At 42.0% G+C, this 109,840-nt stretch overlaps 1 protein-coding gene across 1 annotated transcript; it reads left to right on the plus strand.

The window, feature by feature from the left end:
* The first annotated feature begins 54,382 nt into the window (after window positions 1-54,382).
* On the plus strand, window positions 54,383-109,297 carry LOC147897248 (calcium-binding EF hand family protein). The gene is made up of 4 exons (XM_087380486.1): window positions 54,383-54,743; window positions 58,496-58,690; window positions 74,681-74,874; window positions 108,521-109,297. The coding sequence occupies exons 1-4, from the start codon at window positions 54,422-54,424 to the stop codon at window positions 108,827-108,829; spliced, it is 1,020 nt and encodes a 339-aa protein (XP_087236612.1). The 5' UTR covers window positions 54,383-54,421; the 3' UTR covers window positions 108,830-109,297.
* The last annotated feature ends 543 nt before the right edge of the window (window positions 109,298-109,840 follow it).

Genomic DNA, 109,840 nt, shown 5'->3' on the forward strand with positions numbered 1-109,840 from the left:
GGAATCCATTGGAAATGGTATGGAGTAAGACTGTAGGGGGGGGGAGAGAGAGAGAGAGAGAGGGGGGGGGGGGGGGGGGACAGAGAGAAAAGGTGTAGGAAGATGTGAGGAGATAAAGAAGGGGGGAGAGAGAGAGAGAGAGAGAGAGAGAGTCAACCAATTTAAAGTATGCATTCAAGTCCAATGAAGAAGAGAAGCCACATATCAACATATTGTCCAATAGGAAAAATGCACTCCCAAAATTTCTAAAAATGCCTAATTTTTGCTTTGCCCAAATTGCATCGTTGCTAAGGCTACCCAAGGCGATTGGTAATGAAATATATTTTTTCATGCTTGGATTGCGAAGAAGACCACCAACGTAAAACGAAGGAGCGTAAGTCACTTGTTAGCATTTATCAAGTTGATGCCAGATGGAATTACAGAGTATGAGATTGATCTTGTTGTATGTGTAGGTGTGCTGGCAACAGAGGGTCTAGTAGTAGCATCAACTACATGCTCGATCAAGACGTCCACCCCTCAAAGTACCCTAAATGTTCCTATTCAGTTAGTGGAACGAGATGAGTGCATAAGGATCGGACATCTTTGAAGAATCTGAGGATGAAAAGAATACAAACCGCTCTCTTTGAAAGGCATTCCAACAAGCTGTGGCAGCTCAAGCATATGCAGGGGGTGAGTTGATTGTTAGTAGATAGGTTCTCTGTTTCACGAGCACCCTCCCATGTTGCTTTTAACTACATAGCCCTTAAAGTGTTGCACAACAAGGGTGATGAGCTCGTCACTACGATTCCAATTTACATGAAACTACCTATTTTGGAAATGTCAAGCTCGTCCATGAAGAAGCTCTAATATGTGTGCTCTATATGCTAAATAATATGTCCATAGCTATTACGATTTAGATAGAGATTTGAGATAGTGTTGTCACCATGTGTGGCTATATAGTTGTTCCGGTTGGCTTTATTGGGTAAATGGATAGAGCACTATGAATTAGAGACGAGTTGCAGTCGTTTTGAGTGGATGTTTATTCGTTGTTTTGTTTCTGGGTATGGTAGATAGTTGATGATATAGTCATAGCAGTAGTTGTTTACTCTGAGGCTCATCTCACCAAGCTTGACCCTCCTTCTCATCTTCTCCCATTCTTGTTCCATCTCGCCTTGCAATACTCAATTGGTTCACAGCAGTAGTTGTTTACTATGAGTTTCATCTCATCGAGCTCGCCCCTCCTTCTCATCTTCTCTCATTCTTGCTCCATGAGTCCATCTCGCCTTGTAGTACTCAGTTGGTTGTCATGAAACTACTTGCATGAGTGATTGTCTACTCTGGAGACTCTGTTGGATTGAATGAATAGTTGTGTAGCCTCAACGGTGACTCATGTGTCATGGGGATCTTGAAGGAATGCCAATGGAGCCTCCACTCCAAGCCACTCCTTGTGAGAGCAATGCAAGGCACGAGCTGTCTGCATGTGTCACTCAAGCGGCTCCTGGATTGTTGCAACGTGTTTCCATAAGAGAAAGAGGGAGAAGGGACAAGAGAGGGGAGAAGGGAGGGAGAAGGGGAATGGAAGAGGAGAGTGAAGGGGGATGGAGTGGCAAACACAAAGGCACTAGAAGGAAACAAGAGAACACCCAAAGACACTCTTGGAAGAGAAGAGGGAGCTTATATTCCAAACTTGTGCATACAACAATGAAGACCAAAGTCAACCATTTGGCCTTTTATACAAGTCACCTTTTGAAGGGAGGGCCAACCCTTTTCCTTTTTGCACTCTCCCTTTCTTTACAATCATAAGGCTCTTGGGCCCGTAGGGTGCCAAGGCATCTTTACTATCCTTTCCATCTCTCCGCTATTGTTCTACTCTTGTGTGTTGGAAATAGCACTTGTGTTAACCATATAAGAGCGCCAAATAGCGCTTGTGTTAGCCTCGCGCCTCTAAGTCCTAAGCCATTTGAGGCTCAAAACTTGTATACGAGGCTCAAAGGAGTGGCGAGGCTGATCTTGAGCTATTTGTGGCTCAAAGCCTGTGAGGCCTCAAATCGCTTGGGTTATTTGTGGCTCAAACCCTGTGAAGCCTGCACTGTGCTCCTTGCATGGCTACAATCGTTGAAGTAAATCATGAAGCCTAATCACCTCTAATCACTCATTACCCTGCATTCTATGATGATTGTACTCTGTGGATGTTAACATGCCCCCTTCCTACTGCTGAGCCGCCTCGAATCAGCTGCGCTAGAGGAGGGCTGGAGGAGGTGGGTGGAGAGGACTGCATAGTGGTCTAATTGGCAGGGAGTGAGCTGAGTCAGGTACGAGTGAAACTTTCAAAAATGGGTGGTGTGCATGTCCTCGTATGTGCGCATGTGATCTCCATGGAGATTGCGGACTCGTAGGTAGAGGGGGAGGTCTTGAAACTGAGTGGGGCCAATGTCCGGGTTGAAGACAATTTGATTGTTGAGATTGTGGAGCTTGTCGTCAATCGGTTGACTGTGGGCGGGGAGATCATGGAGGAGTAAGAGAATAAGGCAGTTGAAGTGGACCACTGTCGGACGGCGATGGGATCGAGGACGAGCCATAGGTGTCATTGAAGGACTAGAGGCAGAAGCAAAATCCTTCATAAGTCATTTCTTTTGGATAATTGTACAAAATGTTGGGGTCCTTTTGCTGGAGCTCGCATAACTCAAACCAAGTCCATTGATGTTCCATGGGCATGTACAAGGGATGGATGCATCGATCAACATGGGCATTGCAGTAGTAGCACCAAAATTGCTTCTTTTTTAAAAAGGGGATTTGGCAGCGAGGCTGGAGACTCTGGCATCGGCATTGGTGAGCGGAATTGGAGCGTTGGAGGGGAGGTGGTTACCTCCATGCGTGCGCTTCGGATGTGTCCACCGCCAGTCGTTGAAGGACTGAGTGATGAACTTCGTAAGGGGGTGCACCTCCAGGACTTCGTAGAGGTGGAGGCGGGAGCCTTCGAGTTGCTTCTTCTAGTGGTGAATGAGTGCACTGTTCGCTAGTTCCTAGAATGATTGCAGGTCGGGTCTCCACTGTACATCTTCTGGTAGGGAGGAGGGAGGAGCTAAAGGAACCTCATCATCTTCCATTGGCATTGGTTCCTCATTCGCTATCCTTGTGGGCACCGTGTCGGTGAGCATATGTACAAAATGGGCTGACTTGAGAAGCATCTTGAGGACTTCATCCGAGAGGTCAACCAAGGCAGTAAATGAGATGGACAAGGAGGTCCCGTGCTTAGCGGTGCTGGTGTTGGAGGCATTAGAAGAGTATTCGGGAAGATTTGCATGAGGAAGGGGGGGGTGGGATGGGTTGGGTGGCTTGCTGGGTGGGTTGGGGGGGATTATCGGGAGGCGATTGTAGGAGCTCGATAGGTGGGGCAGAATAATTAAATACCATTACGGTTTCCTGACCCTTCTCCTTGGCAATGTCCTTAGGGTATGCTACGTGGATTGTATCAAAATTGCTAACCAAAGACTCAAGGGAGTCCTGGAGAGCTTGTAGCACCCGGTTGTAGAGTATAATTATGCCGAGGGGATGGTAGGCGATGGAGCAGTAAACCACGAGATGCCCTTGCGTTTGTATTGCAGAGGCTCGACCGTAGGTCTGCATCCAATTGATGTCAACTTAAAGACTGTCGAGAGTGCAGATTCACAGGCTGAGTTCCTCGGGCTTGGCTAATTGCATCACTTCATCATCTTGAGGATAATTTGTGGACTCTGTGATGACCCGACACCATGCTTGGAAGTTAAGCGAAATTGGGGTGGGCGGCAATGGTTTAGAGGTCAGAAGGATGAAGGAGAGAGAGACTAGATGGCTGAGGGTCTAGCGAGAAATAAGACATGGTGATAATGGGGCGACAATGATCGGGATTACGGCAGTAGAGGATGGTTTGGAGGGTGTTAGGAGGGAGTGGAGCAGTGAGGTCGAGGTGGAAGATGAGATTCAATGCACGGAGGGCGTCAAAGTGCATTTGGAGGGTTTGGGAAACCATGCATGAGGCGAGTGTGTATGTGGCTAACTACTACTGTGCGGAGACCTCCTAGTACATATGAAATTCTTGCTACTCGCAGTCTTCCATCTAGAAATACTCTGGGTGGTCAAGGGTATGTAGCTGCTCGTTCTGTTCCTACATCATGGACTTAGTTAGTGGCCATTTTTGTGCCAAGAGATCCTGGAGGGTCTAGATCTGGCGGTCATAGCCCTCCTGAGTCCTTGGTTGTTATGCCTCTGCTTACGCTCGTTATTCGTCTATCCGCAGTTCGGAGGTGGGACTCTACCTTGTCAACTTGGTCCTTGTTGACCTGGTCCATGAGTGTTTGGACTAGGGATTCGCTTGCGGGGCGAGCTCATCCTTGAGCTTGGTGATTGAGAGTTCGAGCTCCTCTACCTTATTACGGTACTCCTCTGCTCGATCGAGGGTAGTTTGCCCTGTGGCTTGGGCGGCAACCATTAATGTGTGGCTATCGCACGTGGAGAGCTGTGCCTGGAGTAGCATCAAGGAGAGCTGAGAGGCCTATTCCTACCGTCTCTATAGAATTTTTTATGCCAATTGTGGGAGCTGGGCCATTGCAAATTGTGAGAGATGGGCCATTGCCTCGAATAATTGCTTCTCCATTTGATCGGCACGGGAGAGCTGCTCGATCGTCATGTGGCTGTACCCACGTGGTGCCTGATAATTGGGCACATTGTAGAACTATAGGGCTTTTGTGAGACTTGCCCATGGAGAGGAGGAGGAGCCGGTGAGACGAAGGAGGTCGTCTCCTGTGGGTGGGCCGTGGCTGAGAAGCCGAGACTTGGGGCGCAAAGGGGGTTTCCTGAATAGCTTGAGCACCTAAGTGGAGGCCAATGGTGAAAGTCTTGTCTCTCGGGATATCGTCGACTAGGATGGGCTCCAGTTGTAGACCCTTGCCCTTGGCTTGGGGATCCAAGTGCTTGAGGCAGTATTGTCGACGTAAGAACACTTGCAATTGGCAATCCTCATATTGGGCGAGTAGCTGACTGCGGTTAGATTGAGTGGGGCAGCTAATTGGCGTGGTGCCGTGCTCTATTCGTGCTTGCTTCAGGTCGACCTTTGCCTCCTCTTGACTGTTGGTACTGGTCTCGTGGTGGTTAGCAGGCAGCTAATCCGTTTTATCATGAGCACTCTTATAAAAATCATGCATTTTCTCCTCATGAAAATTACATTCTCTTATGGGCACTCCTATGAAAATCATGTAGTTTGAAATGTTGAAGAAAATTATATTTTGTGTCTTTCTAGAATAGAAGTTCATTTTCATATGCATTGGAATATTGCAATTGCCCTTTTATCGTCATATAACTTATCTCCATCAAACTCCTATAAAAAAGGAACAAATTAGACGCATTTCCTTACGAACATCAAGAGACTCTCATAATTATTTCATAGAGATGAATTCGTATGCAAATACCATCATTTGTGATGCTCAAACTCCCATCACATTACATGGGCTACAAATCTTTTTTAAATTCTTTTTGACTTCCTGGATTGGCACATCAACAATTATGAGATTTTCTATCATTGATAAGGAGACACACCAATACACCATATCAACATCATAGTCTAGCCTTGGGTGCTAGACTCCAACATTATAATGGCATAAAAAGTGTACGTGTCTATGCGCATGTGCATGTGCATGTAATCTTATAGTTTAGGGCTTCTAGGCTAAATGCACGTACTTATAGTTGAGGGTTTTTTGTGTCAACATGGTTGCCACCCAGAATGACAAGATCTATACTAGGGAACAAGATTGTAGGACAAAGAGCAAAAATATGCTATGGGCCAAGATGGGACTCAAATGAGGCACAATTGGTCTTTGAAGTTATGGATAAAGGCTTTGAAGATGCAAGAAATATGAAGGACCCTCCCCTAACAGTGGGTGTAGCAGTGGAGGTTCATGAATTGTGGATTTAGATAGGGAATATGCCAAGAATGCTATCATTATATTTTTCCCAAGTCAAATTCCTATTGCAGTAGATGTGGGGAAATGGTTGACAAGGGATTTAAGGGGATGCTTTTTGCAAAAGTTCCATTATGTAGCTAAGGGTATTTTTTTAAGTTTTTGTGACATATGAGCAAATGCTTTTGGAGCATTCTCCTCTTTGTTATGGGCAATAAATGGTCCATGTTTTGCATTGGTCTCCATTATGAGACTACCCTTTGTTAATTAGGCATCACTATCCAATATGGTTTGAGGTTGTGGATTTCCTCCACCACTGATTGGAAAGAATTTTGCTAAAAATTGCAACATCATTGGGCAAAGTGGTGTATCCACCATGACAAATTGGAAATTCAAATAAATTTTGCATATTGTGATACACAAAGATCCCCAACTTGGAATCTTATTTAGTCTCACTGTGAAAAATGTTGAGATGGGTAGTGGAGCCTTTCTGCAGATGCTTGTTTTGAATGTCAAAAATGCCATAATATCCTCTAGCTTTGCACAAGATGTCCCCAGAAGCAGTGACTACACAAGTGCAAAACAAAGATGTCCTTGGCACTTTTAGGCTTAAAAATAAAATCAATAAGCCAGTTGTTGTAGTCCAAGATAAGGGAAAGGCCAAAGTTACTACTGTTAGTATTGGTAATGATCAAATGCTTGCTGCAGCTCAAGTTAGGGATAAACTTAAAATGAAGGTTGGCAAACCCCCAGGATAATAGTTTCACCCACGAGGCCTCCTCCACCTTGCACATAGACTGAAGCATCATCTAATGGGCATACCCGTGCTAAGAATTCTGGCATGTGTATCACTTGGGCTACAATGATAGTGAGTCATACTCTTCTCTCAAAAGATGAAGTATCCTACTTATTTCCTAGTCCACAATATTTGGCGTCACATAAGATCATGCCTTGGATGCTAAGATGGCCATACAATCTTGATTGCACTTTTTTATGTGACACAGTTTGTGCATATATGTAAATATTTGAATATGCTGGCACAAATAAAGTGTCTGACTTACAATGTATAAAGATTATGTGACCTCTAAAAGTGGAAGATTGTCAAGAGGTTGCAATTTGGTATAGTGCCCTTGCAAGAGCATAATCAACATGTTTTTGCTAGCCCAATGGGGAACTTTTATAGGTTATGACATTTTCTATGCAGGTGACAACTCATTTTCTAAAGTAGTAGTAGTAGTTCTATGCTTATGACATCTGATTTTTAGTGAGACATGTCTTCAATGTTCATCCTACTATGGCCTTCAATACTGACATTTCTTATAAGAGTGAAATGGGAAACCATCAATATGTCATCACCCTAGGACACTTTGCATGCTATACCAGTCTAAACTTACCACCATTTGGGTGGAATATTTTTGCGGTGAGATCGAGGTGGTGTGTGCTTCACACCACCTTGTCAGATGGGCAATCCCATGCACCTATGATTGAGTAAGGATGCAATGAACTCAAAGGAAAAAAGAACTCCAATCACAAGGGAATGGAGAAACATAGTGTAATGAGGTAAAAGACAAAATAATGTCATAGGTAGGGGAATCCAACCAATAGAGCTACTACGGCACTACTTGTAACAACTTGGCACAAGCTCTAAGTCCCCATTTAGAGAAAATGAATAGTAACCTAGATAAAAGTTACAATAAATGTTTCCAATAACTTGTAAAATGGAAAGGAAGGGTGTAAATTGGAAGGAGAGGGAAAGAGAAGAAAGTAAGTGAAAGTGAATAAATATGAGGAAAGGTAAATGAGTGGAAAGAGAGGAGAGGAGAGATTTGAAAGAGGTGATGGACCATTAAGGGTGTTTACACACTTGCCCAACTGTGGGCATGTTGAAGGCTCATGGATGGGCAAGATTGCCCACCTACAGCCCTTGCCCATGGTCCAAATGCATTTATTACATCTTAGGTGCCCAAAGTGTGTAAACACCCTAGGTATGATTGGGGACATGATTGGAAATCCTCATTTAATAAAGTTGGTTCCATACCAACTAAAAGATAAAAGCATTTCATGCCCCTCATATAAGGCCAAAAACTTAACTCCAAACATCATTTCTATTGACTAAACTACACCACTGACCTTTATCAAATGTTAGACAAGAAGGTGCTCAAATACCAACAATGGGGCACAACTTGCTAGAAAAGCTCACATTTTGTACTAGATGGTACTATAAAAAGTGAAGTGACCATCATTATTGTTTGCTTTGAAAACAAGCCTCTTGTCTTTACCGCTTTGATCTTGTTAAATTCGTGAAGTTTGACATGAATTTTGTGAATCTTAAAGTTATCCTATATATTACCTATCTGCTAGGTGCATGAGCTATATAGAATGTTTTGCCATATGGGGTTGCATTGTGAGGCACATATGTGCCTTATTCTCTCATACCTTCATCAAGCTGTACAAAATGAGTTCATCCTTTGAACAGCTTTGTTCTAGTATTATAGATTACATTAGAATACATCTAAGAAGATATCACAAGTGCAGGTCCCTATACAAAGCAAATCTTGCGAGTAAACCTTGAATTTTAATGAGTATGGGCTCAGTGTGTTGAGGGTGTGGGTGGTATGCTTTTGAAGGCCGATGACTAAAGCCACCATTGAGCTTGTGGCTTCCATTTGGTACTCCATCATTTGAGGTGTTTGGATTACAATTCTATCACATGTACCACTCTCTACTTTGCTCATGTAGCAATAGAGATTGGTACATGTGTATAGAGTGCATGTAGGGAGCCCATTTTGTAAAGGGCCAAATCAATTCTTGGCATTCCAATTTCCTAAAGATCTAGCATGTTTTTTCTTCATAGCGAGTTCATTGTTAAATTATTAAAGTTCTGTTATGTTCATGTGTAGACGGCCAAATTACTACTGACTTATCTTCTCTTAATGATGAGCACATGATGCCTATCACTAGTGTATATTACTATGAATATCCTCAACTTTTTTTTTTCCATTATCATATGATAGTACTTTCAGCATTAATTTTGTAATGCAGGTGAAGTAGGATTTGTGGGTGGAGATGTAAGAATACTTAAGAGAGGGTGGACTAGTGATCAAGACTCCAATTTTGTATGTAGCATGAATGACCACTCTACATTTATGGAGTTCAACCATAGTTCAAAAGACACCACATCATGTATGGTTGAAGATACAAGTCTTCAACATTCATAATCTCATACAGTGTTTATCCTACTTTGAGGATTATGGTATCAGTTGCATATGATCAACTAGACTTGTAGACCCAAATAAATTTTAAAAAAGAAAGTAGGCATTGCAATACCCTGAAGCAAAAGTGGAGATTGGAAGGGTACCAACTAGAAGAACCAATGAGAAAGAATCGTTATAGGTTGATGGAGGTGATGGGGAGTTGGCTAGCTTAGGAGGGCAGGCATTGGATGTTGAGGAGCCTGAGGAGATTCCCATTATTATTAGAGTGGATTTTGTTGATGATGACATTCCATCCTTTAAATTGAAGGTATGAATCTTTAACATTCATAATTTCATATGGTGTTCATCCTACTTCAAGGATCATGGTATCAGTTGCATATGATCTCCAAATGGACTTGCAAACTTGGAGAAAGAAAGAAGAAGAAAGCATGCATTGCAAAACCCTGAAGCTCAAGTGGAGATTGGAAGGGTAGTGAGTAGAAGAGTGGAGGAGAAAGAATAATTACAAATTTGTTATATAGCATGGAAAATGTGCTATATAGCATATAATAGCTTAGATAATGTGTTATACACCAAACATTATCTGCTATTATAAATCACAAGTTATTGCCTCACTCTATTTTAGCATAGATAAAATGCTATGTAGTAAAGGTAATGTGCAATATATCATAATTTGTGTTATGTGGCTTGAATTGCCTATATAGCACATTACATATGCTATAAAACACATAATCTATGCCACATAGTACATTATCCTTGTTTTGGCATAATTATATTTTGTATATAGCATAGACTAGAACTAAATAGCATAGATAATGTTCTATACACCAGACATTATATATTGGCTATTACAAGTTTTGTGCTAACTATGCTATGGCATAGATAAAATTCTACGTAGCAAATATAATGTGCTATGTAGCATAATTTGTGCTACATGGTAGATAATTTGTGCTATGTTGAATAGAATATTACCTATGCTATATTACACATATTACCTATGCTATATAACACATAATCTCTACTACATAGCACATTATCCATGTTTTATGACATAGAATAGCAAAGATTAGATATGGAATTTCCTTTCGAATATAGCACAACCAGCCTTAGACTAGCACAAAATAATAGAGATAATGTGTATACACCAAAATTATGTGCTATTAATCAACACATAACTATGCTATATCATAACAAGGTGCGATGTCACAAAGGTAATTTGCTACATTGCATAATTTGTGCTAGATAGCATAGAATTTGTGCTATGTGTTACAATTTACCCTATATAGCAAATTGTATATGAAGCAAGGTGGTGAAATATGAAAATAAATGATAGAAGGATATTTTAAAAAGAAAATAATTATCATGTCACCTTATCCCTCTAGCTACCATGGGGCAAGATAAAAGGTACATTGGCTTATGACACATGGTAGAAGGGACCTAGGTAAATTTTAAAAGAAACAGTCCAAGGTATCCTAACCACACAAAGAGTTAAACTAAACAAAACTTAAACCTAACTACACCCACCTTTAGGTTAGTCAACATAACCAAATTGGTCCACCCTAGTTAGTGTAAGTAGACCCATGAAGCTATGTGCGTTTGGTCAAAAGTCCTAAATCTCTTCACACCATGACCTAAAATTTTGAAGGACTACTCTTTATGCAGAAATTTTACATATCTTAGCCATTTAATCACCAAATTAAACCCTATTAGAACAATATGTCATCCATTTAGACGTTCAAGTTTCTCGGTGTTTTACCAATCCATTAGTTGTCATTTTATTCATCAATTTATTGCTTAATAATCCACTAGTTTCGATCAATATTTTGTACATATCTCATCATCTGAAGTCAAAATTGAGTGTATATTCACCACAAGTTTAGCACATCAAATCCAACTTTTAAAGAGATTTTTTGAAGTTTTGGTCTCATTTTTTTACAAGTTAAAGTCTAAGCACAAGTTTCAAGCAATTGTGACAGTAATTAAGCATCAAAATCATGTCCACATCAAGCATCATTGAATTGGGGCTCTTTGTAAAGCTATATAATAGCAACTATAGTACATGGAAGTATAGAAACAAAACCATACTTTTCTTGGGAATGTATGGAATATGTTAATGGTAGTCTATCTTGTTAGTGAGATGGAATTATCTCTCTTTTTTAAACCGTTCAGTATTTAGTTGAGTGAAATCTAGCATTTTTTATCACATAACTGATGCATCTATGCTTGCTATTTGTATGAGTGTGTGGAATTTTGTGCACCACGTACGCAAAGAGTGTGTGGAAATGTTTACACCACTTATGCAATGACAGTATATGTAGCATGTGTGCAACAACCGTAGGCATGGCTAGATATACGGCTACGATTGTATGAGCATGTGGCATTGTGTGCACCACTTACATGATGATGGTATGTGTGACATGTGTGCACCATCTGTACAATTTTATGCATGTGTGGCATGAGGTGCACCATTTGAAGGTATGTGTCACATGTGTGCACCATCCATCTTTGATTTATCGATTTTGCATTGTTGAAATACTGAAAGGTTGAATAATTGTGGTGATAAATTCCAAGGTTATTTTATGCTTGAAATACTTCATTATTGTTGGTTTTGTGAATTCAAGGGAATAATAATTGATTGGGAGATGGCATTTGGCACGCATGATTTATTGTATTGTGGGCACATAGGTGCAACTCCTAGTATGTTGTGTGGGGTTTAGTTGGGGATGCATAACTAACATGTGTTTTGCCATGCTAGATGGCGATGGAAATAATGACAAGGATTGGAGTTAGTGCGAAGTACCAATTGAGATGTCGCACAACACATGCTATAAAGCCATGGGCCAATGTTGTAAAAATTATGAATATTAAGATGTGGACTATTGATTATGGATGAGGGCATATTAGGCCTTGTGATATTTTGAGCTAGTGAAGATATGTTGAGCAATAACTCCAATTGTGGACAAAAGATGCTTTTGGATATACTATTATTGGCTCTTTGCATTTTGGAATATGAAATTATAAATACTCTAGTTGGGAAGCAAGAGCCACCATCTAGAGGGGGTAGATTGGACCCCATGCAGCGTTGCTCTCCTCTCTTCTTCCTCATTTCCTTTTCCTTTGTTCATGTTTTCTTTGTTCTGTTGATCATGATTTTTGTGGTTTCTAAAATATATAGATATGGTTAGTTGCTATTTTTGTTTCAGTAGTATTACAACATGGTTGTTCTCTATCCTATTTGTGGGAGGAGAGTGACATGGATTTTGCCAATCTGACGAGACAATTGTTCTCAAAATGTTTTTCCCAATCGTTTTGACCACTGGTTAGCTTTTGAATTCATATGCAAAAGTTATCAAAGATGCTTCAAAAATCAACATTGCCTTTGCAATTGACAAAAACAACCCTCATTTTGGCTTATTCAAAGGGTATGCATTGGTTATTCTAAGCGGTTAGATCAAATATCCCTACTTGTGGTAAGAAAGTTATGGTTGCTTCTTTTTACTGCCTATTGTCAACGAATTAGTAGAAGCAGTCTTTGGATAGAAAGATGAAGAGCCACGACCAAGAACAAAAAAAGAATGTCGCTCTCCTAGGTGGAAGACACAAGCTATTTAATTTGGAAGAAATCAATAGAGTAAGTCAAGAATTGAGAGGTGCACCTATGCAAGGACAAATAGATCACTATATGCACGTTATTGCTTCAACAACAATCAGCAATTCCTATTGTCAAACTTAGTAGACACAATCAAGCATACAACTGTGGTGACCATAGGGCAAGTCATCTCTAGATACATCTTCTATCCATCTTCTTTCTCTTTACTTAGCGACTTTTCTTAAGTTGCATATGATGTCATTGTGAGAGAGACTCTACGAGGAATCTCCTTTGAACCATAAAGTTATCAGACCGACGATTAGGTGTTAAGCAAAAGGTAGTTGATTGGGGTTCAACCAAGCAAGAAAAGATTTGGAAGGACACATGAGATATGTAATTTTTTCCCCATATTTTTGTTTTTCTTCCTCTCATGGAAGTACTCATATAGAGTCCAAAAAAAAAAGAACTGCCAGTTAAGGTAATAATTGAATTTTATGAAGAGTGATGGATCATATCACAAAAGGAAGAGTAAAAATTGGTAGCCTGTATAGGATTTAGGATAATCTAGGTGAATTAAGAGTTTTTTATGATTGAATAAGCATGATTATGTGCATTGATAAGGATGCAAACATGTCTATCATGCCATATCCTCATATCTCATTTAAGTAGATCCTAATATGAAAATCCTAACTCAATTGTTTTAGATAACAAAATTATTATTGTGTAATACATATGATATGCTTTGATAAAGCGCGCTATTGAACTAAACTAAATTGGAGAAAATTAAAGAAAAGAAAAAGCATTTGACATTTTTGCTAAGCATTAGGGAAAACATGAATGTGCACTAGCAAGCATTTACACCATGATTTCTTTGTGATATTGCATTTATGGATATTGAAAAAATGATTGGTTATGCTAGAAATGTCTTGTATGCATTTTTCTAGCTGCAAAAGAACATACATGCAAAATCATTACTAGCTACCAAGTTTAGAAGTGTGACTAGACAATGGCATGTATATACTCTTCTGCTAGCCACATAATAGTATGTGCTACTTATTGCTACTCGCATCATAACCTAGAAGAATTCTTAATTATAATTATTTCTTAATATCATATTGGCATGGGATGGTATAGATATTGAAGAATATGACAAATATATTACCTGGACTTGTATCAAAGTAACATGAGAAATGAATGGATGAGGTCTATAATACTCTCTAATTTGTACATGACATGAATAAAAGATATCCCTTATACATTTTGAATTGACAAAATTCATTATCTCTTGGTTAATGAGCTATTCGTAAGAACACAAGCAAACAAGGGTAGAAAGAGAGTTTTATTTTATGAAGGTGACCTAGTTATCTTACGTATTGAGAAGCTTCAACTCAAGAGTGTTGAGAGACATCCTATAGTTAAGCTCAAGAATCACCCTACTACTGGTACTAAGTGGATGCCCAACCCATGCTCGAGCAATATTTTTGCTAGTACCCTGATTTATTGACTACAACTTCAACTCAAGAGTGTTGAGAGACATCCTATAGTTAATCTCAAGAATCACCCTACTAAGGATGCTAAGTGGATGCCCGACCCATGCTCGAGCGATATTTTTCCCAGTACCTGATTTATTGACTACCTACTTGTCATGTAATTGATGGCAATAAGGATTTCAAGCAAGAGGGATGTTACAAAATTGGAACTATCCCATTATGTTAACCGTTTAGTATTTATTTGAGTGAGATCTAGCATTTTTTATCATGCAACTAATGCATGTGTGATCATTGTTCATATGAGTGTGTGGTATTGTTCGCACCACTTATGTGATGATTGTGTGGCATTGTGTGCATCAATTATGCAATGATGCTAGGTGTATCATGTGTCCACAAACGGCTGGATATATGGCTACGACTATATGACCGTGTGGCATTGTGTGCACCACTTACGCAATATTGTTACGTGTGGCATGTGTGCACCATCCGTATGATTTTATGCATGTGTGGCATGAGGTGCACCATCTAATGTCATGTGTCCAATGTGTGCACCATCAATCTTTGATTTTTTGATTTTGCATCACTGAAATATTGAAAGGTTGAATAATTGTGTGGTTGGTTAATTCCAAGTGGTTAATTCCAAGGTTATCTTATGCTTGAAATACTTCATTATATTGGTTTTGGAAATTCATGGGAAGAATAATTGATCATGTGATGCATTTGACGAGCATGATTTGCTATATTTTGGGCACATATGCATCTCCTAGTGGATGTTTTTGTGGAGTTTAGTTAGGGACGCATAACTAACCTATGTTTTGCCATGCTAGATTGTGATGGAACTAATGACAAGGATTGGACGTAGTGCAAACTACCAAATTGAAATAATGAATACCAAGCCATAGGCCATTAATTTTGGATAAGGGCATATTAAGCCTTGTGATATTTTGAGCTAGTGATTTGATTGAACTCAGGATCGCGGCACAGACGAAACTATATACTTTGACTTGGAGAAAGTTCATGTCCCTGCAAATGTAAAGTTCTTTGTCAATCAAGAATTGGGCAGCTTTGTAAGGCCTCCCATTCTTACCAAGCCTTTTTGGGGGATGGGGACTTCTCAATCAAACCTATGGTACACATTTACAATGCCATGGAACATTTTAAATTTTGTCAGTATTTGAGGCATGGAGCACATCAAATTCCTTGGGGAAGGAGATCCGGTCTCCCACGTGGAGAAATTTGAGCAGATATGTGAAGCCCTTGGAGCTCCCAGAGATCTAGAAATGGCTAATGTATTTGGTCTCAGATGGCAACGCAAGCCAATGGTATAGGGCTCTCACCCCGAGAAAAAAAGTCAACTGGGAGACACTGAGAAAAGCCTTCATTGTAGGGTTCACCACTAGTGGACATAAATGGAGCCCGATTAATCAGTTATATAAGGTGAAGTTGAATGACAAGGAATCCTTCTGGGATTACATAGCTAGAATCAAGCACCTCAATTCTCATTGTGCGCACCATATGAGCGGATGAGTGATGAAAGATTATTGACTTGTTTCCTCATCGGATTGGCAGACCCGAAGCTGCATGACCACCTGATGGTTATGAACCCTACCTCCTTTGAACTATGCAGCAAGGTGGTTATCCATATAAGTGATAATATGATGGACAAGGTTATCTCGAACAAAACCTCAACCCCATCAGAAGTATCACCATCAGTCAGGTCTTCTAGTGTGAAGCTGTCCAAGAAGGAGAACAATGAGCCCAAGGGCTTGGATATCAGTGAGCTGGGCTTGAATTTGTTGAATCAGCTAGGCCAATAGTGGAGGTCAGGGACCTCCAAGGAAGCGCCAAGGAACCCCCACTTGTTTCCAAAAAGAGACAATGTGTGGTGCGGGATATGTAATGGCAACCATCCCTGCAATGAGTGTCCTCACCTTAGGGCAAGGCCAGCCCTCTACTACAGACATAGTCATAGATGGGGGAATCATGATACCTCCCAATGCCAATTTTCGAGGGTCCTACCCCAACCTATGTATCAAGCAGGACCCCCACTAGTCCTGATGGCCCTGCCTAATCCTATAAATGTACAAGGTGCCCCTTTGGCTAGTCCAGGGTAGTACAAAGCACAACAGGCTCCCCTACTACCACCCATATTGGGTCCCTAACCTCCCCCACCCTATATAACTCTCATCAATCAAGTTTGCTAAAGGAAGTGTCCAATGATTGGGAGGAGACAGTGGATTCAGATCATGGACACCTCGACTACTACCCTTATGAGGAAGGAAGTGGCACCCTAAGTCACTACCTCCTACAAGAGGATTAGCAAGTCCCAGTGTTCCAAATTGCCCCCTTGACTGCACGGGCAAGAGACATGAACTTTATTGCTTGAAGGTGCCCAAACGATCGTCTTGCCTTTATAACTATCTTGGTTTTTCATGAGCTTAGTGGTGACCCAACACTTGGGGGGATGCTACAATTGGAGGGGTGGATTAAGGCCTGGGAGCCAAGGTAATGAATAGCATCGTGTCCTCCTCCTATGTGGGGTTACCCCTGTCGGTGTCATCCTAGGAGTGATCAAGGGGCCATATTCTGCTTGGATCCCTTTGGGCCGTCGGTTGATGTTGAGATAGCATCGAGGATAGCTTCTTGTACCTGATGTTCACAACATTCTTGAGTGGGCGAAAGTAATGGCAGAGTGATTTGCAATTGTACCTAGCTGCCACCGTGGTTGGTTCTCTGTTCCTTCCGAAGGACAAAGCTTCAAGTCCGCCCTCCCTTAGGACTTTTGTGCCTTGGATCGACGATGGTGCAATAGAGAGAGCAGGACATGGTTCACAAAGCAAAATTACCGCAGTCCTCCCACCATTCATGAGAGAAGTTGTTTTGGCCCTCCAGTCGAGTTGACAGTTCATGGTGTAACACTAGGTCCTTTCCAATATAATCTGTTCGTCAGTTGCTTCTGTAGGGAGAACATAAAAGTGGATTTCTATAGCTTGGGGAACAACCATTGGACTTAAGTTCACAAATCCTAATGTACTCAAGAGTGGACCATTGATATCACGTATTGAAGAGTGACAGTGAGGTTTAAGGGTACTTGTAGCTTCTCCCATACATCGCAAGAGATGAAGTTGTGGCTCTGCTCCCGAATCCATGAGTGCTTGGATGCATAAGCCCGGACCCTACAATTGGATGTTTAACTTGGCTGGTGCTATCATTAGCTCATCAGTTAGTCGTGGGTGTTCAAGCGTTGCCTTAAGCAATGCCATTTGCTTATAATGTATAATTTTGGCGTTACATGCCCTGGCTTTCTCGATGGCCTGGCGTTTCATCCGGGCCAAGCTCTTTTTCTCTATGGATGGCTTGAAGGGTAGGTAGGGTGAGCAGTCCATAATATCTCTTCAATTTGCTCGCGTTAAGGTAGCCTTCCATTTCTCATCTAGGGTGGCTCTCCAGCACGCTCCTTGTGGAGTGATCTCCACCACGTGGTAGGGACCCATGCCTCAGTACTTGATTTTATGTTTTGTATTGCGAACGCTATAGAGGAGTGCAAGGTCGCCCTCTACGAGATCTTTGTTCTTAAGGTTGTAGTTGAACTATTTTTTACATCACGCCTTCTCCACCCTGAGGCAGTAGGCTACATGCAACTTCATCTCATCTAACTTTTCAAGGTCAATCAAGCATTCTGCCAAGGTATTCTTAGTAAGCCTTTCCTTGATTATAAGGCAAAGGCTAGGTACCACATACTCCATTGGCATAACTACCTCCACCCCAAAGGCAAGGCTGAAGGGGGTGCAGCTCATGGCCACTTAGTAGGATTTTTGGTAGGCCCACAAGGCTACAATGAGCTTATGCTCCCAGTCGGTATGATTGGCCTCCACCATGCAAGTTATGACCTTGCAACAAGTTTTATTCGAGCTCTCAACCAAGCCATTCGCCCTGGGATAGTATGGCGTTGATTTCTTATGTATTATCATGAATTCACTGGTTAGGATCGCTATAGTTTCATCGAAGAAATGAGTTCCTCAGGGTCGCTCCAATGGACATCCAAACCACGTGATAACTTGCTCGTATAAGAACTTAGCAGTGGATCTCATAGTGGCTCTCCCTTCTACCCACTTAGTGAAGTAATTAGTGGCCAAGATAATGTATCTAGCCCCTGTTCCTTTGGTTGATGGGCTTATAGTTATGATAAAATCGATGCCCCATTTCTCAAAGGGTTGGTCAGTTAATACTCTAGTTAATGGCATCCTGTCATCCTTATGTGGGATTTGCACACGTTGGCAGGGGTCACACTGCTTGACAAATTTAGCTACGTCTCCAAAGAGAGTCATCCACCACAGCTTGGAGCACCTTACATGCCACAATGTTAGTAGCAAAATGCCCTCCTGCAATTCCAAAGTGGGCTTCTTTGAGCACATCGATGTATTCGTGCTCACACATGCATCTACGCATGATGCCATCCTTGCCCATGCAATATAGTTGGCCTGTAATTAGCTGATATGGTGATGCATCCTTGATAAGTTTGCGGGCTCTATCTTTCTTAAGGGCTTGGTCCAAGGGCAAGCCATTGGCCAGGTAGTGACTGATCTCGGTGACCCATTCAAGGATGATGTCGATGATGAAGAGGGAGGTATCGGGAAGGTCATCTTCAATTCCTGTCAGAGCTTCACCATTTGGGATCCTCGAGAGGTGGTTGGCTAGGACATGTGTCTTCCCTTTATGCACAACAACTGTGAAGTCAAACTCCAAGAGGATTAGCATCCAGCTGGTGATGCATCCCCTCATGCACGGTTTGTTGACCAAGTATAGTAGTGCTTGGTGGTCCACAAAGGAGATGAACTTGTTGGCCAACAAGTAATGCCTAAACTTCTTGACTGCATAGACCATGGCCAAACCCTTCCTCTCTATTGATGTGTAGTTGACCTCAGCCTTATTCAATTGCTGACTCGCAAAGTACACCGGCTAGTCTAGGTTATGCTCCCCTGGTTGGGCTAACACACACCCAATAGCAAAATTGGAGGCATCTATGTGAACATGGAATATGAGATTCCAATCTCTTAATACTGGTGTAGTGGCCAGGGCTATTTTGAGGGTTTCGAAGGATTTATGGCATTCCTCGGTCCACTCAAAGACTACTAACGGTTTGTATAGTGGCCAGGCTATGTTTGCATAAAACAAAATGAAACTTCGATAGTAGGCCGTGTGGTCGGTAAATCGCTGCACTCCCTTGGCATTGCTGGGGGTGGTAATTCCAAGATGAGTTTGATTTTGTTGTGGTCCATGGAGATACCATTCTGGGACACTATGTGATCGAGAATTGCACCATGTTTAACCCAAAATTGGCACTTAAGGGTATTCAGGGATATACGGTACAACTGACACTTTTCTAGGACTAGTCTCAAGTATTTCAAGTGATCATCCCACATTGAGCTCATGTATATGTCATCCAATAAGACTTCCACAAAGTCCCTCAAGTACTCCTTGAAGATTGTGATCATCAACCGTTGGAAGGTGGCAGGCACATTGGTTGGCCCAAATGTCATTACTTTAGCCACATGCACACCCCACTCAATTGCAAAGGCCGTTTTATGTTGATCCTATGGATCAATGGACACTTGGTTGTATCTAGAGAATCCTTCTAGGAAGCTATAGGCTTCCTTTCCAGCAGCTATCATTTCCAATACATGTTTCGTGAATGGCAAGGGGTAGTGGTCGTGCTTGGTGGTGCTGTTAACTTTTTTCAGGTATACCCATACTTGAATCTTTCCATTCTTCTTCAGGACTATCACAGTGGGTGACACCTAGTCAGTATGCTTGATCTCATAGATGAATCCCGCATCTATGAGTTTTTGGATTTCCTCCCTCACTATGAGCGCGTATTTGGGATTCATAGGGTAGGGACACTGATGTACCGGCCTAACATCATCAAGCATGGGTATTGTGTGCTACACAACTTTAGTACCCCTTTCATATCTATGTATTTCTAGGCCATGCAGTCCTTGCATTCTCGTAGGAGAGCTATTAGAGTGCTCTCCTCATTGGGGGAGAAAACATTGGTGATGAATACCAGTTGGGGGTCCTGATCCTCCTAAGCCAGGTTTACCTCCTTGACTGGTGGGGTTGGGGCCGTCATATACATGGGAGCACCCATCTTCCCAAGATCTCTTGGCCTGTTGGTATAAGATCTTGTGATCCTCGATCATGTAGGCCTTGTAGTGGGCTAGTACCTATCATAGATCCTCCTTCTCCCCACCTTCCTCTTCTATTTCTTCATGGGGAGTGGTCCTCTTGGCCTTAGCCAGAGCTTTTGGATAATGGGAACTTTGCACCTGAAGGGGGCCCTTTCATGGCACTTATAGAGCCAACTTGGAAGGTTACTTTGCTTACCCTCGCTCCCCAATCGGAAGAGAACTCATGATGGGTAGTAAAGGCACCAACATATGCTAGCTAGTGGAGGTTTGATTTGACCCTTATTGTCCCCTTGCTCACCTCGCAGGGTTTGAGCATGTTAAACATTTTAAGGGGAACCACTGGGGTCACCCCTTGAGTTTGGGTGTTCTAATTTGGAACCCTATTCTCTCTGGAACATCAATGTTGGCTAGGATGTGCATCCAGTTCTGAGAGAATTTCGGCTTGGGGAGAGGTGCCTACCAAAATTTATTGAACTCTTTTTCATCCTCTTCCCTCTCATAGGGTTGGAATAGCTTCAGAGATGCTGTCCGGATGGTTGTGTCAGATTCCATGATGAAGAGTTGTCCTAATAATGGGTGGGCAGTGTATGACCCTGAACATTTGCAAGAAGGGCCTGCCTAGGATGGCTTCATATCCCAGCTACTGGGTAAAGTCCATGACTACGAACCTGACGGGGTATGTGAAACCGAATACTTTAATGTTAATCCCAATGAGGACTCCCAAAGGTTCTGTAGTTTTGCCATCGGCGGCTAAATTCACCACTAGATGGGTTTGCTTGAGTGCAGGTTTTCCCCACTTAACCTAGCATTCATTGGTATAGACACTCACTCCCACTCCCCCATCCAAGATGGCATCAACCTTTTGGTGCTGGTAGGCCATGGGGATAACCGCTTTAGTGTCATCGCCTTCGAAGTATTGGCCTAACTTATTGATGGGAACCTTGGGTAAGTTATGTCCCTCCTCTGGTGATTGATTGACCTTAGGGCTAGCAGGTCTTGGGGGCAGCAATTGTTTGTTCATCTAGTTGGATAGGTCTCATCAAAGGGTGGGATTCCCTCTTAACAAGGAGGTGATCAGCATTTTTACCTCGGTCTAGAGAAAGGCCACCAACTGACACTATCGCAAGGTTCCTATGAGGTCTCCCTTCCTACTAATAGCAGATCCTTGAAACTGTAAAGGTCTCCTTCTTCCTGTAGGTTTTGCAATACAGGGTCCCCTTGGAACATTCGCTGCATCAAGTCTAGAGCTTCTGACTATCCAAAGTTGGAACAGTCCTCTTCTTCTATCCTTTCTGGCACCTTGAGTGCCTTTGCCCCTCAATGAGTAGTCAGGTGGGCTGGATGGATGGTAGCTGACCCCCCTCTACTTGCCTTGAGTCTATGCTCAAACTTTTCTTGGCAATCTCATACCAAGCTCTGAGCTTCTATTACATATTGTTTTTCTAGTGTTGGTTTTGGATAGGTTCCCTTATATGGAGGTGGCGTTGCGAGGCCTTGGGCTTGCATAGCTTGTTTATATCCGAGTATGGAGGTACACCCGGGTCACCTTGGTTGGAAGCTTGTCCAAAGGCAGAGGAGGTGGTGAGGGTGGCTGTGTCCTCATCGAAACCATATTCAATGAGCACCTGGTTGGCCCCCTCACCTACCCATATGGCCTTCTTGGACGGGGTTTGGGGGGGTTGAGACACCTCGAGGTTTTGCGATAGGGGCTCTTTACCCTTCCTTGCATTGAATAAATGTTCTATTTTGCACCCCGCACACAACTTGTGTAGGGCCTATCGTGGGGTGGAGCACTTGGGGTAAGATCCCTGTAAGGGCAGTCCTTTAAGAAATGTGGCCTTTGGCACTTGAAGCATGACACTAGAGGGTTTGAGGTACCCTTGTAGGGGCACTCACTTGCGCTATGCAGGCCCTGTCAGGGATAACATTGATTGCCATTCTATTATCCTGTAGACTGTTGCCATTCTACTATCTTGTTGGCCGTTGCCATTCTACTATCCCGCCGGCCATTGCCATTCTGCTATCCCACCGGCCGTTGCCATTCTACTATCCTGCCAGCCGTTGCCCTCCAGTCATCCCCACGGTTCATCGCCCTAGTGATCATCTTGCTGATCGTCGCCATCCCAACATGCCGCTAATCGTCACCATCCCAACATCCCGTTGACCATCGCCATTTCCTCTATCCCCACGCCTCGTTGCCTTTGCCATCCCCCCCAACCATAGGGATAGAGAAATCTATAAAAAGGCCCCCTATCCCCTCGGGTCTTCGCCATAGTAGTCATAGTCAGACTTTGTCAAAATTCTGCCAGAAATCTCCCACCCCCTGCCCTCTTCCAAACAGCAATTCAGCACTCAGTTCATGTCCTCAGCCCCCTATCCCACAAGCCACTGGCCCCTCTGAATCACAGAGCATGCCCTCTGCTACAATCTGCATGCCCTCCAGCTTCCTAGCTGAAGATTTGCAAGTGGAGAAAGAAATCTCTACTCAACAGGCTACCCAAGAGGTGCCAATAACAACAGGCATGCCTACCTCAATGATGGCAAGGAAGTGCACCCCGGCCCCCACACAAGGGGAATACGAAATTGTGCGATCAAAAAGGCACTTGCCGCTCGGAGAGGCTTGGCTAAACAACTCGATGCATAAGCCATCCACTCCCACTATGCGTACAAGGGTCATGACTATACCCTTCATTACCACAATGCGACGGTGTATCAAGCACTTAAGGAGCCGGTCGTTCAAGATTTGCTTGCAGTGACAGGTCTAGGAATAATGGTGGTAGACCACCTTCCCTGTCACCTAAATATGAGGCTTCTGGGAGAATTTCTCTAGGCCTATAACTCAAATATGAATGCCTGTATCCTTTGCGATGCGAGGGGCACTCCCCACTTCTACCACCTCAACGTGGATGTGGTGCGAGCTGCCTTCAACCTATCGATCATTAGTGACAAATACTCTATAAAGAAGAAGATGCCTGAGGCCCTCAGTGACATCTACCGGTACGATCGCAAGAAGAGCAATGGGCACATTCATTTCTTAGAAATCATCAAGCTAGCACATGCCCTACAGTGGTTGACCCAAGTCAAGCACACAGATCACCACCAATCGATCGTGCCCAACATCTTGGCAAGACTAGCAGTGCCCCAAGTCACTAACTGGGCAGATTACTTTTGTAATCAGATGCAGGAAAACCTCAAGACACATGGAGAGGTCATCGGCAATCCCATGCTGTACATGCCCATTCTCTATCACATGCTACAGCAACAACCGCCAATCAGCTAATTTTTATGGGGTGCTCATAAGAGGGCCTCCCCGCATGTGCTAGTGGGGCTGAGAGAACCCCACTAGTAACATAGATGAGCATCCCCACATGTGCTAGTGGGGCTGAGAGAACCCCACTAGCAACATAGATGAGCATCCCCACATTCAATGCTCTGCTGAAACATCTTCCTCCCCAACACTGCAATGCTCTCCCAACATCTCAATTTTAGGGCTTGCTAGCCCTGCATTGCGGTGCCGAAAGATTTTAATTGGCCTCTGGACTTTGTTGTGAGTGTGATTGGCTCAACTAGCCTAAAAAATGATTGTCAGGATTCAATAATACTTCTCAGGCCTTAGGGCCTACTTCATGGGAACACGATTGCAAATTGCCAGTCGAGCAACTTCAATGCTAGCCCTTCTGCCTTGGCAGTCACATGGGGAGGCTCTCTAAGGAAGCATAAGGGTAGAGAAGATGAATCAAATGAGTCAATTTAGTCATGGTGTGATATAAAAGGTTCCCATATATCTATTAAAGGTTCCCATATATCTATAAAAGGTTCTCATATAAAAGTTTAATCATGGTGTAACTATATAAGATTCCCATAAATCTATCTCAAGCATAGCTTCGTGGGCTAGCAAGAAAATCGTTGTCAGCACACACTACCAACAAGAAGGTTGATTGCCAGTTCACATGACCATAACCAAAGCCAAGTATATATGCTAGTACTGTAGGCTGCACATTCGCTTCTTGGCACAGTGGGGCAGTGGGAGTCTTCTTTTACATCACACTAGAGATGAAGATCGACTGCTAGTTATCACAGCTATTGGTATTGGCGGCTTAGGATAGATCGACATCAGGTTGTTTTATCCTTATATGCCCTACTGGTAGAGGGACTATTGGTCGTAAGCGTCCTATGCAAAAATCTCTCTAGGTGATTGCTAGGAGGGACCCAATGGATAGTAGGGAGCCTTGAATACACTGAGTGCAGCACAAACCATACATTGTGACACACAGTGTTGCCTTAGTGTTTTGGAAGTGTATTGTGGTGGCTTACAAAAGAACGATTAAAAAAATTAGTGGCTTGAATCCGAATTTGAGAGATGTGAGATCACTTTGAGGTAAAATGCCACCAACTTGCTCTTAGCACTTAGAGGGAGCCTTGCTCTGCTGCGAGCCTACTGAGCAAATGCATATCCAATAGAAGAGATGACTTTTATTAGGTAGCATTCTGCTCATGATCTAACTTTCATTGACTTTCTCCAAAATTACCAATTGTTGTGGCCGTGAGAGGAGTAATACAAATTGGCATTTCTTGTGATAATACAGACGCTGCTAGAGGGATTTTGGCATGTGGTGGGAGGCTTTTTGGTAGTCCCATGCTAGCAGGGCATGTCAAGACAAAATGACCCAGTGTCAATCTATCCTGAGTCAATATTGGCTCCGAGCAAGCTAGTTGACATCCCAAAAAGCCATAATATCAATAGGTAACACGAACTCTATGACCTTACATTTTGTTATAAATAGCATTACCTTTTAATACATCACAAATGACTCTTTGATTTTCAAGGTAGCTCGTACACTAAACCAATCTTGGGATCGAATGTACTACAGTAGACTTTTTCAAGCCTAGAGGGTGATACCCGTATTCAAGTGCAAGTTAATAACTACTCTAAGAATCGGCCATCTCTATCATATTGCAAGGTTGGTGCTTTCTTCTACCTCCCATATGTAAGTGTTGAATGGGCAAGTCACAGTAGAAGATCGGGTGACTAGAAAATGTTATGTGAACATAGTCCATAGCTCCTCAATTATGAGTGGGGTGATACCTTGGATAGCTCTACCCCTACTCAAGTGCAAGATAGTTAACATTTCAGGCCAAGAGGGCGATACCCGTATTCATCATCGGGTTAGCAGCTACTCCCCCACATGAAGAAGTTGCCTGATGATAGATTTAGCGGTTTAGGGTTCGTCCCTAGTGGATGTGATGGGTCCCAATGCTACGGAAGCTCTTTTCTAGCATCGGGAACACCAAAAAGCATGTCTATAAAGATATCATTATAATTAAGCTGCATGTGTGCATAAGCATGTGTGTGGTGTGGTGTTTAGAGCATACAAGGTATACAAGCAGGTCGTGGGTTCAATCCCCAATGTTCATAGACTTTTGCACTTTTGTTCACTCTGCTTTTCTAATGACTAGAGGGGTGGGTGCATGCCTCTTCAATGCTTAGGATAGGACAAACACAATACCCCTAGATTTATCCCCAAGCAGTGAAGTTCACCAAGATTGGCGCTCTCAACCAGCTTTGTAATATGGGCACTTTAGAAGAACTCTCATAACGACTAGCATAGATCTTTGTATACAAAAGTAGAAATGATGGCTACATAAAGAATATGCATCACTCAAAATTTTTAGGTGTTTTACAATATTTACATATGTCTTTTATGGTAGTCCTTCCATACATGGAACTCTATTTTCATGGATTGGCTCTTATAAACACTATAGCTTTAGATTTTTGGTGATAATGGCGTATCATAATGTGTGTGATTGAAAGAATGACTAGAATGCAAGGAAATCGGGTTCATAATACCTTCATTATATAAAATAAAGCTAGAAACATACAACTACTCTCCTAGAATGACACAATTCTCGACTTATAAAAGCATTTGTGGATCCCACTCTGAATGTTGACTCCATCACGGTCTATAGTATGTAAGATTGGCAGGTAGTTTTCTTTATTAACCTCTAGTCATTGATTGGTTGAAGATACCTTGCAAAGATGTGGTATAAGAGTTCTATCGACCCCTTACTTGGGGTAATTTGTGAAATTATGTTACAGAAAGGAGTGAAGAAGCTTTCATCATACAGATGGAGCATTTGGATACCTATAAATCAAGTGTTGGGGTGCCACATGATGCATCGCCATCCAAAGTTCATAAAATTTATTGCTATAATTGCAATAGGAAACACTCACGGAACCTGCAAATCCTTGAAAAACACAGCAACACTCTTTGAAAATATGCACAAACTCTCAAAACTCACAAACGGAAGAGACTGAACAAGCGTGCTGGGTACAATCTCCCCCCATAGGTGTGGTGCTCTCCTTCCACCTCCTATGTATTTATGTATATTCCCCAAAAAGCTTCTGAGCAAAAATCATACAAAAGCCTTTGTGCTTTCCTCCATACACCCTTTTACAAAAAGCCCATCCACCTTCTAGAATAGGTGGCCCTTTCTAAAAATAAAGCTTTTTCTAACTTTAGTTTATACACTTAGCCAAGCTACTAATATTCCAAAATTCAATTATGTACATAAGCTTTTGTAATATCAAAAATTAGGCATAAGCCTTATTCATCCCCGCATCACTGGAGCTGCGCCTATGTGCCCAAAATATGGCGGATCATGCTTGCCAGATGCCATCACCTAATCAATTACTCTTCCCCTGGATTCACACGATCAATAGTAATGAAATATTTCAAGCATAAGATAACCTTGGAATTAATCACCATAATCAATCAACCTTTCAGTATTATAGCAATGCGAAATCAATATATCACAGATGAATGGTGCACACATGTGACACATACCATCTCATGGTGCACCTGATGCTACACATTAATAAAATTGTGCCGATGGTGCACACATGCTACACATACCATCATTGCATAAGTGGTGCACACAATGCTATACACTCATACAAAGCCCATAGTCGTATATCCAGCCATGTAGGAGCACACATGCATTACTACAGAACAGTGAGCACACATGTATCAGTTGCATGACAAAAATGCTGGATCTCACTAAACTAAATACTGAAGGATTAAATTATTGGGATAATTCCAATTCTCATAACATCCCTCTTGCTTGAAATCACAATTGGCCTCAATTGCACGACAAAAAGTTAGTCAATAAATCAGGGTACTGGCAAAAATATCGCTCGGGCATCCACTTAGCATCCTCAATGGAAAGTGCTTAGTGTTACTGTAGGCAAATTGTAATATGTGTATAAATTTGTCCCATTTGCCTGGCTGACCCGACATGTAGGCACGTAACATGTCACAAATAGTATTTTGTGTGACCTCGGTTTGGCCATTAGACTCGGGATGAAAAGCAGTGGAAAAATCTAACTTCATACCAAGATTCTCAAAGAGTGCGGTCCAGCGGTCCAGAAGTTACTACAAAATTTACTATCTCGATCTGACACGATTACTTTTGGAAGGCCATGGTGTATAAAGATGTGCTTGATGAACAAATGAGTAGCCTAAATTGCGGTCAAGGTCTTCTTACAAGGAATAAAGTAAGCCTGCTTGCTAAATCTATCAATGATAGTCCAAATCATATCAAAACCTGAGCTAGTCATAGGAAATCTAGTAATAAAGTCCATAGAAATCTGCTCCCATGGGCCATCAGGAATTGGTAAAGGCATAAGTATACCTTGATATTTACCCTTGTAGCTCTTGACTTTTTGACAAATAAGACATTGTGCAACAAAAGTTGCAACATCAACTTTAAGCTTAGGCCGGAAAAAAACTTGAATTACAGTCTGATACGTAGTAGCGATACCTCTATGTCCCATGTAAGGTGGTTGATGTACCTCTTCTAGTACCAAGCGTCAAAATGGTGCAGTGACACACAAGCACTTTTCATAGAATAGATAGTCATTATGAATGGAATACAAGGCCATAGTGGTGCTATTAGCTTGTTTAATCTTATGCCAAATTTTCAAAAAGTCTCCATCAGTAGGATAGTCCACCTTCATAGGCTCGAAAGGGTCTCCCTCGATGACTGAGATATTATTTATGCTAGGTCAATGGCTCAGTGCATCGGCAACTACATTGTCTTTGCCTAGTTAATATTGGATCATCAGTTCAAAGCTGTCAATAAAGGACCCCATTCAATGTGCCGATCTAAGATCACTGGCTGAGTAAGGAGATGTCTAAGACTCTGGTGATCAGTCTTAATGAGTAACTTGGAACCCATAAGATAGTGTTTCCAGAGTTTAGAGGCATGCACCACAGCAGCTAGCTCTTTATCATACGTGGAATAGTTTAGCTCTACTAGTTTTAATTTACGTGACTCGAATGCAATTGGATGGTTATCTTGCATGAGCACAGCCCCAAAACCCTATCCACTAGCATCAGTAACCATGACAAAGAAGGGTCTCGTAAAGTTTGAGATGGTCAAAACTGGTCTGTGTGTCATTGCACCCTTAAGTCATTGAAAAGCTAAAGTGTGTTGCTCACCCCAAGAGAAAGGATGAGCCTTACACAACAGTTTGGTCAATGGATGTGCCTTGTGTGCAAAATTTCTAACAAATCTACGATAGAAACTACACAGACCTAGAGAGGCAGAGGCAGAGGCAAAGGTAGATCATTCCAAAAAAGTGGTCATCATTAATAGAATCATCAACAAAGTTAGAATTAGCATCAACATCATCCTCGGCAACATCACATCAGCAAAGAGAAAATCATTTAAATCGAGGAAGATTCCAAGGATGAGGGAATGCATCCACCAACATGTCAAACATTTAGTGCAACTACTGTCACAAGTTTGGACACTATGAAAGAGATTGCCACAAGAAGCAGTACGACCAAGGTGGTAAATTCAGTAGTAATTGAGGGCATTTTTGTGACAGAGGAAATCATCGTGGTGGACATTCTAGTCACATTCATTTTGTAAATGAACATGGGAATATGTTTCTTGCAAATGAGGAAATGCAACAAACTGATACAGTGTACCCAAACACTTATTACAATCCCAAAGAGGATTTGAGCTATCAAGTTGACCAAGCATAATAGGATCCTTGGTATATCGATAGTGGTGCATCATCTCACATGACAAATCATTAGGAATGGTTCGTAGAAATGAAGCCATTAGAAGGTCAAAAGAATGTCTTCTACACAATAGATAATACACCGAATCCAGTTCAAGGGGTAGGTGTTATCCCTATGAACAATCTCACTGGTATGAAAGGATTGGTGAAAGATGTGCTCTATGTTCTAAAGCTCAGCAAGAACCTCTTATTAGTAGGTCAAATGACGAAACACAACTACAAAGTCATCTTTGATGGAGATGAATGCACGATCAGAGACAAATCCAAAAGATGTTAGCTAGTAGCAAAAGGTGTTAAGGAAGGATGCTTGTACAGGATGCTAGCTACAGTACCAGAAAGCATGCCATGTTAGCTCAAACGTAACAGATGCCACTATTTGCAAAATGGCATAAGAGATATGGTCATGTCAATTTCAAGTACTTGTTAGATCTCAGGAATCAGAATATGGCAATTGGGATTCCTAAGCTACAGTTTCTTGGAAAAGTTTGCGAAGCGTGTTGCTTCGGCAAACAAAAGCAAACCAACTTTAGCAAAAGTACCTCTCGAGCACGAGGTATTCTTGATTTGATACATACAGATGTATGGGGTTATGCCCAGACCCGCAGCATCAATGGTTCACTTTACTACTTGACTTTCATCGACGACTACAACAGATATTGTTGGATCTAGTTTTTGAAAGAGAAATCTGAAATGTTTTCCAGATTTCAAGAATTCAAAGCCATGGTAGAAAACTAAACAGGCAGAAAGATCAAAGTCATGAGATCAGATAGAGGAGGTGAATACATGTCTTCAACATTCATGAACTTTTGCAGAAATCACGGTATTCGAAGACAATTCACTTGTGCAAATACTCCTCAGCAAAATGCAAGAGCTGAAAGGAAGAATGGTACTTTAGCAGCAGACAGTGCTAGAGCAATGCTTAGTGAAAAGCATCTTCTGAATTAGTATTGGGTAGAAGCAATAGCTGCTACAAACTACTTACTTAATCGGCTTCCTACCAAACTGATACAAGGTATGACTCCTTACGAAGCATTCACTAGATGGCAATTTCGCATATTTGGTTGCATAGCATATGCCCACATACATGGTATGCAGGGAGACTCCCGTGCAGCCTCAGCTAGGAGGGCTTCTTTCTTCAAGGAATGGAGAGACATCATGGTTGGCTATAGTAAAGAAAGCAAAGCATACAAGTTGTATGATCCCATCAACCACAAGGTCATTATCTCCAGAGATGTAATCTTTGATGAGGAATTAGAATGGAAAAACTCAAATACACAGAAGATGGAAGCATCGACTTCACAGTCATCTACAGAACAGGTTGATGAAGAAGAGCAAAAATTTCTAGCAACACCCCAAGCAGAGCCACAGCAGCTTAGACGGTCTACTAGGGAAAGCAGACCACTAGTTAGATTGACATATGCTCAGAAAGGCAAAGCAATTCACGTGGAAACCACCAACTATGCTCTTATAACTACCATCACAGCTACAGAAGAGCCAGTGTACTTCGAAGATGCAATAGACAAGCCAGAATGGTAAACCACTGTATAAGAATAATACTTGGGAATTATGCGACTTTCCACCAGGAAAGAAGGCCATAGCAAACAAATGGGTATACACAGTTTAAGTACAATCCAAATGGAAGTATTCGAAGATACAAGGCCAGACTAGTTGCAAAAGGATTTGCACAGCAATATGGTAAGACTATGATGAGACTTATGCTGCAGTAGCAAAGATGGATTCCATATGGTTCTTGATATCACTAGCGACACTCAATAGATGGAATGTGTACCAGCTCGATGTCAAGTATGCATTTCTCAATGGTTACCTAGACGAGGAAGTCTATATGCAACAACCAGTAGGTTATGTTAAACCAGGAAAAGAGAATAAGGTCTGCCATTTCAAGAAAAGTCTCTATGGTTTAAAGCAAGCACCCAAAAGTTGGTATAGCAGAATCGACAAGTATTTTGTTGATCTGGGATACTTGAAATCCAATGCAGATCATACTCTCTACTACAAAGTTCAAGGGGAAGACATTACTATTACACTTTTGTACATTGATGATTTGATTGTGACAGGAAGTAAGGATAGCTTCATCAGAAAACTAAAACAAGACTTATCTGCAGTTTGACATGAAAGATCTTGGATTATGCACTATTGTCTTGGAATTGAGTTCTGGAGAGATTCATATAGCACATTCATGAGTCAGCTCAAGTATGTTCGCAGTCTCCTGAAGAAGTTTCATATGGCAGATTGCAAGATTGCAACCACTCCCATGGAATAGAGTTTGAAACTTACTAAAGATTTAGAAAAGCCTACAATCAATGACAAGTACTACAAGTAGCTCATTGGATCTCTTATATATCTGACTATCACTTGGCCAGATATTTGTTATGGAGTAAGCTCACTAGCATAGTTTATGGCAAATCCAAAATAGTCACACTGGAATGCAGCCAAAAGAGTCTTGAGATACATCAGAGTTACAAGATAGTATGGATTAGAATACAAAGGAAGTCATTCACGGTTGCATGGATACTGTGACAGTGACTATGTCGAAGATCATGAGACTAAGAGATCGACACAAAGATATGCATTTTTCATTGGTCAAGGTGCTATATCATGGTTGTCAAACAAACAGCCAATTGTTTCTTTGTCTTCGACTAAAGCATAATATAGGGCACTCACTATAGGTGCATGTGAGGCTACATGGCTCAGAAGACTATTATTACAAACAGATTACTTTGATGAGTCAAAGCCAACAACAATATACTGTGATAATCAATTGGCTCAAGCATTGGCCAAGAATCCAATATATCACTCCAAGACAAAGCACATTGATGTCAGAGAGCACTTCATCAGAGAAAGAGTGTTACTTGGTGACATCACACTGCAGCATTGTGATAGCAAACAGAATGTTGTAGACATCTTTACCAAACCACTTGGTAAAGAGCTTTTCGAGAAACACCGACTAGCTTTTGGTTTGACACAGAGGAAGGACATTCCCATTAAAGGGGTGTGATGGAATGTAATGTTCAGTCCTTCTTAGGAAGGTGTTGAGAGTTCATGCTCAACATCATGTGATCATGTGTGCATAGCACCATCATTATGTGATCATATGTGCATAGCACTAACCCAATAGGGTGCTATAAAGGAAAGGGTTAGATGCCCTAACCCTAACCCTAAATGGGTTTGTATATATTCTATTTTTTCAACTAAATCTAGTGTACAGTTAGTCATTTGTGGTGTGCTCTCTAGCTATGCCCTCTCTCCTCATCTCCACTCTTCTCCTCTCCCCTCTTCATATTTTGTCAGACCAAATAGGTATTGACTCTCCTTGAAAAGGAGCTAATCCAAGTGCACCTTATAGTATGGCTGCCTTGTTGCGACTTCACTCCAATCACTAGCCCTGCCTTCGACAACCCCCTCCCTGTGGTTAAGGTAGCGACTTTGGGCATGTCTAGCTCTCATAATGTGATGCGTGGTACAGAAAGTGTCAATTCAACGAGTTCCATAGGCAATCTATAAAGATTCTATTTCCCACTGATGTGACAAGAGTGCCATGCTAGTCACCAAGGATGTTAATGTGCTTCCGTGAAGTAGGAGTGTGTCTTTCCCTTTGGATACCAAGTCGACAATGATGATTGTGACTAACCCAGTGTTTTGCAACACATTGGAATGCCCCTCCTTACGATCCTTTACTTCTACAGCATCTAAAATTCCTCTAACAATATGATATCTGACACCACATAAGTCCTTACCCTCACGCCTCTCATAAGGACCATGGAATGTACCCCTAACCACAACTCATCCACTAATTTTTCAACATTAGCCAGTTTGGACCATGATAGGAAATTATATATTTTGTCAGAGATAAACCCTCGCAGATTGCTACAGGTAGGTAGATCGATTACCTATCCTCGTGGATCTAACATCAATCCTCTCATATCAAGCAATTGGTGGGCTTGGGATATACTTCCTTAGGCTCTTGAAAAAGACATCATATGGACTGGATTTAGAGGATGAGTCATCTTGAAATTTTGGATTTATATCTCTCTTTGAAAACTCAGTTGCGGCATATCACATCTCAATCGATTGATGTAATTTCTCTATAGCATGTAGACCCCCACAACAATGATACTACTTTGAGGCAAAACCTTTCTCTGCATCTTGTACAAGCCATCCTTTAATAGGTACTATGTAGGGATCATCGATGCACAACAGAGTCAATGATGGAATGCAAAGGGGAAAGGGGAGGATTCAAAACTAAGGTAAATAGAAGTCTACATAGATGATAAGGAGTCACTTCCAAGGAAAGGGATTTATAGTCCCCTTTATTGGATCTGATAGATCAATTATACCAAAGAAAACTGTATAGCGCAATACCTAATTTTCCTTATTATCTATCAATATCATCTTTATCTCCCTCAATCTTAGTATAGGGAGTTTTGATGATAAGAATTTGATTTCAAGTCTAGGGTATTTCCTTGTTATCATTGCAAAATTTCCCATTTGACGATAAGGAGTTGCTTCCAAGGAAAAATGAAAAATTATGAAAGTTCTTTAATTCATATAATGACTAGCTTGACTCATCTACAATAGCTTAGAAACCTGCTCTGCTCGGTCTCAATGTTGTAGAATGTCATTAATTTCAATAAATGGAATTTCAAATAAAAACACCGTGTGGCTTGGTTACAAGACAATAAATGTGAAATATAGATGGCAAATCTCGAATTTAAAACATGCACACACATACACACAGATGCATAGATGCACATGCACACACGCGTGCACACACACACATGCACACGCACATGTGCACACACAAAAACACACGCATGCACGTGCACTCACAGAGAGAGAGAGAGAGAGAGAGAGAGAGAGAGAGAGAGAGAGAGAGAGAGAGAGAGAGAGAGAGAGAGGTTTGTTATGGCTGAGGGCAAGGGTTGAAATTCTACTCATTTAGTGTCATGTTTACAGTTAGCACTATTGGTAAGGCTTGTATGCTGATCTATTATGCCAACAACATAACAAAAGAACTTTTATAAACACAACAAACTAATCTCTAAATGTAAGCGACATTCTTTAACAAGAAATATGTTTTATGAATAAATGTACTTCAAAATGATTCATCCGATAACAATGTAAGAATTTGTGAGGATACAATATGTACATAAGCTTCCCAGGGGAAAAACCTTTGACCCCATACAATCCTCTATCCCAAAAAGGACATAGAGGTGCTATGTGGTCTACTAATCCTAGCAACTCCCTGGGGAAGCACACCCAAAAATCCTAGGTGTGTTTGTCCCCCAAAAAGTAGGACATAGATATGGACAGATAAACAAAGGAACATATCCAAATATGAGATCCACCCATAAAGGGGCAAAAAAATGAACCATCCTAATAAAAAGCCTATCCTATTTACCGTAGTCCAATGTGTGCATTGGTAACATGTGTACTATGGAGTCTCAGTAATCCATATCATAACTAAATAAGGCAAAAAAATCAATTTAAGAATTACAATTGTTAAACCAAAAGACTTTTGCAACTCATTAATTAGAATACTTATACACAAGAGCATGGATAAGATGTCTTTGAGTCAACTCTAGGACACAGCGGGATGGAAGGGGAGGAGCTAGATGATATGCAGGTAGTCTAGATTTCTAAGAGAGTGATGTAGAGGCCACCCACAACATGGAGAGCGACCAGATCACCCTCTATTAAGGTCAGACCTATTACAACTTTCCTCAGAGGAGACTGCTCGAGATGAGGGGTCACTTTGAACACAACTCAATGAATTCAGAGACCGAGGAGACATTGTCCCCCTCACCACCACAGCATGAGACTGCCTAACAGACGTAAATCCGAGACATTTTTGCCACTCATAGGCATGCCATGACGATGCCGAGTTTTGGATTCTGAGTTTCAGCTCCAATCTCAGCCTACCTCAGATAGCAATCAACATTCTTCTTCTTCTAATAAACAATTCATAGCTAACAAATATGATCTCTCGAGTATAGACAATCTATCAAATGCTACCAACCTTTGTCCATGCTATCAAAGAATGTGATTTAATTGCATCAGAGTCTTATTTCTTGCCACACTATGCATCGATCAATTAAATTCCCCAAGCTTGATTCCAATGCATGGAAGTAATCATCTCAAAGATTGGAGGAGAATCTTTTTCACAAAAGGGAAAAAGACATTAGCTAATTAAAAGCCAAAATGGTGATAAACAGGTGTCACAATTATACATTATTCTGATAAAACATAGCCTCTTGCATGCAGAAAATCATTCATCATCACTTTCCAACAAACCCTTGGCTATGCATGCTACCTTGAAAGTAGGACAAACTTGCCCATCAAAAGTGCATATGTCATTAAAAAACTTGCATCCCTTGCAAATGTTGAGCAATGTATGCATGAAGTACAACTCTCCAACAGATGGATAAATATTATACATTCGGCCGATGCTATTGCCCGGCTTTCTTCTAGTCCACTTTTTATTGCTTTTGTTCCAAACTAACTCGCCTAGAAAGTCACCATATAATAAATTATTTGAGTCATTTTATAATTAATTATAAGTGAACCATTCTATGAGAGTAGTCTTTTTGTTCTAGTCCCTATCCATTACATTTTGCAAATCATCATCATCTCAAAATATGATGTTATTCATCATTGACAAATGAACCTGCAACCTTTGAACATCCGATTTTCATCATGCATAGAATACTCATAAATTTGCCAGCACGCTTCTGATGGTCACACATACCATGCATCTAAGTAGTTGCTAATCTCATCGATGCCACTATCATCTGGGTTGTGCATTTGTCCTTGTCCTTCTACATGATTTATCTACATCCTAATGGTTGCTTGTTCACATGATCCTTGTATATGTATTTATACGAATACTTGACTGTAGTAATTGTTGAGCAAATTTTAACATTAACATTTGCCTTGTACTTCATGGAGAGAAAAGGATTAAATTGCACAATTCAACGATTATCTACTGTAACCCCTTTCACTTGAATATTTCTACCATCATTCCAATGCTTGTAAACAAGATAACCATCATTGCCCACCATAGTTGATTGAGAGAATGCACATGGGTAATGGCGACTGCATTTGTCATCAAACATGCAAGTAGTAGAGACATTGAGTGTACCACAAGGTCCATGAACATTACACTATCCACCAATCTAATGTAGTTTAGGAAAAAGTGTGTTATCTGGTAGCTCTATGCATACCGATCAATCATAGTGACCAATATCCACAAATTTGAAGGAACCTTCCAAAATTACCAATATATGTTAGTACGGCAAGTCTCTCTTTTGAAATTCAATCAAACATACTTATCCAACTACTTTTCCAAACAATCATCCTTCATTATTGATTGTATCATATCCTTGTGCTTTTGATAAAAGACACGAGTTACCAAATCTGGTGGCTGATCTTGTGTAGTTTAACTTGGCAATATAATCCTTTTGATATTTTAGATTGCAAGTAAATGTAATTAATAAATCAAGTTTACCCTTTTTTCATTGCATCTTGGTATAACTAACACATATATCATGACCTTCTTATAAAAGAGGATTGAAACACAACTCTATGGCTAGCATTGCCCATTAGATTATGTGCCCCATCAGCTGCATTAATCATATCCATCAGTCCTTGGTAGCACCTAAAGAAGCTTGATTATTATGTATCTAGACCAACCTAGACTATTCCATACTACTGTACGTATCAACAATGTATTGTTGTAGCAATCTTCCCCCATGCAGAAGACACGAATTTGTATTAGGCTCACCTACCAACAATATGCATAGTAATCTCTTTGGATGAATGATTTTAGGGACCAATTAGGCCTCTCCATGTGGCTAAACACCTGTACATTTTTGGATGGCGATGGGTAGGCAAGCTAGTAGTGTGTAAATGGCCTGATGCTGCAAAAGATAAATTGTGGAGAGATTGTTGTGGTTCTTTCCAAAGACTTGACATAAATGAATGGAAAAAGTAGGGTAACAATGGTTACCATAGTGTTGAATAACTTTGCTAAGAAAAAATCACTCTTTCCTTTTACAACACCATATAAGGGCTCCCTTGTTGTAGGGTTAGCCAAATATTGACTCCAGCACCTAAGTAGACCATCAATTTATACAACAAAAAAAGACCCCAAAGAGAGTATGTACATATAACATTCTTAGCATATAAAGTCCAAGAGCCAAGCTGAGCATTAAATACATTGATCTTGAGTAAAACTATGTCGACAATACCATAAATGGGCGACGAATGCCTACTTAGGAGAAAAACATAAAGAAAACGTGCCAAGAGGGTTATGTTGGCCACATAACTCACTAAATGCAATGGGACCTTGTATGGGAATCATCATACTTATAAAAGGACACAAGTTGTTCAGCTAACATCATCGTTATCCTCATGAACAAAAGCAAAAGGGGTCCATAATGAAAGATCCATAATGGAGGAACATAAGAATCTCAATTCATGTACCCCTCATTCTAGGCCATATGACATCTTCCAACAGTGTACACATACCATGGGATGAAACGATAGGTAACACTCTTGTAGATGCAAAGTATTTTGAGTTGTTGGATGACATTTTTCATGATTCTTTTGTGACAAGATGTTCAACAATTTCTTAAGTCATAGTAACATGGATCTATCAAGCCCACTGCCTTAGTAAGTGCATCAACCATCCTTATCAATGTTCTCATAATTATATAGAGAGAATATGCCAGAAAAATCATAACTCAATCCAAGTCATCTATAGGAAAGTCATCCCCTTGGGCCATGCTCAAATGTGATGGATGTGAAGTGACATGATACAGTAATGCACCGATGAAACTTATGAATATGAAAGGAGAAGTAGTCCTTTTGAAAGAAATACTGTCATGAGAAGTCTTTAGAAGGGATCAATTAGTATATAACAAAGACTATCATGATGAGAAGTCCATCAAAATGCAATCCTCAGAGTTGTCAATGCCACTTCTTCAATCTAAAAGACCCTGCCAAAGCTTTTACATTGCATATCTAATGGAGAAATGCACTAGCTCATCTGGGACCATCACAACAAGCTAAAATCTAGAGCGTTTCATCCATGCTATAGAAGCCAGGCTTCATTGCTAGTGCACATTTGTTGTCCATGTCACTCAATCTAGATTAGCAATAATCAAAATTTGGCATTTTCTATTCTAAAGAAAATTGAGAGTCTAGAGGGGAAAGTAAGCAAAGGAGATTTTGAAGATTCCCAAAAATATGAGGGCATTCTAAGTAAACAAAGGAGATTAAATATGAATTTCATATCATATATTAAAAACAAAGGAATTTCCTTTGAATTACCTACTCCAAGAGATAAATTCAAAGGAAAGTCCTTTGAATGACCACTTTAAGCATTGACCCTTAGGCAATGGCTAATCCTATGGAGGGTCTTAAGTTGGAATCTGAGCATCTTGAGGTGGAGGATCTTATGGAGGGTCTCGCGGTGGAAGCTGAGCATCCTATGGAGGAACCTAAGGTGAAAGATTATCCTATGGAGGAACCTAAGGTGAAAGATTATCCTCTAAAGTAAGTGGACCATTGGGATGGCCCTCATTTTCCAGTACTTGTACATTTCAGGCCACAACCTTCACATAGTCAAATAGCTCCTCCACCATGGCCTCTTCCTTTGTCTTTCAGCTTTCTACCTCCATAATCTTCACTTTGGGTGCAAAATAAGCATATTGGAGAAGCTCCATAATTATCCTAGCTCTAAAATTACAGACATAGTCTACATCATAACTATCCTCCTTCAATTGTATAAACACTAATCGAAACTTAGTTTCTTATTGTTATATATTGATTTTCAATACCTGAATCATACAAATGGAAAACTAACGGTACTTACAACTTTTGGTGGAACCTAGTTGAAAAAACTCTCTAGAATGTACTTTGCATTGATGAAAACCCTCCAGTTGCAAGAATGTATATCTTCCTGCTATCCTGTCTAACACCATGTAGAGCAGACCTTTAGCTTAAAGCTCTTTGGGTGAAGTTCAAAAATAATGTTCATAAGACAAAGAGAATTTCAATTCTTACCTCCAAGCGGCCGGGTTAAAGTGCATCTAACAAATTGACACTGGGGGGCAATAATCTAATACATCAAGTAGTCTTTTTGGAACACTCCAATTGAGATAATTCTTGTAAAGTAGATAGGTGGGGGAAATTCCCTACTAAATTTCAGAAGCAAAAAGTACTTCTTGTAGGCAATTGAGATCGCATACAAGTTAATTTCCTTATAAGTCCCTTCCATGGGGAGTTGAAACAAAAGCACTATTTTTATGATTGATCTAGTGCTACCAAACTCCAACGTTTATTGCAATAGGAGACGCATACATAGATTAGATTTCATAGGTTAAATAGAACCTTGAAGCTTCTATGTAGCATAAATATTTAATCACTTATTCTAAGTGGTAGGGGAGGATCATCATGTCAATCACAATACTTGGACCATTTTGCAATTTGCTCAGATGTTTCGCTTGGATTTGTAGGATCCACAATATGTATAGTTTGTTGAATAGATTATGTAATTTTAGCTTGAACATGCTGCAACATCATTGAATTGGTTAAGAATGATATAAAAAAGATTTGGCTAGTTTAAGTGCTCCAAAACAAATAAAAATTACCAAAGAACTACCAGGATGTTTGTAGTTTTCAATTCTCCATTTCTATACCTTAGTGCTTTTATACAATCCTTTGTAAGCTCAAACTCTTTGATTGAATTTACATCATAAACATTAATCAAAATCTTTGGCCCTACGGTCATTAGACTCTTCAAAATCTTCACCTTTAGGGCTATAGCTTCATTGTTGAGGGTAGAGAAGGTAGCATGCCTCTATTCCATTACCAATTCTTCAAAAGGTTCCCTTACTCTAGTGTCTCTATTGTGTGTCACTTCTTGTAGAGGAGGTAGCATGCCTCTATTCCATTACCAATTCTTCAAAATGTTCCCTTACTCTAGTGTCTCTATTGTCTGTCACTTCTTGTACTTTGACATCATCAATTGTCGGCTTTCTCATAGGTGGAATAAGCAAAATATCCCTCATCTTTGGATTTGAGCAATTTGTAGCTTTAAAGAGCTTGTCATAGGTGTACCTCACTCTTTTGAGGGTATCCATGTCCTTGACCATGACTGTGATCCTATGGATATGGGCAACAATAGGCATCGTGTCTTGAAAGAAATCTATAAAAAAATCCTATGTAATCTCGTCAAGTGTCCAAATAGTTATTCTCAGCCACCTTAAAATGAGGCTTTGGCTATCACAAAGTTCCTTGACAAACCTCTAGAAGGGTGCCTTAGGAATGAAAAATCCCATTGCCTTTTAAGCTTTTTTTATCTCACTTAAAACTCACAATCTCTGCTTTAATCTCCTCTTTCTTGTTCAAGAATGTGCATAGGCTTTCCTAGCATGACTTGCTCTTACCTTTGTGGTCTATGGTCTATCTCTTTATTTCCTTCTTCCTTTAGATGGTGTTGTTGTAGCTTCTACTGTATGTGTACCCTCTTCCTTTATTATATCATTTTTTTTGTCTTTGCCATTACTACAAATAGTAACTAGGACTACAAAATGAAGAGCATGACAAAGTATTGATTATGTGTAGAAGAATATGCTCAATAATAATAATAACAAAGTATGACCTCAAAAAGTATTGGTTAGAAAAGTATTAGTAATGAGCATTAGAAAATCTACAATATTATGCAAGAACAAAACTAGAAAGTATGGCAGAAAGGAATAATGGTATACAAGAATAGAAATTGGAAAGTATGGCAGAAAGGAATAATTGGAGGGATAAAAATTCCAAAAAGTAAACACTATGTAAGTGTACAAAAGAACGTGATTTGCAACATTGGGATCTATCCAATGGGGCAAATCACATTCTTTTGTACAAATGGATATGTGCTTCATGGTCACTAGCAGAAAAGATTTGGCAAGCAAAAGAAGTGAATACAGGGTAGGAAAAGGTCAATGGAAATGTCATAGCTCTAGAGAGCAACATCGGAACATATGTAGTGGTAGACTTGTGTAACACATTTGTCAAAAATTTCACATGCAATTATCATGCAATCAAAATAAAATCCTTGGCCAAGGAAAGTCCCTAAATGTAGTGTAATAAAAGATCAATGTAAATGGACAAGCTATAATATAAAATGATTTACAATGTTGAGATCTGCCAAGTGGGCAAATTGCATTCTATTGCGCAAGAAAACATGGTCAATATATTCTCCCAAAACTTCCCATGCAACAATAAAAAACACTATCATTGGCATTTCAAAACTCCAACTAGAGGCTTGGGAGGATGATGCATAGTAGTGAATAGAGAGAAAAAAAGTAATAATATAGCAAATCTTATGATGATTACCAGTCAAGAGAAGACTCCCTCTTGCAACTTCCCTTGTGTTCATAGTGCCTACTTGTGATAGCCTGCTATTGTTGGTGATAGTGGAGGTGTATGTATCTAGAAAGATAGCAGTGGAAGGGATAGTGGATACGACAGTGGAAGTAGCAATGGAAGTGGTAGTTCAAGTAGTAGTGGAAGTGGTAGTGCAAGAGGGAGAGGAAGTGGAGGTATCTAAAAGAGTAGTTGTGGAAGTGGCTATGGAATTGCAGGTATCTAACAGAAACATAGCAGTGGAAGTGGAAGTCATCCCTAAAATATCACAAAGTAGATATATTTAGTAAGTGGTCATTGGGGGCATGTGTGGTAATTAATGCCACATGTGTGTTAAGTATCCCTCATCAATAGTCACCCCTCCCCACTTCCTCCCTTCCACCATCTTTCTTCAACTTTCCCCCCTTCCATCACCTTATTTGCTGCCAAGACTCCTTTCTTTCCTTCGGAATCAATGGACACTTCAGAAAAAGGTAAGCCAAGTCTCCCAATTTTGGATATCTACATCAAATCTATTAATTTGTGCTATACATTAGTATATTTTCAAGACATTTGAGAGACACTCAATCCAAAGGGGTGCATTAGACAAAATGTACAATGGAATGCAATTTGTCAGGTTGGATAGATCCTCACAAATCACATTCTTTTGCACATTTTGCCTAATGCAAATTTTTGGATGTTAGGGGGGGGGGGGGGGGAGAGAGAGAGAGAGAGGTGTGCAGAAGAACACAAATTGTGAGGTTGGGCAAATCCCACTCTCACAAATCATGTTCCTTTGCACACCTTGCACAATGCAATTTTTGTGTCCTATTTTCTTTATATTTGCAATTTTTTATGTAATTAACATTAAATATTTATGTAATTTAGATTCATGAATTTTTTTATGTAATTAACATGAAATATTTAGATACTATGAATATTCAATAGTAGAGTAACTATAGAGATAAGATACCTACTAGTCAAGAGAAGGAATTGGGAGTTGTCTCTTAAATATCACAAAATAGCTATATTTATAAATTAGAGTAGTCGCTCGTTGGATTTTTAGGCATCCTATACTTGACTCTGACCTTTTGTAGAATGGATACATGCTATGGTGATGATGATTTGGAGAAAGAGATTGATAACATATTCAAATTTGTAGATTTAATGAGCGAGGCAAAGAAACCACTTTTTGATGGATGCGAAGTGAGCTCATTGTCAACTACTCTTTTACTCTACAATTTAAAGATGGTGCATGGATGGTCACAAACTAGCTTTAGTGAGCTCCTTTATCTTGTAAAACATAAGATTCTTCCACAGAATAATTATCTTCATCATCATATGAGGCCAAAAGAAATTCATAAGTTGGGCTTATAGTATGATAGTATCCATGCTTGTGTCAACAATTGCATTTTATATTGTGGGGAGTATGCAAGTTTCGAAGTGTGTCCCAAGTGCAATGAAAGTCGATGGAAGTTAAGTGGCAAGTCAATGGTTCCTCAAAAAATATTACGGCACTTTCCTTTGATTCCATGACTTCTTAGACAATACAAATATATAAATTGTGGATCTTATATTTGACCTTATGCTATTACATGTTGACATGCATTTCTATGCTCTAATGTCGAAAAATTTTAATAGATGTCCTCTTATTGCCAAAAACATGAAATGGCATGTTGGTGGAAGAAGTCAAGATGGTTTATGTAGGCATCCAGTGGATTAATTAGCATGGAAGCATGTGGATAGTACATGGCCAGAATTTGCAAGAGAGATAAGAAATGTATGATTAGCTCTTGCATTGATGGTGTGAATCCATTTTCAGATCTACGTAGTGTGTGGAGCACATGGCCTGTGTTGATTGTGAACTACAATCTACCACCATGGTTGGCTACCAAGAAGTTCTTTTGAAGCTCTCACTTTTAATACCAGGTCCCAAACAAGTTCCTTCAGAAAAAATTGATGTGTACTTGCAGGTAATGTGATCTTTCTGCATGTCAGCATCAAAAAATTTCACAAGTGGTATAGATGTATGTAGTATTTTGCTTTAGTTGTGAAATTGCATGAAAAATAATATTTCAGGTTTTATGTTCTAGGTTCTCATTGATGAGATCCAAGTCTTATGGACTAGAGTAAATGCATATGATGCAAGTGAATCTGATATAAGAAGAACAATATTCACTTTGAGGGGAATCTTGCTATGGACCATCCATGACTTTCCAGCTTATGGGCTCACTTTTGGTTGCTATACAAAGGGATACAATGCTTGTTCTATATGTGGTGTTGCATTTTGAGGAAGATACTCATCATGCCTTAATATATAGGCCATAGGCACTTTCTTCCAATGGACCATAGATTCAGAAGTTTAAGAATTGCATTCAATGGCTCCATTGAATATAGCTCATGCTTCTACATGATTAAAAAACTCAAAATACATTGTTTTATCTTCCATGAAAATTTAAATGTTGTATTCTTTTCCATGCAACACCTTCTTGTTCGTAACACTCTTGATGTGATGCATGTGGAGAAAAATATTGCTATCAAATAAAGATTCATTAAGAGTTCGTCTAGACATCAAGGATGGAAATACAACCTGAATTATGGCCTCAAGTAGTCCATGGAAGAAATGACAAGTTGAAAATGCCTGCTACATCATATAGATTTACAAAGAAGGAAGAGGATGATTTTTTTGCATTTGTAAAGAATATCAAAGTTCCAATAGGGTACTCAGCATCTTTGCAAAAGCATGTTCTTAGCAAAAAGCTACAAGGAATGAAAACGCATGATTTTCATATTTTCCTTTAGCAGATACTGCCACTAGCAATAAGACATTCTTTGACTGATTTTGTTCGCTCCACTATTATGAGACAGAGTCTTGTGTTTTGCAGAATATCTGCAAGAGCTTTGGACATGACACAATGGGATGCATTATATGAAGAAGCCATATATGTTTTATGTTTAATGGAAAAAGTATTTCCTCCTTCCTTCTTTGACATTATGGCACACTTACTCATTCATGTAGTTGAGGAATTGAGAGTTTGTGGACCTATTATTAGTATCAGATGGATATATCTTATTGACAGAAATATGAGCACTTTGAAACAGTATATGAAAAATAAGCCAAGGCCAGAAGGAAGTATGGCTGAGGGATATGCAATCACAGAAGCTATGGGATTCTTCTTAGAGTATATCAGCGAGTTTGATGGATCTTGTAGAAGAGTATGGGATGTAGAGGAGCATGAAACTTTTTACAATGAGGAGTTGAAAGGGAATGGAGTGGAGATCATATTTGATGACTTGACAAGACATCAAGCCCATCTTTGTGTCTTGGAAAATAGCGAAATCATCATGAAATGGAAAAGGTAATTGCTTTAACCAACTTGAACATCCAATCATGTTCTTTAAAATATTATGCAATTACATTCTTTTTATTATGATCTTCTAATAGGATATTTGAAGAGGAGGCTGAAGTGATGTTTCAACATTCAAGAAAGAAGGTCTCTCATAATGAAAGAATGAAATACTTGGGAACTTTTCCAATGTGGTTGAAACAAAAGGTGAGTAATAATACCCTTGATTTTCATTCACATGTAGATTTACTGGACTAAAGATAGTTCTAACTTTATTTGTGTTCTTCCTATAGGTCATCGACTTAGTTCAAAGTGGAAGCTTTGAAGGTGATGACTATTTTACACTTCTTGATTTGGTAGAAGGGCCTAGTCATAAGGCAGTTTCTCATCAACAAATGTGTGTCAATGGATACCATCTACAGACTAAAAAATGGAGATATTGGGAAAAAAACACAAAATTGTGGAGTCGCAACATATTTCGATATGCTAAGCCAAAGTAGTATTAAAGATCAAAATTCAACACGAAGCTTTATTCATTTTTTTGGAAAGATTGAGAAGATACTTCATTTGGATTTTGGATCTTTCACTACCATCTTATTGTACTGTGATCGGTTCAAATCCGATACTAAAGGAAAGAATGCTATAATGAAATTAGATAAGTATGGATTCCAACTAGTCAACACAACAAGGAAAATGAGCTCTTCAAATGTTGATGACCGGTCACCAACCCTTTGTCATGGTTGCACATGTACAACAAGTTTTTTATGTGCCTGACCCAAAGGAGGAAAATTGAAGTGTTGTGCTTGATCACATTCCAAGAAGCAGGGGTAGATAGCTATTCCATTGTTGATTTCTCTACATCTACACACACACACACACTTTATTGCTAAGTATCATATGTTCTTTCTTTATTCTATTTAACTTAACAACATTCTGACATTGTTTTTTAGAGATCTAGTGAAAGAAATAAGAAAAATAGAAAGGCCCAAGAAAACGTTACAAATTTAGGTCGAAAAGGTTATGTTGGAATGAAACAAGAACTTATAAGTTTAATAGTTTTCTTTCTTTTCATAATTCATGTTTTTATAGTAGTACTCTTTGATAAATCCACCTGTATGACAAATATTTTAAACATGTAGATCTCTAATCTTCAAAGGTCTCCTTCATATCGAGAGGTGTTTTTAGAAGCTCATACCTCCAAAGGATATGGGATGAAAGGAAGAGGAATACTATCTGACTATGCATTGTCTAAAGAGACCAATGGTGTTGTTTCATTAGAGGTACTTCATGTTGTCTTTGTTTTATGAATAAAAATTATTAATAAATGAAACATAATATCAATTTGATATATTTCATGTTTTTCATTGTGTAGGATCCTAATCCAAATGACAATGGGGATAATAACATTTCTGATCCAAGACTGGTTGTACGTACTAAAAAGACTACTTGTGGTAAAAAAAATTTGCAATCGGTGATTTAGACCAAGTGATACATGAGAAGACTGCTGAGTTGCAAAGAAAGCTTCACAACAAGGATAAGGCTATGGATGCCTTGCAAGAACAACTTAATGATTTGAGGAAAAGCATTTTCACTCCACCTTTGGTAAATTTCATGCCTACTTGATAATTTTCACAAAAAAGATGATTCATGCCCACACAAACACACACACACACACATGTACACGTGCGTGTATTGTAGATATTATTTTGAAAAGGTTTATGGATCTTTGAGTAGAGTAGAAAGCATTCACATGAAGCATTATTAAGTATTATATTTAATTTATTTTAAAAAGGTTCATCAATCAACAATTGGAGTAGAAAAGCTAGTAGCACAAACGACATACGTGTTCATCAACAATTGGAGTAGAAAAGCCAGCAGCACAAATGACATACGTGTTTCCAAGTAAGTTAAATTTATTTATTTTTCTTGATTAGTATGGCAATGACCATAACGTTTTTTGATATTTTTCATAAAGATATTTTAAACAAATATTCTACTAATGATCTCTTGAATGTATCTTTGTAGGTTGATGCTTTTCAAAGGGGACAATGAGTAAAGATCTTACATAAGGACTCAAAAGACATAGTTGGAATAGGGACAATAATTAGTTTTGATCCTTCATTTAGAGTTCATACTATACCAATAGGAGTTAGTTATATAGCAGTACGAGTTAATGATGCAATCATTAAGGATGCTTGTATATTCAAAGCAAATGATGAGATTCAGACATTGGGTCAAGCCGTAGGCTTGAATGTTACTTGGAAAACTCTTCATGTAATGTCTTTATAATTTTATATTTTATTTTATTCTGTAAAAATTGAATTATTTATTTCTCAATAAACTATTGAATAATATTTGTTATTAAGTAAAATGTGTGTGTTATAAAAGGTAAAAGTTATCCTTAGAATTTTATATGACTTCTTCACACTGTGTAATATGAGTATTGATGCACTTAAGACTTTTGATTAATCTTTCACACTTAGACAATAAATTTCATTCATGATACCAAGTATCAAATGTAAAATTTTAGTCATTTAAGATTCCAATGCCATGTAACTTTTTGGCCCATTTTAAAAGCTAGTAGAAGTTAAATGTTTTTGCCCATTTTGAATGCTATTGTTTATAAAAGAAGAAATGGCAATTGTGATTCCATTTCTTTCCATTTGTGACATAATAACCAGCATTTTGTATGTCACTTTATTTCCATTTTCAACATGAAATCTTGCAAATTTTAAGTCATCTTTTGCCATTTCAAATATAATAAGTGACAATTTTTATGTCACCTTTTGCCATTTCTTTCACAGTTGGTCTCTACTGTAATGCCATTTCATGCATTAAAAATGGCAAAAATATATGGTACTTTTGGTTGCCATTTCGATTGTGGAAATGGCAAAACTATATGGCACTTTTAGTTGCCATTTCATATGTAGATATGGCAGAATATATGGCACTTTTGGTTGCCATTTTGCATGTGGAAATGGCAATCTTATATGGCACTTTTAGTTGTCATTTCATACATAAAAATGGTAGAATATATGGCACTTTTGGTTGCCATTTTAGACTCAAAGTGGCAAAAATATATGGCACTTTTGGTTGCCATTTTGTGGCACGTTTAGTTGCCATTTCATACATAAAAATGGCAAAATATATGGCACTTTTGGTTGCCATTTAAGACATAAAATGGCAAAAATATATGGCACTTTTGGTTGCCATTTTGCATGTGGAAATGGCAATACTATATGGCACGTTTAGTTGCCATTTCATACATAAAAATGGCAAAATATATGACACTTTTGGTTGCCATTTAAGACATAAAATGGCAAAAATATATGGTGCTTTTGTTGCCATTTTGCATGTGGAAATGGCAAAACTATATGGCACTTTTAGTTGCCATTTAATACGTAAAAATGGCAAAATATATGGCACTTTTGGTTGCCATTTTAGACACAAAAATGGCAGAAATATATGCCACTCTTGGTTCCCATTTTGTATGTGGAAATGGCAAAACTATATGGCACTTTTAGTTGCCATTTCATATATAAAAACGGAAAAATATATGGCACTTTTGGTTGCCATTATGGGCATAGAAATGGCAAAAATATATGGCACTTTTGGTTGCCATTTCCAAAAAATGGCACATGTGGAAATGGCGGCAAGAAAATGCCATTTAATAATGTAGAAATGTCACTTTTGGACTATCATTTCTACCTAGTTTTGTAGTAGTGGGTTGTGGTAAATAGTTGTGCTTCTTGGAATAATTATAATCAAGAATTTTCTTGTTGTGGCCTTAAAATAATGTGATTTAGAGCTCGAGAAAATCTTTCTATTTACCTTTTTAAGACCTGTGATGATTGTTGATCTCAAAATAGTTGAAATTGTTGGTGTGGTTTCAAAATTGAAAGACCAATAATATACTCTAGACTTTTGTGGAGTTTGATGTTAGATTACCAAAGCCAATTTCTTGTCATTTTTGAATTGTTCTAAGGAGCTCTAAACAACTCTATCAAGTTTATGTGAGATTGTGGGTACATTCAAAGATTGGCAGCAATTCTTGTGAGTTTACGATCAGTTCGATTAATGCTAGGGATGGTTTCTCAAGAATATGTTTGTCTACTTTCTAGTAGTTTTGGAAAAGAATATCTCTCTAGTTTTATCCACACGGACCAACAAAAGCATCATAGTTTGCTTTTGGAAGAAAGTTCAAATAAAAATGATGAAGACGTCTAACCAATGGATGTGACTTATGGTAAATGATATGTCTAGTTCGAATGTAATTTGTTTGCAAAAAAGTTTGACAACTGATTAAAATATGCAAAACTCAAAATCAATTACCTATTGAGACAACTTATGTCAACTTGAATTATGTGCTCATATAATTTATGTCAAATTTGTTGACTGCCGAGATCTTTAAAAATCGAAGCTAAGATATTGTCCATAGCCAATCTGAATAGCTTTGTTGGGTTTGAGTCTAATAAAAATAATATGAACAGCTTTGATCGGCTTGAGTCCGATAAAATAGTCTCTATTACAAAGGGAGCATCTAGCTCTCCTGTGACACTTGAGAAAACATCGAAAATGTGTTGGTTTCAAGAAAAATAGTGGATACTATGGATTAAGAAGAGTGCTAATATTGGCTACAGCTTACAAAGAGAGGCTTGCAAAGCATACAGAATGTTAGTGAATAGATGTTCTTTGATGTTGCTTTTAATTTCCTTTATCTGAGTTTAGTATTTATTGTGATGCGAGTAGTTTCAGTTAAGAAAATTGCATGTTTGCAGAAGCTAACAAGAATCTAGCAGAATCTACGCTTGTTCTAGCTAGACTTGAGGTGGGTGAGGGTCTTGCAAAGATAAAAACTTGCCATCGAATAAGGTGGTGGAACAAATGGATGCCTTGCTAGTTCAAACAATTGAGAGCTGTCCTAGGTTTTCCTTTGAAGGGAAGATTTTATTTAAATATGGCACATACCGTGCATCGAGTGGGCCTTGGCCAAAGCTTCTCTTAGAAGATTGTTGTGTGTTGAATCTGAAGACTTCTACAATCCTCTTTCTTTTGCTTTGAGGTTGTTGGATCTAAGTAGTTTTTTTCTTTGAGATTGTGCTTATGTTGTGCCTCAACAAATTTTTGGACCTTGCAAATAACAAAGATAAACACTACAAAAGTTATTCAATATGCACACGCTACAAAGGTGGAAAATTTAGTTGGCATGGTTTGAGGAAACTCTGTCATGATTGCTCAAATTATGCTTTTGTGTTTCAGAGTGCTACTTTATAGGGCAAAATTACACCACGTGATGGAGCATGAATAAGTGTTCAAACATAGATAAAGTGCTTGCATTTCAATAACCTTTTCTTTTGATGTATTCAAGAAGTGCACTTAAGGCTATTCTTGCTAGTATACAAAAAAATGGCACATCCTCACTTGATCATCGGGGACATGCGATTGATTTCCAAGCTAAACGGGTGAAGCAACTCAAATAAAAGTGCTCTATGTAGTGCTTGCTAGGTAATCAAAGCGATCTAGGTCCCTACTTTTTTGGGATTGTGCTTTGTTTAATGCCAATGATTGGTTGCGACCTGATAATGAGACTTATCATGGTGTGTTGACTATGTCTGGTTACTACTCTACATGAGGTGCTCTCCTTTATTGATGTTAATCCACTTGCTGCTCTTGTTTACTGATAGTTCTTAGTATGGTCTGTTGCTGCTACTGCTACCAACCCTATGGGAAGCTATCTACAAAGAAGCGATAGAAGTGGTATGGTTTATTGCTCTGCTGACATCTGCTATGTGGAAAGTTGCATGTGAAGTGGAAGTGAATTTGAGTGGATAACAGCAGAGTGGATTTGCTTGTAACTAATCAATTTTAATCCTTTAGTACCTTTTGCTTAGCATAGATATGACATTTTGTAATCAATTTTTGACATCAATATACTGAAGATTTTGCTGAGCCTTTCTTCTCTTAGTTGTTAATTTTTTTGCTGCTATATTTCAAGCATACATTTTGTATTTAGCCTAAGGCTAATATATGGAAACTTTTTTTTTAGGGTTATGTTCTCATCTATCGTTTCTTATTTCTAGGGATTAGAATATTTGAACTTTTGTTGAACTATTGCTCATTGAAGAATAGTTATTGCTGGAATTTTTATTGATTCTTGAGTTGTGAATTTTTAAAGGTTCAACATAAACATTTCCTTCATTTTGGGTCATCTTGATACAAATAGTTCAAATTATGGCCTTCATTGAGATTTGCATAGCTTCTCTCATGATTATGTCACCTTCCAATCATGCAAAGTCAGAACTGAGCTACGAGCCTTTGCACAGATTCGTAACACATGACAATTATTGATAGATCAAATGACTCTCGTTAGAGCTCTTCTGTAATTGTTCACAGTGCATATTTTTCCTCTTTGGCTCAAGTTGATCATGCTCATTACAGTTACTGGGCTGACCTACAATACCCCAATCATTCATCAAAGGATAAGAAGATGCTCTGGTGTTAGATCTTGAAACCAAGCCATCGTTTCTCATGAGAGGATTGTAGCGAGAGAACTCAATTCTATGTGTCTGTGAGGCAATTGTTTGGCACTTAGCCTTAAGCTATTGCTTGAAAATGTTGACTCTCAAAAATGTTGTTTCGTTACAAATAGATGCTAGCTTCTGGTAGCTCTCTCTTTGCTACAAATAGGAATCTACTTATTGTGATGTCATACTCGGCAATCAATGAGGTATCTCCAGCGAGGATTTAATCAATCTTATAATTAAAAATGCTAGTAACATTTGAACTTGGTGAAGGTAGGTCTACACGTTTATGGTATTCATCTTACCAAGAAGTAGAGCACTTCATGTATTGATAGTTCTCCAAAAGCTTTTCACTTTTGCTATGCAAAATCTCAAGCTTGAAGATGCTCGTTCATCATGTGGGTACTCTTATAGTAGCATTCATGTAGAGGAGACAAGTGATTGTAATGTATAGGGATCTGCAAATAACAAATAGCATAGTATATGGCTCAACTGCTAACACAGCTATGTGACAAAGGCCATTGTAGTCATAGATACATTTGAGAATAGTTTTTTATCTTCCCTATGTCAAGCATTGTTGAAGCAAGCAAGAAACAAACACCTTGGCTTGAAGAAGAGGAAGTCTCATTGTAAGCATTGGTTAAAGCCAATGTAGGAAGTACTTTGTGCATGCTTGTCTCTCAATTTATATGGCTTTCTCCATGGTAACACTAACAGACAAACAAATCCAAGGTAAGATATATAGGCTATGGCAAAAGGCTAAGCATAAGGAAGTTCAATTCTAATTGGCCAGCAATAGGAATGACCATCCAAAAGAACCAGAGCAAGATCTTCCAAATATTTGAGGATTGTCATTGATACACCTTCAAATCCTTGTCTCTATTGTGGTACTGTGATCTTCAAGATGCAACTGCTGGCTCTAAATGAAAATCGTGTTGCAACTCTTAATTCTATATGCAGTGTAGTCAACAAAGCTTCTAGTGTGGTGAAAATAATCATATGCAAGAAGGGTGCACAAACTTTGAATAGAGGTAACCCACCAAGATCTTCTCAAAGTCTGTATTCAATATAAACACATTGGTTGAATCCATTAAAAGCCTAATGTCATTGAATCTTGTCTAGCGTCTATACGAATACCATTTGCGCGGGCTCAAGAACTCAATTATGAAGGGCAATATGGGCTATGTGGAAGTGTCAACAATGTGAGGGAAGGCACATCGAGTCTTATCATGATTTTAGATGATGATGCATGTTTGATAGTTGGAATCAAGGGATGGCTCATGTACAACCATGGTTGTGTGAGTAGTATTGTTCAACCATTGTTGAAAATGAAAGCTCTTCATGATCATGTCTCAAGACCTCTTTATAAGAATAGCAACATGAGTCTAACTAATGGATGGGTTGATCACATCATTGCACTCCAAGAAAGAGAGCAAGATAATATGGCAATTGATGAGATTTCTATTGATGACCTTGCCAATGATGCATTGGAGATGGGCACACTTGTGCAAGCAGTGTATGCCTTGCAACAAGAAGTTATTGACTACAATGATTCTATCCTCCACATTGCACCCTCAAAAGGATTCTCTCCACTTTACATGAACACTACGTTTATGAGAACACCTAGTTATGACAGTGGACACTGACGTAGTGCACCTCTTCTTCACCAATGCTTAGAAAGAAACTCATAATCAATACATATTCGAAAAGCTACTTGGAACACCTCACATCCTGCAGGCTATCAATGCAAAACACACATCAATGACCCCTTTGCACTGAATACAATTACATATTGCTATGTAGAAAATCAAAATTGAGATTTCTGCTATGCGAAGCCAATCTACTTACACCTCAATCCAGAGTAATCCTCAACCCTCTATGAATTGATCGACCTGTATTACTAAGCTTTCTATAAATCTTAGTAAGAACGAACATAGATTAAGAACGATATCTATTTCCCTCAAAGCTTGGCAGCTTCATGAATGCACTCACATTACTTCTATAACTCCTGATAGACCCACCATAACTACTACAAAATCAACTACAAATCCGCAAACTTCACTTGTCTTTGTCGGACCACACTTCTAACAAAATTGATTAGGAAGAATACAAACCAAATGCTAAAAAATTTGAGTAACTCCTACTCGAAAAATACAAAGGCTCTGTTTTCTCAATCAAAACAATAACTTACTTCGACATTGACTCCTTCTTTAGAATGTTCTCATGTTCGAATCTCTCTTACGAGTCTTTCTTACAAGTCCCACATGATTGGAGGAGTTGGCGTGCTCTTTTCACTAAGTGCCGCATGTCTTCGCCCCTTGTTGCCTTCTCTTGCATCCCTTCGCCATAGCAACTCAAACGCATGGAAGAACAAAACGGCAAATGCAATACAATAAACACCCACCCACGACCCTCATTGAGGAACAAAGCAACTGTAAACTAAAACTAGCTGTTGATAAATGTGTTACCCATTTGCTTCTATTATGCAAACTCTATGTCAAATCAAAATCGATTGAATTCAACCACGGTTATGCATTTGATCTACTCACTTAAACCCGAGTTAGCATTTCATTTGAGCACTGGATCTAACCCCATTGGAAGGATTGCGCGGCAGCACAAGCGCAAGCACAAGCACAAGCACAAACACAGCCATGTCCCAAGGGGAAGGAGGTCTCAAGTTTGTCGACGGTTCCGAAATTTTGGATGCTCTTCCGGGCTTAGACGATCGAGCGCTACGATTATTCGACCAACTAGGACCTGATCGTCACGGATGTATAATTGCCGCCAAATGCCGAGCAGCCGCACTATCAGAGATAACCGATCTGCTCTCCGGGATCCGTATACCACACAACCGTTTCGATCATGCGCTCAACGCCTCACAATTTCCCGTTGACGACTCCTTCGGCTTGGATCGGCCCACATTTGCATCCAAATTGCGCGATCTTCTGCAGTGCATAGCGAATGCACTCCATGGTTAGTGAACAACATGCTGGAATTTTCCAATGCCGTACCAAGCTAACGAGAGCGTTCTCGTTGGCTTTTTTTAATGGCGTCATATTAAGAGAATCAGCTTCTCTGTTGAGTAGACGCTCAGGCCTTTCATTACTTAGCGATGCCCATGCAACCTGCGATAAGCGCAGTTGTGTGCGCTGCCCAATTTTTTTTGAAATCTTTACCGTGGGATAGATTTCTACTATCAAATATTCGGCCGGCAAAAAAACGATCAAATGTCCAACGTTAGAGACGTTATTTTAGAGAACCGATCGGAGTCTGACTAGAGCGATTTCAAAATTAACTCATTTCAATTACGCATTACATTATTCACGGCTTGTTAAGGATCAAAATACTTCATACATTCTGTCCTCGTCGTTTGATCAAACTTTCAAATGCATGATATCAGATGAGTACTTTAACATTAACGCTGCAGGGATCTTAATAACATCCACGATTTGAGTACATGCTAATACAAGGCATAGTGGCAAATGAAGCATGTTACATAATTAGATCTAAGTGGCCTTGATTCTGTTGGAGGCTAAAAGCCTCGTCCAAACTATCTTTGACGATACAAGAACAAGTCTTCTCATTTTCGTGTTCCATATGTCATTTAGCCTTCTCTCTTGTGTAAAAGGTCAATTCAGAGAGTTATTTCTCTTGGATCTGGCGACGTGAGTAGGGAGGAATAAACAACCTAGCAATCCTGGCGTTCCACACCCAGATTCTTTCTTGCATTCTCGGCTACTATTTTTGACCACGCAAGAATGATCCTTCTCATTTTTCGTTGCTTTTTCATGTGGCGCTTAACGCACTTTTCAATCTTTTGATATGTCGTTGAGCCTTCTCCCTCCTGTAAATGGTCAAACTATTGGACCGAAGCAGGCTAAGCAAGCTTCAGAAATACCACATGGGCAGCCAACAACGTGCTATTATTTGAGATTGGTAGGAAGCCCAGCTGTTGGAATCGGATAAATCAGTTGGGGCAGCGTCTTTTCTTTGAGATCTCACTATATGCATAGGATGCGGATTCACAATTCCACTTGAATCTATGAGAACATCAGCCAATTTCAATATGATTTCCTCAACAGCTGCTACAATAACTTGCATTCATCGATCAGTATTAAGTGGGCCCATAGGTTCTCTAAAAACCTTTTCTACTGTGGGAGTGATGGTTGTCATGACACCAAGCTGAGGTTGCATGACATACCTTGACACTCTTACTCTAGATGGTGGCTTACGTATCACCCTGAACTACAAAGCCAAGTCTTATTAGCGAAGCTGCAACAAGAGGTTTCACTTTGGGTCGTCAGCCCTAGAAGTAGTTTCTTCTTCATGGTGTCAGTCTTTTGGTCTGGATGAATAGTGGTGCTGGGGCAATGGGTGAACATTGGCTTTTTGCTACTTCCAAGGTGGCTGTCCTGTCACTAAATTCCCCCTCATCTTGGAGGAGATGAGGTCAGCTTTGATGAGCACACCCTGAGTGTTTTTGATAGGCAGCCCTTTTTTTGGATTCTCGTGTATATATTGCTGGGCATTATATTGGTTCAAAGTTTGGAGCTAGACGGGCTCAGTGAGATTGTCCGTGATGAAAGTGGTTTCATCGTAGGATCAACCTTCCAAAGTAACTCATTAGAGATAGACTCCATCAATGTCCCTTGACACTGGGCATGGTCCAAAATGTTGGCTTTGACATTTAGAGGGTGGTTCCCACAGACTGGAGATAGCTTTTGTAAGATATACATTGCAGTAATGCCTGCTGTTAGTAAAGAAATCGAGCTATGGCCAGATGATAGCTTGTCTAGGATCCAATTTGGTTATGTAGAATGGGGAGATCCCCTTTAATTTGATGTTGTGTATCTGAGGTCAAAATGGCGAAGCATTGGCTTGGGGCTTGTCTCAGGTAATGTGTATCAGGCATGGTTTGATGGTCAAATTTAATGCTTCCTTGATGCTAAAATGCTAGATTACTAGTCCTGGAGTTGTGTTCTTCGGGGTTCCACTCCACAATTTGTAAGGCTCTACTACTACTTGGATTGTGCTTCCTGGGTTCTATTGCAGAACAATCCCTTTTAGAGAAAAACAAGTACCTTCTATTAAATGTTTTGAAAATGATACAACCTTTTGCAGATATTATTTCAGGAATGCTGATTTGTAATCCATTTGGAAGATGGGCCAACTCTTCTGTACAGCTACAGCAAATACAATCCTGATTGTATTTAGCTGACCTGAAGCTGCAAGTCCTTCAGAGTAATCAATACCTCAACTTGACTGTAACCTCTCTTGCTCCTTTCAAGTTGTGATTTATCCCAAGTCTTAAAAGTAATGCTTAGTAGGTCGCACTTGTGATAGCTTTTGTGGACCAACTGGTGGTCATTTTAAAAGCTGATATTTTAGTTAAGCTTCCTATCAACTGTCGCCTGTATGTGCAACATTGCCACATCTTAAACCCTTACATAGGTCTCGACGGACGTTGTTTTGTGTGTCTCTCTCGCACACAGTCTTGGGATCTCCGATTGCAAGAATGAAAGCTGCGAGAATGAAGGCGGACTGTTTTCTCCTCCCTCTTCTTGCATTGGTTTGCTTCACAGCTGATTCCAAGAGAATTTCATGCGTTCTTCGCGTAATGTGAAAAGAGTTGTTTGACTCCGAAGTACATGCTTTTGATGGTGCAAACTCCGTCGATACTTATTTTCAAATTTCAGGCCTAAGCGGTCATAAGAGAAAATCAACCCCTCTTCTATTGTGACATTTCACCTCATTCCCTCTTACTATACAATGACTTTGTTTGCATTTTTGTAAAATCTTTTTAACTTCTAAGTGTTTTCGTTTGTGGTCTTGTTTAAACACAAAATCAGTAGCAAACATGAGCCACAATAATGCACATTGCTCAATGATTAGAATAGTATTAGAGGTTTTCAACGAAGTGAAGACAATAGGTTTTTTAGTGATTGTTAAAGATTTTTCAAGGGGCAAGGCTGAAGGAAGACACTAGAGGTTTAGATGATTTTTTATATTGTTTCATTGTAGGAAACAGTACATAAGTGTAAGTGGTTCCTTTAGTTTTTTATGTTTTTTAATTCTTTCATTCATTCATACATGAGAGAGAGAGAGAGAGATTAATGTCCTCGAGAGGCCTCGTGGGCCTATGGGACAAAGTACACCGAGAGGAATAACTCATACAAGCCTTAATGGGCTGAAACAGAGGGAGCGCTAGGGCCCTTGCTCTGAGAGAGAGAGAGAGAGAGAGAGAGAGAGAGAGAGAGAGAGAGAGATTTTATTCCTGTTTTTTGATACCTTTGTTTCTTCGTTTGTTTGTTTATTTTTGCTTGATCACCTTCTTCCTTTCTTCTTTATTTTTGGTTATCTTTTCCTTTTGTTTAATTGATGTATTTTAGTAAAAATTGGGTTTGCCCATGAGACACCGTGGGTCTTTAGTAACCTAGTATAGCTGCTTATGCTTGGGCACTGATGACGACATAAGCATTGCTTTGCTTGCTAGGTATGTCTACCTTTTGTTTTTCAAATTTTTTTGTTAGCTCGTTTTTCTTCTCTTTCTTTTTCTCTCTTACTTTCATTGTAGAATTTTGAACTTTAGAGCAACAAAAAACTGAATTTGTACGATTGGATATATTCTAGTCTTACAAAGGTATATACAGCTTTTTATATTGTTTGTCTATGTAGGTGACGTTCGTGACTTTTTTAATGATGGATTGATGTTATGATTTGATCAGAGGAGCCATTGGTGGTTTCTGTTTTGGATGGAGGTGTTATAAAGTCTTTGCTAGAGGATGAGGACGATTTTGCAATGTTGGCAGAGAATCTATTTACAGAATTTGATGTGGATGATACGGGAAAGGTCAGCTCTCAAAAGCTTCGTACAGCATTATTACAAATGGGATTCGAAATGGGTGTGCCTGCTCCATCAGGTAATGTGCTTATAATCATTTCATGTTGCTTAAAATGCATTATATAAGCTATTTGCTCTTGTGTTTGCTTTAATTAGATGTGAGTTTTAGTTTATCTTATAAACTGAATTTTTATTTTTGATAGTGGGACTGGCTTTTATATCTCTAAAGACGTGTTATAAACTCAATTTTTAGTTTTCATATGGAATTACCTTTTAGACCTTACCCAAACCTAAGTGTGGTATAGGGGTATGGGAAAAGCTTATCTCTGTAGATGGCTTAAACATACGAGAAATCAGGAAGCCTATTATGGGAATAACAAATTTTTAGATTAGGGAAAAAGAATCTTATGGTACAAGTTGTAGTATAGTTGAGTAGAATTAATCCAACCTAAGAAAGAGGCAGAGCTGAGTTCGTTAAGGGAAAATTGTGATTCGACAAAAGTAAAGTGCTTGTATTTCAAGGGTTTTGGAGCTTTCCCAAATGGTGAGGGCAAGGGGGTACCTTGTTTTTTGGCCAAACCACACCTTGCTTACTATAGGACCTGCCATCCCTCATTGGTTATAGGGCCGCAGATTAACCTGAGTATATATGCATGTCATGTATCATAGGACTCATGAGTCATATGTATCATACTTGAGTGTAACTTATATTTGGTGTATCTTAGCTATATTTGTAAAATGTGTCGGAAAGGATACTTGCACTTTTAGATATTGTTGTACCTTCAAGACACTATGGTGTCTCAAGAGAGACACAATGCATGGCATGGGTCCCCATGTTGTGGGCTATTGCGGCGGCCTTCAAGCTGCTTTCCTATGCTTGTAGGCTATTGTGGCCCTTAAGAGTTTGGGCATGGCCACTGTCCATAAGCCCTTTGAAATCCTAGATTGACATGCTCATCAGCTTTAAGCCCTACTTCAAAGTAATCACAACACATAGAACCGCTTGGTACAACATGTATTTGGCATCAATTTCCCTCAACATAGTTGTATGCAATCTTGGGGGTCTGTGCATCAAAAAATTTGCAACTGAAATGGAAATCAAAGTCTTTTAGGGATTTTTTTGCTAGGTCAAGGCAAGGCTTTAGGAATTTTATTGATGATTTCCAAAGTGGTAACTTTTTAATTTGGCTTTGCGTAGCACCCTTCGCCTAGGTTTTGTTGAATTCCAAGTCTTCGTTCAAAGATTTTACAATTACAAGCTGCTACCCCTATGCTCATTAACAAATTAAATTATGGGGTAGAATGGTATTCAAACTAAGATTTATTAAGTCTAGACTTGAAATAAGCTAAGATGATCTACTCAAGGCTTAATTTCACGGGGAACCTTGAGCATGAAATTGATTTTCAGTAAGCTTTTGGGAATTTTAAGCTTAAATAATGGGCGTAATCTTGCTAGTCCGAGGACAAAATCCTCCTAAATAACACCAACTTTTTTTACGGAAGACATTGTTGCTTATTCTATGCTTTATGCTACAAAAACAAAAGCAAGATGCCAGACTTTAAGAAATAGAACTTCCTTAAATATCATATATAGTGGATGAATGTCCATATATATGCAATAAAACTTTGGAAATAGAACTGGCCATAGGTTTTAATGTTGGGTCTAGCAAACAAGATCACACAATTATAACCATGTGTTGAATTAAATGAGAAGAAAATAGAACTAACACCATATCTTATTATTCAAATGGCAATAGCCATTATGCAACATATAGTGGCCAAGGCAACACCTTTCCCCTCCCTCCCACTTTCCCTTTTTCCTATGTCCTCTTTTTTTACATCTTCTGTCGTCTTGGGAATTTTTATCTCATTAAGAGATACAAAAACCATATCTTGATGGATATAGCATTTGATAAGCTTTACCAGATATTGGAAACTAGTTTCGTGTTCACGATTCACATAGCCACTCTGTCACTTAGTCATATATATAAAGATATGACTTGAATATGGGAAATAGACTTCAAAGCACTTTGATCTTGAAGTAATCATCTTTGAGTTTTTAAGTCTTCTTCAGCTAGACGGAGATAATCCTTGGATGGAGAGCATACAAGCACATCGGTCTCCTAGACCTAGGGGAGTGTGTGAGCTTGGCCAAATTTAAATTGTGGAAGGGGGATTGACAACAACAATGAGTTTTTAGGTCTCCTTCAATGGGACATAGACAACACATGGGTCTTCTAGACCAAGGGGAAGCATATGAGCTTTGTCAAATTGAAACATAGAAGTAGGATTTACAACAATAGTGAGCATAAAACACAAATGAGAGGGTGCGAAAGGAGACTACACCAGAAGAATTGAATAATTGCATTGCTTTATCATGATTCACAATGAATATATACAACCATGTTAGGGTTCATACATGCCAATCTATGATCGGCCGCCGGTAAACACAATCTATCTAGATGTAAATCTGAGCATAAGAGATAGAGACACACACATGCATGTGTATGCTGGTGTGCTCTTTGTTGCTTCTAAACAGGTTTTGGCATGGAAGCCGGAACAGAGACATGAGGAGAAAGATGAGGAACAGGTGAAGGAGTAACAGGAAGCATGGATGTGGAAGTAGAAGGGCAAGCGCGCGCGCACACATTTTTTTTTTCGTGGAATCTTTGAATCATTATATTACAAAAAAGCTATCCCAAAAAAGGGAAGCTGAAATACATCAAGAGAAAATCTCACTGTAGGAGGAATATACATCATGAGTAATAGAATCAGATTGCAAGCAATCGAAAAGCGATTGCTGCAAAGAATATCTAAAGAAAGAGAAAGTGGAGAAAATGGGATCACTAAAGACCCTATGATTGCGATCCTTCCATAGAGTCCAGAGTGCCCAATATCGAACACGCACTTTTTTTTGGTGAAACCAGTAACTATATTATTAACATGAAATCAATGTACATGACATTAGACTCCAAAAGAGAGCCTAATGGAAGAACTCAAAAACAGTCAGAAAACACTGCAAGGCTAGTAGCATCCAGGTCCCTCGCAGCATAACTATCATATAAAGATTGCTTGAGGGACATTCTGAAGAAAGCATATGCCTGAGGAAACTGTTGTCCCATCCTAGAATGCAATCTCTGTGTCCAAATAGTCCATAGTACCCAAAAACGAGCCCAATGAAAGAAAAGGAGGAATGGAGACATCTGAGGTGAGGAGCATCCAAACATCCAGAAGAGTTTCTCGAATCTGATAGAGGGAAACCGAAGCCGCAGCATATGAGAGACATGAGTGATCAATATCTGAGAGTGCGGGCAAGACCATAACAAATGGGGAACTGTCTCACAGTGATGAGAGCAACGGGGGTAGGAAGGGGAAGCAATGCGACGTGCTGCCAATTTCACCCCAATGGAAAAAGCTTCCACTATACATCTCCAAAAGAAAAGCCTCTGTTTCAATGGCAATTTAGCTTTCCAAATTTTCTTGAGTTATGATTGCCACCAAGATAAAGGTCTATCCAAATTCCAAAGAGTGTTGGCATGCTTATCAATCCATGGCGGTGGAAGAAGAAATCTGTAGACCATCGAGGAGGCCAGATTATGCATTGAAAGTGAACAGGTATCGGGAGATAAGGAAGTCAGATTCCAGTCCAGTAATCTGTCCTGTACAAACAGTGGAGGAACAGGAACAAATGGCTGCAACATAGTTGTAAGTATTCTCCAAATGGGCCTATGATGCAGACCCAAGGGGAATGTCCTGCAAGCTTGTGGAAATGAAAGCACATAACCATGTTGATCCACAACATCTCCGACAAATCTTATGCCCAATTTCATAAGATTATATGCTCTAATCGGAGCCTGTAAAGCAAGAGGCATTTCAAACACCTTGCTCCAATGGATGCTTTCCAAGCGAAGAGAATTACCATGATGGGAAGAAGCACCTGACCATTTAGCATAAGAGAGAATTCTCTTCCAATCATGAATAAAAGCACTAGAAATAGGACAACCAGGAATTTTCCCCTGAAATGTGGACATGACTGCTTCCCAGTGATCTGTAATCCAATGCCCATATGCATGGGACGTCATGTTTCCACACATAGCTGCTAGCATAATAGCCCATGGCTGTTTTTGCTGAAAAAAATCAGCAATCATAGTACTCTTTCTTGCCAACATATGAAACTGAAGATTGAGAATATTCAGTCCCCCATGAGTCTTAGGAGAACAAACAGACTGCATGGGAAGTAGTCGCAAAGCCTTTTTGTGAGATTTGCTTTTCCAAAATATCTCCATAGCCTGGGACATATAGGAAGCCAAATGCTTAAAAGACCAGGGAAGAAGAGGCAGATAAAATTGCACATATGCCATAATGATAGACTGTACTATCCGAAGTCGAACATGTAGAGGCCAAGTGGACAAATGCCAGTATTCCAGCTTCTTGTTTATCTTTTGAAGCACCCATTTGAGCTGTTGTTGAGGGGTGATATTCCAGCCAATGGGATACCCTAAATGCCTCACAATAGTATGGGAAGAGATAATGTGGCCTGGCCAGAGAAGTGCATGCCAATCAGCTTCTTTCAATGCTAGAAGATTTGATTTCTGAAAGTTAATATGCAGTCCACAGCTATGCCAAAATCATTCAGAGTATGCATCAAATGAGAGAGATCATTTTGAGAATTCCCGGGCATAAAATATGAATCATCAGCATATGCCTGTGCAAGAAACGGCTGTGCCCCTGGGATTTGCAAGCCATGAAGCTGCCCTGTATCTGCAAGATGGTCCATGTGCAACAATAACGGATGAGTAGCAATGGCATACAGTAGCGAACTAAGAGGGGAACCCTGTCTCACTGAGCGGGTCATAGTCCATGTTTTTGACAATGCACCACCAAGCAAACACTGCGCGGTGGCATGAGAATAGAACCAGTAAATAATATGGACCAGCCGAGGGCCAAATCCCAATTTATGCATAGTCTGAGAAATAAAATCCCAATGGACAGTATCAAATGCTTTCGCAATGTCCACTTGCAGAATGAGAACATCTTGTTTGGAATATTTGGCATACTCAATTGCAAGCAAAGCATTGGAGATGTTGTCAGTAATCTGTCTTCTGGGAACAAACCCATATTTCCTGGGATGAAGTCCTACTTGCAAGATAAATCGAACCCTGAGGACAATCATTTTGGCAATGAGTTTGTAAATGACTGGCATAAGAGATATGGGTCGCCAATCAGCCATTGTCTCACACAACCTTTTTTTGGGGATCAATTTGACAAGGCCATGTTTCCAAGAAGGAGGAAGAGATTGTTCTGCCCAAGCATGATTGATCATAAGAAGCAGAGTGTTCTTGAGTTCACCCCAAAATGCTCGGAAAAATTCAACAGTCAATCCATCCCAACCAGGAGAGCTGCCTTTACGTAAATGGCTCAAAGCATCATCCAGTTCATTAAGCATAAAGGGCTGTTCCAATGCATGCGCCTGTTCCGGAGACAATATAGGCTGAACATGCATAAGAAATTGAGACCTAGCTGCATTCACTTGCATTGAATGATCAGGCTGAGGAGAAAAGAGATGCTGGAAATGACTAGAGCATTGCGATTCCAATTCTGATTTGGAGGTGGTCCAGGTGCCATCATCTTGCTTGATTCTGCAAATATCCTCCTTTCTCCTATCCACATGCAGGCTTTTAAAGAAGGCTTTGGAGGAGCAACCCTTATCCAAAAGGGGTTTCATGCGAGCTCGGATTTGCCACTTCTTTAATTTGCGAAGATCATTTTGATGGATGATATGAACCGCATAAGCAAAGAATCCTGTTCAGAGGAGGTGAGCTGCCTATAAGAGCTGATTACATCCATTTGTTGCTTATGAGCCCATTTCAGCTTAAGCCTGAGGTTTCCCATGTAACTCCGTCCATAATCTTGAATAACAGCCTGCAAACGATGGGCAAGACTGATACAAGCGAAATCCATGTCCTCCTGAGCATGTAAGAGGAGGGGACGGACAGCCACTCTCACCATGTTCTGAAATTGTTGATGAAGCAAATAAGCACTATTAACATGGAGTAGGCGACGACCAAAAAAAGGCATATCATCTGTCAAATGTGCTATAGATAATGTCAAGCATACTGGAAAGTGATGAGATAGCAAGAGGGAATGATCAACCCATAGTGCACATGTGAAACTGGCATACTGCTGAGCATGCAACAAATACCATCTGTCAAGTCGAGCCCAGTAATGAGTAAAGGCATTGTGATGGTATGTATAGCCCATATCTCTATCCCTTGTTGAGAGCCATAAATCTTCTGCATGCAAGAAAGAAAGCATATCCTCCCAATGTCGAAGCTCAGTGGGGATCATGTGAGAACGATGAGTGGTGTTGTCTTGGATGGTAGGCGAGTTATTAAAGTCTCCACACAAAAAGGCATTAGACAGCCATGGATATTGTTTGAGGGAGGCCCACATTCGAGCAGAAGTTTGAGAGGCATAAACAGATGCTATTTCATAAAGATCAGCATGATAGATGCATCTGATCACCATCCAGCGACCCTGGGGGTCATTGTAAGCAAGCGTGGGCTGCATATCATGTTTCACCAGCATGCATACCCCCGAAAAGGACATTGTACCAGCATAAAATATGTCATAACCAGCAAAGTGGCCTTGCTGGCCAGCCAAGAAGTGTTGGTTGTGTTCCTGTAAAGAAATTACATCGGGATGCATTCTATGTACATAATGCCAAAAAAGTCTCCACTTATTGACATTACAAAGACCTTGAACATTGTATGTAATACAAGTGATTGAAGTAGACATAGAAGATATGTACAGCCAAACCAAAAAGCATAGTAAAAGTATAAGTTGTCAGGTCTCAACCATGACATCGAGGTCCACCTGGCCTCCTGGATCATTGGCTTTATAATCCTCATCATTGTCACATACAGGGATGCCCTTCTTGAGCACATCAACCCACAATTGAGAAGTGAGGCTATCAGCAGGGGTAGAGGCCTGTCCAGGGGTGGAAGTAGAGGCATCCCAATGGCGAGATTGTAACGGTCGTAGCTTGAGCACGAATACCTTTTTGAGTTGCTGCCAGGCACCTTGGGGAGAGGAAGGAGATTCTGAAATTTTACCCTTTCCCTTATCCTTTTGCTTGGCTGAAACCTGAATCACATTTTCTTTGGGAGGGACAGATTTAGATGCCACATCACGCAACTTGCTAGGCATAGCCTTAGGCCCCGGACCATAAGTTGGAGGGGAAGTATTTTCTGGAGCAATAGCTGTAGGTGGGAACTGATGCAGGATTGCAAGGCACTGTGAGGCTAGGTGGCCGAACTTATGACATGTGAAGCAAGCACGTGCAAATACTCCCCATTTCAAATCAAAATATTTCTCGCCCAAGGGAACATCCTCCACCTCTACCGCAATGGAAGGAGGGGTTGGGTGATCTGTATCCCAAAGAACACAAAACCGATTTCGATTACTCGAAGGACGGGGTGGGCATACAACTTGCCCCAAAGTAGCTGCCAGGCTTGGTAACTCAGCCCTCATATAATCCGGAAAGTCCACTACCTCAACCCATACAGGGCAGTGATGTCGAATGAGACCGTGATAATCCTTATTTGGCGACCATGGCATGACATGCACCATTTGTCTGCCATAGAATAGAGGGGACATCTCCAATATCTGCTGACGATATGAGGCATCTAGAAAGTGCACTTCATAAAAACCTCGAGAAGCAAAGTATACTCCTTCAACAAAGCAACCTCCCAACAAAGCCTGAACCCACTGAGCTACATCATTTGCTGAAGGTAGCTTCCCTGGGAAAAAAATAATAACTGCTTGCTGAGAAAACTTTCGGAGAGGAGCAACCAATGAGGGCAGCTTCAGCTTATACTTAAGGGCCGGGGGAGGTTTGGCCCACTCCTTCCGGCTGTGATGAAATTCATCCTTGAGCATGTCGAAGACATAGTGAGCATCTACAGATGCTGAGGTAGAAAAGTCGACTTGCTGTCTTTTGGAGTCCCAGGACAAGTCCTTCCGGGAATAGCTTTTGAGATGGTCCTCCATGGAGGTAAGCAGGGCACAAATGATGAAATGGCAGAAAAAACAGAACTGTACGACAGGGTTTGTACAGGGCAAACAGCGCGGGAAGAGTACAGGGCAAACATTACGGGTAGGGTGGGGCTGTACGGACTGTACGGATATGTAGGACTGTACGGACTGTACGGGATGCTGACAGGGCACGCAGAGATTGTACAGAGGAAAAAGAACCGAACAGAAATACTGACGGGGCAGGGGGACTAGACTGTACGGAAAGGCCAGGGGTGTACGGATGTATGGAGGGGACTTCAGTAAAGGGACAGTGATGGCGAGGTAAACAGCAGCGGGAGTGCTCGGGGCTGCGCAGGGATGAGCTGAGGCCGTTCGTACGGCCGTACGGAAGGCGTACGGCGACCGTACGACTGTACGGACAGGAGGGGGGCTGTACGGGAACCTGTCTCTCTCTTGAGCTCTCTCTCTCACGCTCTCGAGCTCCACCCTCACATACACCACACACACGCGCACACACACTTTTTTTTTTTTGGTGAAACCATTGACTATATTATTAACATGAGATCAATGTACATGACATTAGACTCCAAAAGAGAGCCTAATGGAAGAACTCAAAAACAGTCAGAAAACACTTCAAGGCTAGTAGCATCCAAGTCCCTCGCAGCATAACTATCATATAAAGATTGCTTGAGGGACATTCTGAAGAAAGCATATGCCTGAGGAAATTGTTGTCCCATCCTAGAATGCAATCTCTGTGTCCAAATGGTCCAGAGTATCCAAAAACGAGTCCAGTGAAAGAAAAGGAGGAATGGAGACATCTGGGATGAGAAGCATCCAAACTTCCAGAAGAGTTTCCCAAATCTGATAGAGGGAAACCGAAGCCGCAGCAAGTGAGAAACATGAGTGATCAATAACCGAGAGTGCGGGCAAGACCATAACAGATGGGGAACTGTCTCATGGTGATGAGAGCAACGGGGGCAGAAAGGGGAAGCAATGCGACGTGCTGCCAATTTCACCCCAATGGAAAAAGCTCCCACTATACATCTCCAAAAGAAAAGCCTCTGTTTCAATGGCAATTTGGCTTTCCAAAATTTCTTGAGTCGTGATTGCCACCAAGATAAAGGCCTATCCAAATTCCAAAGAGTGTTGGCATGCTTATCAATCCATGGCGGTGGAAGAAGAAATCTGTATCGAGGAGGCCAGATTATGCATTGAAAGCGAACAGGTGGCAGGGCATAAGGAAGTCAGATTCCAGTCCAACAATCTGTCCTGTACAAACAGTGGAGGAATAGGAACAAATGGCTGCAACATAGTTGTAAGTATTCTCCAAATGGGCCGATGATGCAGACCCAAGGGGAATGTCCTGCAAGCTTGTGGGAATGAAAGCACATAACCATGTTGATCCACAACATCTCCGACAAATCTTATGCCCAGTTTCATAAGATTATATGCTTTAATAGGTGCCTGTAAAGCGAGAGGCGATTCAAACACCTTGCTCCACTGGATGCTTTCCAAGCGAAAAGAATTACCATGATGAGAAGAAGCACCTGTCCATTTAGCATAAGAGAGAATTCTCTTCCAATCATGAATAAAAGCAGTAGAGACAGGACAACCAGGAATTTTTCCCTGAAATGTGGTCATGACTGCTTCCCAGTGATCTGTAATCCAATGCCCATATGCATGGGACGTCATGTTTCCACACATAGCTGCTAACATAATAGCCCATGGCTGTTTTTGCTGAAAAAAATCAGCAATCATAGTGCTCTTTCTTGCCAGCATATGAAACTGAAGATTGAGAATATTCAGTCCCCCATGAGTCTTAGGAGAGCAAACAGCCTGCATGGGAAGAAGTCGCAATGCCTTTTTGTGAGATTTGCTTTTCCAAAATATCTCCATATCCTGGGACATATAGGACGCCGAATGCTTAAAAGACCAGGGAAGAAGAGGCAAATAAAATTGCACATATGCCATAATGATAGACTGTACTATCCGAAGTCGAACATGTAGAGGCCAAGTGGACAAATGCTAGTATTCCAACTTCTTGTTGATCTTTTGAAGCACCCATTTGAGCTGTTGTTGAGGGGTAATATTCCAGCCAATGGGATATCCTAGATGCCTCACAAGAGTATGGGAAGGGAGGATGTGGCCTGGCCAGAGAAGTGCATGCCAATCAGCTTCTTTCAATGCTAACAGATTCGATTTCTGAAAATTGATATGCAGTCCAGCAGCTATGCCAAAATCATTTAGAGTATGCATCAAGTGAGAGAGGTCACTTTGAGAATTCCTGGGCATGAAATATGAATCATCAGCATATGCCTGTGCAAGAAACGGCTGTGCCCCTGGAATTTGCAAGCCATGAAGCTGCCCTGTAGCTGTAAGATGGTCCATATGCAACAATAATGGATGGGTAGCAATGGCATATAGTAGCGAACTAAGAGGGCAACCCTGTCTCACTGAGCGGGTCATAGTCCATGCTCTTGACAACCCACCACCAAGCAAACACTGCGCGGTGGCACGAGAATAGAGCCAGTAAATAATATGGACCAGCCGAGGGCCAAATCCCAATTTATGCATAGTTTGAGAGATAAAATCCCAGTGGACAGTATCAAATGCTTTGGCAATATCCACTTGCAGAATGAGAACATCTTGTTTAGAATATTTGGCATACTCAATTGCGAGCAAAGCATTGGAGATATTGTCAGTAATCTGTCTTCTGGGAACAAACCCATACTGCCTAGGATGAAGTCCTGCTTGTAAGATAAATCGAACTTTGAGGACAATCATTTTGGCAATGAGTTTGTAAATGACCGGCATAAGAGAAATGGGCCGCCAATCAGCCATTGTCTCACACAACCTTTTTTTGGGGATCAATTTGACAAGGCCATGTTTCCAAGGAGTAAGAGATTGTTCAGCCCAAGCATGATTAATCATAAGAAGCAGAGTGTTCTTGAGATCACCCCAAAATGCACGGAAGAATTCTACAGTCAATCCATCCCAACCAGGAGAGCTGCCTTTGCGTAAATGATTCAGAGCATCATCCAGTTCATTAAGCATAAAGGGCTGCTCCAATGCACAAGCCCGTTCCGGGGACAATATGGGCTGAACATGCATCAGAAATTGAGACCTAGCTGCATTCACTTGCATTGAGTGATCGGGCTGAGGAGAAAAGAGATTCTAGAAATGACTATAGCATTGCGATTCCAATTCTGATTTGGATGTGGTCCAGTGCCATCATCTTGCCTAATTCTGCAAATATCCTCCTTTCGCCTATCCGCATGCAGGCTTTTAAAGAAGGCTTTGGAGGAGCAGCCCTTATCCAAAAGGGGTTTCATGCGAGCTCGGATTTGCCACTTCTTTAATTTGCGAAGATCATTTTGATGGATGATGTGAACCGCATAAGCACAGGAATCCTGTTCAGAGGAGGTGAGCTGCCTATGAGAGCTGATTAAATCCATTTGTTGCTTATGAGATTGAGCCCATTTCAGCTTAAGCCTGAGATTTCCCATGTAAGTCCGTCCATAATCTTGAATGACAGCCTGCAAACGATGGGCGAGACTGATCCAGGCGAAATCCATGTCCTCCTGAGCATGTGAAAGGAGGGGGTGGACAGCCACTCTTACCATGTTCTGAAATTGTTGATGCAGCAAATAGGCACCATTAACATGGAGTAGTCGACGACCAAAAAAAGGCATATCATCTGTCAAACGTGCTATAGATAATGTCAAGCATACTGGAATGTGATCAGATAGAAGGAGGGAATGATCAACCCATAGTACACATGTGAAACCAGCATACTGCTGAGCATGCAACAAATACCATCTGTCAAGTCGAGCCCAGTAATGAGTAAAGGCATTGTGATGGTATGTGTAACCCATATCTGTATCCCTTGTTGACAGCCATAAATCTTCTGCATGCAAGAAAGAAAGCATATCTTCCCAATGGCGAAGCTCAGTGGGGATCATGTGAGAACGATGAGTGGTGTTGTCTTGGATGGCTGGCGAGTTATTAAAGTCTCCACACAAAAAGGCATTGGACAGCCATGGATATTGTTTGAGGGAGGCCCACATTTGAGCTCTTGTCGCAGAAGTCTGAGAGGCATAAACAGATGCTATTTCATAAAGTTCAGCATGACAGATACATCTGATCACCATCCATCGACCCTGGGGGTCATTGTAAGCAACCGTGGGCTGCATATCATGCTTCACCAACATGCATACCCCCGAAAAGTGCATTGTACGAGCATAAAAGATGTCATAACCAGCAAAATGGCCTTGCTGGCCAGCCAAGAAGTGTTGGTTGTGTTCCTGTAAAGAGATTACATCGGGGTGCGTTCTATGTACATAGTGCCAAAAAAGTCTCCACTTATTGACATTACAAAGACCTTGAACATTGTATGTAATGCAAGTAATTGAAGTAGACATAGAAGGTATGTACAGCCGAACCAAAAAGCATAGTGACGGTGTGAGTTGTCAGGCCTCAGCCATGACATCGACATCCACTTGGCCTCCTGGATCAGTAGCTCTATAATCCTCATCATTGTCACATACAGGGATGCCCCTCTTGTTGAGATTGACATCTCCAGGCCTCCAGAGGGCGCGCTCCTGCACCACACCAGCTCCCACGCGACAGGGCCGAAGCAAGGGGACAGAGGGGGTAGACCAGGCCGACCAACCCTGGCCGACCAGCCCCTGGCCGACCAGTTCCTGGCCAACCAGCCCCTGGCCGACCAGTTGGTCGGCTCAGTTGGCTGACCGACCAGCTGGTCGGTCTAGGCCAACTCGACCGACCCTCTACCCTGGCCTTCCCTATATAAGGGCCCTCCCCCTCCTTATTTCACTCACCCACTCCAGCAGCTCCTCAGGGCTTCAGTTATTGCCTGCTCCTGGCCGTCCCTACCTGAGCCCCTTAGCTGCTCTGTTGGCTTCCCACGCTCCCTCTGCAGATCCCTCATTCTTTCCCAGGCTCCTGCCTCCTCGCTCCAGGCTCCTCCAGCCTCCTTGTTCCCAGGCTCTTGCCTCCTCGCTCCAGGCTCCTCCAGCCTCCTCGTTCCCAGGCTCCTGCCTCCTCGCTCCAGGCTCCTCCAGCCTCCGTGCTCTTAGGCTCCAGCCTCCTTGTGCCCCTATCCTCTGCTCCAGTTCAGCCCCTTGTGCAGCTTCTGTTTCTCATCCTGTTCAGGACTCCTTGTATTACAGTTGCTGCCCTGGTTTATGGGCTTAGTTACAGCAGATCTGTTTGTGGCACATCTTGTTGTCTCTAGTGTTCTCTGTGTGATTCTGTAGCTTCAGTTTGCTTACATCTTCCGCTACCACTCTTGACACCTCTTGAGCACATCAACCCACAGTTGAGAAGTGGGGCTATCAGCAGGGGTAGAGGCTTGACCAGGAGTGGAAGTAGAGGCATCCCAATGGCGAGATTGTAGCGGTCGTGGTTTGAGCGCAAATACCTTTTTGGGTTGCTGCCAGGCACCTTGAGGAGCAGCATGAGATTATGAAATTTTGCCCTTTCCCTTATCCTTTTGCTTGGCTGGAATCTGAACCACATTTTCTTTGAGTGGGGTAGCTTTAGATGCCATATCCCCCGACTTGCTAGGCATAGCCTTAGGCCCCGGACCATAAGTTGAAGGGGAAATATTTTCTGGAGCAATAGCTGTAGGTGGGAGCGGATGCAGGACTGCAGGACACTGTGAAGCTAGGTAGCCAAACTTATGACATGTGAAGCAAGCACCTGCAAATACTCCCCATTTCAAATCAAAATATTTTTCGCCCAAGGGGACATCCTCTACCTCTACTGCAATAGAAGGAGGGGTTGGGTGAACACGCACGCACACACACACACACACACACACACACACACACACACACAAAAAAAAAAAAATAGTGAAATCTTATATTTATGTGTGGGAAACCTCAAAAGAGGTAAAAACCCACCAATAAGTACAAGGAAAAAATTTACAAGTAAAACCTCAGAGCAAAAGTCATGAGGCAGCCAAGTAAAAAGTTACATATCAAGCTGGAGGAGGATCAAACACAGCATCCTTCAGCTTCAAATTGTTGCTCTGTAAAAACTGATGCAGTGATGAAACCACACCATCAATAAAAACAAGCTGTTTTTTGCCCTTGTGATTCTTCTTGATATAGGCTGGTACCCGAAATTTCTGAATCACAGGGTCAAAAACCTGTTGTAACATGGGATGAAAAGATTCCAGTAAAAAAGGTACTTTTGTATCCCGGACAGAAGAAAACTCTGGCATAGGCATCAAAGGCAGAGAGGCTAAATCAACATCTGTATCTTTCGACGAAAAAGCTACATTTGATAAAGTAGGACTTAGCATTTGAGCTTCATTCAGAGGATCAACCTGAGTAAGAGCAGGGTCAGCATCCTGAGAGAGAGCATGCATATCATCCTGTAAAATCCCCTTTGCAAGGGGTACATCCATATCCTGAGTAGAAGGAGACTGATGGTGCTCAACAGGGGTGCAATCCTGAGCTTCTTCAGCAAGAGGAAGATTTGCATTTTTTTTGAAATTCAACTGGAAGGTAGTTTTGTGCTCCATAAACAAGAGGATAGATTCTAGTCTTATGAAGGGTATATGTTTTGTATTTACTATTTGAGTAATATATTTATACATGCTTGTGCGCCTAATCTTGGGCTTTGTGGATGCAAATACAGGTGTTATAGCATGTATTCCTTGCATTGCATGACTGAGGGGTGTGTCATTTGTACGAGCAGAAAGCTATGAGCAGTTTTATCCGAGTGTGTTTTTCAAAAGATTTAAAAAATGGTATTTCTTTAGGAAACATGGTTTTTACACTTTTATTTTCACAAGAACTAGATCGCTTTATCATATATATATATACAAAATATTCACTCATTCACTTTCACATAACATAAATTTTCTTGTTCATAGACATCCTTTGTACCCATTTTATTACATAAAAAGAGTGTTGAAAAATAACTTCTTTAAGAAACATCCCTTACAATCACTCTCAATGTAATAATATTATACATATATAATTACTTATTAACAAATTTATGTCACTATGACAAGAGATTTTTAGTGTTTTTAAAGCATAAATAAAAGACATTTATGGATATGTTCTAAAGAAGTTAAAATTATTATAAATAAGTATTAACCGTTGGCCTTATGTATCTACTCTCATAAAATATATGCAAGATTTAAGATAGTCTATGCCCCTAGATGTGCTCAAATATCATGTTTTGCTCAATTTGAGTGGCTGAATGACTATATTTGGAGTCTGGACATTGGATGTCACTTTTAAAGTGCTATCTAAGCTAGTTTCGCTAGCGAAACTGCCTTGGGAGACCTACCTCAAAGAGGTTTCACCGGCGAAACTACCTTGGATGGCTTGCTTCAATGAGGTTTCTTTGCAAAAACCCTTTCATGAAGATAAGTTGAGAGAGGGTTTTCAATGTCACCTCCCTATTAAGTAAAAGTTGTAAGAAGGATCATAAGGGGATTTTCATAGAGAAATCTATTCTACATGTGGGTTTCTTCAAAAGCCATCCCATTATGATATTCACCATCCCTAAAGATTCATGTAAAGATTTGTGTAAGAAATAGGCATTCTTAAAATACTTTACATATTTCTAAGTGAAACTATGTTTTCTTCCGATCCATTTTTGCCACACATAGTTGGAAGCTTTTTTTTTTTCTTTCGCTCAGAAAATGGGTCCCCCATGACTGAGTAAGCTTAAACATTGAAGTGTAATGCTATTATGTCTATAATTCTAAGCTGTAACCATTTCTTAGTTTCCATAATTTATTTTTTAGTTTGCACAAACTTAGATCTATTCTTCTACATTGGAAGGTTCAACCTTAATTTTAGCATTTTATATAGTTTCTTTTTTTTGGGGGCTTGAAACCATATTCTATAGCTCTATTCTATGGGTGTACAAATTTGTTGTTAGCATGCTTGTGCCTTGATACTTTCATCCATACTCTACAGCATGATTGCATCTTTACTAAGTCATTTTGTGTAAGGCATTACTTCTTGTATGTTGAATGCTACAGCTAAGCCTGAAGCAGAGGATTTACTTTCAAGCATCTTGACAAAGTATGGTTGTGATGGAGATGAAGAAATTGGCCAAGCACAGTTTGCAAAGCTACTTCAGGGGATCCTTGAAGACCTTTCTACGTCTCTTGCATCTCATCCAATGGTTATCACGTTGGATGTGAGAGTAAACAATGGACATAAATTAAGGAAGGCAAGTCATCAATAGAAAGTATTGCAATTAATATTTCTATCCAATCTTGTTGATTATTTGAGCTCTGGTATCACTCCAAATTTTTAGTTAGCCTCCCACTAGTCCTTTGTAGATCTAATCTTTTGTCATGTGTTGAGAAAAGGATAGTGCTTTATGATCACATGCTAGTGAGTTGTCATCAAGTTTGAACTCTTTCATTACACATGTTGCATGTTAGCAGACTAAAAATCGATCAGATTGGATCCCTGTAGTGTTGAATGAATTGAAGAAATGATACAATTTACTTTGAGTGAACAACATGATAGGTAAACAATCATCCTCTACATTAAGAATGTTTACCCAAGGACAACCAAAAAGCAAGAAGAGATGTTATTGATAAGGCTCCACCATAGAAACATGAACTTGAAAGCTAGAACAAGCTCAAGGGATAAATGAAAGACCTGCATGATGCCATGGACCATGTGTTTCGAAGGGTGCATGCACTAGGGGGAAAGCTTAAAGTAGGGCACACAAGAATGGATCCAAAAGAACAAAAATTCCAAGAAGTGGAGAGAAGGATGCCATTAAAGTTTAGCAAAGTTGAGATAATTAGTAAACAGTGTTACGTACAAGTGTCAAGATTAGAGTTAGCACCATTCATGTAGAGCTAGTAGAGAACACACTCGATCTTAGGCTAAAAAGGTTGGAAGAGAGAAAGGCAAAATGCTGATAAAACTCTCTATGAACTATTTTTATATTATCATGCAGACCATGAGCATTTGATGGCGCAATTATTTTAGTGGCAGACTTTAATGAGGAACAAATATAGAGATGATGCAAAAAAAATTAATTTGTAAATAATATAGCGAGAAATCCCTTAAATTGGTAAACATGTAATCTTCATGCATTTGTGCAATGGTCCTAACCTTTCAGAAACACAGAGTAGAAATTGAATGTACTCAATTCAAGGTAGAGATAGGGCCAGGAAAATGTGCAGCAAAATACAGTCAAAAGCCCCAAATTCTGTGCAGCCTGTACGGCTGCTAAGGGCAATACGGGCTGTATGACCTGCGGGAACTGAAGACTCTCTAGACCTCTTGCAATGCTGTATGACAAAAAACAGGGCTAGGACTGTATGGCGCTGGCAGATCTGGAAGATGACGGCTGCAGCTAAAGGTAGTGACACAGCAGCACTCAGAGCAAGACGACAAGCAGAATTATAACCTAGCGATCTGAATAGGCAGCGGCCTGATTTGCTGAATGGCGGCACAGCTTCAAACCTCTATGTCACTAAATGGGCAAATACCATAGAAGTTCTTACAACCAATGGTAAGGTGGTAATTGACTTCCTCTTTGATAGGATCTGATCCAATCCGGTACCTTGATGTAGATTGTTTCAGACTCATTGTTTTCATTTTCTTAATGAGGACGTGGATCTAGAGGATGTCTTCATTTCACAGACCGGACCAATATAGGTCCAATATAGAGGAGCAAGAGAGTAGCCTAGTGGCAACAATGCCAAAAAACATGATGGTGATAGCACAAACAAAACAAGCTCTAGCATGCAATTCATTGTGGATAGATTAAACAATGATTGTAGACTATGGTTATAGTAGTAGAGCAATAGTTAGGCAACGAACCAAGCCTAATTTATGAACTATGAGATAAAGTTGCTACGTGCGGAAGACATTAGATAGTCTTTTAATAAATCATAGAGGGCCATCATAATGGATGTCTAGAGAGGCTCAAGAGTGGTAACCTTGAGTGGTGGTGTCTTTTTGTGTTGTAGAGACACCAACAATAAGATGAACATGATACAATAACCGTGATGTGGGCTACCCTAAGTCCATAAGACTTGTTCCCGTACATCCTTTCTATGTTCACACTTACAGCTATTTGTGATTTTTGTGTTGTTGTCAAAGATGCAAATACATGTATCGCCCTTTTAGTCCATCACTACACATTCTTGTCTCTATCTTAGTCTTTTTTGATCTTGTGTTTAAGTCAATTGGATGCATCAATTTGATATCATATCTAAGTCAAGTCGCTGCATCAAAATGTGCACTATCTTTACAATGCAAACGAAATAATCATATGGAGAGAGAGAGAGAGAGAGAGAGAGAGAGAGAGAGAGAGAGAGAGAATTTATTAATGTCTGCGAAAGACCAAAGTGTCTATGAGACTGAAAAAAACCAAATACAATGAAAGCTAAAGGTGAGCCTGCTAAATGGACATCCCTACCTAAGGCTGATGTCTGTGACAAGAAAAATGTAATACATCGCGTTGTCATTGCCAAAGAAACTCAAAAGGGGAAAACACCCAGAATGAAACTCTATCGGCCTACCAAATGGTTAGCTATCCATGCGAGTGATGGGACCTGTGTATGCTGCCTGTGGGAGCAACACCACCGGACGATTGAGGAGAGGCACGAGGAGCCCGTCTGATAGTGGCTCAAGATTCGGTGAGGATTGGCATTGAGGAAGAAAGTGATAGATCTTTGCTAGCGATTGGCCTGTTTGGGTCCATACCTCCTCCTTTGTAGTCTCAGTGATGTAGCCCGCTATTTGACAAGTGCTATGGTCACTCTAGTGGTCCATCCCCCCACGTTGAATAGGAGGATATGTTAGCGGTCCTCATGTGAGTGTCCATTAGGGTCAGGTTTGTCGAGTCATGCTCTTTGGCTCTCTGTTTCTTCTGGTCCCCTGCTGTCCCTAACTCAAGTCATCGGAGGAAAAATCCATGATCGTGCGTTGGCTGGGCTCAACATCCCTCATGTGCCCTCTGTTGTGCTCCTATAAGTTGGTCTCTGTGTCTGTGCCTCAAGAAGGAAATTGGCTATACTCTGAGTGGGCCAAAACAGCTACTGAAAAGACAATGATGTCATCCACGGATCTCATAGTATACAGGGCATCTAAATGAAAAGTGATCCTCTATCACGGTCTCCTTCATATCACATAAAGTGCATATCTGTCTCTCACATTGGATGCAGTGTGCCTGCCTTGTCTCAATCCATAGAGGATGTGAAGATACCTGGAATTGACCAATCAAGATCCTTAGGGCATGCGGGAGTTGAATTTAGGTGTAGCGTGGGGGTTCGGTAAACCCCTCCTTTGAGATCCGTAAGCAGTGATGTTGTAGAAGCTGAGTTTAATTGAAAGCTCAGTAGATCCCATATGTGTGGAGCTGCAAGGGATCCTCTTTGATGACTTGGTTCACCTCCTGACAGGCGAGCAGGATGGATGGAGCCTCAAGGCTATTGGAAACGGTGGGAATCTGTCCATGAGAGTGAGAGAGAGAGAGAGAGAGAGAGAGAAAGAAAGAAAGAAAGAAAGTGTATTATTGTCCACTAAAGGCCAAAATGGGCCCATGGGACATCAAGAACTCTGCGTACAAGATAGCACAAAATCAACGTGCCACAAAGAAGAGGCATCGTCGAATATCATCTAAGTGCTACGCAATACAATGCAAGTGAAAGTACATAATGTCAAATCCGAGCCTAAATACAAAGTAAGCTAGATGCAAGGAAACCGCCCCTGGGTGCAAAATGGGGGGATGAGTACAATATGTCAATGCAAAGATACAAGTCCATGTATCACGGAGTCTGAGAACCAAAATAATACTGGAAATCCTGTCCATCGACTCTGCCTCCTGCTATGAGAGTACAAATCTGAGCAAAAGTGAGGTGAGCGGCTGGTAGGGCGAGATCTCCATGAGTAAGTCTCCTCCGAAAAGCTGCCATCATCCTGGATCGTCTGGAGATGAAGCGGCGAGTACGTCCCCTATGTAACAAGATCCTGCGGCGTCTACAAACCATCTCATATGTACATCCACAGGGTGGAGGCATGTGTCCTGTGTGAGCTCTGACCTCCTCGTGCTCCTCCTGATACCTGTCATCTGGTATAGCGTGTGTCTGAGCTCTATCGGGCTGGGCTCTATCATGCTCCGGTCTGTGCTGATGGTCTCTGAGGTAGTGTCGTCGAAGCATAGTGGCCTCCCTGACATAAAGAGCTAGGCAATGCTGATCCTCATAATCCATCACTCGTGAGAGAGGTCCAAAGCCATCCGTGAAGAGACAGTGGAATCTCCCTCTGATCTCATAATATAGCGGGCATCTGCAAATGAAGTGCTCCTCTGACTCCACCTCTCCCATGGTGCAACAAGGGCAGGATCCTGGTCTCTCGGCCTGGACGGCGTCTATCCTCCATGCGTCGCATCCTACCAGCCTCTATCTCGAGCTGATGCGAAGAGACTCTAAGCTGGCCAAGGGCAATCCTCAGTGAGTGGGACATGTGGATACCTGTGTAGCCTGGTGGAATGACAAATCCATCCTCTGAGATCTGAAGGAAGTGGTCACGATATGTGGCCATCTTCGTCGGAAGCTGCGTGGGATAAATCCAAGTGCGGTACGTATGAAGCTGCAGCAAGTCTGCTCTCGTGACCTGACTAAGCTCGTGGCGAGTCAACTCGAGATGAGGGGCATCTATGCTGTATCGGAAGGGAGGCAGTCTATCCATGTCTAGTCCAAGAGATGTGAGCCACCTAGTGAGTCTGAAGTACCAGCAGTATCGGGCCCCAGATCGTGCCAACTCCATAGAAGATGCAAGTGCTAACCATGGCAACCGAGCTCTGCCTGCTGCTGAGTCTCCAAACTCCCTAACCCTGTGCAAATACATGACCGACTGAAACGCTGCATCCAATGCAAGGGGAGTAGCTCCAAACTCTGCTAGCATGATCTCGTGCGGAACTGTAGCCTTGGCCCTAATGAGCCGAGAGAACATGATGATCTGTAACCTCTCTACTCGTCTCCAATCTGCAGTGCCAAGGTCTCCTGCCCAGAAAGGAGCTGCATACATTGCAGCTGGTCTCACCAATGTGTCAAATAGCAGGGATTTCGTATCGGGATGCTGAAAGTGGGACTGAAAACACTGACGCTCAAGATGAGCCAACGAAGCATACCCTTTACTAATCCTATCTCGTGCTGCATATGTCATGGTAAAGATCGGTCCCCTGAAAACTGCCCCCAAATAAGTGTACTCTCTAACAAGCTCAATGGGCTGTCCGTCATAAGTGAAGCAAAACTCATCCGTGCTGTAGATACGATCAGAGGTGTTGAAAACCATAACCTTGGTCTTGCCAAGGTTTACGGTCAATCCCCTGTCCTGGCAAAACCTGTGGAGTGCCTCAATATGTGCCTGGAGGCCCTGAGCAGTAGAGGAAATGAGAACCACATCGTCCGCATACAGGAGGATAGGAATGGAGGATCCTGAGAGAGTAGAGCCCACACCGTCTGTCATCTGTACGAACATCTCTAGCTCATCAATATATAGTCCAAAGAGAGTAGGAGAGAGCGGGCAACCCTGCTTTACCCCAATCGTGCTGCATACCTCCTCTGAGAGCCCCTCACGTGTCCGAACCCGACCAGTGACCCTCTCATACAAAGCCATGATAGCCCACTGTGTTTCTCCACTGAAGCCCATCTCGCGAATCCTCTGAAACAATCTGAATCGCGGAACTGTATCAAATGCCTTCCTGAAGTCCACGAAGCAACAATAAAGCCGTTGCCTTCGTGACTTCGCCTCCTCTACTAGTGCTCTGAGTGTGAGAATGTGGTCAAGCGTCGAATGATCCCTGCGAAATCCAGCCTGTCCTCTGGCTCTGAGTCCTGTCGTCTCGGCATGGTCATTTATACGGCTTTCCAAAACTGATGCATAGATCTTGGCCATAACGTGGCCAATCATGATGGTCCTGTAATTCGACGGCTCCATAGGGTCCCCCGACTTGTGGATAGGTACTATGGTATTGCCTAACCAGGACTGTGGTAGGCCTGTACAAACAGACTCATTGAAGAGACGGGAGAGAACAAAAGCTAAGGTATCAATCCCATGGATTACATACTCCGCTTGCAATCCATCATGATCCTTAGCTCTCCCGTTCTTCAATCGGTGGACTGCTGCACGGACACTCTCCGGTGTGAAGAGACTAGATGAAGCTGGCCTAGGGGAGTGGGATAAATCGATATCTGGCTGATCTGGAACATCGTATAGAGCTGAAGTATATGCAGACCAGACACGTGGATCTGTGAGGGGGCTCTGAGACTTCGAGCGGAGGAATTTTCTCCAGAATTCCTTGGAGTCACAGCTGAAAAGCAAGCTTCTCAGCTCCTCCTCATTCCGGGCTAGAAATTGGCGTTTCTTGCGCCTAACCAACCACTTGTAGTCTCTCTTGGTTTCGGCAAGGAGGGGAGACTTCTCCTTGGTCTCAAGGTTAAGTTTCCTGCGGAGTTCCTTACACTCCTCGTCATACCAACCGTTGCAAGGAACAAGACCAACCGGTGGGGGACTAGACGAATGACATGTGGCAGGGAACGACATGTGAGCGGCAGAAACGAGTGAAGTATGTACAAGTTCCCACCGGTCCCGCGTGGATGGTAGAGCATCTAATAGATGAGGACGGAGTAGGCGGCTGAGGTTCTGGCTATATACATCATCGAACTGGTGGTCGAAATGAACCTCGTAGTAGGGTTGGCGGTCGTGATAACGAGGGGGAGGTGGGTCATGGGAGACATGAGTCAAAGTAAAGTGGATGAGTGCATGGTCGGCAGAGGGCATGAAGGGGCTAACAGTAAGGCTATGGATGGAAGGGACTAGAGTCGGGGGACCTATGATGTAGTTGATCATGCTAGTACCACGCCCAGAAGAAGAAGAGAATGTAGGCATGGAAGACTGTGGCCACCTGGACAAGCCGTTATAAATGACCATACTGTGCGAGGTGAGGAGCTCCAGTAGCTGACGTCCCTGATCTGTGGGCTGTACTGTGCAGTCTGATGAAGTCCGACAGAGGCTATCATCGTGAAATGCTGGGAGTATGACCGGATCCTCCATGAAGTCATAAGTGAAGGCCTGTCTGTCTGAGGTCGTCGCGTTGAAGTCTCCTAAAAGGATGACTTCTCCGCGACGTGAAAAATCTGCAATGTCCGCTGAGAGATCCTCAAATATGGACTGGCCTGGTCCAGTGGAAGAATAGATCGACTGCGCCGGGGGGAAGTAGCAAACTGCAATAAAAAGATCTCGTTGAGGGGCCCTGCGGCAGATGCGTACCCACAAGAATCGGGCATGTGAATCTGCTCTCTCCACTGTGATAATCCGATCGAGATGCTCTCTGTACAAAATGGCCACTCCTCCAGATCCTCTCACTCCAAATGTCCGGGTGTGCTGCCTGAAGGCAGATCTCCATGTATACCCTGTCACTCGTGGCAAAGGTCTCTCTGGACTCTCGTGTGTCTCCGTGAAAAAGATGATATCTCTCCCAAAGAATGCCCCCCGTAGATTGCCTGGTTGTGCTGTAAAAGAACCATTGCAGTTCCATACAGCGATGTGTAGACTATCTGACGGGTGGTGTGTCCCATGGGCCCTGTCCCGTCAAGCGGACGGGGCAGGAGGTGGAGGTGGAGGTGGGGCTGTATCTGCTGGTCTGCCATCTCTAAGCACTGTGGGAGCACGCCTCAAGGTGCCTGTGATGAGTCTGCCATCCCTAATCACTGCCCACTTGCCCTGAGCTCGGGCTGCATCTCTCTGAGGCATGAGCGCCTTGCGCTCCTCAACTTGTATCTGAGTCAGATCCTCGTCCATGGAAATCTGTGGGTGGTCTCTGAGTGTCCCTCTCCTCCTGAGGGCAGCTAGACGTGCCTGGGCATCTCTGAATCTGATAATGAGGGGCTGCTCTCTAGTAGGCTCCTACTATGCCATGATCCTATACTCCCAATGTCTGAGAGACAAAGGTCACAGCCTGTGTCATCGTGGACTCTGTCGCCGAGGGCAAGATACCACGAATGCGAATGTTGAGGGCCTTTGTGGCCCTCTGCTGTGACTCGACCAGTGTAGCTGATACAGTAGATCTCTGAGGCTGTGATGGCTGAAGGCGGACGACATCCACCCACTCTGTGGCTCTCTGGACCTCTGTCTGAAGGGAGGTCAAACGCTCCTCAACCGCTGCTACTGCTGTAGTGGGAGATGTATCCATGTGCTGAACGCGAGTCTCGATCTGCTGCACTCGCTCTGTGTGTCCATGAATCTCTCCAGCAAGAGTCCTATGGGTCGCCTGTAAGACCTGAAGATCTGTCCTAATAGATAAGACCTCCCGATCCTGCTGTGTCACTCGATCAGCAAGAGATGCAACCTGAGCTGTAAGTAGAGAAATGGTCTCGTCCTTTCTGTGAAGCATCTGAAGTGCAGCTCGGAGATGGGTCTCAAAGTGCTGAAGCTCTGGCAGGATGTGGCGGCAAGGACAAATAGTGCAAGGCATGGAAGGAGAAAGAGAGGGAGACAGGGGGGAAACCGGTAAGGTGGGTAGCGGGGATGAAGGAGAAGGCTGGAAAGGGGGAGAGAAAACGGGTACCGGGGAAGGAGAGGAGGGGATGGGTAAAGTCTGTAGAGCGGAATGAGAGAGAGAGAGAGAGAGAGAGAGAGAGAGAGAGAGAGAGAGAGAGAGAGAGAGAGATGTATTGACGTCCTCGGGAGGCCGCGCGGGCCTATGGGACAAGATACAAAGTACACCAAAAAGGAAGATCTCATACAAGCCTCAAGGGGCTGGAGCGAAGGGCGCGCTAGGGCCCTTGCTGAGTGCTAAACTAATCTACGGAGCTCAATAGCTCGAACAAAAACATATGCAAATATATATGAATCTCCGTGCTGCAGGTGGTCTCTGCGTGCCTCTCTCAACAATCCAGGCTCCTCGCATGTCAGCTATCTCCTCCTCCTCTACCCTGATGTGCTGTGGAGCTGACTCAAATGCAGTCAAAGACTTGGAGTGTGAAGGAATTCAGAGAAAAAAATTTTATCCTTAAATTCCCTAATGGGCCTGTTTGTTAGAAATGACCCAACAGAGGGTACGCACAACGGAAGACTGATAGAATTGCCCAGGAGCTCACACAGTGTGGTGTGGGCTGTGGAATCGCAAATTTCTTTAACTTATGTGCATAGCATAGGTGTGTAGACTCATCAATAGACGATGAACCAGTCAGATATAGAAACCACCAAAATAATATATTTCCGTCCAAAGCTATGGACACAATACAAAAGAGATAGATCCAGAGTCCCACCAATGGTATGGTCCTCTGATCTTACCACAAGGTACTCAAATCTGCTGGCTACCTCTAGACTTGAGTCCGCGTGCTCCACCTCAAGCGTCTATAGATTTTCCGTCTAGAATGGTTCTCTCTACCTTACTGCCTGAAGATCAGCCTAGGTAGGCAGCACTTAGTAGCTCAGTCTGCAGCTCTCTGCAGGTCTCCTTCACCTCTTGGGAGTAGGCCCAAGAAAGCCCTAATTGCTGCTCCTGTCTGCTGTAGGTTTGCTGCTCTAGAGAATGATTTATGAAGCCAAGGGGCCTCTCCTTTTATAGGGCACAAGGCCCTTTCAAATGGACCGACCAGCCAGCCCTAACTGGGCCGACTGGTCCGACCTGGTTGGCTCAGCCCAACCACCCCCATTAGGGCCCTTTGCTGGCCCCTTCCAGTGCGGGGTCCAGCCCATAGGTCCCACCCTCTTCCAGGGCTGCTGCAGGTCGCAATCTTGCCCACAAGGCTCGCCTCTGTTCCTGCCATGCTGCACCATGTGCCAGCTCTTCTTGCAGGTCGTGTCCCTGCCTGTAGACACCCGCCATGCTGCCGTATAGAGGCCGTGCCTGTCCAAACAGGTCCTTGCCTGTCCCACCATCTTTTGTGTCTCTGCCAGGCTCTTGTGCTGCCCTGCCTCCTGCTGTACTGCAGCCGTGTCTGAGGTACAACTATCCCGCTGATCCACATCTCAATGTCAGACATCCTTATTGTGGTTTCTAGGTCAATCTCAGTAACACACGGAGATGTCACCAGGAACAACTCTTCGATCACCACATTTGTTTTGGCATTTGTATCACCCTTTGAATCTGAGTCGGACTTCTTCCTTTTGTTTTTGTTATCCGCCTTCTTCTTTTTGCAGTCCTTCGCAAAATGACCTAGCGTATCACATAGAAGCACTTCTTGTTCTGCTTCCTCTTGGAAGTATCCTCATCATCAGAGTCGTCTTTCTTGGACTTGCCACCGTTAGGCTTGCTGTTATGCTCTAGCCGAGATAGCATGACCTCGGAAAGATCGGTGGGCATTTTCCCTTAGATGACCGACTTCTGTAATATTTTATGTGCGTAAATAAAATGGTCAAGGGAAGTAATTGCCAAGGTCCTAGGTGAGGGTGTATTGGCATCGACTAGGTGGTTCTGAGTGCTAAGGCCTAGGTGCACCTAAATGTGTAATAATGCCAAGGGGCAAATGTTTTAATTGTGCCCCAAGAGAGGGGTAAATGGTGTACCAAGTTAAAGGTCTAAAATGATGACATGTGGCAGAGGGAACCATCTAGGGAGTTGTGGGCTTGTGGATAGGCATGAAGGATTAAAAAAAGTTACGTATCTTGTGTGAGCATGCGATCCATGAGATTGGCTGGGAGGAAATACTGATGCCAGCGCCTGTGAGCTAATCAGAATCAACGAAAACCAGAGAGATTAGAAATTGTTCGTTTCATTTGGTATCAGAGCCAGGTTAGCGTTCAGGCTGGACGAAAGGAGCGCAAACGGAGGATTACTTCGTGGAGAGAGGTTTGACGAGGGGGAAAGCAGTGGGGTAGGCTGACGATGAGTTGTGATGGCATGGCACACCTTCAACTATTTGATGGACAAGCCTCGCATGCTGGTGGTTGATGCCAGAAGCTTAAGCTCTTACTCTGCTGGCCACATTCGGAACTTCATCTGTGTAAGGAAACGCAAAGCTGTGGTTTTGCAAAATGAGGAAACAGGCTTTGGAGCAAGTGCACCCTTTCGAACTTTGGTAAATCAGGCGTAGCGATGGACGATGCACGGACAACGAATAGCCCGTGAGCGAGGTGTTGGCGGTGTCAAGCGTATCAGTGGCCTCATCGACGAAGGAAGCGCTGATTTCCGCTCTTCAAGCAGTCCCGACGCGAGAAGCCAGGTCCTCACGTCAAGAAGCCCGCTCTGCGATCTGTCACCACGTACGTCTTTGCAAGCTTTGTAGATTGGAGGTCCTTCGACACGATAAATGATCCCCTTTTTTTTGGTTCGTAAGGGATCGTCAACGTTGGGCTGCATTGAAAAATTTGATCGATAGGGGTAATCACTCAAGGTTGGTCGTTGCCTAGCTCGAAGCCCTATGCGTGAACAAGCCTACCAATCTGTTCACCAAACCAGAGCCAGTTGGTCCAGTTAGTGTAACCATACAGTTATCCATCCAATTACTGTGGAGAAAAAAAGAGAAAAAAAAAAGAGGTTTTTGGTCACCAGTTTCCACTTATCTGCTGTCAGTTGATTTCCTGTCAGAAAGACAGAGTTTTGCAGAAATCTAGAGACTTGCAAAGGCTTGTGCAGAAGAAGGAAGTTCGGGACATCTGCAATACGTGGAACATCCAGGGAGCATCTTTTTTTTCCCTTTTATACAAATTTTCAGCTTGCAGTCTATTTACTCTTGTACAACAAAAGGGGAATTCGAAGTGTGATATACTCTTGGGGTTTTGACATACGGAAAGAAGTTGAATTTTTTTTTTTTCTATTTTCCCTTTTGAAAGAATGGAGGCAGAGGGACAAGATTCCAGGGTAAATCCTGGCAAATCTAGAGCGCAGTCTACACGACAAGTGTCCCATCACACAACACCTACTCTGATGGGTAGGATTTCTGTACTAGAAGACGCCTTGCAACAGATCATGAACCAGCAGCTTCAAGTGAACGCTGGTCAAAATGAAATTAGAGAGATGGTGCAAGCCTTGTCGGCTAGACCATCCAGAAATGAAAAGGGCAAAGCTCTAGCAGAGCCAGAGCCCAGTATACACTCATCAGAACGTGCGAAGGTCAAGGTACCTAATATTGCCAACTATAGACCGGAGAAGTACGCTGGTCGGATGACCGAGCGCAGTTTTGATGTGATCGAGGTTTGGTTACACAAGTGGGAAGAAGCCTTCGTCATTTGTGAAATCAGATATGATCTAAAGAAAATCTGCGAGACCACTCACCTATTTATTGAGGCAGTGGATAGATGGTGGATTAAGCAACAGAAAGATCAAGTTGCCCCTACCACCTGGGAAGGGTTTAAAGCTGAATTTAAGAAACACTTTCTTCCACCCGACGAAGAGTCCCAAGCTTGGGATGCTTATAGAAACCTTCGCCAAAGGAATTTGTCGGTGGAAGAGTACACTGACAAATTCAGGGAATGTGTTATGAAAATAACAGATCCTCTCCCTATGTCGGTTTAGTTGAAAGATTATATCTATGGACTGAACGACAGGATTAAAATGGAAGTTTGGGCTAAATATGTGACTACATTAGATGAATCTATTGCAGTAGCCTTGAACTATGAGGATGCCAGAGCTAGTGGGTTTGTGCAGGCAGGGACTTAGCATGAGTACCCGAGAAAAGGGGGATTTCAGAGGAAATGGACTTCAAAGACAAGTGTCTCGCAGCCAAGTGGCCAAACCAAGCAGGTGAAGCCGGTTGAGGGACCAGCAAAGACAAGTACCACCATTGGGGTGAAAAGGAAAGTAACTCCAATGGGAGCCCGGGCTTGGTCAAAGTCCTTGTTGACCCCTGAGCAAAAGGAGAAAGCTAGAAAAGGAGGATTGTGCTTCGGCTGCCTTCAGCGACATCAGTGGAAAGATTGTCCACTAAATAAAGACCGTCGCACAGCCAACATGATAATATCTAAATGCAACACGGAAATGCAGAAGAGTCCCAATGCGGAACATATGCAGATGCAATTGGCGGGACCTTCTTAGAGATTAGTACCTGTGTTGTTAAGTGTGTCTGTTACTAAGTTAGTAAGCGGTGCACCTGATAACATCCTTTCAAAGCCCGCAGCAACGGGGTATACGGTTTTCGATGAGCCCGAGTTGATTAAAATGAAAGGGCAAGTAGCCAATCGTGATGTGATTGTGTTGTTTGACTCAGGGTCAACGCACAATGTAATTAACTCGAAGCTTATTAAGAGGCTCAAGTTGAAAACTAGTCCGTCTGACTATGCTTATACGGTCAGGATGGCGGATGGAAGTGCAACTGAAGTATGGGACCAGAGGGTTACCCAGTTGGAACTTCGAATTCAGGACTATGTTGAGAAGCTGGACTTTGAATTGACCAGGCTAGCTCACGCAGATATAGCCCTAGGCATGGCTTGGCATTTTTGGAAAAATCCAGCCATTGATTGGAAAAAACATATTTACCAGTTCAAGATGAACGGGGTAGAATATGTTTTGCGAGGTGAAAAGGATTTACCTCGAGGACCATTGATTTCAGCCATGGAAATTCGGAAGACTTCGAAAGAGTTTTTGTGTCTGTGTATAGCATCGGTAGAGTCGATTGATGATGCGTTGACTAGCATTGAGGCTACCCAAGATGGGGAAATGGCCGAGTTGGCTAAAGAGATATCGGAGAAGTTCTCTGGTTATTTTAGGGATGAGTTACCTTATGGGTTACCTGTAGAGCGGAATGTTCAACATAAAATTGAGCTTATCCCGGGGGTAGAACCTGTAAATAGACCTCCCTATAGATTAAGCTTTACAGAAGAAGCTGAGGTGCGAAGACAACTGGAAGAATACCTCAAGCTGGGGCAGATTCAACCCAGTTTTTCACCTTTTGCTTCGCCAGTGATATTAAAGAGGAAGAAAGATGATACTTTTCGTTTCTGTATAGATTACAGAGCATTGAATAATATCACTGCTAAGCACAGGTATCCGATGGCTCGAATCGATGATTTGCTAGATGCATTACATGGGGCTTGAATTTTCAGTAAGATAGATCTAAAGTGTGGCTACCATCAGATCCGCATTAGAGCCGAGGATGTGTATAAAACCGCTTTTAGAAGCAGGTTTGGTCATTATGAGTTTTTGGTAATGCCCTTTGGACTTACCAATGCTCCAGCTACATTCATCATGCTTATGAACGATTTACTACGTCCGTATATCGGAAAGTTTGTAGTACACTTTATTGACGATATTCTAGTATTTAGTAAAAGTATTACTGAGCATCGTGAACACTTAAGAATAGTGTTCAGTACTTTGAGGAAAGCCAGTCTTTATGTAAATAAGAAGAAAACTATACTGTGTGTATGGTTAGACTTGAATACTTAGGATTCATAATTACTCTAGAGGGGGTAGAAATGGATCCAAAGAAAGTGGCTGCAATACTGACTTGGCCAATCCCTCAGAGTCTGGCCGCTTTGCGATCATTCTTGGGATTTGTCCAATTTCATCGAAGGCATATCAAAGGATATTTCGAAATAGTATCTCCATTGACTGATTTGACCTCCGATAAAGTACCTTTTATATGGGGACAGAATCAACAAGAAAGTTTTAACACCATAAAACAAGTTGTGGTCACAGTCTCGGTGTTAAAAATAGTTGATCCCCAGAAACCGTCGTTTTTGGAAACCGATGCAAGTGCATTGCGGTAGGAGCAGTTCTCCTCCAAGAGGGAAAGCCAGTAGCCTTTGAAAGCAAGAAGCTTTCTTTCTCTCAAAGGAATTGGCCAACTCATGAATTAGAGTTGTATGCTGTTGTCCATGCTTTGAAAACATGGCGACATTATTTGTATGTATCAAAGTTTTATGTGGATGTTGATCATGATACTCTGAAACTTTTTTGTAAACAACCTGACTTGAGAGGCCACCAAGCTAGGTGGGCAGAACTCATGCAGGAGTTTAATTTGACGATTCGGTACCGAAGAGGGAAGGATAATAAGGTTGCTGATGCGTTGTCACGCATTATGCATAATATGAGTTTCACGGTGTTAGAGAGTGCTCTAATGGCCGAGATTAGAGAAACTCAAAAGGTGGACGAGTTTGTCCAGAGTCTATGGCCTAAGGCTCTTGTGTTAAAACCCGGGGAAAACGAAAAGGATGACCTGGCATCCAGAAAAGGCCAAACTTATGCAAGATATGCCATAAGAGATGGCATGCTGAAAAGAAATGGCAAGGTAGTAGTACCTAATCAGAATGATCTCAAGCAGAGAGTCATTCGATAGTGCCATGATAGCCCGTGTGCGGGACATCCATGAGTCGAGAAGACATATGATCTCGTGAAGCGAGAGTTCTTTTGGCCAACGATGAAAAAGCATATTCATGAATATGTGACACGTTGTTTTTCGTGTCAGGTAAGTAAGGCCGAGTGGGTGAAGCTTCATCCGGACTTTTATAGCCCTTGGAGATACCACTAAGTAAGTGGGAGAGCATTTCCATGGACTTTATATTGTAGGTCTGCCTACGACACAAGGTGGATATGATTCTATCCTTGTGGTGGTTGATCGTCTTACCAAGATGGCTCACTTCATTCCAGCTAGAGAATCTGTTAGTGCACCGCAAGTAGCGGATTTGTTTATTAGACATATATTTCGTCTGCATGGATTACCCAGATCCATAGTGTCAGACAGAGATGTCAAATTTACCGGTTATTTTTGGACTGCGGTATTTGAGACACTAAGGATTGAGTTGGGAATGAGTAGTGGGGATCATCCAGAAACGGATGGTCAGACAGAAAGAATCAACCAGATTTTAGAGGATATGCTTAGAGCATATGTGTCATTGAGGCAACATACATGGGACAAGTGGTTGCCATTGTTGGAGTTTGCCTACAATGATAGAAAACATTCCTCTACAAGGTTCAGTCCGTTTGAGTTGAACTATGGTTATAGACCAGCAAATCCAACTATAGTTGGAGTACCTCAGAAAGTGCCTAGTGCCGCGAACTTTGTGGTTCAGATGCGGGAGATGCTAGCACTTGCGAGAGCTAACATCCGCTAAGCTATGGATAGAGCTAAGGTGTATGCGGATGAGAACCGATCCACTAGAGAATTTAAGGAAGGAGAAAATTTTTTTCTTAGAGTTCCTTCGCACTCTAAGTCTTTGACTGTAGGAGAGTGTGCTAAGTTATCACCTCGATATTGTGGGCCATGGTTAATTCTAAAAAGAATAGGCAAGGTAGCCTATAAATTAGAATTACCACTGGGGTGTAAGGTGCACCCAGTGTTTCATGTTTCTCGCCTAAAGAAATTTTTGCATACTGGTGACTCACTAATCGAAGGTGTGGTTTTGTTTCAGGAGATAGAGGATAATGCAAGACGCAAACCAACAAGAATCCTGGACCGAGGAACAATGCAAGTGCGCAATCGGAAGATACCCACGGTGTTGGTTGCATGGCATGGTTTACCTCTATCGGAAGCTACCTGGGAATCCGTATACCAGTTACGGAGAGTGTTCCCAAATTTCATCATCGAGGACGCTGATGCTTGAAGAGGGAAGGAATGTTATGCTCTAGCCGAGATAGCATGACCTCGGAAAGATCGGTGGGCATTTTCCCTTAGATGACCGACTTCTGTAATATTTTATGTGCGTAAACAAAATGGTTAAGGGAAGTAACTGCCAAGGTCCTAGGTGAGGGTGTATTGGCATCGACTAGGTGGTTCTGAGTGCTAAGGCCTAGGTGCACCTAAATGTGTAATAATGCGAAGGGGCAAATGTTTTAATTGTGCCCCAAGAGAGGGGTAAATGGTGTACCAAGTTAAAGGTCTAAAATGATGACATGTGGCAGAGGGGACCATCTAGGGAGTTGTGGGCTTGTGGATAGGCATGAAGGATTAAAAAAAGTTACGGATCTTGTGTGAGCATGCGATCCATGAGATTGGCTGGGAGGAAATACTGATGCCAGCGCCTGTGAGCTAATTAGAATCAACGAAAACCAGAGAGATTAGAAATTGTTCGTTTCACTTATGCTTTTCTTTGCCAGCGTAATCCTTCGCCAGCAACGCCTTGTTGTCTTTGTCGTTGTTGTAGAGCTTTTCCCTAGCTTCTTCTTGTAGCAGTAATGGACTCAACTCCTCAAACGTCAGAGGTGTGGTCCTCTGTTCTACTGTCACAGTCGTAACAAAGCTTTTGAAACTCCGAGGTAGCCTCCTCAGTACCATCAAGGCCAAATGGCACGATTCCATCTTCTGACCAACTGATGCCAGTTGATCCCTCACCACCTTGACCTTCGTCAAGTGGCTATGTACTGAATCTCCCTCTTCCATATCAAGGTTGTAGAGTTGATGCTGAAGAAGCAAGATCCGGGAGGGGTTGTTTGTCTCGTACAGATCCTTCAGAGTGACCCATGCCTCTACTAACGTCTTGGCCATCTGGATGTGAGGAAGTACAAGGTCCGCCGTAGTCCCAATGATCAATGCTAGGGCATGGGCATCTCTGTCTTCCCAAGCTTCGAGCTTCTCTCCATCTACTACCATGAGTATATTCCCCTGTCTGTCCACCATGTCCTCCGGCTTCACCTCCACTCCCGTTGTCAGTTTCCATAGCTTTTAAGCCACTAAATGACTCCGGATCTTCACCTTCTAGATCGGGTAGTTTGTCTCATCCAGTTTCCCAAACTCTCCAAAGTTAGGGATAGTGAAAGAAAAAAAACTGGGGGAGGAGGAAAGGAGAGCAGGCGCTGAAGAGGCTGTAGAGGTCGACATCTCTGCTGCTAAACCACACAGCAAAGTCGATCAAACTCAATCTTCAGTAGAGCAGAACTATGAACGCACCTGACTAAACCTGAGTCACCCTCCTTCTCGCAAGGGCACTGTCCTTCATTCGTGGAAGTCGATTCCCAAGAGGTTCTGAATCAGGGTCGTCCTTCAGCAAGGTCCCTGCCTTCAGGCTTCCACTCCTGTGAGCCTCCTACTTGGGCTCTGATACCATGTTAGAAATGACCCAATAGAGGGTACGCACAATGGAAGAGTGATAGAATTGCCCAGGAGCTCAGATAGGGTGGTGTGGGGTGTGGAATCACAAACTTCTTTAACTTATGTGCATAGCATAGGTCTGACCAGCCAGCCCTAACTGGGACGACTAGTCCGACCTGGTTGGCTCAGCCCAACCAGCCCCATTAGGGCCCTTTGCTGGCCCCTTCCAGTGCGGGGTCGAGCCCCTTCCAGTGCGGGGTCGAGCCCATAGGTCCCGCCCTCTTCCAGGCCTGCTGCAGGTCGCAATCCTGCCCACAAGGCTCACCTCTGTTCCTGCTATGTTGCGCCATGTGCCAGCTCTGCTTGCAGGTCGTGTCCCTGCCTGTAGACACCCGCCATGCTGCCGTATAGAGACCGTACCTGTCTGTACAGGTCCTTGTCTGTCCCGCCATCTTTTGTGCCTCTGCCAGGCTCTTGTGCTGCCCTGCCACCTGCTGTACTGCAGCCGTACCTGAGGTACAACTATCCCACCATATAGGCGCCTATTCTCCATTTGTTGCTTCTGTCAGGCCCTTCCTTGGCACCTGGGTTCCATGGCTTTGTGCTGCCCACATGGCAGCCCATGGGCAGCCCATGTGCTGCCCATGTGGGAGCCCCTTCAGGCCTTGGTCTACCTCCCCCATGCTCTCCTCATTTGGGGGCTTACAACGCAAGTGCTAGCATCTCTCGCATGTGAACCACAAAGTTCGTGGCACTAGGCACTTTTTGAGGTATTTCAACTGTAGTTGGATTTGCTGGTCTATAACCATAGTTCAGCTCGAACGGACTGATCCCCTATAGAGGAATGTTTTCTATCATTGTAGGAAAATTCTAACAGTGGCAACCACTTGTCCCACGTATGTTGCCTCAATGAAACATATGCTCTAAGCATATTCTTTAAAGTCTGGTTGACTATTTCCGTTTGACCATCTGTTTCTGGATGATCCCCACTACTCATTCCCAACTTAGTCCTTAGTGTCTCCAAACCTTCAAGTCCAAAAATGACTGGTAAATTTAACATCCTTGTCTGACACTATGGATTTGGGTAATTGATGTAGACGAAATATATGTTTAATAAACAAATCCGCCACTTGCGGGGCACTAACAGACTCTCTAGTCGGAATGAAGTGAGCCATCTTGGTAAGACGATTAACCACCCCAAGGATAGAATCATATCCACCTTGTGTCGTAGGTAGACCTACTATAAAGTCCATGGAAATGCTCTTCCACCCACCTAGTGATATTTCCAAGGGCTGTAAAAGTCCGGCTAGATTCACGTGCTTTGCTTTACTCGCTTGACACGAAAAACAACGTGTCACATATCCATGAATATGTTTTTCATTTTTGGCCTAAAGAAATCTTGTTTCCTCAAAGTACTGAACACTATTCTTAAGTGTTCGTGATGCTCAGCAATACTTTTGCTGAAAACAAGAATATTGTCATTAAAATGTACTACAAACTTCCAATATACGGGTGTAGCAAATCATTCATAAGCATGACGAATGTAACTGGAGCATTGGTAAGTCCAAACGGCATTACCAAAAACTCATAATGTCCAAACTTGCTTCTCAAAGCGGTCTTATGCACATCCTCGGCTCTAATACAGATTTGATGGTAGCCACACTTAACATCGATCTTGCTGAAAATTATGGCCCCTTGTAATGCATCTAGCAAATCATCCATCCGAGCTATCGGATACCTGTGCTTAACAGTGATATTATCTAGTGCTTTGTAATCTATACAGAGGCGGAAAGTATCGTCTTTCTTTTTCTTCAATATCATTGGTGAAGCAAAAGGTGAGAAACTGTGCTGAATCTACCCCAGCTTGAGGTATTCTTCCAGTTGTCTTCGTACCTTTGCTTCTTCAGTAAAACTTAATCTATAGGGAGGTCTATTTACGGGTTCTGTCCCTAGGACCAGCTCAATTTTATGCTGAACAATCCGCTCTGGAGGTAACCCATAAGGCAACTCATCCCTAAAATAGTAAGGGAACTCCTCTCCTGTTTGATCGGCCAACTTGGCCATCTCCCCATCTTGGGTAACATCAGTGCTAGCCGAAGGAGCATCAATCGGCTCTACCGATGGTGTACAAAGAAACAAAAACTCTTCTTGAGTTTTTTGAACTTTCATTACGGAAACTAACGGTCCCTGAGGCAAATCCCTTTCACCTCATAAACATACAGCACATCATTCATCTTGAACTGATAAATGTGCTTTTTCCAATCTATGGCTGGATTCTTCCTAGAATGCCAAGCCTTACCCAGGGCTGTATCTGCGTGAGCAAGCCTTGTCATTTCGAAATCAAGCTTCTCTGCATAGTCATGAATTTGCCCTCCTAGGCTCGACCGTATGAACACTAGTTTCAAGCTCCATTGGAGCTTTATCTTTCTCCTCATGAGATGGTCTAGTAGACATACGTGAACCATTTTCCTAAGCTCGGATTGCCCTACATTTGCTTGCAGTTGCTGAGCCAGAAGCTGTTGCAAGGCATCCTCCAATAATGCAATTCTACCAGACAGTGTATGACCTATTGGGCGCGACTCTTGTGGGGTCGGCCAGAGTCCCACCACCCTAGAAGCTTCTTCTTCCACTTCCATTGCTATTGCTTTGCCTCTATCCATAAAGTAGGTTTTTTAATTAAATAAAACACCACCTTAAACTGTATTTACCATTAGAAATCCAGTATAGCCTGAATTACAAGAAAGCTAACTACAACTGTGAACTCCAAATGCTCAAAATTCCAGTGAGGCATAAGCTATCACAATTAAAATTGAAACCTCAAATTAACTGCTGTAACTGAAGTAAACCTATGTACTGTCACTTGTGAATTTAAGAGCTCCATAAAACAGAGATTAAAGGAACAGAAAGCCCCCTGGTCAATCCTGTTTCACTACAAATTCTTGCCTTAGTCAGTCATTGCTTACAATTGTGCAGGTGGCAACACATGTGACGCTCGGAACACCCTTTTAAAGTAACCACGAGTGGCTGTAGCTGCTACTTGGTTGAAAGAGAATCTAATGCTGCAATCCAGCTACACAGGTGTCAATGAGAGTGTATGCAATTTGAACCGTGATAATCTTCATCCACCACGATAGCCTTCGCTCCCACCATACATAGCAAAACCCATTAACCTTGTAACCTGCGAAGCTTGCTTCCAGTTCTACCATGGACGCCTCATCATCACTTTTGCAGCCAGCCCCCACACATTTCACGGAGTACCACTACGTCATAAGAGACCTCCGCTCTATTCCAACAATTCAGCACTTAACGTTGCTAGTGAAAACCTTTAAAATTATATGTACTCTTTATGATGAGATCACGAAGGCATACAATCCTTCACTTCCGCACTTGATGAGCAAAAGGGCCTAGAGAAAATTAGCGGATCGACGTTCGTTATCTCTTAAGCGACGATGTAGGTTGATCTGTAGATTACAAAATGGACACAGCCATCGCTACGCAACGCTATCACCGACGCCAAAGTTTCTTCTCTAGTCTTGATGCAAATTCTCTAGACCAAGCCCTCAACTTGATGGCGAAACAAAACACCAAAGACTCTCCTCTCTACTTGTCACGACAACCGATTTCTATCATAAACACCTGCGTCCCTACGCTCTGATACCAAATGAAATGAGACAATAAAAACTACAAACACCAATTCCTTCCCGGTGATCACGGGCGATGGCATTGAGATGAACCTCCTAGCCTATCTCTGTGTCAGCAAGCTCACGAGAATTCGCACACGTTAAGACTCTTGCATGCTAATCCACAAAGCCCACAAATCCCTAGATGGATCTACTCTGCCACATGTCATCATTCTAGGGTACCTCTTAAATGCATCATTTACCCCTCTCTTGGGATCACATTAAATTCATTTGCCCCTAGGCACATTTACACATTTAATGCATTTAAGACCCATAGCCTTAGACCCATCTAGACCGTGCCATGTCACTCTCATCAAGGACCTTGACATTGATTCCTTTGACGAGTTGCATGAAATGCTAATACGACAATTGGTTCTCTAAAGGAAAATGTCCACTGATCCCTCCGAGGTCATGTTATCTCAGCTTGAGCATAACACAGATGGGGAGGGTGTCTAAGCCTTAATCCCCAATTCCCCTATGGGTAATCGTTTGTGTAAAGTTTCTATTTTGTTCCAGAGAGCTCGGGAGCCCGTGTTGGACAATAAAGTATCATTCTTTGTACAAGCTGGGTGTATAGAAAATTTCTCATCTCCCAATTTCACAAGTGTGCTTCCTTACACTTATTTTGGAAGCTGTACAAACCTTTTTTTTTTTTTTCAAGAAAATTACTTCATTAAGTATGAAAGAAAACCGCGAGAGCAAGCTCAAATGCGGGAGTACATCATGCAATGCATGAGTAAAAAACAGCTCAAAATGAGCTAATAAAGAACCAAGGCAGAGGCTGAAAATGCCATCTCAACCCTGAGGAAGACTTAGAGAAGAAGGGAGATCCTCTCCAAACTCTGAAGAAAGTAACTCTCAGTGGTTGCTTTGGAGGATCCCTGCATGCTCGCCCAAATGGCCATCAAAGTGTGTACTGTGTCGGTCCTAATACTAGCCATAGCCAGGGAAGGGTGAACCTAGATACCCTCCAATGCCTCTGTACACCTGGCTCTCCAAATAACAAGCTGCAATGCTAGCCAAAATCTCCCAAGACGTGTCTACTGAGGCATGAGCAGCTCGGAAAGGAGTGAAGGGAACATCTTGGAGGGAACAAGATTCCACTGAGTGTTGCCGTACAATGAGAGCTGGATCTGGATCATGTCCCTCGAAAAACACCTGAGGGCGAGTAAGAGATAACCAGGCCACTGAACCCCATGTCATATAGAAAGGTGCTGTATGAAAGATGCTGAAAATCCTGGCAACACCTTTCCAGATTGTCCTCGCCTGTCTGCACTCCCAAAGGCAATGCTGTACTGACTTAACTGCCATGTGACAACGAGGACAAGTAGGGTCAGCCCCGAACCTGGATCTCCACAGGTTTATTGCAATCCCTCCATGAATAGAAAGCCAAAAGAATAGAGTGATCTTTCTATTCCTAAGGGATTTCCAGAGCCTACGCCAAAAGTTCTTTTGCACAATGCGCTCTGGAGGGCCTCCAACCTCTACTGCTGAGCTGAAGCCTCCGGGCATTTCTAACTGTGTAGCGAAAGAAGGGGAAGCTCTTCTCTCGGTGCCCCTCATCAATCCATTCCCACTCCCTTGGGTCCCACTGGAAGAACCTAATAGGGAAACCACCATATAGCCAGAGTCTCCAAGACCCCAGCGCAAGGAGAATAGGATCAGGGTCAAGATACCACTGTGAGTCCTTGCCCCACTCCATGAAACCTGCAATCTTGATAGGCTGAAATGCAACCTCTAAAAGAATATCATCAGAAGATCTGATAAGTCTGTCTCCCGACTGAACATCAAAGACAAGGGTATCTTCATGTGCATCCTGCAGTGCAATAATCTGGAACGGAATGCCTGTCCTTGAAAACGCTTCCCACCAAGTCGACTCTATGAGCGGCAAGTCATCTGTGTCAATCCACTCTGGCAGAATGGTTGCCTGTATTTGATGTATCCTGAGTGCACTCCCTTTGAGGTGGCCAACTGCTAAAAGTCTCTGATCCTCTAGAAGTCTCATAAAGGCCTGCCAAGCGCATACAGTATAAGCAGGTCCCCTCTCCCATCTAGACCACTGCATATAATGTGAGGCTCCAAGTGGCCTGCCATGGTCATCCAAAATCGAGTCATTCCACATGACTGGCTGCCTTAGAATCTCTTTACGAGAGGTGGGTGGAACTTTGCAAAGTGTGTTTCTGAAGCAGCCCCAAGCTTTCAGAATAGCAGCCATGAGAGGGGAAGGGGGAGATTTGAGATGGGCTGAAGTAAAGATCCATCTGTTGCTGTCCAACCAATCTCCCCATGAGAAGGGGTGCAAGACTGAATGCTGCGTGAGAAAAAGTCATTCCAGGGCTCCTGTCCAGGCATCAATCCACGTACTACAAACTTGCAGAGCAAGGCCATACATTGCAAGTTTGGGTCAATAATATTGAGGCCCCCTTCTCGTGTGGGGAGAATGAGGGTCTCCCAAGCCACCCTGGCTACAACATTTGAGGTGCCATCTAAACCGCTCCATAGGAGGTTTCTGATAGGTCTCATGAGCTGAGCGATACAACCTCTAGATCTGCACCAACATGAGCAAACAAACTAGGTAGTGGCCAATAATACCTGGCTCACAACCACAACTCTGGATGCAAGATCAACTCTGGTTGAACTCCAAAAGATGAGTTTCCTCTTGATACTCTCCAACATGGGAGCGAACTGTTGTGTCGGAGAGATGCCCAACCCAACCTGGCATCTGAGATATTTGACGGAGACTCCCCTTTGAATCCAAGTGAACCCTATGTCAATCCCCCAGATTGGAGTGTCCTCATTGATGGTCTTGGATGTGAATCCGGTCTAGTAGCGTGTGAAGCGGTAGGAACTGGTCGTGAGGAAGGTTCGGGTCGGGTGAAGCTATGAGGCGCACCCGTGGATCTTTTAGGTCTTTTCTTTTTCCTTGGGCAGTCTTTGGCAAAGTGCCCAAGGGTCCTACAAATCCTACACTGATCCCGTCTCTCTGCAATCTCGACTCTCTGTTTGAAGGAGGAGCCATCTGGACGCTGAAGCATAATGTGGTCATCCGAGATGTTAGGGTCAGAGACAATGACCCTAACACGTGGTACCCCATCGAACCTGACTGCTCTGCTACTGAAGCAGGCATCTCAGGGACAGGGGGGATCTCAGTAACCACTCCAAAGGCGGCTCCAATAGAATGTAGCAGTCGATGGTACACCTGAGGAAGGCCTGGAAATCTGACGAAGAGTGACGTCGTCCGGCTGTCTTCCTCGACAGGATCAAACCCCAATGAAAAAGGGGTAAGAAAAATCCTTCTGGAGCCCATTGCTAACGGACTAGCCTAAAGCACTGTACGTGCTACCTCCGAGGAGTCAAAAACAATCCGGAAGAAACCTCGCTCAAGCAGACGAACATTTGAGAAATGCCCTGCGAGGTCCCCAGGTAGAGCGGCGAGCATCCAGTCCTGGCCTGTAACCTGGAAGGGTGGGACCCATGGATGCGAGCAAAGAGTGAAGTCGAGCTCTCTTGCTCTGTATCTTTTTTGAGCTGCTGTTGCAACTCGTCTTTTGAGAAAATGATGGTTTTTGCGGCCGGTGGAAGCGGGCGAGGATTGGTTGAAGGCTGAGCCATCATCAATTGAGGTGGAAAGGCTGATGCGAACACAGTTGAACTCCGTCTGACTAAAATGCTACAAGGAAGGAGAAGGAGAAAGCTGAAGGGAGGAGACAGGAAGGGGAGAGAGCTGAGGTAGGCATGGAGAGGCTGAGGGGAGGAGAAGGGCTAAAGAAGGGTGGAGGGGTGAGGATAGGGGTAGGGGAAAGGAGGTGGAGAGGGGCTGAAGGGTGGGGGTAAAGGAGAGGAGAAGGGGCTGATTGTAGAGGAGAGGGTAGGCAGGGGCAGGGGCTGAGAGAGGGGGCTGTAGAGGGCAGAGTAGAGGGGGGGTAGGGGCGGAGGTAGGGGCTGAGAGTAGAGGCGGGGGTAGGGGCGGGGAAGGGGCAGGGGTAGGGCGGAAGTAGAGGGGGGGGTAGGGGCTGAGAGAGGGGGCTGTGGAGAGGCAGGGGTAGGGGCGGGGGGGGCAGAAGAAGGTGCGGGGAAAGGCGGGGGAGCAGGTGGGGAAAGGGGGCGGGATAGGGAAGGTAGGGAGGGGGCTGAGGGGAGGGGACGAGAGAGGGGCAGGGAAGGGACATAAAGGGCAGCGGGGAAGGGAGGCGGAGGGCAGCACCGAATGTGGGGAGCAGTAGCAACAAAAAAAACAAAATGTTATGCTGTACAAAACTTTCAAACCTCCCAGGATTGAAATTGCAACATGCGTGATGGAGTTTATGGTTTTCAACCTTATGAGTGACTATCATGAGATTGAAATTGCACTGGCTAGTTCGTGCTATGCGTGATGGAGTTTATGGTTTTCAACCTTATGAGTGACTATCATGAGATTGAAATTGCACCGTGTTGTGTTTTTAGAGGATGAGTTTGGGAATATTCCTGGTTTCATCTAGATTTATGCTTCTGCCGTATTAGCGGACATGCAAATTTCACTTTGTGAAGTTTTCGTCCATGTTGCGGCCTGCTGGTATTGCAATATTCTTTCTATCTTAAGTGGTGCGTTGCCCTATCAGCTAGATTTAGATGCCCCGTTTGGGAGAGACTAAAATGAAATCGTCTCTTCACAAGTACTTGTAGCTTGAATGAAGAGATTTTGGACTACTTTTTGATCAGCCTTCTCCTTTAGTGCTAGCTTTCGTCTAGCTGAGTCTGCCCTTCATCTCCAGAGTGCCGACAAAAATTCAGTCCGAAAACTTTGTATAAACGGATGCTTAGGTACGTGTGGGTGTGTGGATTTGTATGTGTGAGAGCCTATGTTTATGCTATGGTCTACACCGACTGTCGGTCGTTGATGACATCAGTGGGGATGTCATAGTAGCTAGTCCCTACTGTGCGTGATGGAGGTGATGGAGTTTATGGTTTTCAACCTTAGAGTGACTATCATGAGATTGAAATTGCACTATGTTGTGTTTTTAGAGGATGAGTTTGGGCATGTTCTTGGATTCATCTAGATATATGCTTCTGCTGTATTAGTGGACATGCAAATTTCACCTTGTGAAGTTTTCGTCCATGTTGTGACTTGCTGGTATTGCGATAATTCTTTCTATCTTAAGTGGTGCGTTTCCCTATCAGCTAGATTTAGATGCTCGTTTGGGAGAGACTAAAATGAAATCGTTTCTTCACAAGTAGTTGTAGCTTGAATGAAGAGATTTTTGAGTACTTTTTGATCAGCCTTCTCCTTTAGTGCTAGCCTTCATCTGGCTGAGTCTGCTCTTCACCTCTGGAGTGCCGATAGAAACTCAGTCCGAAGACTTTGTATAAATGGATGCAAGTACGTGTGGGTGTGTGGATTTGTATGTGTGAGAGCCTATGTTTATACAGTGGTCTAAACCCGTTGTTGGGCGTTGATGGCATTAGTGGGCATATCATAGTTGCTAGTCCCTACTATGCGTGATGTAGTTTATGGTTTTCAATGTTATGAGTGACTATCATGAGAGTGAAACTACACTATGTTGTGTTTTTAGAGGGGGCATGTTCTTGGATTCGTCTAGATATATGACGTTTGTTTTGGCCAAAAGAACTGTCAAAGCCTTTGGCGGGAGAAGTCCTTAATATGTTGGGAAGAGCCACTGACCCAGAAGCTCGAGAACTTTGCCTCTCATGGGATAAAGTAAGGAACCAGAATGCTTTGATCTTATATTTTCTTTGATGACAAAGACAGAAGAGCATAAAGAGCATTTGGGTACTGTGTTCCAAAAACTTCGAAATCACAAGCTTTTCATTAATGGCAAGAAGACTGAGTTTTTCCTTGATGAGATTTACTATCTCGGCCACATTATCTCTAAAGAAGGGATTCAGATGTATTCCGCTAAGATAAGAGCTATACAAAAATGGCTAGAGCGTACCTCGGTGCATGAAGTATGTATTTTTCTGGGGCTTTGCTCCTCTCACAGATGCTTCATCAGGCACTTTACTGATATAGCAGCCCTGTTACATGATTCGACCAAGAAATTTGTAGTCTTCGTGTTACGCTCAAGTTGAGGCAACATGGCCTCAGAAGGGTCAGTTGACATTTTCCTTTTAAAGGATCAATGTTTGTATTATATTCTTTGGGCTTCACGTAAATGATCAAAAGGGAATTAAGGTCAAGGTCCTTGGTGAGGGTGACATGGCACAAGACTAGGTGGATCTAAGGCTAAAGGGTCTAAGTGCATTAAATGTGCCAAGGGGCAAATGATTTCAATGATATCCCAAGAGAGGGATAAATGATGCATTTAGGAGGTACCTTAGAATGAAGACATGTGGCATATTAGATCCATCTAGGGATTTGGGGCTCGTTGGGAATAAGCAAGCAGAAGCTTTCACGTAAGAAGATATTTTTTTAGAGCTTGCTACCATCGAGGTTGGCTGGGAGGATAATCTGTGTGCCTATGCCCGTGATTGGTGTGAAATATTAGGTGTTAACAGATTTATACGTATCATTTGGTATCAGAGCGGCAGACGATTGGGAACAGGGGGGTCGAGAGAGGCCCTGGATTGGTTGGGCATATGACTAAGCTAATGAGCTGAGGAGGAGATGGACGGCATCGTGTTATCTGTCCACAGTATTTGTGAGTATGCAGTATATCGCAGGCAGTTTGTTAATCAAAGGGCTGTGTGATGCCCAAATTTGACGACAAATAACACGAAGCACATATTGTATTTTGGTATTATATGTTCACGGACGTCATCGCAATTGGAGAATATCAGGATTGTGCACGGTCGCAAGTTCATAATTTGGTACCTTCAGGGCTCCTTGGTATCTCGGAAGGGAGACGTGAAGCGACTTCCGCCGAAGCTGTACATGATATGCGAGGTGACACCAGAAGAGTCGTATGAATTTAGAAGGCGGACAGATCTCCTCTATCGGCTTATGGATCAATAATTAAAGAACGACATCCTTTCTATTTAAAAGAGCATTATCGATCACGTTGAGTATACTATCGTCAGGTCGCAGTTCAGATTTAACGATTTTGAAGCTTACTAGTAACTGGTTAGCGGAGCTTTTTTTTTTAAATAAATAAAAGGCTGTAGCGTAATGGTTGCTTTGCAAAGTTCGGACTTGCGACAGTATATATGGCTTGTTAGTCGTGGACTCGACTATTGGACCTGGTAGCCCACAAAGGATGCCTTGCAACAGATTTTAGCGCAACAGTTACAAGCAAATGTAGGGCAATCTGAGCTCAAGAAAATGGTTCATAGTATGTCTGCTAGACCATCTCGTAAAGAGAAAGGTAAATCTCCAATGGAACCGGAATCCAGTGTTCATACGATCGAGCCTAGGAGGGCTAAGATGCATAATATTACCAATTATAGGCCAGAAAAGTACTCTGGTCGGATGTCTGACCGTAGTTCCGATATCATTGAGACCTGGTTACACAAATGGGACGAGGCTTTCGCCATTTGTGAAATCAGGAATGATATGAAGAAAATCCGCGAGGCCACCCATATGTTTAATGAGGCAGTGGATAGGTGGTGGATAAAACAGCAGAAAGATGGATTGGCATCCACTACTTGGGAGGGGTTTAAATTAAAAAAAAAAAAACACTTCTTGCCTCCTGACGAAGCATCGTGAGCTTGGGATTAGTATCAAAATCTTCGTCAGAGAAATTTATCAGTGGCGGAATACACTGATAAGTTCAGAGAAAGTGTAATGAAGGTTTATGAACCTCTGCCTCAGTCAATCCAAGTAAAAGATTTTATCTTTGGATTGAATGATCGGATCAAGATGGAAGTTTGGGCTAAGTATGCGAACAGGCTAGATGAAGCAATTGCCATAGCTCTGAACTATGAGGATGCAAAAGGGAACAAACCAAGTGGGTTTGTGCAGGTTGGGACTCGGTATGAGTACCTGAAGAAAACTGGGTGTAAGAAGAAGTGGATTAGCAAAGGGAGTGCCTCACAGCCTAGTGGTCAAGCTCAGCAGGTGAAGTCAGTTGAAACTCCCAAACCAAGTACCACCATTGGAATGAAAAGAAAAGTAACACCAATGGCAGCCCGGGATTGGTCGAAGTCTTCTTTGAACCCAGAGCAAAGAGAAAAAGCGAGGAGAGAAGACTTGTGTTTTGGATGCCTTCAGCCTCATCAGTGGAAAGATTGTCCACGAAACAAGGATCGTCGGATGGCTGAGATGGTGATCTCAGAATGCGACGTGGAAATGGAGGGAAGTCCCAGAGCAGAACAGATGCAGATTCAGTTAGCAGGATCTTCTCAAAGGTCAGTACCTGTTTTGTTATGTGTGTCTGTTGCTAAGCTAGTAACTAGCACACCTGATAATGTCCTGTCAAAGCCCGCAGCAACGGGGTATACAGCCTTTAATGATACAGAGTTAATTAAGATGAAAGGACAAGTAGCTAATCATGATGTCATTGTGTTGTTTGACTCGGCGTCAACGCACAATGTAATTAACTCCAAGCTTGTAAAGAGGCTGAAACTAAAGACTAGCCCATCTGACTATGCATATATAGTCAGAATGGTAGATGGAAGTTCAACTGAAGTATGGGACCAAAGGGTTACCCAGTTGGAACTCGAATTCAAGACTATGCTGAGAAGCTTGATTTTGAAATGACAAAGCTTGCTCATGCAGACATAGTCCTGGGTAAGGCTTGGCATTCTAGGAAGAATCCAGCCATAGATTGGAAAAAGCACATTTATCAATTCAAGATGAATGATGTATTGTATGTCTTACGAGGTGAAAGAGACATACCTCAAGGATCGTTGGTTTCCGTAATGGAAATTCGAAAAGCTCAAGAAGAGTTTTTGTTTCTTTGTACAGCATCGGTAGAGCCGATTGATGATTCTTCGGCTAGCACTGATGTTGCCCAAAATGGAGAAATGGCCAAGCTGGCTGATCAAATAACAGAGGAGTTCTTTGATTGTTTTAGGGATGACTTACCTTATGGGTTACCTCCAGAGCGGAATGTTTAGCATAAGATTGAACTAATCCTGGGGGCAGAACCTGTACATAGACCTCCCTATAGGTTGAGTTTTACCGAAGAAGCGGAGGTACGAAGACAACTGGAAGAATTCAAAGGATATTCCGAAATAGTATCACCATTGACTGATCTGACCTCAGATAAAGTACCTTTTATATGGGGACAGAATCAACAGGAGAGTTTTAACACCATAAAACAAGCTGTGGTCTCAAGACCGGTGTTAAAAATAGTTGATCCCCAGAAACCGTTTTCCTTGAAACCGATGCAAGTGGCATTGCGGTAGGAGCAGTTCTCCTTCAAGAGGGAAGGCCGCCTTTGAAAGCAAGAAGCTTTCTCCCTTTCAACGAAATTGGCCAACTCATGAATTATTTCTCTCCCTCTTCTGACTCCCACTCCCTCCGTCCTTCCTCCTACTCCCTGCATTCTACTCCCTTCCTCCTACTTCTTACTCCGTCCTTCCTCCTGCCTTTCTTCTACTCCCTTCCTCGTACCATGTACTTCCTCCTTCCATTCTCTCACTCATCTCTCCCTTTTAATTACTCTGCAAATACAATAACTTGATTCTCAAAATTGTACTCATGATCAGTATTTACCTTTTGCTTATAGTAAGTTCCTTGCTAACTTAGGCTCTCACAGGAATACAACTTACTTATATCATATTCATACTCATTATTGGGACAGTGAAACTCCTTTTAGCTCTTTGATGAACTAGATTGCACTCGGTATGTGAAGTTTCTATGTCAACTACTTACAAACATTAGATGAATATAGTATTTTCTTTGCCAACTAGTTTATACACTTTGTATCTTCAAAAGCTTCTTTAAAAGCAGATAGTTTTGATTGATTTTTTATTGGGACCCTAATAACAGGGGGGGTGGTCTGCACGACAAGTGTCTTCCCAATTAAGCTAAAACATGTTCTCACCTGTGTTTTTTTTGTGAGTATTGCTTGGCATTGCACCTCAAGTCTACTTCTCTCCTTTCTGAGTTGCTGCCGAGACGTTTGATGTGTTCTGGCCACAGTTTGCACTCACTCTTCACATGTACCTCTTCTACGTAGAAACAGCATTTAATCCTCGTCTTACCTTTGTCTTGGTCTTGGTCACCTCAGCCTCTTTGGAAACCGCTTCCTTGTTTGGGACACGGTGGCCTATCATCTTGTGGTCTGGCTTCTTGGGTAACTTGATTGACATTGGTTGTTTGCTTGTTATCATACCAGCACTCAAAGATATCATAACCAAACTTTACACAAGCCTTGCAATACTTGGTGCGGCATTCTGGTTCTGTGTGATCATCACGTGAACACATATTGCAGGGGTGCAAAATAGCATGCTACTATATGGCTGCTCATGTCTTGGGCCAATATCTCTAACCACATATACTGCTTATGTGGATCTTCCTTGATGACCTCGGCTGTTTTTTCCCATGCTTTGCTGAAGTACCATGCTATTCCACTGAATCCTTGTCCTCCTATGTATTTGTTGTGTTCCATATTGATATTCTCAAAAAACCCTGTATGTCGGGGGCTTCGTTGCCTTCATGCTCCTATGTCTCCACTACTACGAGTATGTCTATTTCTGAAATTCAGTCTTCTAGTGAAATGGCCTTGTCCAATTACCATCCCTCCACATTCCATATTTTGATCTTGAGGGTCTGGAGTTCCTAGAGAGAGAGAGAGAGAGTTTTATTAACGTTTTGGACGGCCAAAAAAAAGCTTATAAGACCATGGAATCTGAAATTATCATGAGAAAGAAAGAAAGTCTATTAGAATCGTTGAAAGACTGAAGGGCTGATAAAACCAGATACAATGAGAAAACCTAGGATGGGGCCACCACACCCGAGTGTCTAAAACCCATGAAAAGTAGATATACAATGGGATGTCACCGTGCATGGCATTTCATATCATATCAGTGAGCAGGGAGAAGCTGCGGAGAGCTCACTACTACAGGGATAGACACATAAGGATGAAAAATCGGATGTCCACCTATGCTGCGGGCCCTCTGTATGCTGTATAAGGGAAATTCCTTTGAACCTCCCTTATGTTCAATAGAAGCCAGAGACCTAACAGAAGTCCATTTATATCCATCTTCTCAACCACACTGATATAATGTATGTACTGAAATGAGTTTCTCTCTATCCAAAGCTAGAAAAGATACCAACATGTCGTTGACTTTGGAAAGGAAAAGCTTTGCCTTCATGTCTATGCATGGGTATCCTTTGGCCAATGAGATCGCTAGTTGACATCCTATATGCATCTGTAGAGGATAGCAATGAAGATGTGTATATGACAGGGTAAACGGGGACAGTTGAGGATGTTTATAGAACAGGATATACTGGCACACTTGGATGGCAATACAATACTTTCATTCAACCCACATAGCTCCTTGAAACCGATGATTAGTATATCGGCATTCTCAAATGGTACACTATGCTGCGGTGAGGCTGCAGCCTCCTAGTACTAGTTTCTTACAGCCTAATACAGAGAATTGCCTTCATGGTAAGATTGAGTATGCCGATGTTCTCAAGAGATACACTATGCTATGAAGACACAGCAACTTCCTGGGGTCAATCCTCAGCATCATCAGATATATCAGCAGAGTTATTTCATCTTCACATAACGTAGTGGTGCTGTGCAAATTCACTCATCAAACCTCACTCAGGGGCTCTCCCAGATTCGCATGCTGGGTGTAAATCTTTTTGACACTTGGTGTTTTGTTTTGAGCCACAGTTAACTCCCCTTTGGGATGTTGCGGCTGACGGGATGCATTGGTTCTCATATATTTCCGACTTCTTCTTGGTATCATGCCTGGGACCCATGTATCAGCAAAGGTTGTCTCTGCTGTAGGTCTTTGTGGACCCTTGATGTTAAGGCTAACTCAGGTTGTTGGATCCAGTCTTTTCCATTGTCGATTGAATTTGAAAACCAATAACCACTTAGACTGTCATCATCAAAAGTTGTGCATGAAACCTTCCGTGGGAAAACTGCCTAGAAAATAAAGATGCTATCAAAAGGTTCAGTCTTTTGAGCATCTAATGCATTGCAAAAGGCCTTCCATGCGTGGAGGCTGTCCTGAAAGAAAGACATTGTCATGGAATGTAGATTGGTGATTGGATCTGGTCCATGGACTGTTTTTCTTGACTTTGATTCATGGAATAATTTGATATTGGCATGGATATTGTCATAAGGATGTATCATAATGATAGATTTTTTTCTGTTCGCATCTCACACGTATCTGTTCAATTCTGGATTTTCAGCTGCTGGACAATGTAGAGCAATTGTCCAAGGTTGCAGATGGCATGTTTGAAGAATTTGATATCAACAGCAATGGAAAATTAGAAAAAGATGAAATTCGCCACTTTCTTGAAAGCAGAGGCATAGAGTGGGGTTTGCCGCCAAAAGAATCAAGTGAACTTGTTGGACAACTTTATGATGAAGCGTTCTCACACAGTGGCAAAATTGACAAGGAAGAGTTTCGAGTGCTTTTGCAACAGATTTTTGAAAGCTTTGCAGTGCAGCTGGAGTTCAGCCCTATTTTTGTAGCTGAGGAGATTCATGCACCTTAAAATGGTTTTTCACCAAAACGCCACAGTGTTTTTAACATTGAATTGAGTAGCTTTGCGGAACAGGCTTCTGATGCTTCTTATGTGTTCATATGAATTAAATTAACTAGTTTATATCTGTGAACATGCATGGGGCCAAAACAGTTTGATTGCCTCGATATTGAACTTACCCACCATGAGTGACAAAAAAATGGTCACTTCATGATCTTCGAGGAATTTATTTCACAAGGAATCGAAACCTTTTGGAATCGATAAAGAGGAAAGCAAGATACATAAAAAGCCACAAATGCCATACATATCTTGTTTTTGTCAACTTATCTTCACACACATGGTCTTGCTTTACCTTTCTGTCAAATCTCTCTGACCTAATGACAAAAACATATTATAGCCTGTACTCACGTTCTTGGAAATGTCATAACACATAGCTGCATCAGCAGAAATGTCATACCACAGTATGCATGGCAAAGTCCCAGAGTTGCCATATGAAGAATATTTTTTGAATAATTTGAAAAGTGTTTTTCATTTGCATGCAGTTTCCAATATGGACTCTGTATCATGTGTTTTGGAGTCTGCATGTAATCATGCTGTTTACCTAGATATAATGCTTCTTTCTAGGATCTAACGGTGCCCTCGGAATATTTAGAGTATAATTAATGTTCTAAATCTTCAATGCTGGTCAAAGTATTAAAATTCTGGGAGTTGGAAAGGCAATCATAAGTTTTTTTGAAGTTCTTGAATCTTGTTAAATGTCTTCATGAATTGTTTAGGGCCCAGGCATGTGCTTCTGCAGGGCACTCTCTCTCTCTCTCTCTCTCTCTCTCTCTTTCTTTGGGGGGGGACAGATCAAGCCTAGGAATATTTTTGAAACCAAAAGGTCTTGCAAATATTTGCTTATGTGCCAACGCTAAGAGTTCCATGGATGAGTTTTTTAAGTGTGAAGAAACGGCTCAGGAAGACATGTCCACAACATGAATCAGCATCTTGCACCATGTAGGTTGTGTTGTTTCATCAGTC

This window comes from Dipteris shenzhenensis, chromosome 10, assembly GCF_047967505.1.
Source record: "Dipteris shenzhenensis isolate YYH24624 ecotype China chromosome 10, Dip_SZ_1.0, whole genome shotgun sequence".
In the NCBI taxonomy this organism is placed as follows: Eukaryota; Viridiplantae; Streptophyta; class Polypodiopsida; order Gleicheniales; family Dipteridaceae; genus Dipteris; species Dipteris shenzhenensis.

What these genes read in the sequence shown, in the direction of transcription:
- LOC147897248 (XM_087380486.1), top strand. Translation starts at nt 54,422, where the DNA reads ATGTCCCAAGGGGAAGGAGGTCTCAAGTTTGTCGACGGTTCCGAAATT. An exon ending in GGGTGTGCCTGCTCCATCAG is followed by an intron (nt 58,691 to 74,680) that starts GTAATGTGCTTA and finishes TGAATGCTACAG; the next exon opens with CTAAGCCTGAAGCAGAGGAT. An exon ending in ATGGACATAAATTAAGGAAG is followed by an intron (nt 74,875 to 108,520) that starts GCAAGTCATCAA and finishes CTGGATTTTCAG; the next exon opens with CTGCTGGACAATGTAGAGCA.